Below are 144179 nucleotides of genomic sequence, written 5' to 3'. Positions count from 1 at the left end.
GCCGAGCTGGAGGGCGGAAGGCATCGGTCTGTTAGACACAAGACTGGCCTCAGCGAGTCCCGCCTCCTGCCTCAGCCAAGCCTGCCCATCCATCTGCGGTCTCCACACCACCACCTGCTACAGGGACCAAGGCAGTGGGTTCCCCTCTACATGAGCTCAAGGGGCAGCAACTACCAGAGCCTCGTGCAAGCCCTGCACAGTCATAGCCTACTTCGTTTCAGTCAGAGTTCATCACACCATCGTGTGATCAGAGCTCCCCATTACGTGTGTTCCACTCTTATGCAAACCTTCTCCGGCCACTGCCTTTTTTTTTGACTCTAGGTCCTCTTTGAACGTTGCAGCCCGAGTCATGTTTGACCACTTAGTTTTGGTTTTGTCAGGGTTCCTGCGTTGTTGACCCATCATTTTCAGTTTGTTCAACTTCAATTTATTTTGTCACTCGTTCTCATTTCCTGTTTTGCTGTTCCAGTTACTTCCATGTGCCATTAGTCAGATTATGTTCAGCTGTGTACTCACCGGTCTCTCATTATCATCCTTATTAGTCTGTGTATTTAAGTCATCAGTTCTCTCCAGCTCATGGTCTTGTCATTGCTGTTGTCTCTCCCACATGTGTGTCTATCCATTCAGTCAGTCAGTCAGTCGTTCATTCGTTCAGTCAGTTCAGCCACCTTATGTTCTGTTCATCCATTCTTCACAATTAACTCCAGCCTTCACCAACCTGTGAGTCTCGCGTTTGGGTGTGCTCTTCCTCACCTCCACACGGCGAAGCTCTGACAGGTTTGTTGTAAATAAATCTTGTAAATGTTTCTATTTGTGCAATAAGTCTGCTTTTGGGTCCAATTTTCACATACCATGTCATATACTGTAAATCAGCAGCCTGCCTAAAAACAATAAGAGCCCATACATATTTTCAGGCCAGTGAGACCTGTTTTTCACATCACTCTATCAAAGATAACAAGTAGAGTATCGTACTCACAGTTACTTGAAATTTAAGTGAAAACCAGGCTAAGTTTTTGCTAAGTTTGTATAAAAGAAAAAAGAAGCTTCATCAGAAACATGCTCTGAAGCTGATAGTGAATAAACAAAACAAATGTTTCAGTTTTCAGTAAAAGAACGGTTTCCTCCATAATGACATGTCTCTCCACGAATACAAAGTAGCTGTATTTTTTCGTGTAAATACTGTTTAGTTGGATGGTTTACTCTGTAGTCTGAAAAGAACATTAAAAGGGAAAAGCCATGTCCATATTAAATATAGGGGCTTGCAAGAATTGGGCTCCCTGTGACTTTTGTCTCCTTGTTGTAAATATGTGTGGTTAACCACTGGAATTTCAGCCCTGGCTAAAGTGCCAGGTCCATATATATAATATCATTTAATTAGCACAGTGACACTCTGCTGTGCAGAGGATGGAGAATACAAATTAACAAATGTGGAGACAAGGTGATACTGCTTTTAACAGCTGCATTTTACTTTGGGGAAAGAAGAAAATAATGACTTTTGAGCCCTCTGAGATTTCATGTTCTCTGTTTGACTGAGCTGATTTTCTTCAGGGCTGTCAAGTTTATGTGGTTATACTTATTAAACTAGCAGACTGGCATGTCCTGTATGAGATGACCCATTTGAATGTTCTACACAGGGAAAAAAACTAATGGTGCACCACAGTGTACATTAGAAGCTGAAATGCTTGTACATTTATTTTGAGATGTACTGTAAACTCTGAGCTTTTAGTTGAAGAATTTTAAAAGGAGGTTATAGGATTGGTTTTACACCAGGATGTAAGTGTTATAGAAAGTTCCCTGGATCTTTTTAAAACACTGGTCTAGAAGTGTAACTTTGCATTGGAGCGATGTTAGCAATAGTTAAGTAACACTGACATCTAGTAAGGATTTATGACTGAAGTATTAACTGCTACTAGGTAATTAGTATTAACTAAAACTAATGCACTCACATACAGTAATAAACCATAGATCCCATTTATTATTGAGGATGTATCCTTTGAAGCTTTTTGTGCTATACCGCCTATTACTAATGTTTTAGTATAGAATAAATATATAATGAAAAATATGAAGGTGTGCCGTTGTTTCTGGCACTAAGATGATAGTAACAGATCCTTTAAGTCCTATACATTGCAAGGTGGAGCCTCAATGGATCAATCTTGTTTGTCCAGCACATCCCACAGATACTCAATTGCATTCAGATGAGGGGAATTTGGATGCCAAGCCAATGCCTCAAACTTGTTGTGCTTCTCAAACAATTCCTGAACCTTCCTGAACTTTACTTTGTGGCGCATTATCCTACAGAAAGAGGCCGCAGCCCTTGGGCAATACCATTTTCATAAAAGGGTGTACATGGTCTGGAGCAGTGCTTAGGTAGGTGGTAAATGTCAAAGAAAAATCAACATGGATGGTTGGATCTGAAGTTTCTCAGCATTGTCATCCACATGCAGTGGAAATGTGATTCAGACCAGGCCACCTTCTTCCATTGCGCCATGCTTGCATGCCCATTGTTGACACTTTCGCCAGTAGACAGGGGCCAGCACTGGCCCTCTGACTGGTCTGTGGTGGTTTAAACAGAAAGTATAATTTTCCCATGGATACGGTGAGATAGACCACTCAAGCCTCATTTTGTAGTCTTTGTTTCACATAATGCTTTGCTGTAATGCTTCCTGTTCTGCATGTAATTGGGCGTACTAGTAGCTTAATTTGTACAATAAATTGTACAAATCCTGTGTTAGTGATGCTCAAAAGCTAGTTTACACACGACTTATTCATTGTTATCAGGTTGCTCCAAAAGCTCCCTGAAAAGCCTTCAGTTGTTTCAGAATGCACTAATTGAGAATAGAAAGCGAGAGACCATATTTCTCTTATCCTGGCTTCTCTTCACTGGCTCTCTGTTAAATTCAGAATTAAAATGAACAAAATCTTGAACAATCAGGCCCCATCACATCTTAATTATCTCATAGTACATTATTATCCTACAAGAGTCCTTTGCTGTTAACCCACAGGCTTAGTTTTGGTTCCTAGCACTTTTATCGGTACAATGAGCGGCAGCGCCTTCAGCTATCAGGCCTCTCTCCCAGTTTAGATTTGGAGGTAGACATTCTCCACTTTCAAGATTAGGCTTAAAACTTTATATTCTGATAAAGCTTATAGTGAGAGCTGGATCAGGTGACCCTGAATCCTCCCTTTGTTATGTTGCAATAGGCTTAGGCTTCTGGGGGACTTCACAAGATGAAATTATTTTATTTTATTTTCACTCATCTCTGTCCTCTTTCTTTCTGTGTATACACCACCACTGTATTTAATCATTAGTAATTAATAAACTCTGCCTCTCTAAACTCTGGCACTCTCACCTATAGCTTTTCTTTTATCCTGTCTCTTTTTGGCTCTCCTCTCTTTCCTCTTACTTCCAACCGGTTGTGGCAGATGGCTGCCCCTCCCTTACTCTGCTGAAGGCTTCGTCCTATTAAAAGCGAGTTGTTCCCTTAGCACTGTTGCCTCATGCTTGCTTGAGATTTTCCGATTCTTTGAATTTCTCTCTAATATTGTTTTTATTCTGTACTACTGTTGTGGATTGGTGGTAAACAATTAAAACTAAATTGAAATTGAACTGAACTGCCACTACATAAGTTAATAATAAAGACACCTTCAAAATGAGTAGAGTCTCTAGCAAGTTCTATTCCATAACGATTGCTCCCTCAATATACAGTGACAGGCAGAGGCCTATAAGATTTCCTCTGTATCAAAGAAAGACACTGACTGTTATTAGTACAGCCAGGGTTATAAAGGAAAAAGTACACAAATGAATTACTGTTGATTGGTAATTTGGTGGTATTTGTTTCCTAAAATAAACCAAAACTTACTTTACACTGTCTCAGATTTACTAAAGCAGAGCTCTAAAAAAAAGTCCATATTTACATATTTCTTCAGAATTTGCCAGAGAAAAATGAACACATTATTCTTACACCCTTTCGTGCACAACTGCTAGAAGTCACTTAATTTTAAAACATAGGTACTGTTTCTAAACACGGGCCTACATTTTCTTTTACTTTGGTGAGCAAGTCAAGAAAAAACAAATCAAGGCTCTAATACAAATTGTTCCTAGGTGATAAAAAAATATGTCAGAAGATATCTCCTTCAAATTTGTAATTGCTAATATACAAACATCTGTTATGCTGCACTGGTCTCTGAAACAGTTTTCTACAGTTTTCACTGATCCAGTCAAACAGGCATTCATACAGTGCTGTTATTTGTAACTGATTATTTGTTTTTGGTACACACACACACTCAGCCTGAGGATACATACACATGTACAGCAGGAGCTTGGATTGATTCAGCAACCTTCTGGTAACTGAACCAAATTAGTCTCAGCTCATTTATAACAAGGCATCTGTTTTTTGGTGAACCCATTTAGGAGAAACATGATTCTGGTGTTCTAGCTCCAGCAGGGCAAGAAGGAGCCTTTAGTTCAACAAAGGCCGTTACGCTGAGACATGAAGTAGGCGGCACACTGTTGTACAATATAACACAAATGCCATTAAAAATAATGTAGGTTTAAGACAGTGCAAACGTGGTTTCATTTTTCACACCCAGAAGCTGTATCCATCTTTATATGATGTTAATACTACGTATAGACTAATATATTCGAGTAAAAAATGCAAGGGACAACTTATTTTATTTATTTTAATTGAATGTAAAGTTCATATGCAAAAAAGTGAGATTAGATCTGGTCAGACTTTCTCACAGACAGTTGATGACATTTTTGTTTACATGTGTGTTCTAGACTGACTGATGTGGATGAATTGACTTTTTTTTTCCAGGGAGGATCAGACATCTGATGAGCTCTACAAGCTAACGAATTTAAACCCTCACTCTCTCTCCTTTGTTTCTGTGCCTCTCTTCCCTCCTCCCTCCTTCCCTCTCTGCTCTCTAATCACTGTGTTGTGGTAGTCACACTTTCTCCTCCCTCTCGTCTCCTCTCTGTGCTGTATATAAGTGCAGATGGCTGGCTTGTATTTCAGACTGCAAGAAGGAATGAATGCAAGCATGCAGCACAGACAGCCACCATGACTCCTGCTTTGAACCCTGAAGAAGAGACCCGAGCATCTATAGGTGAGCTCTTACACCCTTAGCATGTTTTCACCAGATAACTGTTAAAAACTTTTATTTTATCAGGCTGAAAGATCATGCCTTTCTGGGACCTTTTGTTTTGCTGCACAAAGAGGAAGATAAAAGTATTTTTAAACCCTGAGGGAAGCAGCCACCCTTGGTGAATGCTCTGGGTGATGCAGGAAGGGGAGGAGGAGGATAGGAGTGCCCAATCATCCAAGGAATGTTGGCTCAATGTTAAAAAATAACCCTCAAAGTGAGGAGTTTTTCCCCATTGAGAAATCAGATGCACGGCAGCAAATTTCTTAAGCATCTGAGTGGAGATTTTACCCAACAGGCACAAGCTGTGCATCAGCTGTAACAGAGGCAGTAACAAAATCCCATTTTAAGGATGCTTTGACTCATAAAGTGTCACAGCAAGAATACCTGACAACAAGAGAGAGCACAGTTTTCAAGTGTTGTTACTAAAAGCAGCTGGATACTCACCTATACCATACACCTATACTGTAATTGCTGACCTTATTTCAAATTTGAGCATAGATTAAACCTACTATCGACTCCTGTTTTTATAGTTATTCTTTCTGACATGCAACTGAAAGAATGAAAACTAAAAATTTCTTTTAAACATTAATTTACTGAATATTTGATTATAATCCATTCAAATTCTCTCATAATATAATCATATAATTGTGATATTGATAGGTCTGGAAGCTTACACAGTTGGCATTTGTGTCGGCTTCCTTTCCTGGTCTCAAACAGGCTAAATGTTTTTAACACAGCAGTTCTTTTCCAGTCTTATTGATCAAAGCACCTAAAGTGCTTTGATTTGATACGTTCTTGCAGCTTTTAACAGAAATTGTTGTGCAGTGATTTTCCTGTCAAATACATTTACACTGCTGCGCTTGCTTTGAGTTAGTATTATGTTAACCTCTTCAAATATTTCCACTCTGCAGCGCTTAACCATTAATATGACTGGTCGCGCATTTGCCATACATTTCATGTTACCACACAGGGGAAACTGGTTTCACCTAAGTTGATAATCACATTTGTGTGAACACTTGCCTGATTGCTGTTGTCATAGTAAGTGAATCCAGATAACAGAAAGAAACCCTGGGCATGCTGAGCTGGTTTAATAGTACAGGGCCCAGGTGACACCTGATGGGATGGTAGCTACCATTAGACTGTTTATAAAAGATGAAAGTAGCTTCCAGGTCTGGAAAATGAAGCAAAAGCAGAAATGGCCTAAACCAGAATTCTTTACAATGAGCCATAGACTCTGGGGGTACAAATTTCAACTTTGGTAGTTCCTGTTTTCCAGCTTTTGTTTTCTGGAATCAGGACCACATTTGCTCAGCAATAACATGTGTTAAAAGGCTTCTCTCGCTCCTCTGGTTAACATGGTTGGACCAGCTTTTTTGTGCCTCGTGGAAAATTCTGAGGCAGAGTCGTGTTACTGAGTGCTCGTAGAGATGATAGCAGAGACGAGCTGCAAGGCCACTTTCAGTTTGAGAAAATACAATACAAAATCAGTTGGGTAGACTTAAAACAAAGCTCTTTGTTACCTGTTACACAACTCTCACGTTTGTACACAGTACACTGTATAAAGATGATAAACTGCAAGACGCTATACTGTAGCAAATATTTCAATAGCTTTTAAGAAGACGATTCCCGTCATGAGCCTGAGTCTTGCGCATCAGGCTTGTTCTGGGTTGGAATGACGTGTCTTTTCTGTCAGATTCTATAAATGGTTGATCAGAATTGTTAATGCCGTTCATTTCACTGTCATTTCATTTCTTTGAACCCTTTTGTCCTAAAGGTTTGTTTGATTACACCTAAAACCAGTTGACATCCTAGACCTTTTATCCATTAAGTGAACTAAATTCAATTCGTTCAAATAGTGCCAAATCACAACAACAGTTGCTTCAAGGTTTTATATATTGTAAGGTTAACCCCAGCAATCAGATGACCCCCTATGAAAAAGCACTTGGTGACAGTGCAAAAGAAAAGCTCTCTCAGTTTTCTGGCAGAACCGGGTTCAGGGAAAGGTGGCCATCTGCTGCCAGTGGTAAGCAGCGAGGGGAGGAAAACAAGGCAAAAAACCTGCTGTGGGAGACAGCCAGATGAAACACTAATGACTGAATAAAAAGTGGTGTATAAGCACATGGTGAGTGAAAAGAGGTGACTGAAGAAGAATCACTTGGTCCATCATGGGAAACCCTGTGCCCAATCCTAACCCAAATGGCCTATGGGTTATTGCAACATAACTAATGGAGAATTCAGAGTCAGCTAATCCAGTCCTAACTATATGCATTGTCAAAAAAGGAAAGTTTAAAGCATAATCCTAAAAGTAGAGAGGGTGTCTGTCTCTCAAGTCCAACTGGGAACTGCTCCCACAGCAGAGGGGCCTGAAAGCTGAAGGATCTGTCTCCCATTCTACTTCTACATACACATGTAGGTTAATTTAGTAAGGATGTTTATTTTTTTCTTTATTCAACTGTTTTATTGAGGCCATTTTATTAGTTCGGAAGTTGGATTTAAAATCAGGTCTGCTTCTTAATCAGACATAACCAACGAATAGAAAGCCTGCAATGTTAAAAGCTTTCTGAATCTGACTGAAGAACAGTAATGTGACTTGGCGATGTTTAGTTGGCGCCGAGACATATTTATGTGACAGACGGTGTATGTCAGAATATCTTTTATTTCGACTCTTTGCTCTGCCCTGCCCACAGGGAACTTGGCTCAGTTCCCAAGCATCAAAAGCAGGAAATGAGTCTCCCTCTCCTCACATTTCTGTTTTCAGAACATTGTCCTCTTTTAGAAACACCTCGCACAGGGAGTAGCATTTACTTCTGAGGTCCACTACAGAGGTGTGAAATTAGCTTCTTTGAGGTCACAAGGGTTGTGGAGGCTGTACAGCAAAACCTAGATGACTCACCAAAAATAATAATTGCCATTCTTCCAAAACTGTATATGAACTTACAAAAGAGTAAGTTACTGCAAATTATACCACTTTATGTCAACATTCCTCCCATAAACCCAAAATTTCAGACACTGGCAACTGTAGGTCATATTCACCCAAATTTTCCTACAATCACTGAAAATTAGACATTCTTATACCTTCTTGTACAATATTTGTTGAATGAGTGGAGCCAGTCCACAAGGACCACAGACACCAACAAACTCTTATCTTAATCAATGCCAGACCGGGTTGTGGTTCGGAGCTACTCTGGATAAATAATTTATTTTGACATAAAGCCAGACTTTGAATATAAATTCCAGCATGTTTAATCGGTGGCTTCTCCTTCATCATTTATCGTGATAAGGACCACTTAGTGGAGAATATGAAAGCTCACCATCAATGGTGAACTTAGACTGTCAATCAAGCTTGCTTGTGTTAGTTGATGAATTTGTTCTCGTCCCATTCATTGAAACAACACAAACAAAAGAAACCCCTGTTAAAAGGGAGTTTTTTCATTTCCACTGCTCATAAGGGATCACATGATGTCAGAGTTGTCTCTGTTTGTTCTTAATATGGTAGTGTCTTTACCTTACAATATAAAGCACCTGAAGCTAATTGTTGTGATTTGGTGCTATATAAGTCAAATAAAACCGAGTTGAATCAGCTCAACCTTTTTGCTCAAAACAAAAACTAACAAAGAGAATAATCACTAACATTCCTCTGATCAAATCATCCATGCATTTACTGTAATTCTACAGTATAGTGAACTTTAAAAACTAAATTGCTAACAGTAAGTGCAGTCAAATGAATACAGAGAGAAACTGACTGCAAAAATAAAGGAAAGTAATTTGATTCTCATATTGTGTGTTGAGCAAAACTGAAAGTGAGGGAGAAAAAAAAACCTTTCCATATAAGAGAACAAAATATAAAAAGCTGTATCATTATATCTCAAGAACACCAGTGAGAAGATAAAATAGAAGATTTATATTAATTACACAGGACTCGTTACAGCCTCAGGTTGTATTTTCAGCATAGGAAGGAACACATGAAACTTTGGAAAGGATGCAAACTCTCTGTTACTCCTTCTCCCAAATGCCCATCCAGTACTGTTCCTTCTCCAGCCTTGGTTGTTATACTGTTCCTCTGCCACTGAGAGTACACCTTGGATGGCTCAGTTTGTTTATTTTCCTGGCGTTTGTCTCTCTGGTATACCTCTTCAGGTGGCTGGCCAAGGCTGTGAGTCTTTCCTTGGCGGTTTTTAAGACCTCAGCTATGGGCACCTTGCTTGAACATTTTAGCCATCCCTTTAGATAACTTAGTTAGATAACTTCACGCCTTGCTACCTTCAGCCTGGTTTCTAGCCTCCTCCATGAAGGGTACTGCTCCTTTGCACTGTTAACCTTGTAGCCAAGCTTCTCAGTTACCACTGCTACCATGGTGTAAATAAGCTGGTGATGCGAAATGCTCACCTTGAGCTTTAATAACAGGAATTCACAAAATGGTCACAAAACGGTCTCTGTAACAAACGTATGTCATATGTACACCATTACTTTATCACATATCATTCTGTAAAAGAAAATGTTATGTGAAAAAGTAAACAATTTAACATCCAAACTTCTAGACTGGGGCTATCAAGGTTATCATATATTGGGGGGCCACATACAACCCACTTTGATTTGACTTTATTGCTGCAGTATGAATGGCTGTGGGGAGGGTCTTTATCAGCAGGACAAACAGTAAAATTTATTTTTTTAAAAACAGTTAAAAGTCCAAAAGATATGCCCTCCTCCACATTTTCAAAAGCTATCCAAAGGGCCAGATTGGAGCCTTTGCCAGGCTGATGTTGGCCTGTTCTAGCCAGAATGCTTTTCAAATATTTTTTAGCATAAAATATTTTACAATTATAACTAGTTCAAAATTCAAACCATATTCAGCAAATAAGATCACCTCTTGTCTGCCATTAGTACTTTACTAAACATTCAGCCAGTAAGCTGCTCACACACTAGATGACTAAAAGGGTAATCAATAAATAAATAGCATATAAATAAATTGCATTTTCATTAATAAAGAAATTCAAATGAAATTTTTTTGAACATCCAGGTTTCAGACATCTGATTGTTGTCTCTGCTCTGTGACTGGATGTTTGCTTGAAAAAGTTGGGATGCAGCAAACACTGAAACTTGCTGAGACATTTGGAAGGAAGACCTGTCATTACAGCTTGAGGCTTCAGTTATGGTAAGGGGAGAATACATGTGCACAGAAAAGCCGTGCTCTGTCTAGCAGAAGTCCATGTACCTTGGTGTCAACTGACTTAGTCTATGTGACCTCTGACTCATACCATGCAAATCCTTTTAATCATTTATGTATTTTGGAAAGAGTAAAAGGCCAAGAGTAAATAATGTAGAATGTCAAAACTGAGTGAATGCAACATATTATCAAGACTTGAACACGGCAAATTTCCATGTACACGCACACTCATAAAGTCAGATGTTGAAGCTTTGACGATCCTCTATTGTGTTGAAAGATGAAATAAACAGTTAAACCAGACCATTGTTAATTCAGAAGAACTGTTGAGCTCATCAAATGTGACTTCAATAAAATTGCCAAACAATATAAAAACAGTCAGGGCAAATGAAATTTAGGAGAGCTTACCAGATGTACTGCAACATTTTATACATAAAAAAAGTCTCTGTCAGTTTTGTGAAATGCTGCATTATATGTGAAAACAGTCTCTTAACTCTGAGGTCAGGACCCAAAGTGGTGCCACGTGAAATATATGAAAAATCCCCAGAGAAAATCTTACTATCCTGCTCTGCGTTGCTTTGTTTTGTAGCCATCCTTACCTTTACTATTTTGTTATTGTAACTTTCATTAGACAGATGATACAACAAATTTCATGCAGGTTACAAAGGTGAAACAATAGATAAATAATAATTTAAAAAAAAAGTCTTACAGATGAAAAAAATGTCTGAGTTTTGTTTTTCATTTGTTTTTCTTTTTCCCTGTCACTTTTCCCTTTGTCAGGATGACTGACAGCTGCACCTTCTGAATCCCAGAATGCCTGTTGTGCCAGTACTTGGGGAATCCTCCTCCCACCATGCTGTACCTGTTGCGCTCACCTGCTCCTGGCTGATTTTGCTATTTCATTCAGCTTTTGGTCAGAAACCTGCCAAACTGCCTCTGATTGGCCGAAAACCTTTCATTGCTGCCTGGAATGCTCCACTGGACTTGTGCACCTTCAGGTACAACATAACCACCAACGTTAACCACCTATTCCACATCCAGGGAAGCCCACGTGCTGATTGGACAGGCCAGAACGTCACAATTTTCTATGCCAACCGGCTGGGCTACTACCCTCACTACACCCCACATGGCAAAGCCGTCTTTGGTGGCCTACCTCAAAACTGCAGCCTGGACCGACACCTGTTCAAAGCCCACCAGGACATCAACTACTTCATACCTGCAGAGGACTTTCGTGGCCTGGCTGTTATTGACTGGGAGTTCTGGCGACCTCAGTGGAGTCGTAATTGGCACAAAAAGGACATCTATAGACGCAAATCAAAGGAGCTAACCAAGAAAGCATACATCAACGTGACTGCAGCACAAGTGGAAGAACTGGCACGGCGGAGGTTTGAGAAAAGTGCCAAGATGTTCATGCTAAAAACCATTCAGCTGGGGAGACAGCTCCGGCCCAGTGCCCTCTGGGGTTTTTACCTCTACCCTGATTGCCACAATTACAACCTGCATGATCAGAACTATACAGGCTTCTGCCCCCTGCTGGAGAGGCTGAGGAATGATGAGCTGGTGTGGCTATGGAACAGCAGCATGGCCCTCTATCCCTCTGTCACAATCAGGAAGCATCACAGCAACAGCATCAGCAACCTGCACTTCACCCAGCACAGGATCAGAGAGTCGCTCCGAGTCGCCTCACTGACCTCAAAGGAGTATGACCTTCCCACCTATGTGTACCTGAGGCTGGGCTACCGAGATGAGGCCCTCAACTTTCTCACTACAGTAAGAGCAAAGTTTACCAAAATATTATATATTTTTTTCTACTGTGTGTTCTGGATAAAATTTCCATTATGCAACAAAGTAGTTCGTTTTCCTTTCACAGGGATACTTTTAATTCAATTTTATTTTTATGGCACAAAATCACAACAACGGTTCCTTAACAGTGTAAGATAATACCCCAATAATCAGATGACCCCCATGAGCAAGCTCTTGCCGACAGTGGGAAGGAAAAATCCCTTTTGTCAAAACGAAACCTTCAGTTGAGGTGAGGGGAAGTGAGACAAAAGACACACTGTGGAAGAGATACAGAGATTATAGTAACTAATAATTAAATAAAGAGATCACCCGCAGCCTATGCCTGTTGCAGCATAACTAAGGGAGGGTTCAGGGTTACCTGCTCCAATTCAAGTCAATTCAGTTCAGTTTTATTTACAAAGCACCAAATCATAACAACAGTCAACTCAAAATACGTTGTACTGTAAGATAGACCCTACAATAATCCTTGATTCCAAACTGGGATCTGGTTCCACAGAAGAAAGGCCTGAAAGCTGAAGGATCTACCCTAAGAACCACAAGTATGGCTAGAGCAACATGCTCCATTGGACAGATATAGTAGTATGTGGTGAAATATGCTCTTTCAAATAGTCGCTGCCACTACTCTTATTGCAGTTTTCTGGATCAACTGAAGGCTTTTCAGAGAGCATTTAGGAAAATATGATAATAATCAACTGCGGTAGTCCAGCCTATAAGTAATAAATGCAAGAATTAGTTTTTCAGCATCACAATGAGACATGTTTCTAATTATAGAGTAGTTTTAAATTTGTGTTTTATGTGCATTGAAGGAGATATCATGGTCAGAAACCACTCCATTACCGCGGAGAAGGTAATGCCAGCCGTACCATGCCATAGACACAAAGATTTTCAGGGCTGAGTACAATAGCCTCAGTTTTATCTGAATTTTGAAGCAGACCTAAAAACAAAACAAAAACAAAAAAATCCAACCTACAATTTATTTTTTTCCCCAATATTTCATTTACATTTTTTTTTATTGATTTTTAAATTGTTATTTAAAGCACTATGACATACCATAACACACAGTGGTTAGCACTGTTGTTTCACAGGAAGAAGGTTCTGGGTTTTAGTCCTTCTGGCTAGAGCCTTTCTGTGTGAGCTTGCATGTTCTACCCATACTTGTGTGGGCTCTCTCTGGGTACTCCAGCTTCCTGCCACAGTTTAAAGACATGCAGTTAGTGGGGTTAGGTTAATAGCTTAATTAATTGTCGTCTGTGTCTCTACATTAGTCTTGTTGCAAACTGGCGACCTGTCCAGGATGAATCCCATCTCACCCTGTGGCAGCTTAGGGGTGGTAGGTCGGCCTTGTTGCATGTTATCTTGGGCAAACTAAGACAAAATAGAACCAATAGAATATTTTTTTGTTGTTCTTTCATTTGTCTTCTGAATTTGACTGGTAATGCAATTCCTCATTCATGATTAACTTCTATGGGAAAGTCATTCAAATCTTGCCAGATTTATTGGACTGTAAAATTATTTTAAACATAAATGACAATTCTGAACTTCCATCCATCCATCCATCCATCCATCCATCCATCCATCCATCCATTTTCTTCCACTTATCCGGGGCCGGGTTGCGGGGGCAGCAGCCCAAGCAGAGAAGCCCAGACCTCCCTCTCCCCAGCCACCTCCTCCAGCTTATCCGGGGGAACACCAAGGCGTTCCCAGGCCAGCCGAGAGATATGATCTCTCCAGCGTGTCCTGGGTCTGCCCCGGGGCCTCCTCCCAGTGGGACATGCCCGGAACACCTCACCCAGGAGGCGCCCAGGGGGCATCCTTGTCAGATGCCCGAACCATGTTTAACTGCTGGTTCAATTCTGAACAAAGTCAGTTAAACATGATGATATATCAAAAATGCATTTAAAAAATCTTCTTTGATAGTTGACATGAAATACTCAATGAGTTCCTCTTTTTGGATACCCACACAATACGTGTGCTAAGTTTCATCACAAACCTCTGCAAAATTCCTGAGAAATTAAAGGAGGTTCATGCTCAAATTCAATAAGCTCAGCGGAGTATGACATAACATCAGAATTTAAATTAGTACCTTCCTTTTCTTGGCCACTTTCACTATATGTCTTAAATGTATGACATCAAAACCACTGCATTCCTTAGACAATAAAAGACAATTGTGCTGTTTCCTTCCTTCTGATCAAAATTCCATTAAAAAATTGTGGATTAATTAAATACAACATGCATTTTCAAAAGATAATTTAAAATGTAATAGCCTTTTTGGTTTTTAAAATTCCAAAACCATACAACAAGAACTTTAGGCAATGTCTGAATTTTCTGATTTTCAGTCTTATGAATAAATGTGAATCGAAACCTCTAAGCAGAACATATTCTTTCCTATTTGAACTGCATTTTAGGATGCATGCAAAAGGTGGTTGGCACACATAAGCAAAACCTTAGTTAAGTCAGAATGAGTCAGAGGATAAAGGTTGGAAGGGATAAAAAGTACAGCAGCGGTAGCCGCAAAGGAAAATATGTTTCAGCCTCCACATTGACTTAAGGCTCCTTATACTGTATATGTAACAGTACTGGCACCTGTGCAGTCCTGTTCCATACTGGTCTCTAAAACGTTTGACTAGAAAAAAAGCAGGATTTTACTAGTGGTAGAAAAATATAGAGCCACAGACATGGATCAGTGAAGCTTCAGCAGTTTGTCATCTATCACAATATGCAGTGATTTCAGGATAGATAGAAGATAATCTGGATATTGAGAAGTGGGCTCCATGCACCACTTTGAACTGGATTAACAGTGGCGGGCACATAATGATGTCAAGTTGTGAGTACAGAGGCCTAAGTCTAAATCTTCTTCCCATAACATTTTGAGGTATGTGTCAAGTTTAACATTTTACTGTAAAGCAGGGAGATCAGCCCTCTGTTGGTTGGATAAAGTTGTATGGTTGGCCTCGGTAGAGGACTTGAGCCTGAAATCTGGAAACAAATAAAGTGCCTGGCTTGCAAGCATCTTAAAAAGTGTGATGGTGGTAGATTGTATTAGCAAGTTGTTTAAATGATGCCAGTTTCCAGGCTATGACAAGGTCCTTGAAGCAAGTTATTACACTTCTGTGCCACTCAAAAAAACAAACCATAAAATTTGCTCCAGAACAAAATCTGTGGAAGAAGAGACACTCAAACTCAACTCGATCAAAGGCTTTTTCAGCATCAATAGAGACAACACATTCATCAAAATCAGTAGGGCTGGAATAAAATATGTTAAACTTGTGTTAAAATATGAATGGCAGCCTTTGTGATATACTTCACAGAAGACAGGATTAAAGATCCTGGAGAAACTTTAATCTTCTCAGTCAATTTTAGTGCATTACCAAGCTTCAAATATAGACCCAAATGCAAGACTCTGGAAATGAGGTCAACTTACAAAAGCAGCTTTAATAAAAAATATATAAATAAAACCCTAACGGGATAGGAACAAGGAATCAAAGTACAAGGAATCATCAGAGTACTAACAGACACACAAACACAATGTGGGACAATGTGACAAAGGGATCAGTTCTGCATTTTATAGTGGAAAATGTTGTAATTTTGTGTGTTCAAATGACTGGCAAACAATCATCATTTGGCCTCAATTTAAAGATTTAAATCACCAATCCTGATGTTCCAAAGAAAAAGTCAAAAAGCAAATATTGTTTTCTGTAATTCTTAATATGATTGCATATTAGTAATAGTTAAACTTGCAACCCACCCCTTCAAATTAATTGTCATATAATTATTAATTTTTGTATGCAGTAAACATCATTTTCAGTAACAATGTGCTTAAACAGTCAGGCTATACTCTGAGTCTGCTCCCTACTGCCATCTACTGGAGGTTCAGGGAAAACCAAATGTTTGAGGATGATCTGTTGATTCGGCAGGTTAACTGCTGATGTCTTTGAAAAGAAGAAGGCTATTTAAAGAATTTCTTTGAAGTATGATCTTGTGGAGCTTTGCACAACATAACCAGTTTCTCACTGTAACACTGACAAACACTGTTACTAACACTGTAACACTTGGACCACACTGCAGTGTGGTCCAAGCAGTATTAAAAATTCAATGTTCTGTCCACCAGTTCAGAAGTTTTGGCGCGAGATATGTGAAGACTTATCAAAGTGTCTGAAATGTAACATTCCAACTTCCCCCTTAGTGTGTTTGTTGGGCAGCTTAGATAATGTCACTTCAGAAAAGAATATCGCCCATATGGTTTTCACTGCCCTATGCATAGCCAAGAAAACAGTCCTCATGAACTGGAAAAATAAAAATAATCTTAATTCTAACCAATATAGAAATGATCTATTTGATTACATTAGTCTTGATACAGCCTCTGCCACCACATCAGATCAATTGCTCTGGGCTCCTTTGATCAGCTCCATCACCTAGTGGGGGTGGGGGGTCATAGTTTGGTCCCGCCTTCACTGTTGTGATTGGTGTGGGGGTAGGGACAGGCTCAGGGCGTCGGGGGGTTCCCCGGAGGCATCTTCCTTGGGGGGCTCAACCCGGGGTAGCGGTCATGTCCGGTTAGGGGCTCTGTTGGCTCTCAGGTGACTGTTTCCTCGCGGCTGCGTGCAGCGGGGCTAGGGGAGGGTCTGTGCTGACGGACGTGGGTTACTGACCTGGTAGCCTGGCTGCCCCTGGGTGGGTCCGGGATGGGCGTGAGGTTCTGGGGGCGCTCCGTCTCTGGGCTGGGACCCGGACCGGGCCTCGGGGGCTTGGGTCCTGGTTGGTGTGTTGCCGGGGTTGTGGGCGGGTGGGTGCATGGGGGCCCAGCCCTGGAGCAGGGTGCCGCCGGTGCGTCGAGCCACCTGGGGGGCTCTTCAACTGGTGGGGGAGATTGTCACATCTTGCAGGAGCTTTCCTCTCCTCAGGAGCTCCCTCTGCAGGAGGGGGAGATACAGGAGAGGTGGAGGAAGATCTCAGCCTGGGTGTTTATTGTCTTATGTAGTCTGGAAGATGAGTGGATGGTGGGGTGGGTGCAGTTTTCTCTGTGGTGGGGTTGGGTGGACTGTCCCGGGCTCTGTGGGGCCGGGCGGCGCTGCTGCACTGGGCCCGGTCTGGATGGGCCTGGGCCCCCTTTCCCTGGCGGGTCGCGGAGTATGGGGGTGCCTACTGGGGTCAGCGGGGGAGCTGGCCCCAGGGAGGGGTCACTTGCCCCTCCCTTCCTTCCCTCCCCATCTCCAGCTGCCTCCCTCTTCCCGCTCCACCACAACCACCCACACATGCAGGGCCTTGGAGTAGGGGAATGTCACCAGGGTGCAGAGGAGGCTACCCCCCCCCCCCCCCCCCTCTGTCCCCTTCTGGCTGCCTCTGCCTCAATTTTATCCCACAACTTAGACATTCACATTACTCACACTCTCATTACACATACATATAGGATCTTGGGGGTGGGCACGATACACGGAGTCCAAAGTACCATCAGGGTGTACACCCCACCCCTGGCATCGTTGCCCACCTCTCAATTTTAAATACACGTAGACATTGAGGGCTAGCAGGAGGGACCATGCGCTTACCTGCTGCTCTCTGGCAGGTAGCTCCATGCCCTCCTGGGTTTTAAATGCACCTTAGAACACACATGCATCAACATTACAATGAGCGGGTGGAGGGAGGTTTGGAGTCTTCTCTCACCCCCATTCTCTGCGACCTGCTGGAGCAGGGGGGCTAGGAGGAGGAGTTGGCCGTCCGACTGCGGTCTGGAGTGTGGAGCCTTCCTGCTGCTGTGGAGTCGGGGCGGTCTGCCTCTCCCCACCGCAGGGAAAAGGGAAACACCACCTGGGTCTGGGTGCAGTTCCCCCCTCCAGGGGCAAGAGTACCTAGACCCGGTTTGTAGAGTACGCTTGGGGAGTGTGATCGTGTGTACAACGTCTCTTTATGTCTGTCTCCACGTTGGTTGAGTGTGGAGTAAGTGCATATGAGAGCATGAGGGTGGGAATGGATGTTTGTATCTGTGTGTGCCTGTATGTCTGTGTCTATATGTCAGGTTGGGTGTCAGGCACCACCTCTCTGGGGACATCTCAGGCCCTCCAAGGTTTGGAGGCCTATCTCCCCCTACCACCACTTCCCCTGCCAGTGGCGGACCCCCTCAGACATCGGTGCGTTGGTGGTTCTTTGTGTCCGGGGATGGGCGTCCAGGTACACACCGGCTCACTCCTTGGCGGCCGCTTATCGGGGCCTGGAGCCTGGGGCTCGCTCGGGCCACTTCGGAGGTGGGGTGCCCCCGGCCTCTCGGCCTGGGGCTCGGTCACTCAGGCACGGCTGGCTGCCGGCGGAGCTCACGGGCGCGTCACTGCAACTCCCCCTGGCTTCTGCTCCGTGGCTGCTGAGTGAGCCCTCATCTGGGGCTCTCCTCAGCTCTTTCTGGGACAGTGGCGCGGCTGCCCCTCTGTTGGTCTTCCTTGGTCTCTTGTGTTCTGGGGGCCTCTGGATGTCTGGAGTTTTGATCTCCTCCACACCTGCTTCACGCCCTGGAGGACGGGGCTGTGGCCCCCCCACACCCTCTAGCAGATCATTACATGAAGGAACCTTTTAAAAAAAAAACAAAAAAAAACAAGCGCGTCCATGCTCACAGGTGTACACACGGGTGATCACACCCACAAACTACACCCTTTTTGGCTCCTACCTCAAAGCACACTGTGTTCTGTTGATCTTATGTGCTGCACAATAATGTTTAATATTTAGTATTTACTGTCATATTCCCATATATCATTGTGATGTTGTTTATTCTATTACTCTTGTTCTCTTCTGCTTGCTTTCTTTTTTCTTTCTCAGCAGGTGATCCAGGTGATTGATATATGCATTTTTTTTTCTCTGCCCGTTCTGTTGGTTTTTGTCTTTTGCCCTTCTCCCCCGTCCCTCTTCTCAGCTGTTTCTCTTTCCCTCTTTCTTTCTCCCCTTCTTTCCCCCAGTCAAGTCTGTCCCGTATTCAGTAAGTGAAAATAAAATAAACAATAAAAGGTGAATCAAATGGACCATTATGGCAAGGCTGGGATGGTCAGTTTGGTAAAGTAAATCCGTTGGGCATCTTTCTTTGCCTTTAGACAACAATTCTGATGGCAAAAGAGCCAAACGGGACAGGCCAAAAGAAAAAAAAAAAAAAAAAAATTCAATGTTCAAATATGTTGACCTTTGTATTATTTTTATTGTTCTTTTATTTTTTTTTATTTTCTTCAGCTACTTCATCATCACTTCGCCATCAATAATTTGAGATCCCTGCCTTAAATGGTGGCGTGGTAGTGATGGTGACAGACATGTGTGATGTGATGGTTTACCTGTATTTTTCCTGTAGGACGATTTGATCCACACCATAGGGGAGAGTGCTGCACTGGGAACTGCAGGATTTGTCATCTGGGGAGATTTAAATTTGACCTCATCCAGGGTAGGTGGTCTTTGCCCTACATTAACAAAGTAAAATTATTTATAGTATGTTTTCATCATATATGCTGGTGCATATGGAGATTTATTTATGAACATCTAACAAAATCACAAGAGGTGACTGTGCATGCATATGCTCTTCTGACGTTTGTGATTAATATTTTTAATGTGCAGCGATGTTATACATAAAGCTGAACTCCTAACACATCTTTAGGAATTCAGTTCATTTTAGTTCAGTTTTATTTATATTGTTCCAGCCAGTTGACAATAACAGTCTCTTCAAGTTGCTTTACAGTGGGGGGAAATAATTATTTCAACCTCTGCTGAAATTGAAAGTTTCTTTCATCATCCATGAGGAATCAGAATCTGTGAGGATGCCACTCCATTCCAACCTATACATTTTCATTTTAAGGTTATATTTAGGCACTGGCGAATCTTTGTCATAGTGAGTCTGGTTCATCATTGGGTTTAAAGCAGAACTTGATGTGAAGCCACTAAACTCAAAATTTTGGCTGTAGTATCATATAAGCTATTACGAATTTCACCTTGTTTCCACAGCACAGCTGCACCCACGTCAAGTCCTTCCTAAGCCACCGCTTGGGTCTGTACATCACCAATGTGACACGGGCCGCAGAAATCTGCAGTGAATTCCTGTGCCAGAGTAATGGCCGCTGCATCCGCCGGGACCCCCACGCCCGGCATTACCTCCACCTAAGTGCTGACAGTTACCGCATCCATCCCTCTGAGGATGGGGACTTTACTGTGAATGGCTGGCATTCACCGCATGAACAGCAGCTACTAATGGAGAGGTTCCGCTGCCACTGCTATGAGGGCCACAATGGTGAGAACTGCGACAGCATCAACAAAGTGAGAGAAGATAAAGGGCCATGGGAGGAAGAGGAAGAGTACGAAGATCACGACAAGAAGAGGACAGAGTGGGAGGATGAACAGGATGAACAGCAGGAGGCAGGAGAGAGTGCAGCAGCGCCAACTTGCGTCAGCCATCACTTAACTTTGTTGCTCCTGTTGAATTTATTATTAGTAAAGATATATGTTTGAAGATGGCTTCAAAAGAGAAAGTTAGTTTCAATTTAGCTGCGGGTAGATGTGACATGTCAACACTGCAGTAAATATAATGTTCTAATTCAAAATGTATTTTTTATTTTATCCAAGGATACTGACATAAACTTGACTTTATGCACCATAAAGCTAATTGCAGTAATAGGAACGTCTTGCTGATGCTGTTTGATAAATGTGCTATAAACAATTGCAAAATACCACCTGAAATACAATACATGCAGAAAACATGTCTCATGAAAACATTTTACCCAATCAGAAAATGATTGCCTGTCAGTCAATTATTCATTTATTCGGACTAAACATTATTTGTGGCCTAAATCAGCAGTGTACCCATTGAAACAGAAGGAAAAATGGAATTGCACAGCCAATATACATGCTTGAATTTATTCACTGTAACTCATATTGCAGAGAAATCATGTGAAATGCCTTATAGTTCATGAAAAAAGGCAGAGCTGGCTTGTCGCATGATGATCCTCCGTTTTGCTTTGTCCACAAAAACCAAAGGCTGCTCAAAATACAATACTGCACATACATATATAGGAGCACAATTACAAAGACTTGATGCATTTTTAAAGACATCCTTTATTTCCAATACCTTGAATGAACTGTTACTATACTTTGCGGTATATGTACAAATTTATATTTTTGTATTGTTACTTATTACTTGTAGTCTTTCCAGGAGATGTCACAAACCGTTTTGGAGCCTGTTAGGATGCAGCATATAGCTGCTTTTAACTTCAGAATACATTCTGTTGGGTTTGTTACCCTGAAGAACAGAAAGACTTTTTATATTATTGATCTCTGGATTTTGTATTTGATTCTACTTCATCTCAGTGTGACTGGTAAATGGCTACTGTCTCTGAATGTACAGCTGCAAGTGCAAGGAAGCACTCAACTGGATGCAGGAGATGGCACAAACTATATCTGACAGACACAGCCTCTGGAAACTGAGGTCCTTTAATTTCACCTTTTTACCAAAGTTTACCAGTTTTTTGATACCTCAGGTTCTCGTGAAACTCTTTATTCAGTCTCTCTCTCTCTCTGTGTCCCAAAGTGCTTTTCTTTGGATAATTCCAAGTATAAAGCATACTTATAACTACGATGCCAAAGTTGACAAAACAAAGTTGTCATATCTATTCACCATTTATCATTTTAGAACCAGCCTCCATCAGCAAATACTGTTTGTTCAGTAATAAAACTGTAGATGGTCTAACTTTCATTAATGTATTAGGAATTTATTGATTTTACCAATCATAACACAATGTAAGAAAATCTTCTAATTCGGTATCCTTGTTCCTAACAAAAACAGTTTAAAGAATCAGAATCAGAATCATGTTTATTGGCCAAGTATATGTGCAGACACATACAAGGAATTTGGTTCCGGTAGATGGTGGCTCTCAAGTCATTGGCTCAAAGTCATTAGATAATAAAATTTAATGTTGTTACTTTTTCTAAATGAAATCAATCCCCTAAAGTTTGCTTTACATTCAGAGTGAACAAACAGTATTGAGTAATGACACTAACCTGAAACATTACCTTTGGAGAAGTTGGCAGTTTGTTGCAGTTTAAATAGCTGATGAAAAGGCAGCCTATGTTGCTTATGTAGTCAAAGAGACAGAAGAAAACAGGGGTAGAAGGGGTACTCCAATAAATTTTAGTATTTAACATTAAGCAACAATGAAGCACGTCACATGGACGGCTCAAGCCTGCCTTTAGGTTAGTGTTTTTAGGCTTTTACTTCAGACTTTGTGTAGCAATTGTAAATTTCCTGTAGTCACTGTATTCTTTATTAAATCTTAAGATTGTAAACTACATATGTAACAAGGAGTATGCAACACATGAAAAATGTTACCTGACTGTAAATGCACTGCTAATAAACACTTTCCAAAGCTACAGTGTGTTTCTTCCTTTTCCTGCCATTATTACATAAAGTGATGAGTTCAGGGGAAGTAACAAAGAAACATCTTCCGCTTAGTGAGTTGAGTTGCAGCCAACTGGATCATCTACTGATCCAGATCAGATTGGATATGAATCTGATGGGGCAGATTCACGTTCCGTTGACATTATTTATCTTTGTCTTTATATTAGGTTTTCAAACAATGAAAAAACTGTGTCTTGAAAAACGTTGACTACCTTTTCTACAGTCAGTCATTAAACCTCAGACCCAGTTAGTGAGAAAAAGGAACAGAAGGCTGAACTAATGATAATGATGAGTCACTGGTGTGAGATGACTGCCCTGGCAAGAATATTTTCTGCTCAGAGGCCCTTTTAACTCAAACATCAAGTCCCAGCTAGATCCAATCTTTGGATCCAATCTTTTTTTTTTTTTTTTTTTTTTAAGAGACAAACTCTAAAGAACGAAGAAAATGTTTCGGAATATTTAGTAATAAGTAATAATAAGTATGCAAATATGTTTTTATACAGAAAAGTTTTGACTTTAAATAACTTTTTCTGTTAAAATAAGATTAATTTATGTTGTCAAAACTCTGAAGACCTTAAGTAACTAAAATACTATATGCACTACAATCTCCTGATTTACAAATGAAATTGACACAAAGCTAAAGTATGAAAAACATGTTGCCATCATTGTGTCATTTTTGTGATAAATCAGTACAAACCAGAAATATTATACATGAACCAGGCTGTTGTTGTTGTTTTAACTTTTGTTGTTTATTTTTTAACTTTCGTTACCATTCTGTTTTTCATGCACTCTGAGTTTTACTTTCATCTTGCAAATATGCAACTTTTTAAAAACCTTTTTCACTAAATTATCTTAGTGTTGATTGTATTTGTCCAAAACTGTTTCCAAATTCTTTGCATCATTTATTCTAACCTGACACCCTAAAACCACTCACCAGTTAGTATTTTAATTAGATAAGGATCTACCAGAGAGAAGAAACTGTTTCCTCTGACATATGAAACAGCAAAAAAATTACTTGAGAAACACTGAAGTATTATGACAAGCCACTGAAGACAGCAACAGGTAGGAGCTAAAACACTATTATATCCAAAAAATGTTGACTGATTTGAAAAGAATAGTGAGATAACCTTGTAAGATAAAGGATATTATTAAAAAGATTTGATTTTTTTAAAATGTGGACAATTTGTTTACAGATATACTGCGAAATCCTTGAGTCATTTTTAATTTTATATTGATTTACCAGGATGAGCAAAAAGGACATCAAAAACAGAATGTAGTTAACATATGTATTCACATTCACAAGGGCTCTATCTGAACACCAAATATGAAGGAAGGTTTTACAAATATCTTTATTTTATATCATTATTTAGCACTTTTATCATTCCAAATCCACTGTAAATGACTATTTTGCTGCTTACAAATAGTATCATCCACAAACAAAAAGTTAATTTTGTCAGTATAAATGGTTATTGATCAAGAGGAAAAAGAAGAACTGCAAAGGACTCAGTCCAAAAGGCCAAATCTATTTTGTTGTTGTTCCTGGTTAGAGATCAGTAAGTCACACTAAAATTAAATAAATCATATTTTTTTAAATATTTTTTAGAATGTGTATTAATGGCATTTCGAGTCATGACTTGATAACATGTTCAGTTCTCCTACACAATATCATTTTTAAAATGATATGCTGTTTAGAATTAGTCATAAATATGAATATTTTTTAAATATATAATGAAATAAAAGTTTATGGCATGAACATATGAAATTGTTAGGGACTACAATTAGTCTGTTTTCATAAATTTTCCCCTACAGATGATGATTAGGCAAGTGAACTTGAACTCTGAACACGCAGGGAGTGTCCTTACACTACTGTAGGTGAATAGAGCAGATTGTTCAGCCACTGGGTGAACTTCAAGATTTGGTTCATCATTCCAAGCACTTATGTGTACGTTCTAGCACCTAAAATTTTCTAATTTTCCCTGTTTTGCTGATAATGATCATTTACATAAATTGGGGCCACTGCTGACATTTTAAGCTCTGAGCACAGAGCATGCATGTAGCAGAGCTATGTCGTATTTCTCTTTCACACACACATAAAATAATAATGGAGGAAGTATCTTACATTCTAACTGCAGAAACAGCTTTGTGTCCTGTTATATTCATATTATAAAAGTAGTATTTAACATTTGCAGCTTCAAGTGGAGCTCTTTCAGAACTATTTTGTATCCACTGATGATCTAATAGAGCATCTAATAACTGTTTTCTCCATTAATTGTTTGAGATGTAAAAATTATGAAGTCATCTTTCACCGAGAGTCATATTTCAAATAACTTCAAATGTGATCAAAAGTTCCCACTTTTAGCCCATCTTAAGAAGACGGAGTTTGGTTATTTTATAGAGAAAACAGAGTTTGTCAAAAATAGCTGTGATTTATGTTGATGTTTGCTGATTTTTATCCACTGTCTGCCCTGCTTGTCCAGACCTATTACCATGGCCCCATCCTTCTTCTCCTCTGTTGGCTTCTGTGTAATTGGATCTATCACCTTAGCCCTTGCCCTACCTCCAACTGAGCCACCGCTCATCAATAACCATTCCTTTGAGGCTATATGGAACGCGCCAGTCGAGCACTGTAAACGTCTTCACATCCCGTTGGACACTGCAGCCTTCCAGTCAGTGACGACACCCGCAGCTGTGCCAGGCCAGTTTCTCACCATCTTCTATGAGGACCGCCTTGGTCATTACCCTAGAGCTGATTCTGTCAAGCATAAGCTCTACAGCGGTGGGGTCCCCCAAAATGGCAACCTGACAGAGCACCTGGCCAGAGCCCAAAAACAAATAAATCACTACATCTCCCAGGATTCTTCTCCTGGGCTGGCTGTCATTGACTGGGAATCCTGGCGCCCCCTGTGGGACCAGAACTGGGGTTCAAAACGCATTTATCAGAAATTGTCCATCAGTCGTACCCTGCAGATGCTCCCGTTTTTATCATTAGAGCAAATTCTTAAACTGGCAAAGAAACAGTTCCAGCGGGCTGGACGTCACTTCATGGAAAAAACCATTAGCCTTGGTACTGGTGAGCGTCCAAACCGCCGATGGGGCTTCTACCTGTTTCCTGATTGCTACAACTATGGATGGAACAAGCTTGGCTACACGGGAGAGTGCTCCCACAAGACCCACAAGCAGAACAACCAGATGCTTTGGTTGTGGGAACGCAGCACAGCTCTCTTCCCATCAGTCTACCTTCACCAGAATCTGAGGAACTCTCCCCGGGCTGCGCTCTTTGTTCGTAACCGTGTTCTTGAGGCTCTGAGGGTGGCAGCATTGCCTAAACGTCCTTACGTTATGCCAGTCTATGTCTATTGCAGGCCACTGTACCGGGATCAGACCAAAAAGTTTCAGACCAGGGTGAGTGTTTGTGTTAAAATCACATTTATGCACATCATTCACTTCATCTTTATGATTACAATAAACAGCCCATCACATGAGGGTTTTGTCATTTGAACCTAAATAGTTATTAAATTTCTCACGTAAGAGCAAAAGGCATTCACAAGAACACAACAGAAAAACAACTCAACAAATGAAGATTTATGTTTTAAAAACTTTTGAAAATGACATAAAAACATCAATTAATACTGCTCTGAAAGGAGAATGAAGGCCTCAATTTAGAACTCTAATGTGATAAAGGTTTGGAGTTCATTCACTTTGAACAGTTTGTAGTACCTTATATCAACTCTACCAAGGTTTATCTATAGGTTTTCTATACTGGATTCTAAAAGATGTGAATGAGAGAGAAGCTGGGGGGTGTTTTGGGGGCCTCGAGGATAGGGCATTAAATTACTTTGAGCCTTTTTATTTAAAAAAAAAAGTTTCGTTCCTGCTCTTTCAGAGAGATCTAATCAGCACGATCGGAGAGTCTGCAGCACTTGGAGCTTCTGGGGTCATAATATGGGGAGGTGCCAGAGACTACAACAACAAGGTAATTCACAGCTTACTGATATTTACTGGATGTTTTGATCAGATCTCCTATCATTAACCCTCCTGCCATCCTTTAAAAAACTCACACCCATCACCCTAGGGACCATTGTCAGCCACGCCATAAAAAGACCATATATCCATATTTTATTCCACTTTAAATTAGCCAACCTTGTAAAACTACTTCTCCCTGAAATATTCATGTAAAGTTTTAATTATATTTTCGTTGTTTTAACCCTTCAAATCCCAGTGTTATTACATGAGCGCCCTGTGTTATAAGCCCCAAAAACCAAAAAACGAAACTAAATATTTCCACAAAAAACCAGTTGAAGTAATATGTGATTGTCATTATAAGTAGGCCTTTAGATGGACCAAAGATTGGCACCAACATACATTTTGACCTGCCATTATTTTTTTTGCATTTTTTTTGCAATTTAAAAATTAAAACTTCAAGGCCCTGAGTCTTCATTGACATCCAAGAAAAGAAGAAAAAATAAAATCATATGATGATAATTTGGGGTTGAAAAATAGCGTTTATAATGGAAGTCAATGGGCAGAAAATGGTCCCCAGGGTAATGGGTGTGGGGATTTCTGCTGCTCAGCCATTTTAGGCTGATTTAAGGAATTCACACTGGAATATTAACATTGACAGGTAAAAACTATCCTGTGGCAAGTTTGGTTATATTCCACTGAACACAGTGGAAATGGCAGCCATTTAACACATAGCAGTGGCACAAAAAGGTCCCAAGAAGGCAGGAAGGTTAAGGGATATTCTAACTCAACACAATATTGACACGTCAGCATTAAAAATCTACCAGCTGAGCAATGTGATTCCTTCTCAACATTGCAAATCCAGTGTTTGTTTGTTTCATGAGAAGAGAAAAGACTTCAAGTATCACACGAGCCACCCGAAGTTTCTGCATTTGTCTTTAGCCATAAAAACTCTATATTAGTAACTCTTCACAGGTCTGAAAACAGGAACACAACTGGCCAGCCTTGCATCAACAAATAATTAACATGCCTTTGTTTCCTCTCTTAAGAGGAACTAACAGTTGTGACTGTTTATCTGTGTTTACCAGACATGTGAAAGAGGTATTGCAGCTTCATTTGCTGCAGCCGCTTTTTGATTTGGTATATCTTTTTCTTGTCATTTGATGTTCACACAATCACAATATCTTATTGTCTTACAACCAATTTAAAGTGGCACAACTGAATGCAAATTCTAATTAAGAATAAAACAGACCATTTAGATGGTCTTACTGCCACTATCCGTGTTCTCAGTCCAGTTGACGTTCCTCCTTTGGACACAAACATCCATTAAGCAATATGTTTTATTTGGACTTTAATTACCCCAATAAAATATTTTAGCTGACATTCATCTTGAAGTTCTAAGATTTTTTTTGTACATACTTTTTGAACACCTGAACCTCTCATATAAACTCCTGTCTTTGCAGGCGTCCTGTGATGCTCTGTCCAAGTACCTGAGATCCACATTGAACCCTTACATTGCTAATGTGACTGCAGCCGCCAAGCTCTGCAGCGAAGTCTTGTGTCAGGGGAAGGGCCGCTGTGTCCGGAAGAGCAACAACTCTCGCCACTACCTGCACCTAAACCCCACCCATTTCCACATCATACGAGCTGATAGGAAGTATGTGGCTATTGGCCTCCCTTCTGCTGCTGACCTCAGTGCCTGGGCTGAAAACTTTACCTGTCAGTGCTACGCAGGGCGGAACTGTTCTCCCAAACTAGTACACCCAACCACCATGAAACTCATTTGGATTTAATGTGTGAGGAAAGTAGAATTCGTTCATGTGATTATCTATCATTCATCTATTTTCCAAAAACAGAAAGGAATGTAAGTAAATGATTCCCTCAAAACATAGTGCTATTAATACTAATAACAACAACATCAACAACAATAATAATAATTGTTAAGACAAGCTATACTTTAAACTTCAGTTTTAACTATTTAAAAGTAAATGGGCCTTAATTAAACTAAACTCAGCTCAACTAAACTGAATTTTGAAAAATATACCTTAATCTAAAGTTGAGTAGATGAAGCGTCTGTCTGTTACATTACAAAGACTCTATTTGGAAAGACATTTTTTAAACATTACCTGTGTTGTAAACATCTGAGCAGGACTGTCAGTCATATTTTTTTTTATGAATTTAAATAGGCCAGTCATATAGGTTTGAACTTTGAATCTGGCCCAGATTCATCCATCAGTGTATAATTGGGGTCTGTAGTTAAAATTGCTTTGAGTGATCAGTTAGAATAGAAAAAGTGCCCCTTCTGATGCTTTGTTTGAACTTCAGCAGGTCATCTTGACCATGCTACACACCTAAATTCAGTTGCTGGCCTAATTGGCTGATGACACATTAACAGTATGGGGTGGTTTAACAGATGTACCTAATGAAGTGGCCGCTGAGTGTATGAATCAACAAATAATAATAAATAATACAAAAAAAATGGAGACGTTTCCTTAATAAATGACATGAGCAGAGCAACAACAATACAAATACATGCAAATATTCATGTCCTCAGAACAGTGACATCATTCTTCTATAGCATCTTATTCATGTGCTTGTAAATCAGAATGATTTGATGAATGAAATAAACACGAGTGTCACAAAGAGAATGAGTGTGTTTTGTGTTTGATAGATGTTTTTAAGTATATGGCTACTTTACCAGGTTTATTAACGGGATTAAAAGTAAATTTTTCTAAGCCACATTATGAAAAAAACAACTAATGGTGACAACCTACAAAAATGATTTGCAACACATAAATTTGCACCTTAATCCTAACTTTCCCATGACTGACCAAATATGTTATTTTTTCCATACTCCTTAAAAAAATGTTTAAAGTTCTCCAGGCTTTCTGAAGGTCTTTAAAGATTTTCCTTGGACACTGACTCCTTATTCAGTGATTTTCAGTCTAGTCCTTGTGCCTGGACATTTTTAAAGGAAGCAATTGTGGTGTACAAAATACAAGAAAAAGAAAAAACAAAACAAAATATAAGAAATAAAGAAATATGAGAAATATAACTTAGCTAAGAACTCCTTTTAAAATGTATATGTAGCCACATTATATGTTGTAAAAACATTTTATTTTAATTTATTTTAATTTATTCCCATTTTAATGTATGAAAAAATGTACAACAGAAGGACAGGATCTAAAAGTCATGTCCTTAAGAAAAAAGGAAAATCCAGCAAGGGCCTAATACAGAATTTGGGAGATGTTTCTGGCTCTTCAGCTGATCCATTCATAGTTAAAGCTTCATCAGAAATGGTCACAGTTCATGGGTGGTTATCAGGAGGCCATTCTTAACAAAGGGAAATGGGAATAAAAGGCAGAAGAATGCCAAATTAGACAACAACCAAATTTGTAATGTTTGCTAAACATTATTGTCAATAAGTAAGTAGGAGGTCAAAAGAGAGGTTAAACAGTGATTGTCTACAGCCATCTGTAAAACACACAGGAGGCTCTGTTGTGCTTTGAGGCTGCATTTCAGCTAGTGATGTTGGATTAATGATGTTGGACTTTACTTAATCCAGAAAAGTAAAGTCAGATTTTGGAAAGACTGTGATTTGAAACAGCTGCCACAGTCCCTGCGCCTGCCCGGTCAGCCCCGCGGCTACAAATATTTTGGTTTGGCTTTTGCTTTCTCGCGCGCGGTACTATCGCCCTGCCTGGGCGGAGCTCATGTTGGGCTCTCGCCTTCACCTACACACCTGCAGTTAATAACCCACCTGTGATTCATCACTTTGTTTGCTGGCCTCTTCATAAGGCAGGAGCGCTGAGCTACTCGTCGCTGGAATATTGAGTAACTCATGTTAGTAAAAGCTCGGCTCTGCAAACTTCTGGTTCTCCTAGTGCTAGCTTTGTAAATAGATTTCCTGGACCTGTCCCGAATCATGAACCTTGGATCCCCTGAGTGTGAGGAAGGAATTCCCCGCGAGCAGCGAGAGGAGCTTAGTGAGTGTGGCGATCCCGTTTCCACTAACCCAGTGGATCCCTGGAAACCCCCACCTTCCCCCCACCTGTATCTAGAGCACCTGGTGTTGCTTAATAAAGAACTGTGTAACTGTATTCCTCAGTCTACGCCTGAGTCCGTCCCGCCTGACAAAAGTTTCCTTTTACAGCATGGCAATGATCCCAAACATGTAATGCAGTAAAAGCATACACAGATAGAAGAATACACAACAGAACACTATCGGCCTCCCAAGAACCTGAAACTCAACATTATAAAAATAAACATTACATTGTTTCAAAAATTTAAGATTTTTTCCACAACTAAAGAACTAGGGCTGGGAATCGATAAGAGTTTAGCCATTCTGATTCCATTATCGATTCAATTCTCTTATCAGTTCTCACTGTTGTAATCATGATTGCTAAACAGAATTACAATATTACTATTTTGCAGACTGACTGCCTGCTATGTGGTCAAATGCTTTTGCATGTTGGAGGTATTTCCCCTCTTTGTTGAGATCACTTTTGGGGTCATTTTTTTGGTTCTCAAAAGAGTAACGTATTACACATACTATACAGAATATTTTTATTACAGTAATGCAGTACATTACATCACTGTTTCTATGTAAAATGAACTTAAATATGTTGTCTCACAATTATAATTTAAGAATATAAACCTATCAGTTACAGTCCCACACACCAGCACAAATCCCTATCCTAATGAGGACATACATATTATCTTCCTCTCATTAGCTAAGTATGGTCACAAAGCAGAGGAAAACCAGTCTTTGTAACACAGTGCTTATATTGTAGAAACCTGAACAGGTAGAAACAGAGGATCATCATTTTTTTTAGCTGTTGAAGTTCAGGGTCTGGCTGCTGGGGTGAGATCAGCATTTGCTCAGATTTAACTTTACTCTGGATTCTTTGCTAGCTTAATGTTAGCATGCTGTCTGTGTGCTGCTTTCTGTCCTGGATCCAGTTTGCACTATGGCATCGTGCTCTCTGAACTACTGGGCACTGGTTCTTGATTCCCATCCATGTATAGTTCCACAAAGGTTAGACTATTTGTACTGTAGACTTATTGGGTTTCAAATCTTAACCAAACAAGAGATTTCCTTAAAATCAGACTTGGACTTAGAGTTTTGTATTGTCATTGTGCAGTTTCTTGCACAATGAAATTGGGTAGGTGGACCACAAAGGTGCAAAGGTAAGAAGAGAAAACAATACACAACAAGGGGAAAACAAATAAATAAACAAAATAAAATAAAAAGCATACAAGTATACATATATGTGAGTGAAACTACATGGAGTATGCGTAAGAAACATTGAAACAGAAACATTATGGGTCTGTATAAAATGACTAGTGTTAATCAAAGTTAGTAATTTGTAGAAACAGTTTACAGAATTTAATTACCTGGCACAATTTAAAATATACCCTTTCTTTTGTTATGTAAAAACAACATTTAAAATCTGTTGTTGTCTGTGAAGGTTCTCAGTCATCCAGGTCATCGTAGTCAAAGGAGCTTGCAAAGAAAAGCGTCTGGACTTCTTTAAGTTGCTTGAAGACGTTTCACCTTTCATCCGAGAAGCTTCTTCAGTTCTAAGGTCAACTGGTGGAGAGTCCCAGATATAAGCCTAGTGGGAGTAACCCCCCACAGAGGGACAAAAGGACCCCCTGATGATCCTCTAATCGCCTGAGCCAAGGTGTGAAACTGGGTGTGGGTCCCAATCAGCCAGAGTTTCGGGTGTGTTCATTGTGAAACCTGGCCCCACCTTATCATGCGAATTCCTGAGGTCAGATGGCCCAGGATGTGAGTGGGCGTTAAGGCGTCTGGGAAGGGATCTCAAAACTGGATTATAGATGGCAGAGAGTTGGTGTCGTAAACCCCCGCCTCTGTTCAAAGATGGTCGCTCACAGTGGACATAGATGGCTTCTTTCACTCCTCTTTCAAACCATCTGTCCTCTCTGTCCAAAATGTGAACATTGGCATCCTCGAAAGAGTGTCCTTTGTCCTTAAGATGCAGATGGACTGCTGAGTCTTGTCCTGTGGAGGTGGCTCTTCTGTGTTGTGCCATGCGCTTGTGAAGTGGCTGTTTGGTCTCTCCAATGTAGAGGTCTGGGCAATCCTCACTGCACTGTACAGCATACACCACGTTGTTAAGTTTGTGTTTAGGAGTTTTGTCTTTCTATTGTAGCCAACCTTTACACGGAAGAAGTGGAAAGGAAGGCTCTTGGCTCTTTCAAAGGAAGAGTACCCAGCCACTGGTACAGATATGTGGACGACACCTGGGTCAAAATCAAGACACAAGAAGTGGAATCCTTCACTGCGCACATTAACGCTGTGGATAAAAACATCAAGTTCACCAGGGAAGACACAAAGGACAACTGTTTGCCTTTCCTGGACTGCGCCGTGCACATTGAAGAGAACGGCAAACTCAACATCGAAGTTTACCAGAAGCCCACACACACGGACCAGTACCTCCACTTTGACTCCCATCACCCTCTGGAACACAAACTTGGAGTAATTAGGACCCTACACCACCGGGCAGAACATGTTCCCTCTAAGCCTGAAGGAAAAAAGAAGGAACACACACATGTAAAGTAAGCACTCAAAACGTGCGGCTATCCTAAATGGGCGTTCTTAAAGTCAGCAAAGAGGCACAGAAAAGAAGACCAGACACCAGCGAGGGAGGATAAGAAGGACAGACGCAACAACATTGTCATCCCCTATGTAGCCGGCGTATCAGAGAAACTCAGGAGAGTTTTCTCCAAGCATGACATCCCGGTGCATTTCAGACCCAGCAACACGCTCAGACAGAAACTGGTTCACCCGAAAGACAAAACTCCAAAACACAAACTTAACAATGTGGTGTATGCTGTACAGTGCAGCGAGGAATGCTCAGACCTCTACATTGGAGAGACCAAACAGCCACTTCACAAGCGCATGGCACAACACAGAAGAGCCACCTCCACAGGACAAGACTCAGCAGTCCATCTGCATCTTAAGGATAAAGGACACTCTTTCGAGGATGCCAATGTTCACATTTTGGACAGAGAGGACAGATGGTTTGAAAGAGGAGTGAAAGAAGCCATCTATGTCCACTGTGAGCGACCATCTTTGAACAGAGGCGGGGGTTTACGACACCAACTCTCTACCATCTATAATCCAGTTTTGAGATCCCTTCCCAGACGCCTTAACGCCCACTCACATCCTGGGCCATCTGACCTCAGGAATTCGCATGATAAGGTGGGGCCTGGTTTCACAATGAACACACCCGAAACTCTGGCTGATTGGGACCCACACCCAGTTTCACACCTTGGCTCAGGCGATTAGAGGATCATCAGGGGGTTCTTTTGTCCCTCTGTGGGGGGATACTCCCACTAGGTTTATATCTGGGACTCTCCACCATTTGACCTTAGAACTGAAGAAGCTTCTCGGATGAGAGGTGAAACGTCTTCAAGCAACTTAAAGAAGTCCAGACGCTTTTCTTTGCAAAATCTGTTGTTATGAGTAAAGATCTTTGGTGAAACCAGCCATCTGGTCCATACATTTTATCACTTTGATAACTAACCTAAAGGTGGATTTCCTTCTTATTACATTTCCACAAACAAATGACCAAGTTCAAACACTCACATTCTTTGCGTGTCTGGACAGAGACTTTGTCTGCGAGTGGTAGCGGTAGGACAGATTGTTCTCAACCCAGAGGTTCCTCAGCTATCTTCCTCCAGGCAGTAAGGAGGGAACCTGGAACACATCAAGACAGCCCAAAAAGGAGGGAACACTTCAAGGAAGCAGATCATTCAGCTCTGACAAGCTACCACAATTGTTCCACCTATAATTCAAGCACTTGCAAGAGCTTATTTAACGAGGAGACTAACGGGTATTAATTACTCACTGAGGGCTTACTTTGGACCAAAACAAATTGGACCCGCAGAACAAGTAAGTACATAATTAATGAGACTTCATTTACCTGATTAACATGTTTATATTTAAAGTTTGATTGAGAGTTTAGTAGGGATTTATTATAGGGTCAAGTTTGCCAGCAGCTCTGAAATGCTTTCTACTTTAAATATAACTTGGCAAGAGTGTAGTGTTGAATAAATAGAACTCAAATAAAACTGTCATTATGTGGGTTAGGAAACATTTTCTAAGGTCAAGGTTTTTTTTAATAACTGTTAAAACTATGTTAATCCCAGGGATGGTCCTTGCAAAACTACACCCAGTTCACAAAATGCTTTAACACTGTTTGAAATGTAAATAAACACAGAATTTAATGATTTGCAAATCTCATGAACCCATATTTTATTCACAATAAAACAACAAACATATTAAATGTTTGAATTGAGAAGAAACACAATGTTAAAAAAATATTAACTCATTTTAAATTAGATTTTTTGTAAATTGTACTATAAAAAACAATTGGATGAACATTTGAAAACTAATCAGGTTAACCGGCAACAGACTATTGAAATTCATTATCATCAGGATGTCCTAAAAACTCCATGAAAAGCCTGCATTTGATCCAAAATGCTGCATTTGATCCAAAGGCTTAATTTCTTCTTAGGAGAGATGTAGATTTGAGGAATAGATGGTTAAAGAGCACTGACAGGTACTAGCAAGAGAGAGCATATTTCTCTCATACTGGCTTCTCTTTATTGGCTCCCTGTTAAATCCAGAATCAAATTTTAAATCCCTCCCCTCACATACAAAGTGTTTAAATAATCAGGCCTCATCTTACCTTAAAGACCTCATAATACCATTTCACCAAAGTAGAGCACTTCGCTCTGACACTGCAGGCTTACTAGTGGTTCCTAACGCAAGTACACACACACACACACACACACACACACACACACACACACACACACATTAGCCGCTTATCCTAACGCTAACCATCAAAAATGAATGCCTAATCCTAAACCTCAGCCTAAACCTAACCATAACCTAATTGGAAGCCTGACACTAAAACCACCTTTTGAGCCCAAACATTGCCTTCAAACTCGTAGGGATGGGCATTTTATCACCATAGGTGACTGCTAGTATAGTAAAGTAGAAGTAGAATACGAAACCTTTATATAAACAGCAGTCCATTTAACATTTATTTAGTTGTTGCAATCAACTCATTTAAATATTTCAGATCAACACAAACATTTTAATTATATTAAACAAAGGTAACCAAGGTAAATACAAAATACTTTCAAGTGATGATTTCATTTCTTAAGGATAAAAAGATATCCCCCTACAGCCTTTGGCAATTCAGAGTGGAAACATTTTGTTATTATCAATATTTCTTGTAACTTTGTAACTGTTCCAAGTGAATTGAGAACATCAGAGACATTAACTGTACCTACTGAGTAGCTACATTTCTGTTATACAACAAGGGAAGACCAAAGGGAAAGCCAAGCAATTGCTTAGTCAGCTCTTTTTCTTCAGTATATTGAGAACACAACACATCTTCTGCTAAAAAAAGAGCAAGTCATAAGGTTTCACTGCTGTCTGCAAAGCATGGGGAAAAATTAAATCCTGGAGAAATCGCTTTGTGTGAAAAATAATCTTGAGCATTGAATCAATAAGATGCTCTAAAGACTTGCACCCTGCCATTACTTAACCCAACTTCTCTTACATTTACTAACAAGAATATGTATCATTAGTTCATCAAGTTTAATAAAACTAAAATTGAAAATTTGAAGAAAAAAAAAACTTTGTTGATGAAGATTTAGCAAATTTATTGTGTTTGTAACTGTATTTGCAACATTTGTAAATCTTCCAAAAGTTATTATTTTGGAAGATTTTATAAGATGGAATTTTGTTTGGATATATGGTGTTATTAATAAGTGCTCTTATTAATGTAGCTTTATAAAAACTTTTGCTCCTGCAAAAGGAATTTAGTGTCTTTGCATGTGAGGCTAAATACTGAAGTCGTCACTTCGTGAACATGCAGGGGCAAGCCCGTCTTGTTGTCATGCATACAAAAGAAATGTTGGAATGTGGTAAGAACAAGAAAATGTTGGGAAAATTAAGAAATGATTTCATTAATGAAATTCCATCTTTTATACTTTGCCCCTTTTGAAGACAGAAAAAGAGCAATAAGTCTGGCATCAACACAAATCTGTCCAAGCAAGATGAATATCAATATCAGGGCCTCAAACCTAACTGGTGTTTGTTTCCTTTTATGACAGATCTCATTCTTGTTACAAAATGTATGGAGTGAAACTGATCCATGAAACACAGCATTTTTTATTCCTGTTTGTCAGCGCAATGGCCCTGATATCCTCCTGTAGGTCCTTACCAAGGACAGACTACCCTATCCTTCCTGGCCATCACTTCATGTTCACGTGGAATGCTCCAACTGAACTGTGTAACATCCACTTTGGTATGCCCCTTGACCTCTCCTACTTCAGCGTTGTCAGCAGCACCCTGAAAACGGTGACCAACCAAAGCATCTCCATATTTTACATTGACCGCTTTGGCATCTTTCCCTATATTGACGAAGACACTGGAGAAATGCATGATGAAGATTTGCCGCAAATAACAGACATGCAGGACCACTATGACGATGCTGCAGATGACATCAAGCACTATATTCCCACCGATGGACCTGGCCTGGCTGTGCTTGACTTTGAAGAGTGGAGACCGCAGTGGATTCGAAACTGGGGAAGCAAATATATCTACAGAGAGGTTTCAATCGAAAAGGTCAAAAAGAAGAACACTTCACTTTCTGAAGATGAAGCAGAGGAAAGGGCAAAGATTGTGTTTGAAAGAGCAGCCAAGAGGTATTTTGTCCATCCAAATTGGGAAGAAACTGAGGCCAAAAAGACTTTGGGGTTACTACTTGTATCCTGACTGCTATAACTATGACTACAACCAGGACATGGTGGGCTTCACTGGAGAGTGTCCTGATATTGAGAAGCAGAGGAATGAAAATCTTTTGTGGCTCTGAAAAGAGTCCACGGCACTCTTTCCTTCCATCTACCTGGAGTTGGTCCTCAAAGACTCCTGGAAAGCTCGTTTGTTTGTTCGCCATCGCATCCAGGAAGCCATGAGGGTATCAACCCTCCCCCAAAGCACCTATTCAATCCCTATCTATGCCTACATAAGACCTGTGTACAAGGACAGCGTTGATGACTATGTGTCAGAAGTAAGACATCACTGCTCAACACACAGTATTGTATTACCTTGAGAAACAATTTGTGCTCTGTGTGCCTCACCAATCCTTGATGGAATGAAAGGTATCTGCCATCCAACATAGAATTTAGGGATGAACTACTTTCTAAGTACAAGGCTCTCATTCACAGTAAACTTTGTTCACTAACATCTTCCAGCACTATAGCTTAGGCTTCAGGCTATTCAAAAAACTTTTTTTTTCAGGCAGATGTTTTCCTCATCTTTATTCATTCTAATGTCAAAGTAGACAGTGAATCATGGAAAGCTACTTTAGCAGAGCACAGAGTACATGGAAACAAACAATTATGTTTTTTGTTTGTTTGCTTTTGTTTTTTGTTCTTATGTTTCAATTTTTAAAAGCCTTCAAAAGTGAAACCAGTATTAATTGTCCTGAAGCTACATTCTTTGTTATCCTTATCTTTTATTAGAGTTAAAACTTTTATAGTGTATTATTTACTCACTGGATTAAGCTAAAGCTTTAAGGGAACAACAATAAACATGGTTTGTTTACTTAATTTCCTATCAAATCTTCCATTATACTCAGGATTACACCCACGTTCCTGCACTCAGTCTTAAACAATGATTTCATAAAAACCTGTAACAATACATGACATTTAAAAACACACACACAAACACATGTTATCAGGGAATTAGGTAATTGCTACAAAGTATTTAGGGAATAGGCTTGTTTTAGTCTTATACATGAATAATGAGTTTCAACTATCAGTCAACATTACTCTGACTCTTTCTGTTCTGTTTGTGAGTCCTCTTCACACACTGAGGTTAATTATGGAGTTCCACAGGGTTCAGTGCTAGGACCAATTCTGTTTACATTATACATGCTTCCCTTAGGCAGCATCATTAGAAGACATAGCATACATTTTCACTGTTATGCCGATGACACCCAGCTCTATCTGTCCATGAAGCCAGATAGCACACACCAATTAGTTAGACTGCAGGAATGTCTTAAAGACATAAAGACCTGGATGGCCGCTAACTTTCTGCTTCTTAATTCAGATAAAACTGAGGTTATTGTACTCGGCCCTGAAAATCTTAGAAATATGGTATCTAACCAGATTCTTACTCTGGATGGCATTACCTTGGCCTCCAGTAACACTGTGAGGAACCTTGGAGTCATTTTTGACCAGGACATGTCCTTCAACGCACATATTAAACAAATATGTAAGACTGCTTTCTTCCATTTGCGCAACATCTCTAAAATTAGAAATATCCTGTCTCAGAGTGACGCTGAAAAACTAGTTCATGCATTTATTACTTCCAGGCTGGACTACTGTAACTCATTATTATCAGGATGTCCAAAAAACTCGCTGAAAAGCCTTCAACTAATCCAAAATGCTGCAGCAAGAGTCCTGACAGGGACTAGAAAGAGAGAGCATATTTCTCCTGTTTTGGCTTACCTTCATTGGCTTCCTGTTAAATCCAGAATTGAATTCAAAATCCTGCTCCTCACATACAAGGTCTTAAATAATCAGGCCCCATCTTATCTTAATGACCTCGTAGTACCATATCACCCTATTAGAGCACTTCGCTCTCGCTCTGCAGGCCTACTTGTTGTTCCTAGAGTATTTAAAAGTAGAATGGGAGGGAGAGCCTTCAGTTTTCAGGCCCCTCTTCTGTGGAACCAGCTTCCAGTTTGGATTCGGGAGACAGACACTATCTCTACTTTCAAGATTAGGCTTAAAACTTTCCTTTTTGCTAAAGCATATAGTTAGGGCTGGATCAGGTGACCCTGAATCCTCCCTTAGTTATGCTGCAATAGACTTAGGCTGCCGGGGGATTCCCATGATGCATTGAGTTTTTCCTTTCCAGTCACCTTTCTCACTCACTATGTATTAACAGACCTCTCTGCACTGAATCATATCTGTTATTAACCTCTGTCTCTCTTCCACAGCATGTCTTTTATCCTGTCTTCCTTCTCTCACCCCAACCGGTCGCAGCAGATGGCCGCCCCTCCCTGAGCCTGGTTCTGCCGGAGGTTTCTTCCTGTTAAAAGGGAGTTTTTCCTTCCCACTGTCGCCAAAGTGCTTGCTCATAGGGGGTCATATGATTGTTGGGTTTTTCTCTGTATCTATGAAGCGCCTTGAGGCGACTTTTGTTGTGATTTGGCGCTATGTAAATAAAATTGAATTTAATTGAATTGAAAATTGAATTGTGCAGTTTGATCTGGTTAACACCACTGTAGAAGCTGCTGCTCTGGGTGCTGCTGGCGTCATATCTTGGGGAGACATGAATGTCACAGACACAGAGGTAGATTGTACTTTTGATAGGAAATTGGTTGCTTTTAGGTATCTTTCATGCAAGACTTCAATCATAACATTTTAATCAAATGTTCCAATATCCCACAACCCTGCAGGACTCTTGCTTTGATGCACAACATCACTTGGAGCAGGTTATAAACAGGTACATTGTGAATGTTTCCACTGCAACACGCCTCTGTGGTGATGCACTTTGCCAGGGCCAAGGTCGCTGTATAAGGAAGCACTGGGATGCAATGGCGTGTCCAGCGGGGTGGCCTGGGGGGGCACAGGCCACCCCCCAAACCAGACTGGCCACCCCAGGTGTCACCCCAAAGGCAAAACAATAAAATTCAATCAAATATCAAATGTCCGATTATGTTTTCACGGTGACGCTCAGATATCCGAGTGTAAGTGAATGCAGCATCGCTTCTGCGCTATGCGCATCACGTTAGCAAAGGTAGGAGAGCCAAGCGCGAAAGACGGCACTGCAGGAAACAATTTTTCGGTGAAAGAAAATGAGGACAGAATAAATGTCCCGGTAAGTAATATCAAGTGTGTTGAATTTAGTAAACTTCGGTGAAATTAGAATACCAAGGAAAAAAATAACACTTAAAGAATTATTGCAGCTGTGGAATATTTCAGACAGTATGCTACTGAGGGCAGCTAACATAAGAGTTATGCGTTATAAGATATAATCTAAGTCGTAACATTGCTGTATGGAGCTGCAGATTTGGTTGCAGGTTAACATAGCTGGACTGGCCATCGGGCATACCGGGCATATCCCCAGTGACTTATTTTTTTTGTAATGGCATGAACAATGAGAGGTGGTGGATTAGCCAGATGCAGGTCGATGTGTAGAAATAACTCCGTTGTTTGGTGGTGGCTATGACGGGGCTTCCACAGAGGCAACAGGTGGATGAGGGAAGGGGAGGCAGGAGGAGAGACCCGAAGCAGCCGCCAGTCCGAGTGTCAGGTGAACTGAACTTCAGGTAAGAAGTTATGACCTGCAGTCTATCTGGGTCAGATATGAACTAAGTTTAGGTGGAGTTTATTTTCATGTTGCTGACTTTCTACTGTCAGTTGCAATAACTCATACTGCGTTCTAGCCAGTTTGACGGAGTTTTTATACAGCTGGGTGGGTGCTATGATGTTACTGATAGTGAACTTTATTTTATTCATAAGGTTAGTAGAGTTGCCAACGGCTCCTTAAAAATGGAATGGTCCCTCATTCAGAGAAAATATTACACGTTTCGTATTGAGCTGAGAAGAGACGCAGTTTGTCCCGAACTTTAGCTAGAATGGAAAAAAGACACAAAGCTGGATTTATTCTGTCCTTACGCTGCACAGCTGCCTCTTCTTCTCTCATTCTCTCCCCCTCCCTCTCCTGTTGCTACTTCAATCATGAAACTGATCAATGATCAGCTGATCGGCTTTTCTCTCTTGTTTGTTTATCGCCCACTTTGCGCCAGAAAGAGGAAACCAGCGGATATTGCGCTAAACAACAGCAGCACGTTTAAGCTTGATCAGCTGTTGTTAGAATGTATTTAATATTAATTTCTAGTATCAGCTGATGTTTGCTGGAGCCACAGCTGTAAAGCTGCTGGTCATGATGTCTGTTTAGATATGTGGTGAGAGGGAAACATGAAGATGAAACCAGGAGATGTCCTTACTGAACCATCAGAGCTGAACAGGTGATGGAGAAACAGGTTTACCTTTTAGGTGACATGAATGAGTTGAAGGGAAGTTATGAACTGTTTCTGAGAGACAAATAACACCAGGATCCTTTTTTATGTAGCTGACAGCTGGTAACTGTGCAGGGGCGGGTCTAGCAAAGTTTTGCCAGGGGGCCAGGTAGGGCATTAACAGGGAAAGGTGGGCACAAAGAAATACTTTTCTTTCTTATTCTCATTTAAAATACCTAGTTTTTATTAAATAATTATCTAAATCTTACAACCAAAGTTTTTATCTGACGTAAAATGTATAGAAATCATACATATACCAACAAGACTGTACATCACTGTCACAACAGCATTTGTTTTCATTCAAAGGCTTTATGGCTTTAATACCTGGTGGGCCGGTCTGTAGTAAAAATGCCCAATTTTTTTGTCCCAGTCCAGCCCTGCAGGTTAATACTGGCAGTGTCACCATGCCAGCTGACTGTATTTTATCATCAGCCAGTGTTGTTCTTTATCAATATTACCAAAGTTTACCATAAGGCAGCATAGAAAGTATTTACTTGCTTTCAGGTTTTATTCAAATGTTAGTCTTTTCATTTGTTTCCCCACTTTTTTCCTGTTTCAAAATCAAACACCAGTTTGTGAGAAGATTATCTTCTTTTTTTAACAGGCAGATAAAGTTTTGCATTGGCTAATTTGTCAATTGTTTGTTACAAATGTTCGTATTTTAATTTTCAAAAATGTTTTTGCCCAAAACATATGTGCACTATATGTCAGTAAAAATACTATGCAAATATTGCTGTCCTTGAATGCTGAGTAAGCACTGACAAAGCACTGATTGTATCTCTTGTACTTTATCAACGCAGTATCTAAAAACTTTGCACCGTAGTGGTTAAAATCTCATTCTAATAAGAGTTAAAAGTGCATTTGGTTATTAGGTTTATAGGATTATTGAATTATGGTTAAGGGTTGGTAGAATTTTTTTTTTAAACATTATCTGCCAATTACATCTGCCACCCTTCTCCAAATCTGTGCCCCTACCTGGCCCCCCCAACAAAAATTTTCTAGACACGCCACTGCTGGGATGATGACGTGTTCCTTCATCTGCACTCATGTCACTACCAGATCAAGCAGCAACACCGGGGTGGACCTTTGACTGTGAGCGGTGGTCTCTCACAAGATGACATCAACTTGTTCGACAAAAACTTTGACTGCATGTGCTATACTGAAAAGCCATGCCGGTCGGTCATTACGCTCAATGTCATTCACGACGCAGTCATCAACACAAGGAACCGCACTGCTGATAGGACACACTCCATCCTCCATGTACATTTATATTTGTGTGTCTTGGTGTGGGTGTTTGTGAGTGAGTAAGTGAGTGTGTTTGCCTTTGCCTCCGGTGGATAGACGATCATAAGTTTGTTTAAAGGAACTTTTTATTTCATTTCAACAGCCTTCTTTCATAAAATATGTCTAAACTAAAAAAGGGTTAAAATGGACTTAACCTGTGTTTTTGTGATTACCTGTCAATTATAAACCGATAATTGACATCAAAGATCAGAAAGAACTGGGTATATCCTGTGCCATGTTCCATAATGGCTCTTATCGTACCACAAGAGGTCACCACAGTAGGAGTTTTTACCAGCACAAAATTCACAACCAAATACTGCCTTATGCTATTATTATTAGGCATTTACACAATAAAAGCCTCCCAAAATTTAATCAATAAAAAATGCAACATTGTGATGCTAAAATTAACAACCTCAGGCCCTGCTACTGGCCCTCGCATTGGCTCTTATCTGCTGTGGTACTTAAAGCCAGCTGGTTAATAAAATAACTATGATAACAATTATCAGCTGCAACTAACATAATTTCTTTGTCACTGTACTAGTGAGTAGTGAATATAACATGCTTAGCATTAGGATTTTTGAACAATTTAGTGGCAGGTGTGTTTTAATAACAGACACAGGTGGTGCTCTTTCTATGACACCAACTTAAGCAACCCCCTTTTCTATCTGAAAAAAGAACATCATTTTATTTCCAAATCAAAATTTTTTGCACCTCTTAAAAAGATATGCATTACAAACAACTGGAATAAGCAAGACATTCAACTGAATTTTAATGAGGTCCAGAAAGGGCATTTTTCTTGCACTGAAAAATAAAGTTGCATGCAAAAATACGCATGCTAAAAATTCTACAATTCCATAAATGTTTCTGCCATAAAAAACAGAAAGAATTACTACTGTGGTATTTCAACCCTAAGTGTTAGAAAAGATGATCACTTATAATAGTGGGAGATTTGAGTTAAAAGTGCTCATATTTTACAGGAAAAGTTTAACTGGGATGCAGAGTGGAAGACTATTACCACACTCACATCCACATGTTAAACACAGGGCTACAGCTGGTTAGATTAGCTTACCATAAAGACTGGAAATAAGTGGAGACTAACCTGCCTCAATACAATGATTCAAAACGTTAAAGTGACAACAGGATGCATTGTCCGCTGTAAAAATGTGCTGTATTGTGGTATGTGCAGAGTGCAGTACTGAGACATTCACTCATTGTTTAGTTGTGTGAATAACTGAATTCCAGGGCACAGTGACATTTTATGTTAGAACACATGTTTGGCTTCTGTTCACGTCCTCTCATCTATATTCAGGAGTGGTCAGCATTCAGAAGAATTCAGTATCTGCCTGCCTGTTGTGGGCTGCATGAATATTTTATGTCTGGGTTCTCTTCCTGGTTTCTGCTGTGATTTAAAAGTTTAGCAACCATTTGAAATTCCGAGCTTTTTCCTTCTTTGTTTTGCTTTGTTTTTTTCTTTGATTCTTACACAGTTAATTAGAATGTGATCAGAAGTAAACTGCTGTAGAAAAACAATAGGCACTACTTTTTTATTACTTAGATTCAGATGAAATTACATAAAACAATACTGTCATCAGTCATCATACTTATCGGTGATTTGCATATCACCTTAATGTTGCAGCTAGATTATACACTGCTGGTTAGCTTTATATATAAAAATACATCTCATAGTTTTACTAAATTTGGATTTAAAGACTGTAAAAAAAAAAGAAAAAAGAAAAAAGAAAAAGGAACAACTAAACCAGGGGTCCTGTTCTCCTCTTCACTGGTATCTCGGCACTGGTGTACTTATCTTACAGGTGCGTCTTTAACATTTGAACTAGAGTTCCTTAACAGCTGACAGACATTAATGATCAAAAACATAATACTGAATCACAGTGTAACAGCTGTCCTCTGAAATCTAGCTAAGTGACCTTACAATTACATGCACAGACATAATCAAAGGATTGGGTACATAACTACTTTGCAGCTTTGTGCAGTGATTTACACAGTCAGACAAATTCTGCGACTATTGTAGTCATTTTAAAAAGTAAACAAATACATCCAACACTGTTAACTAAACCTCAGCATAGGGTTAGGTGTAGAGGGGAAAGTTGAACAAGACAGATGAACATAATTTCGTCACTCTTTGGTGATACTATTTCCACCGTGAGGCCTCACTGTACATGTATAAACTGTCAAAAAAGAACTGATCCACAGTCTCTTCCTGGTAGAGCAGTCACCCTTTGTGCTTTGGCAGTCTGGTCCCAGCCTGGCCCAGCTTGGCTCAGCTCAGCTGCCTGTATAATCTGTTCTGTCAGATGGAAACTGTCGTCCGGGGGTAATAAGAGCTTTATTGTCCTGATTCTTCTGCTTTGTTAGGGATTGCAGAGCATTTCTAGGTCACTGGCTGTGACTGAATGTTCTGCTGACCATACTGATGCTTCACTGAGGAAACGCACTCGCTTCCCATGCTGATCCTACCCCACCCTTTCACCCAGCACTTTTGGGGGAACACAATTAGAAATCCAGGTTCTGCAGCCAGATTGCAATTTACCAAAGGATCACAGCTTCTGTTTTCTGTCAGAGCAGATATATTATGGATACTGACGCACAATTAATAGGCTCTTTCATTGTGATAATTGGGCAGAAAGGCCCCATGATCATTTCCCCCACTTTTCTCCTCGTAATTATCTTCTTTCACCCTGTTCTCTTTCAGATAGGTTAAGCACACATTAATGTTCCCACGTTAGATTTGGATGCTACAACCAGAGGTATCAGTTATTCCTGATGATCGTAAGCTATTTAGCAGTATCTTGCATGTAAAAATGTGAACCTAATATATAACACTGAAACTGTAGCTAAATGAAATGTTTTTGTTAAAAACTGGAGCCAAAGTTCAGCTAAAAGATTACAAATTGTGTTGCAGTGGTCACTAAGTCAGATTAGGCAATTATCAAGTCATAAAATTTTGGCTGTTCCTGACTGAGACCCAAAAAGTTACCTGTCTTTCACAAGGTATGAGGTCCTATAGGAGGCTGTGATAAAAACTGATGCAGTTTTTATGCAGTTTGTGTGGTACAGACTGTGTGATATTATTTGATTTCACAGATCAGTCTAGCTGTCAAGATTAATGCTCTTTTGATTTGTTAAAGCAAGCAACAACCTGCAGGCTCCCAAAATGAGTCATTCTCCATAGACTTGGATGTCAAAATGTCATCTTTACTACGTTTGTGGTCTTATGTGGTATTTTTTTCACTCTCGGTCTGAAAGTCTCCATTTTTTTCTTTCTTTCGCAATCCCAGAAGCCCATTCTGCCTTGATTAGTGCACATAATCTCACTATTGTGACACCTCTAGCTAAACTCTTCCCAGGCGTCTGCTATAACCAGCTTTGTTGAAGCATGTACCAAACATGCTGCTAGGAAGGAATTATGCAAATGTGTTCCATGGGAAAAAACATACCAAAAGAAAGCCTGCCAATAAGGCATATCAGGCAGTGGGAGAAAGTCTCTTTGGCCTTTGCAACTTTGCAAATGTTTTACATATGAAGCAAAAGCTTTAATACTCCAAAGGAAAGAGGAAGCCCCGGAAAGCATAACATGGTCTCTCTTTGTGTATTGTCATTCAAAGCAGCAAGTGGTCCTGAGGAAATAATGAAACAACTAGATTTAACACAGCCTAAAACAAGAATTCAGATTGTTGAACAAAACACCGTCTGCATACATATTTCAGTGTCCAGAAAATATTCCTTTTAGCACGATTAGTGTAACCAACAGGTTCTTATGATAAGAGCATGGTGGAACCTGGGCTATTAGTGTTAATGTACAAAACAAATACAGTTAAACATTCATCGATCCATCCATTCATTCTCTTCTACTTATCCAATTCAGGGTCGTGGTGGGGCAAGAGCCATGCCATAGGGAATGAGGTAGGGTACACCCTGGGCAAGTTGTTAGGCAGTTGCAGGGCCAACAGAGAGAGAGCGAAAGGCATTGATACATACATTCACACCTAAGAGCAATTTAGAATTAACATACTGTAATCCTTAGATCAGACCTTCCCAAAGTGTGGGGCCCGCCCCCTAGGGGGGGCACAGAGCCATGGCAGGGGGGGCGCGGGATGAAAAGGGGGGGAGAAAAAAACAAAACGCTTGGACACTGCTAGCACGGGTGCCTACAGAAACACAAAGCAGGAGATGAAGCATCGCTGAATATGTTTCCAAACCAACTTCATTGTAAGCCAAAGACTAGAAAATATGGTGAAGCATATCTTCCCTTTGGCTTCACCTGCACAAGTGCCAAGGTAGGTCTCCCCTGCAGAATTGGTTTTCCCTTCGTCGGGAGCAGCGCTGGGCTCTTCAAATCACGGACAAACAGTATCCCACATTCTTGATTTTTAGTTCACAAACACTTGTTGTAATGACTAAACTACTCCTGACATTTTGGAGATATACATAGTATACTATACTTTATACAGTAAAGTTACAGCTGGATACAAATAATATCAGGCTGATCCTGCCACGATTTATTCCTCCGGTTCAAATCACAGACAAACAGTATCCCACGGTTGTTTATGTTTTTAAACCCATTTTGCACAGAGAGGCATTTTTTTGAAAAATGTATTGATAGCAATGTTGAATATTATTACACAGGAAAAAAAACAACTACACGTAAAATAATTTCACCGTGACGCCTCTGCCTTTGTAAATGGAGGGACAGTAATTGCTTGTGTATATGTAAGCGTGTAAAACCTGCAGATAGTCAGATTAACAGTATTTTGTCTCTATCTGCCATTCTGCAATTCATCTCATGTAAACAGTAACGTGGCGCACAGCGTGACGTGAAAAAAGGCACATACCTTTGACGTTGCGTGACGAACTCTGTATTCCTCGTCCACACGTAAACGCAAAAAAGGAGTTTTAAAAAATCTCAGTTTTCGGTGATTCGAAACGTCGTTTACGTGTGGACGAAACAGCTGCGTTTTCAAAAATACCAGTGTAGGTGCAGACGTTAGCGTAAAAGAGTTAGTAGTTTATTTTATTACGACATGTAATTTATTGCTGATTACTTGTATTTGCTTAATTGTTTACTAAATGTTTGAGGTGTGAAATAAACCGCAATGGAGCAAAATATGGGTGTGTGTGGTTGGAGGATGTGTGCGCGCGTGCGTGCGGGGGGGGGGGGGGGGGGCAACACTTTTCTTGTAAAACAAAGGGGGGCCCAGCAAAGAAAGTTTGGGAACCACTGCCTTAGATGCATGCTAGCATTGGGTGGTTCATTTTTAGCATTTAGCACTACTATGTTTTCCACTGTCTAACAGAGGTGCTTGTTATGTTCATATTCACAATCACTGTTGATGTTTCCCAGTTATCACATTAACTTTGGCTAAAGGAACTTTTAACTGGACTTTAATTTAAAAGGGCCTTTTGTATTGTGTTTTCCTATTTCTCTTGACAAGTGAAAAACATCTGCAATTCATGAACTCTCTGGTTCCACAAACATCAGTTTGAGGCGAAATCCTGAAACATGTCTTTTATAGCATCCCTGGAAATTCAAAATTTTCACATCTTGAAGTTTCTCTTCTTTGTCTCTTTGTTCTCTGGATGTGGAAGCCAGCAGCAGACTGTGCCAATAAGTTTCACATCAGTCAGCAGACTTATAGTTTTTTGTCTTTAGGAGTTTGTTAGCTTAGCTTAGCTCATAACAACTTGCTAGCAGCATGGCCTCTTCACCTGCCGCTCCTTCTGATCATTGTGTTGGTTTGTTTGTTTAGTTACTCTTAGACTCCTTTAGTAATAACAATACTTGTAACAAATGTAGCCTGTTTGCAGCTCTGGAGGCCAGGATCACTGAATTGGAGACCCAGCTTCACACCCTTGAAAATCCCATAGCTAGCCAGACCCCTGTAGCCAGCTCAGCTAGAGGCAGCATAGCCCCCGTTAACTCTCCCATGGTAGATGCCACCCACCACTTTAATCACACTCTAGATCTTGTTCTAACATATGGCATTTTAACATTTAACAGTATTTCCTGAAAACTCTCTTTTATCTGATCATTTCTTAATACATTTAAATTTACAATAATGGCAACAGCAGTGGGGAAAAGACTTCATCACAGTGGATGTCTTTCTGAAAGTGCTGCAATTAAGTTTATTTTATTATTATTAAGTTTATTTTATGCCCATTTTGTTAATAATTTTACTTCTTCACTACCTACGACTCTGAATACTGTAGCTCCTGTGAAAAAGAAAGCAATGGAAGTACTTGACTCCCTGGTATAATTCTCAAATGCACACCTTTAAAAAGTCAAAGCTCTGTTGAGCCAAGCATTCCTTTAACATTAACTATTAACAACTTCATGAATTTCTTCACAAATAAAATTTTAACCACTAGAGAAAAAAAATACTCATGGCCATCTCCAGATATAACATTATGTACAGCTACTTTCAATACCATTGATATTTATTCAGGTCTGTTAGAGCAAATTCAGTTGCTTGTATGCATGAAGCCAGGGTGATGGGTACACATAAAATCACCTGTGTAAATGAAGTAAAGAGCAGAGCCAGTCATTAGATACATTTGAACATTGCTATCTAAATAGATTAGGGAGATTTTAACTGCATTGTGTTTGCTCTATAACCAAGACAAAAAAAAAAAAAAACAGAAACATGGAACTGGCAATTTGCATTAAGGAACTTCATGTTTTTTCATAGTTTTTTATGATAGTTAGCTTTATGGCTGTTTTGCTTAAGACCACCAAACTTCTTGTGTTTTGCAAAATCCTGGATAAGTAGTTTGGTTACTTTGGAAGCCTGGCTCCCCTCCACCAGTCAGAGGCAGCAGTTCCAGCCCTCCGGGGATATCTTTCTTATCCCAGAAAACAGCCCTGGGAGCAATTGGGAGAAGGTCAGTGAGCAGCTTGTTCAATACTGAAGCCTGTGTACCCATCACCCCTTTGTTTCTGAATGAATGGTGCTGTCTAGTTACTGAAGCAGCAACAGGGGCTGCCAGCTTCATTTACAAAAGCCTTAAACATGCACATTTTGTGCCAGAGAACAAATCAAAGGCAAACTGATGATTAGAGAAGAATTTGGTTTACATGAAAAGAGCCTCATCAGGATCATTCTGCTATGAACACAATTAAACAAGAATGTTATGCCATTAGCAGAGGACACAAATGCTATAAATACAAATTCACTGTTAATTGAAATGATGAGATGAAAGTAAAGATTTTTAAGAAAAAAAAACAACTTTTGGGCCAACAATGAACCACTGAATCATAATGAAATAGTTCACATTTACTAAGTTTGGTGAGCCCCACATTTTCCTTTTAGTTTCACCATCAGGTTAATATCCATACTTCCCAATGCTTGAGTTCATATGAGAATAGATCTAAAATGATCCCATGTTGGAATACAGCTAATCAACAGACTTTATATAAGATTGACATACATTTTTGGTCTGAAAAATGAAGCCAATGTGCAAGTGCTCTAAACCTTCTTTCCAATGGCCATCAGATTCTATCAAAGTAAACTAATGAGTACAAAGTCTCAAATGCTTTTTTCAAGCCTTATGAAATAAAGTTTGCATAAAAAGTAAGGAAATTTGTGTGATTTTTGTTTTAACAATGTTTCTGTCATGATCCCTCTGTTCTCCCTGTATTTCTGCCAAAGTTTGTTTTCCTCTGCCTCTGTTTTTATATCTGTTCTCTGCTTTTTCAGATTCCCACTCTTGGCTCCACACATCTGACAGTAATCAACCAATTGCGGCCCATGAGCTCGTCAGAGGCCCCTAGAGAGATAGTTACATGGTGAAACTGTAACTGTTTAACTGTGAATGAGCACAAGCGCGCTCATCCACACAGGTGTTCACTGACACACTATCTTCCTTGGCTGCTGCCTCTAAGCATGTTGTTGTTACCGCATTGTTGGTCTTGTGTGCCACTCAGTACTGTTCAGTATTTGTTACTTAAGGTTATTCATCCTTATCTCGGTTGTTGCTGTGGTTTTCCTAGTGTGTTGTTCCTTTTTGCTTGTTTTCTTTTTTTTTCCCAGCAGGAAAAAAAGCAGATTTTTAGTGTCTTTTCTCTCTTTCCCTCTTCTCTTCTGTTGATCTTTCCCTCTCCTTTTCTTGAACTTTCGCTTTCCTGTACCCTGGTCCTGTCTGTTCCGCTTGAAATTCCTTAAAAGCTAAATATTTATTTATTTAAATAAATAAATAGTAAAGATCAATCAAGTGAACTACTATGACAAAACCGTAATGATCCACTTGGGAAAATAAAATCTGGCATTTTTATTGGCCTTGAGACAATAATTCTAATTTCTACTGTGCCGAACGGGACAGGCAACAACTGAAAAAAATAAGAGGGACCTAAAATCTGTAGGCCCTGCCTCCCATTCTACTTTTAAATACTCTTGGAACAACAAGTCAGCCCGCAGTCTGAAAACTTAGTGCTCTAATGGGGTGATATGGTACCACGAGGTCATTAAGATAAGATGGGGCCTGATTATTTAAGACCTTGTATGTGAGGAGCAGGATTTTGAATTCATGCTGGATTTAACGCAGAGTCAATGAAGAGAAACCAATACAGGAGAAATCTGCTCTCTCTTTCTAGTCCCTGTCAGTCCTCTTGCTGCGGGATTTTGGTTTAACTGAAGGCTTTTCAGGGAGTTTTTAGGACATCCTGATAATAATGAATTCCAGTAGTCCAGCCTGGAAGTAATAAATGCATGAACTAGTTTTTCAGCGTCACTCTGAGACAGGATATTTCTAATTTTAGAGATACTGCACAAAGTGAAGAAAGCAGTCCTACATATTTGTTTAATATGTGCACTGAAGGATATATCCTATTCACAAATGACTCCAAGGTTCCTCACAGTGTTACCGGAGGCCAAGGTAATGCCATCCAAAGTATGTATAATGTAAACAGAACTGGTCCTATAGCACCGAACCCTGTGGAACACCATAATTAACCTAGAGCATGCTCTAATTGTTGTAATAAAATGTTATTGAGAACAGTATCAAACGCTGCACTGAGGTCTAGCAGGACAAGCACAGAGATGAGTCCACTGTCAGAGGTTTTTAAGAAGATCATTTGTAACCTTCACTAAAGCTGTTTCTGTGCTGTGATGAGCTCTGAAACATGACTGAAACTCTTCCAATAAGCCATTCCTCTACAGATGATCTGTTAATTGTTTTTCTGATCACTCTTTTAAGAATTTTTGAGATAAAAGCAAAGTTGGAGATTAGCCTATAATTAACTAAGACATCTGGATCAAGTCATGGCTTTTAAAGTAACGGTTTAATAACTGTAAGCTTGAAGGCCTGTGGTACATAGCTGATTAATAGAGATAGGTTGTTCATATTTAAGATTGAAATATTAATTAATGGTAGGACTTCTTTGTGAGTCCAGCATTACTCACAAGTATTAATGATTGTAGTGAGGCCTACTGTAACTTACAGGTAACCTGCATTACACAGTATTTACACTTGAAACAGCACTTACGCTAAAATATTTATGTAAACATAAAAACTTTTGTTTTATAGCCTAAAACAGCCTAAATAAAATGAGTAACAGGAGTGCCACTGCCTCCATGTTAATACATTTAACCTGCTACTTCAGTGCAACACAGAGAGTGGTATTTTTCCTGAAATGAAGAAGTCATTTATGTTAACAATAAGGAGCATTTTGATTGGTGTAAATACGGCCTAAATGTGAAAACATCTTTCAGCCCATGTCAAGAAACACCTCTGTATAAGCTCATCATCATCTTCAGTGCTGCAATCAGCAGTGTACGTGTTGGAACATATTTTCTTTTTTGAAGTTTTACTGATGTGTTTAGATTTGTTTTCATAGGCACGAACAAGGAAAGTGACTTTGAAATCAGTGCCTTCAAAGCATTGTGCAGTTTTACAACAGTACTTACACTGCCTGGTAAGGGGAACTGCTTAAAGGACAAAAGCAAAGTAAAAAAAAAAGTCTTGGGGTGCACTTTAATTTAATTAAAATATTAATTAGAAACATGTATTAACAAAATTAAATTAAGAGTAAGAACTTCACTAGAAGAAGAAACTGCCTACAGTCTTTTGTTTACTGACTGCACTGTTTCAGGACAAAAAGACCATCAGCAACAACTTATTGTCTTAGCATAAATGAGGCTAGATGTGCAGTTTGTAGCACTGTAACACTATTCACTGTGCCGGCCCAGCTGAGAGACAAACTCCCTAACACAAAGCATGGACAATGGCGTGCTCTGTCCACGTTAGTTGCATGGTGACGATGATGACTAAATTATGGTGAGAGAAAAAACAGCTGAGGGTTGTGCTGAATGTGATGCAGCAAATAAACTATCAGAGCAGTTTTTTGAGGGAAAAAAAACTTTCATAATAAATTATATTTCTGATTTGACTTTTCAGTTCTGTCTGCTTTCTGTTCATGTTTTAAGGAGGTTCAACTGTTAACTGGACTGATTGCAATTCTGAGTAAACGAGTTCAATTTGAACTGCAGCAACAATAGTAGCTGTGTGCTCTGGATGTATGGCAATGACGTCTCACACTCTACTTCTATCCTTCACTTAGAAATGTTTTCTTGTCCTCCAAGTGTTAAAGCTCTACGAACAGCTAAACTTTGACAAAAGTCTAATCTTGTCAATCTTTTGCAGCATCGCACTATCAGCGAATCCCTGAGCTCCTGCAGTGATATATTATTAAAATGCCTGTAAAGAGCAACGTGCTCATACAGTCATATCTTAAGTCAGTTAGGTGCACATTAAGCCAGACTACACTTTGGTTGCATTTTGGCACCTCTCGATCTTTGTTGCGCAGCCCGGTTGACCAAGCCACATCACTACCTGGCATCACTACATTTAAATGTGCCAATAACTTGACTGAACTCAGGCTCATAGCAGCTAAGTACCATTCTAGGAACTAGTCTCTGGAAATCTGCAAGATGAGATTAATTTCTCAGTAGTGAATTTTGGTACAAATTTTTTTAACTCATCAAAAGAAACATCAAATCCAAAGGAGTATGCTACAGCCAACCTCAACTTTGTGAAACAAAAATCATGTTTGAAAAATGTTACCATGTGGAGAAAGCATTTATTCAGTAACATTATTTCTGAAGACTGCAGAAATTTAAATGGAGCAGTTCAGTAATAAGTGAGGGCTTATAGAAACACTGTACTCTTATATGTACTCTTACAGAAACATTACCTGTTTTTTTAAAGGGCTTTGTGTTTGATCACAGCTCAGGACTAGGGCTGGGTATCGTCACTGATTTCTAGAATCGATTCAATTCCGATTCACAAGGTCCCGAATCGATTCGATCCATGATTCGATCCAGTTCAATTCGATTCGATTTGAATTGGGGAAATTTTGCCTCAGAGAGTCAGAAATATTATAATTCAGATCATACATCAGTACATTTCCATATTTTTATATCTATAAAAAGAAAGCTGAGACTTTATCAAAGGTGTGAGCGTCACAGCAGATGCCTTTGTGTCAAAGTAGCTGAAGATAAAACACAGAAAAACATGAAGGCGACTTTCTTGGCCTGGGATTTTATAAAAATATTCTGCAGTACATCAAAAACGAAAGAAAACCATTAATCAACATATGAACATTACCTGATGCTGCTGAAGTGAAGCAGAGCAAAGTTACAGAGGTTTGATTAGAGACACAGCTAAGCGTTTTGCAATTTTGCATAATTTTAAAAAGTTTAAATTTGTTCAGAAGCCTGTTGAACAGCAGAAATGAGGCTTTGTTTTTGGAAGTAAGTAAAAGGAAAAATAACAGTGTCTGACAGCGCTGTAAACAACGGTAGACTTGTGCATAGTAGGCAAGCGAATAATGCAGAAAACAGATTTTTAGACGGGAAACTGTTCTTGAAGTACACTGAGTGGGATTTTATCGTGGTGGAAGCAAAACAGCAAAAGTCAGAGGGAATTCATGACGATGTTTATGTGAAGCGCAGTTTGGAGCTTCTTTTGCTGCTGGTTCGGTCAATATTGTTTGGAGAGAGATCAAACTAACAGCTTTACAATCAGCGCAAAAAGGGCGTAAACACAAAGCGCGGACCGAAACATCAGAATCAGCGAGCTGTCGGCTTTCAGCCCCGACTGTCCGTGCCGTCGGGTGAGAAAGGCGACATCTCACTGATTCTGATCCGTCAGCGCTTTGTTTTTACGTCTTTGTGCAGAATCCGTGTTCCTGCTCTCATTTACTGTTTTAGCTGTTTGGTGGTTGTTGAAATCTTGTGAGGTTTCACCTGAGATTCTGGCATTTCTCAGGTGAAATTTATTTCGGCCAAAATAAATTTATATTAAAAAATCGATTCAGGATTTTAATGAATCGATATCACGTTATCCAAGCCAGAATCGATTTTAATTGATAAATCGATAATCAAAACCTACCCTACTTGGGACCACACTGAAGTGACTATGTGGAAATTTGCTGCACAAAAAAGACAATATCATATTCAAACCATACTCCAAAGATATGTATTTTTTTCTTTTATTAATGTGATATTTCATTTTGTAAAAAACAACAACCCCAAAACAAAACAAAACAATAAAAACTAAAAATTGAATGTTGCATGAATTTCATGGAAAATGCTTTTTAATGAAATCTTTATTTATACTAAATTATAATTTGGTTACAGTTTCTTAAAAGGACCGTTTGGAGAAAGGGAACTGACTACTATATAAATTTACTTCAAATTCAATTGAGTTTTATTTGTGTGGCATCAAATTACAACAGTGGTTGCCTCAAGGCACTGTATATTGTAAGGTAGAAACCTACAATAATATAAATACAATCTTAAAATCTTTCTTTGAAAGGTTAGTGGCCAATTAGGGGTTGCAGAGGGGCTCCAGCCTATCCCAGCTGCTAGAGGATAAGAAGTGGGGTATACTGTGGACAGGTCACCAGTGTGTCAAAGGGCCAACAGACATGAAGTCTATTTCAATGTAAATTTCTTTAAAAAAAATAATTATATACTTTTCTATAATTAACTACAATTTTTGACAGAAAGAGAAAAAAAACAGTTGTGACTGACTATATTTAAAACATCTAGGTACTGCACTAACTGTTACTAATGTCTGTACCACAGAAGGAAATGCTGGTGGAGCTAAAACAACTGCATATTTACGTGAAAACATTTCTGCACAACCACGGGTAAAATTCGCTCCTCTGGCTTTGAAAGTTAAACTGTGCGGAGGAGAATTACAAAAGTATCTGTAAACAAATTGAATTACGGTACAAACTCTCGTGACATCAGAAATGTACCAACCATGTCTTGTTTCAGATTTTGTAAACAGTGACAAAAAGTAGTTTACAACTGATCTCAGATTCAGTAAAAATACCAGTGAGTTCATTAAAAATGCTGAGGTTTTTGCCAGTGGCTAATACTGTTCATTCAAATATAGAAAATCTTTTAACAGTTAATAGATAGAGAGCAGGTTCATTCGGTGAGTCAGTAAACATAAGCGTGTTCAAGAGTTTGGGGTGTTTTAAAAACAAACAAACAAAAAACTATCTGCTGATCCCATCAGATGAAGCTCAGTCTCAGGGTCTGTGTCCACAGGAGCCAAACATTCCTTTCACTGCAGCCATTCCAGCCCTGCCGTACATCGGGTTGTTTTAGACAATTCAGGGCGTTTGGTGTAACACCTCTCATAATGGAACAAACTGTAACTAACTACTTAATATATAGAATGTTCATTTTATATATAATTGTATGTCCTTTGAATTATCTCAGATATTTTAGAAACAAGTTTTTGCTAAGCTTTTGAATTGAATGTTTGTTTGGGTTTAAAATTGGGGAGACAAGGTGTCTCACTCAGGTGTAGCTCCACTCTTAGACACTGTAGGAGAGAGTGCTTGTCAATAATCTATCATATCATCGCATCGTACTTCCCCTCTCAAGCGTCGAGTGCTGGAAAGCAGGGTCAACCCTTGCGTGCAAAATCATAGCTATGGATTGGTACAATGGCAATGTTGATTATTGACCTCAGTAGTTTGTCCCCACAGCAGAGTAGGTGGCAGAGGTGGATGCTTCCCTGCGGGTGGTATTGAATGGCGACAGCTCAAGCTCGGTGGTGGTGCACTCATTGTCAATGTTGCTAGTGGCAGTGGTGGGGGAGTGGGGCGGGCCACATTCGTCGCAGCAGCAGCAACAGCAGTCCAAGAAGGCTCTGGCAAATGGCTGGCATAGACAAAACAGCAAAACGGGCGTCACAGCCGATTTGCAAAAGAGCATCATCTGACTGACAAGGTGCAGAATGTCCAGGGCTCTCCTGGGAATGGTGGCCGCCATATACACATTAATGATGTTGCAGATGTTCTCTGGAATGATGCAGAACCCATAGAGGATGGCCAAAGCTACCACGGCACAGTTCATCTGGCTTTCCAGCTGAAGCTGCTTCTTGCCCCCACGGACACAGGCCCACTCGGCGTTGCGGATCTTGCGGGCAGTCGCTAGTGAGCTGCAGATGGTGAACAGCGTTGGCAGGCAGAAAAAGCAGCCAAAGTACCACCAGAGGCGTGCACTGTTGTAGGTGAGCCCCAAGACATAGAGTGTGTCCGGGAGGTCTGTTGAGATGCGAACTACACAACGTTCACATGGTGTCACATCAGGTGGCTCGTCGTCCTCAGTGACCAGCTGTCTGATCAGCAGCTCAGGCAACGCCAGCAGCAAAGCGCCCACCCAGATGACCGCCAGCTTTGCAGTGGTAGATGCCCAGTTCTCGATCATCTCATAATAGATCTGCACGTTGGTGGCTGCCCGGAAACGATCAATGCACAGAGCACACAGTGTGAAGGTTGTGATCCCAAGAGAAACCACCTGGGAGAAAGGCTAGAATCAGGTTAAAAGTTAAAAGTACAATTTCATAACTGTAACAATTATGTGAAGTAAAGTAAAAATAAAAAGTACTTTAGACCAGAATTTGCCTCTAACAATGTTAGCATTAAATTCAAATAAATCTAAAAAAAAATTAACCATGATAATATATCAGAAATGTGTCTTAAAAAATTGTATATATATTTTTTGTATGCATAAATTGTGTGTATTTTTTATGTATAGATGGACAGTTTGCATCATTTTCACATTTGTACTAAATACAATATTCCATAGTCACATTTTTTAGTTACACTCAAATTAGATAATTAGTTTTGAAACAGTTTCAGCTAACCAGACTATTTATGAGTTCTTGGTGCTAATGAAGCCTCCAAACACTTGTTTTTATACTCCAATGTTTTCAGCTTTTATACAGGAAGCCTGGCTACAGAACCTGAACACAGAACTGTCAGCAGAGTTTTGGGAAAAAGCAATTTATACATTTATTTGACCACTTTGTATTGTGGGCGTGTGTCAAGGGCAAGAGGCAGGATGGATAATCAGAAACTGTGTGTCTTACCTGTTGGCTGGTGCGAGTGGTATCCCAAATTGCTCATTCTTAACTTGTAACAAACGTGACACAAGAGCAGTCAATCATTAGTCTCCGCCTCTCCCCCATGATATACACCCACAATGCAAAATCAGGGTCAAAACTGTCATATTGAAAAAAAATTAGATATAATCAATTTAGACTTTAAAAAAGGTCTTCATAAAAAAACTAATTTTATGTTGGCCTGTTCCAAACTGGATAAATCAATTAAAGATCTAAAATCAGACTCGGCAGAGTTTTTAGGTGTGTCACACCCACTGTTGCAATGTTTTTATTTACAGTGTTCACTTTGATCAGGCTGTTCACTTTTCAGCTTTTCAGTTATCTAGCTTTTGGCAGGACCTCCTGATAAAGGATTGGCTGATTGGCTGATCAGCTCCAGCTGCCCTGCCAGCCTCTCTGGCGCCATCCCTCCTCTGCAGTGGAGCCGCATACCACACCTCGCTACATTAGGTGACAATAAGGCGAGGTGATGACGTCAATAAACTCATGTAGGTCACTGCCTCAGACAAAAAGCTTCCACTGCTAAGAAGCTTAAACACAATAAATAAGACCTTTTGTCTCCAGATGTCACATTAAAACCCTTTCAGTTGTCACAAGCTGCAGACATGATAACTTGCTATGGGAATTTAGGTAAGCACCAATTGAACAACAACTGTCAGTGTCTCAAAGGCAAAGGTATGATGTCTTTTGTAATAGAGTCAGTAGAAGAGATGATATTCAGATAAAAAATGTTTTTTTAAATAAAATAAAATAAAAATTAAATGAATACATTTGTGAGAATAAATGCTTTTAAAAGTGAGTCAGTCCCTGAAGAGTCATGGTATAAAGGTCCAACTTTAAAGCAGAAATATTTTTTTATAAAAAACAGTTTGACTGAAAGGAATTTTTTCCCTCTGTATCATGGGTACATTTCATTTATTACCCATCTGGATACTGGTTTTAGGGGTATCCAGAAACAGGCAGCTGTAGCTGATGAGTGTCAGCTAAACCTCATCTCTTTTATGTACAGCCTATTGTCCCTAACCTTTCTTATGAATTCATTAATATGTAGGGAAACAGAAGAAGTTATGAAAAGGTTCTGATTGCCCCAGGGTTTTGGACCTGGGGTTTTCTGTTATAGTCTTTGAATTTTTGTCATTATTTAACGTTCTGTTGGCTCTCAATTTGATCCATGTTGTTTTTTTTTGTTTGCCACAATATGAAGCATCGTAGACCACGGGTCGTGGTTCGATCCGTAGTTCTTTCAGTCCTCATGTTAAACTATCCTTGTAGAATATGTAGCAAAAAGTGCTCCTTTGAATGGATAGATAAAGCATATTGTAGCGCTTTGAGTACTCAGGTGGAGTAGCAAAGTGCAGCCTATTTACCGTTTAGTTCTTTGTGTCAGTTTCTGGTTATTTCCATGTGTACCCCTTCCTATTTATTGTTTTGTACAGTTTATATCTTTTTTAAGCCTGGATTATACTCTGTTGCGGACACAGGGACCTCACACCCCAACAACCGAGTAGATATTACTGTTAAGCAGGTTTTAAGCCTGGATTATACTCATTTATTGGAGACCTGATGTTCACATAGTTAATGCATTGGACAACTCATGAGGTCACAAAAAGAGGCAGGCATGCAGACCCCCACACTAACTGTCTGATCACAAAATTTACGTCACAGGATCACAGAAAGTATAGACTCCTCCATCATGAACCGCTATGTCAAGTCTTTGTGTTTGAGGCTGCCATCTGTTTAGTCACTTTCTATTTTTACTTTAGCAGTCTTTTGTCATCTGTGCTTCGTCGTCTAGTTTTAGCAGTGGTTCTCCACCTGCCCCCTACTTGCCTCAATCATTGTCTCTTATATTTATTGTCTCAGTCTCTCTTTGTCCTTTGTTCCACTTGTTGTGTTTTCCATAGCATTTCCCAATTTAGTAATTATTCCTTCTGACTCCTGGGTGTTGGCTTTTGCTTTGAACCGTCTATCGCACATTCATTAAAAAGGCTCACTTTAGTAACCTTCATCTCTTGCTTACAGCATTTGGGTCAGCAAAACTACAACCAGTTTCCAGGCAGGAAATGACAGTCTTGTGTACTTGGTATTGAGTTTTACTTCTCCTGTCTCGTTGATATTAATTTGTTCCGTTCTGTGTTCCTTGCTGTCCCAGTCTCATCTGCATTTATTCTTGTGACTTCTCATCTTCATCTGTGTAGTTCTCCTGTTCTCCTCCATGTAAGTTAAGCCTTGTTGCCCATGTAGTTGTGTTTTCCTATTTTACTATGGTAACCATTGCTCTCTGTGGCTCATGTTGTTTGCTTCCTCTGCCTTGTTATGTCTATAGCTTCCACCCGTGTGTCCAGCCTGTTGCCTCTCCTCTTGATATCCAGTGTGTACTTATTATCTCTGTCTTCTGCTGTCCTTTGTCATTGTCCTACCATAGTTGTGTGCTCCTTGCTACATGTTTTCACTATTATGTACCTGTAGTTTTCCCTAGAATGTATATTCCTGGCTCCACTTGATTTAGTATTTTGTCTTTGGATGAAACTCCAGCACTAAAGCTGTTCTTGAGTTCACGTGTGGCCTCCATAACATGCAGTGGCACATATGTAGAGTAATTTTTTAATGTGATATTATATTCGATTGAGCATGTTGGGTTTGACCAGAAATGTAATTTTATTTCTCCTGAAATTATGCAGTGGGTTAAGATGAAACTCTACACACACAGTGTGGGTTTCCAAGAGGAACATTTCATGTCAACTATCATATATACGATGTTTAGTACATTTTTAACATGACATTATTACATCCCTTTAAGTTTTTCAATTTGAGCAGAGTTGACCTTTAATTTTGAAATAAAATTTAGCACAGATGTAGAGTAGATGAGCCTGTGGAGAAATGTATTGAAAGTTTCATGTCAACTATGAAGAGCCACTTTTGATTAATGTTTTGAACACGTGTTGAAGTTGAGAATAATGTTCTTTTAACATGTCAGGAATTATGCACCTGGCTGAGAAGGAACTCTGTACAGATATATTGTGGATGCAGGTCACATTTCAAGAAATCATGAATGAAAAAGCTCATTACCAGCAAAATTGAAAAGAAGATAAAATGAAACTTGGGGATTAGGGGGAAAAGGTCCTGGACCTGGTCCTGGAATAAAAACTGATATATGGACTGACTCACTTTTGAAGCCAGTCTCAGGTAGTCATTGGAGGATTTATTGTGTATTGAGGAGGAGAACGAAGGAGAGCGCTTTGTGTAGATGCGCAAAACAATTTAGAGGTTCACTTGACCGCGATGGTCTCACCTGTAAGATGAACTCGGCTACAATTATATCTGCTGCACCATGAGGGACTACCAAACCATCACTACCCCACCACCCTGCCTCTCACCTCCAGATAGGGGATAATCCTGCATGAGAACTCTCCCAGCAGCCATTTCTTGGTGAGCTCATGAAACACCACAAGCGGCAAGCAGAAGAAGATGATGACGAAATCCCAGAGCGCGAGGCTGGCTAGCAACGAGTTGGAGATGCTCCTCATGTAGTAGTTGTGACATACAATACACATGATCGACACGTTCCCAATGATGCCCACTGTAAAGATGAGGGCGGCGGTTATCAGTACAGCGTAGGCTCCGTACGACTCCGCGGTTACCGGGTAGAATGGATTCTTTACCTGCTTGCGTCTGGTTCGCGTGTTCACCGGAACGAGCCGCGTGGTGTCGGGAAAGTCCGGGAGAGAGTACTCGTCCTCATAGTCACTTGTATTGAGTCTGAAGGGGGGGTCGGCTTCTAGCTCCTGCGCCATGGCCACAGGTAGCGGTTCGCTGTGCGTCGCCCTGCCGGATACGGCAACCCGCCTTTGCCTTCGTGTGCGTCCACTCATCCTGCGCGTGCAGTTGTGTCCATGCTGGGTTTGTTTAGACACTTCATTGCTCGGCTCATCTTTATCATTTTCTTTCGTGCCTAAAACTAAAACTTCTGGTAAAAATGACCGAGTTCCACTTTGGGCATCACCTTCACGCAGAGAGCGCCTGGTGATCTTTTTCTCTGGCAGCTCAGACGACGAGGAGTTTAGAGGAACCAGCCATGAGGCTTCTGCACTCGTACTGCGTGTCCCCCCACGGTCCTCCTGGCTGACTGTGCGCCATCTCCGGCTGTGCACATTCCTTTCAACGGTGGCGGATTTATTATAAGGACTAAACGTCGTCTTTGTTTTGTCCCAGTGAAGTTGACAAACGACGGCCTCGCTGCACAGCCACAAACACAGGAGACTCAGGGCTGCACACATCCTCATGGCTCTGGCTAAACCGCAAAATGAAACCGTGTGATCGATTGATCCATCTCTGGGTTTTGATAGTTTTTAAACTCAAATCTGCCGCCAAACCGTCAACTTTCTTTCATTTTTGTGTACACAGAGCTTCCTCGAAGTCTTTGGCCGTTTAAGAGTGCTGCACCTTTCACGTTCGGGTGCGTCCCAGTGCGTCTCCAGTCCGGAGGCATCACCGGTGAGAAAAAAAAATCTAATCGGAAAAGTTTTTAAACTGGGCTGAAAACTGTGAACTAAATAAGTAAATCCTCAGCGTCAGGAATTGGGTGTTGGGATGGAGAATTCCTGAGTAGGTCCACAGTACGTTTCTGCACGCGTGGCAGGTCCGGAGCGCCCGGGGACCGGAGTGGAGCACCGACGAATGCGAGACACGACCAAGCTCGATGTGACAGAGCGTCTAAGAAGAGGAGGAGGGAGGGGGACTAGGGCCGGGGGTGGTGGTTGTTATCGTCTCTTTAACCTGCTATTGAATCCCACCGGATACTACATTAAACCGTCCAATATTCTAAACGTGCTTTGGTACCGATGTGTATCGTCAGAAAAATGATGTTTATGGTTGCTCCAGAATTTGGAAACATGTTTATTTCATTTATATTTTTGTACTTAAGAGTTCATGTGAAAGGTTTTCAGGCACTAAAGGGGAGCATACGAAAAACAACAACAACACATATAAGTTGAAACTTCCTTTAAAAGAAATGTGTTGTTGTTGTTTTACTCTTGTGTGCCATCAGATAGAAAATTTGGGTATTAAATAGTGCACTAGTACTGACCTGTACTATTCAAACTTAAACAGGATTTAAAGGTGCACATGATGCAGACATGAATTGAGCCTAGTGTAAAGGAGAGTGTGTGGTCCTCCTTGGGCTCTCGTGCTCTGAGGGGCCTCGGGATGTCTGGGGCCCGGATCTCCTCCATGCCTGCTTCATGTCCTGGGGGCAGGGCTATGGCTCCACACACCTACTATTAGACACTTAGGTGGAGAAACCTTATAAATACCACACACACACACACACACACACACACAGGTGTACAAACAGGTACTCACAGACACGTCTTGGTTGGCTGCTGCCTCTAAACATATCGTGCTAATGTGCTGCTCAGTAAGATTCAGTATTTATTATTTACTGTTATTTATGCTTATGTTGGTTGTTACTGTGGTTTCCCTGCTGTGTTTTCGTTTTGCTTGTTTGTTTTTTTAGCAGGTGGTGAAGCAGATTTTCAGTGTCTTTTCTCTCTCTATCCCTCTTCTCCATTTTTCTTTCCCTCTCTTTCTGTTAACTCTCTTCCCAACTTCTCTTTTCTTCTTATTTCTCTTTCCCACCCCCGTTCTGATTGTAATAACTTAAAATAAAAAATAAAGATTAAAAAAAACTATGACAATCAAGTGGGCCAGTATAGCAATAGGTCCACTTGGAAAAGTAAATCTGTTTGGCATTTTTCTTGGGCTTTAAACAATAATTCGGATTGCTACATGCAGACAGGAGAGGCAATAAACAACAACAACAAAACACAAAAAACCCCAAAACCCCCCTAAAACCTCCACAACAGTGTAAGAGACTGATAGAGGAACTGTTTTCTGTATAACTTTACGTCATTACTGCTGAAAGGGCGTCTATCCTACAATAATAGGGTATCCTTAGAGTTTTTGTTAAATAAACAATGCCACAGTGGCATGGCATGTTTTGTTGTTCATTTAAAGTGGTATTTACCTCATTTTAAGACCTGCAAAGGACCATATTATTTTTGATTATGTCTTGATAGTTTAAACCTTGCAAATGAAAGAGTGTACTTTCTTTTTTTAAAACCACGATTGCAAGTGTTAAGGGCATTCACACTTAATGCTTAATTGGGGGACGAGATCACATCACGAATATACTCAGTAGACCAGCAGACGGTGCTGCAAACCCACAGATAAATGCTGAAAGGTGTTTGGAGGAATGGAGAGTGAGACTGCATCCATAAAGAGCAAATATTGCTGCTCAGCGTTTTAGGACACTAGAATGTGATGCCATACATTATTCCAAAGATAAATTAAAAGCTTAACCTGCAAATACATTTCATGTTAGCATTTGTTAAAATGGCAACAATAAATATAGACTTAACAGTCAGTTGCTGCTTGGAAACCTTTTCATGGCACATTTACTTCAGATTTATGTGCTATGGTTCTCCCTCTCTCTGAATGTATGTACGTACGTATGTAGAGAATTATAGCATTTTGACTGACAAATGACTTTTTTTTGGCGAATAACAGATAGATTTAAGAAATATACAGTAAACCATCCTAATACATTGATACTAGGTATGTCATTTCTTTCCTGTTTGTATGATATAAAAACCAGGAGCAAAGTGTTGTCTTTGTCCTGTGCAGAGCAATTAGCAAAAGAAAAATATCTCCTGAAAAAAGATTTTGTAAAAAACGATTTTGACAATCCAGCTCCAGACAGAATTCTCAGATTTGGAAGGATGCGTTCAGAGCAATCGTGGAGTTAAAGTTGCCACAAGATATAATAAGTATGCAGGGAGAAATATTAATGTGGTAACCATGATCTCATAACATTAGACATCCTAGCTTCAAGCATTTGGTAAAAGTGGGAAACACACTGAGTTCAGGTCATGGAGTGGTGTCATGGAATTCAGGATAAGAATCTTCAGGAAAGACTGAGGCCAAATTTGAACAGTCTTTAGCCCTGCATGAAAAATCTAAGCCCCTTCATTCAGTTAAAATGTGTAAGAGTACTCTGGACCTCAGTGTGGGGCAAAGGTTCATATTCAAATCGGGCAACTCTAAGCACATACCCAAGATAACAAAGGAATAGCTTCAGGATGGCACAGATTTGGACAGACTCAGAACCCGATTTAAAATCTCTGGAGAGATCTGAAAATCTATCCAACCTTATGGGAGAAACTGGCCATAGTCAAAAAGACTTGAACCTTGTAATTGCTGCCAAAAGTACTTAAACTATTGAGCAAAGGCTGTGAATACTCACGTAATAAATGTGCAAGAATTACAAGCAAACCTTTTTCATGCTGTCATCATTGTGTATAAAATGTTGAACTGAAAAATGAATTTACTCCATTTTTGAAATAAGGGTGTAAAAGTCACAAAATGTGGAACAAGTGAAATGCTGTGAATACTTACTGGATACACTGTAATTAAAAAAAAAAAAATCACCTTTTATTTTGAAAAGTCATCAAAAGTTTACCCAGGCAGCACAGGAAATGGCAAGAAAATGCAGTTGGTATTTTATTCAGTTTTTAACTTTATTTACACAATAAATAGAAATGTAAAGAAATAAAGCAACAACAGACAGAATCAGAATCCTCTGATCAGAATTTTATCTGAATCTTTCCCACAGGTGGTGCAGATGGTGTCAGATCATTCAGATGAGGGTTTCACAACAGTCGTGTGACAGACCTGATAGCAGGTCTTAGTCTGTCCATCGTCGTCCTCTGCTTGATATGCCATCAAACATAAATCAAGCCATGGGTGCTGACCTGAGGACGAACAGGCAGACATGACAAAGCATCCAGCAACACAAACCTGCGGCTGACATTAAGCCTGCTGCTGCTTCTGGTTTTGCAAAGCTGCAGGAAGTTTTTTTTTGTATATTGTTATATATAGATATATATATTGTTCACATACTGTTTTGTGCAATGTTTTGTTTCCCCAAATCTCTACCACAGAGCTGTAAAGTTAGACATATTAAAAAGCCAAATTAATGCCTTTGAAGCTTTCAGTATGTCATGTCTGATTCTATGTTTTGGTCCAGTTCATTACACAATTTAGATCTAAAGTTATTATGTTTCCGTAACTAAAACTGAAGAATTATTCTAATGATTTGACCATGCACACTGTATGAAAGATGGACATGAGTCATGTCACATTTTTATGAGTGTTTTCCAATTTCCATCTTTCTGTTTTCAAACTGGACTTCCAAAAAGCATGAAAGAAGCAACTGCAATGAAAAACACAGAAGCTTTTTTTTCTGACGTCAGAGATCCAGGTAGCTGAGAGGCACTGGAGATTTCTATACAGCCAGACCTTTTTTTTAATATGACCAGAGGAGCTGGGACCTATTGGCCTTTTTAAAAAAAAACATGCAGGTTTAAGGCACACATCCTCAACTTTTCTGACCAAGAAGCTATGTCAATTTTTTATGTACTGTGTATGGGTTTGACAGACATACCCACGTTGCCACCTGGTGGACAGAGAGAGTCCATGATTTGGCAGATGCTGTTCTGAGCTTCCTGATTGGCTGAAGCATCCTCTGCAGACACACCAAAGAATGATTCCTGGTGAAAAAGAGAGTAAAACTCACAACTAGCATTTACATCTACAAAGCTCACAGACATTATAAACAAAAGTTACTTTCAGTTATCCTCTTATTTATATCTTGCTGTAAGAAGCAAATTAATGTTTCTACTTTACCCACATTCTTGGTTAGACAAGAGCTTTTAAAAATTCAGAATTTGATTTGTTGACATCCAAAACACCAAAATATATGAATTTTGGACCCGACTTCTTTAGGGCAAAAAACTCAATCAGCGCAAAATTTTACAAGACAACAGTGAAATATATAATAAATCCAGATGTTCTCCCTTTGTCTAATCCCATCTGACACCAAACAACAGGAATGTGAAACTCACAGCGTGTCTCCACAGGAAGACATCCAGCGTGTCGGTGGCATCCTGCAGCTCCAGTTTCATTAGCAGGATGAACTGCAGCGGCTGAATGCCGAGAGCTGCAGGCCAAATAAGCAGAAACATCGCCTGATTTATTTCAGAAGTTCAAATTGACCTGGATAGAGATCAACCAGGAATTTCTACAACTCAGTGAGGAAACTTAAGTGAGAAAAAGACACAAACACAGGAATAGTGCGGTTTCTAATATAATAACTTTTGAATCTGTTCTTGATGCATTCAAGGTCAACACCTAATTAAAGTTATGATATCCTAAAAAACAGGGCTGCACCCTAATGTCAATTTAAAAAAAATTATTATTGAGACCAAAAAATGCATAAGAAATTTCCCAAAGATGCCATTTTTAAATGTCTTGTTTTGTCTAACCAACACTCTAAACACAAAGATACTCAAATGTGCCAATGTCCACAGAGGAAAAAGTGCAGCCTGAGAAGTCTTAGCTGACATTTGACAATCGACGAGTTTGTTTTGCCACAATAGTCACATTAATGTCTCCACATTATTCACTTCGTTCTTTGTTGCGCTGCTTGGAACTTGGAAGTTGAAATATGATTTTGGCTTCAGTTATGAAAAAGTTGTAAAAAAAACACAAGATAGTCGGGAGAAAAAATGATTACTTTTTCATATTCATTTTTACTACAAAGCCCGCTTTCATCTCACGTTTTAAAATAAAGCCCTTCCCACAAAAACCAAACCCACAGGTCCCTACGAACATGAAGCATTGGCAATTTTGTGTTATCTGTTTGTTTTAATTGCTTTCAGCTCTTCTCCACCACCAGTATTTACTCCAACAGTCTGATGATTCAAACAAATCTCTGTCTCACCTTCAGCGATAATTTTCTCATCTATCATCTCAACTCCTTCCCAACTCTGCTCCCTCACTGCAGCCTTGGAACACCGCTTACAGCTGGAACACACACACACACACACACACACACACACACACACACACACACACACACACACTACAATGACGACATGTTCAAGAACTAACACGACTGTTTGAATCAGAATTTGAAGGTCAAAAAACATTTTTATATAAAAGCTTCTGAACTGCCAATCTGTTTAAGGACAGTAACTTATGAATAAGAAAAATGACAAGGCAACAACAGCAGACACACAAAACCAAACATACTGTCTCACTGTGGAAATTCATCTTGTGGTGACATAATGGATTAATAAAAGCATCATCTGTTCTGTATTTTTGTTATGAATGAGTTACTCCTAAGAATTCTCTTAAAATATTTAATTATATAAAAATAAAGAGATAAAAATGACAGAAAATAACAGCCTGTGACAGCCTCTCAATATCCATTATTTAAGTGGGCGGGGTCAAGAAAATTCAAACACACTCTTTAAAATGACTACGCTCGCTTGTATTTGAGTCATTATAAAGGGTGTGTTTTATTTATTTGTTATTTGTCTTCGTTACAATCTTTAAATTGCATGTGCGTATAACCATTTAATATATAAATTTGAAAAACATTTAAAGTATAAATAATAATCAGTGGCTGTCAATATTGATGGAATCGTTACGACTGATCAAGCTCCTGCTTAGCTCTACCAGCGCTCTATCAGTGTGTGAGATTTATCTCTGACCCGTAATATCTTTTCCTGCCTCTGAACAGAAAAGGTGCAGATAGGTCGAACAGAGACAGGTGACCTCCTGATGCCCTTACGGGGATGATGTTCTGGTAGCTGGCCATGAGCTGGCACATTTCCTCCAGTGTTGAACCTGTAAGATACCAAGATATCGGAGTTTTTGTGGATTTGATGATGGAAGGATTCCTAGACCAGTCTTGATATTTCTTTTGATATGTTTTTAGCTTTTATGCTTTCTAATAATTGCGGATTGTTACCCATGAGCAAGATGACATCCTTGGTTTTGCCCTCAAACATAAGCTGAGTGAGCAGGTAAACAGTTAGAGCTCGGTTTGAGGGACCTGGGGCGTGTCTTGGGAGGCTGACCTGTCCAGAGAGCACCCATGGTGGGGGACTGCAGGGTCCACAGTCCTTTGATGCCTCAGAGAAGATACTTTCCAACAGCTCATCATCTGGGACATCCTGCCTGAGATCATCATCATTTTAAACTTATATATCAACACCATCTGAGATCAAATCAAAATCTACTAGTGCTGTCAGCGATAATCTTGTTAAAATGATGAATGAACGCCATAACTGCATTAACGCGGAAAATCTCTGATAACGAGTTACCGCGGATCGCCCTTGCGTGGGGCTGGACGGCGTCAAAGCGTTAGCGCGGTTAGCTCATTAATGCGTTAGCGCCATCCAGCGGGGCGATCTGCGGTAACTCGTTAACGGAGATTTGCAGTTATGGCATTAATGTCATTTTAATGAGATTAACACTGACAGCACTAAAATCTACACATTACCACATGAAGCAACAACACAGCGTATGTGCCTACATTGATTTACACTTGCTGCAGTAAAGCTTGAGTGCCTCATGCAGTCTGTGGGGTTCATAGGCCTTCAGCTGGGCCCTGACATGGTGAACTCGACCCAGGCCACTCCGCTTAACTTCAGATAGTGTCACCTTCTGCATGTCATGGCCACAGCTTCTCTCTGAACACAAACACCAACCCACAGAGGAAAAATGTTCATCATTAAACACTTGGTAGTAAATAGTAAATAGAATGGATAACAATTATTAAAATGGTAAATAAATATAAAACCACATTAGAAATTATACACAGATGTCATTTTTAAAATAAATTAAGGATTTACTTTAAAAAAAGTCGTTTTTATTTAGACAGGATTGGTCCTAATTTACTGCTTTATATTCATTATAATACATTACCTGCACTTCCAAATCAAACCAATTAGCAATTACCAATGCAGTGCCGAATTTCATACCTGTACTGCAATCCAGTGTTTCACCATCTACAACACAGAACAAATCGAAGCATCAAAGACGGAACGAAACACAAGAAGGCAAATAAATAAGCATTAAGTTGGACAGGCTTAAATTTAGCACACAACAGCAAGCTCGCTATCCTGAATTAAACATCTCCTTGGTACTGTACAACAGTTTGTAAAGCAATATCTGAAGAACTACATAGAAGTAAATTCAACACTACAGTTTTAGTTATAAATTTCTTTAGCTGTTCAGTACAGATAAAAGGTAAACACTATACAAGCATTACACAAACAGAAGCTTTCAAAGGACAAAAGTAAATTAATTTGGGTTTTAAAACTAAACTAACTGTACTTTATAAAAAAAAACTATACCACTGTTACTATGTCATGAATTCAATTATTATTCCTATTTTCCTGTAATGTTTCGAAGTCTGTTAAGGTAAAACATGAAGTTCAAATACAGCATATTTGTTTTTCGCAATCACAATAAAAACAAAACTATGATATCTTCCATCTTTTTTAACAAAGGTATAAACAAAATTGTGGATTTGGAATTTACAGTTTTTGGAATGTTATACACATAATATTACTGCATGAGCGATTATATAAGTGTCCTGTAAAATCAGACTTGTTTGAAATCTATTTAAGTTTAATCAGTAGGAGCAGCAGTGACCATAGTTAGTATGGAAGTGCGACATCTAGAGCTCATTCGTACCAAGAGACTCTGGTGGAGTTTTCCAGACCTCCAAGAGATCTGAGTCATTGAGTTCAGAGAGTGCTTCTTCATCATTTTCTTGGAAAGCTTCAATAACTCTATAGACAGAAATAAAAAGAAAAGAAATGTATTTATTGATGCAATCAAAAACAAAGATGACAAAAAAATACTACACACTTAGCAAATAAAACCAGGAACATGAATCAAATACTACAATAAAATTATAGTTTACAGACAAAAACAAGAGCATCCATAATACAGGGTTGATTCTTAACCAAGATCAAGTCTTGGTGGCGATAATACTCCGTTATGGACAGCTGTGTACACCATGGAGTAGGCTTCCCTAAAACGTTTTTTTCAAGACACTTTTTCTCAAAAAAAGTGTCTAAAGTAGATCTTACTTACTCAACTGGTATAGTTACTAGTAAAACAGTGTGGGAGCACAGTTGTGTGTTACTGATAAATGCATTTTTCTTTATATTGTCCAGTGCTGCTGTGACAAAAGGACCCCACTCACACAGACTTGTAATGCACGTAAATGTTTGTTTACAAAAGCTTTACAATTTCAGTTCATACAGCTTGCAAGCTGTCTCTTCCTGCTTCGCTCCCCACAATGCTCTCACGCCATGTCCCGGCAAACTACCCAAACAGTCACAATAAGATGATGGAGGTCAGTTTTAGTCAGTCATCACCTGACACCACACCCTGAACCCACTGCTCCACCCCTCTGCTGCAGCCGAGGAACAAACCACATTTTTCTCTCATCTCTCACCGTACCTCTTCAGCTCCTGCACGTCAGGGCTGTTATCAGGAAGAATCCCGATCCCTCTGCCATATGACGTCCCTCCGTGCAGATGAAAAGCCAGGTGATCTACCTGTAATTGGCTTCTGGTAAGACCAGGCACTGTACTGGATCCTGCAATTGCTCGCAGGTTGTAGATCCTCAGGAAGACTCCAGGCTGATGGGACCCCCCCCCCAAAAAAATAGTCAGAAAAGACAAAACTTTTTAGTATTGAAATGTTATAAAAACAAAAAAACAAACAAACACCAAACAAAACATGTTTTCAACTAGTAACCTGCAAGAGAGATGAAGACATCAGCACAAAAATGCCAAGTCAAGACATGTGGAACATTAATCACAGGAAGAAAATAGTTATAGAGCCTCGTCTAACTCTGAGAGCTGTCGTCCCAGCAGCGTAACAACACCTGGATGCTTTGTGTTGTTTTTGAAAAACTTCAACGTCCTTCAAAACTTTAATACCGTGTACACAAGGAATGTTAATAATATGAATACAAAGTGCACACATGTCAGTGTTCATATAGTCGAATCCTGCATACATCCCAAATGTAATAATCTGGGTCAGATAATAGATTCAAACTGAGGACCTTATTGCCTTGAGGCATCAGTGCTAACCACAGCACGACCATAATGCCCTATCCTGAAATTCTTCCACATTTTTTTCCAGATTGGTGAATCTGTGGCCATTTTACTTCTGAAAAAGCACTTTTCTGTCTTTCTAAGACACAGTTGTTTATATCCAAACGTGTTTATTGACCCGTTGTCAATTAAGCTACTTAGCTGCAAAATGTTCCTCCAGCTATATTTTTTTTAATACCAGTTACTTATCAGCAGATGGCAATGTTGCACCAAACCTACAGTCAGTGGTGGTGACAGTGATTCAGAGACTGGTCATTGGATTTGGGGGGTTTGTCATTTTGTTTTTTCTCCTCTCTCAGCTGTGATGATCCTGTAGCCAAAAGCAATCAAAAAACACTTCAGTAATCAAGTGTCCGAGCGACTCACTGACGCTTTGAGAGCTAGACACATACATATGGCCAAAGGCTAATTAAAGTCCTGAATCCTTGACACCAACACAAAGATCTGGTTATGGCTTGGACCCAGTTGTTCTTAGACATGTGAGTGTGACAACTAATCACTACGAAGTTGTTCTAAGCTTTGATTAAGAATTTAAGAATTGCAATGAGAACGGCTTCTTCTGGGATGACAACATATATGGATGTCTTACAATCTTTCTTTAATGTTTTCATTCTATTTTAATTCTCCTTATTATATTATCCCTCTGTTCAGCACTTTGGCCGACACTTGATGTCTTTTAAATGTGCTATATAAATAAAGATGACTTGAGTTGACTTGACAATGCAAAGCATTGCAATGTGCAGGATAATGCTACCGCAGGCACTGTAGCCACAAAGCTATGAAGATAATGTAAACCTAATTCATTACACTGTAAATAAAAATTTAGTAACAATTAATCAATACTAATGACGAATAAGCAAAAATTCCCCGAAGACCTATGATGTAAACAAACAGGAAGTAAAAGCAAGAAACATTTAGGAAAATGTGTAGGAAAGTATAGAACAACAAAAAACAAGATGATACAAATATGAAAGATATGAAAGCCACAGACTACGAAAATGAATGGCTAAACAGACAATTATGACAATGGGTGGGAGTAGGAAACTTGTACTTTAAGATCATCTTTAAAAAATGCAGCCAATGCATTTTTTAAAATAAACAACAGGAGATGTGTCACTCCTGTAACATCTGTAACACCCAGCAGTCGCCTCGTTGTTCTGACACACACAACAAATCTATTGACTACACTACACACCAACTACACTGAAAAAAAGGCCATGTTGGATTTACTTGATTTAGGGCTGCTCGATTATGGCAAAAATGATAATCACGATTATTTTCACTGAAATTGAGATCTCGATTATTTGACAATATTTATTTAACCCTTTAAGACCTACCATAGAACCAAGTCCGCCAGAGCTTATATTTTTTTTTTTACATGCTGTAGTGCCATTTGTGGGAGCATTTCAAGTTGCTATACAACTGTTATAGCCCATCCATCCATCCATTCACTTCTGCTTATCCTTTTCAGGGTCGCGGGGGGCGCTGGAGCCTATCCCAGCTGTCATAGGGCGAAAGGCGGGGTACACCCTGGACAGGTCGCCAGTCTGTCGCAGGGCTAACACACAGGGACAGACAACCATTCACACTCACATTCACACCTAGTGGCAATTTGGATTATCCAATTAACCTATCCCCACAAGCTGCATGTCTTTGGACGGTGGGAGGAAGCCGGAGTACCCGGAGAGAACCCACGCAAACACGGGGAGAACATGCAAACTCCACACAGAAAGACCCCGGCCTGATGTTGGAATTGAACTCAGGACCTTCTTGTTGTGAGGCAACAGTGCTAACCACCGTGCCACCGTGCTGCCCGTGCTGTTATAGCCCATATTTTAATAATATGTATGCATTAAGTCCATAGTAACTACATTAATTGCAAAAAAGTGCAATAAACTACAAAAAAAATTGAAAATCGTTTTTGGTTTTTTTACATATATTTCTATTTGGAGAAATTTAAGAGGTTTATCCCTCAAAACTTTAAATACAAAAAAGTTGCAAAAAATAGTTTACAATAACAGGAAACTTATTTTGAGTGTCTTCATAGTTTTATTTTGGAGATACAGCAATTTTTATATACTGCAGGAAAAACAAAAAACAATCCTATGATGCAAATTTGCAAAGAAAACAACAGGTGCATCAAAATAAACTATTTTAAGCAGCACAATTCAAGTTCTAAGCATCACAGAAACTATTCAGAAAAGTATAGAGTCAAACATGACTTATAAAAACACCAGTATAGGCTTTTAAGGAGTACAAGTAAAAAACTACATTTTCCGCGAAAATGACGTCACTTCCGGTTTCGGGCAGGAAATGGCGGACATGCGATAGTTCGTGTTGTTTCATATGCAAAAAAAATTATTGCGCTAGCTTACGCGGTTCCGGTTCTACAGGGATTTAAAAATAGTTAGGCAAAACGGAGCGTGCTGCTCTGACCGGCTTTAAAGGGTTAACAATAACAATGTATTGAATAATGACTTTAAAAAATAATATAAAATAGTGTGCAAAAACTGATAACAGTGCAAATGTTTGCAATATAAGAAATAAATGAAAAATGTAAACATCTATGTTTAGTGAACTTTGCAGTGTTGCTCTGTGGTGCAGCTACGACACCGTAGCAAAGTTTACACACTATGTCTACTTGATGTCTGACTCTGCGATCCCATAATGTTTCCACACCACTGAAGTTTTTTTTTACCTCTCTTTTCAACCAGCGGCAGTCACTCTCCTCTCCAAACAACTTCTGCTTAGCTTTCCGAGCTTCCCTCGGGTCCTCTTAATTTGTTGTGACGCGTGTTCGAAATGCAGAGAGGTGCGCTCAATTTGCCACACGGAGCAGCGCGAGAGTAAAGCACGAGGGAGGGGCTAATAATCGGCTCAGTCATTTTTAATGATCGTTGAAAGCCCAGATCGTAATCGTGATTAAAATTCGATTAATTGAACAGCCCTAACCTGATTCAGTAGTGGACATTGGCTGCACACAAATTGTTTGCTTTGGCAGAAACTTAAACAACTGAGTTAAATCAGCACAACCTTTTCATATTCAGTAAACCTGTACATTTTGTGTTCATAAAACGCGATTGAAACATGTTCAGATGGAGTAAGTTGAGCTCTTGGAATGTTTTAATCCTTCACAATTTTGTCATTTTATTTCAACACTATTCAATAACTTTTACACCAATACTACTTGGTCACTTAAATACTACATGTTGTCTTCATTTTACATAATGTTCAACAAAGTCTAGATCCTGGTTACCATAAAAATTGAATGGGTCTACAACAACTACCATCCTCCTATCTTTATCCTGGTTGCAGGGGGGCTGGGAAATAACCCTGAAGTGATAGGTTACGAGGCAGGGTACACCCTGAACAGCTCACCAGTCTATCACATAGAAACAAACAACCATTTACACTTACATTCACGGGTCATTTAGAATCACCAGTTAACTGCATGACTTTTAACTGTGGGAGGAAACCAGAATACCCAGAGAGATACCACTGCAAACTAGCCAGAATGTGGATTTGAACCCAGGACCTTCTTACTGTGAAGCAACAGCACTAACCACCATGCCAACAATGTAGGAAATTCAGGAAAGCTATGATTTCCTGTATTTGATGCAGAATTTTTTTGTTTTTGTCCAGGTTAAGGGCGACCGTGGCTCAGGGGGTTGGGAATCGCATCTGCAACCGGAAGGTCGCCGGTTCGATCCCCGGGCTCTCTGTCCTGGTCGTTGTGTCCTTGGGCAAGACACTTTACCCTACCGCCTACTGGTGTTGGCCGATGGCGCGATATGGCAGCCTCGCTTCTGTCAGTCTGCCCCAGGGCAGCTGTGGCTACAACCGTAGCTGCCTCCACCAGTGTATGAATGTGAGAGTGAATGAATAGTGGCATTGTAAAGCGCTTTGGGTGCCTTGAAAAGCGCTATATAAATCCAATCCATTATTATTATAATCCACAACAAAAAGCAATAGCATGCACGTAGTGTGTGTGTGTGTAGTTGTCTGCCTCTTATAACTCCAGTGATTTTCCTGCAGTTTGAAATCTTGTGCGATCTTGTGAATTTCATGAGTTCAGCAACTAACCACTCTCACTAGATTGTATCATGTCATCTCAACAAGAACAAATTAAGTTGTTGAATTTCGTACAGATCCTTCATGACTTAATTACGTTCATAGAAACATGAAATTATTGTGTTCAAATTACAAGTTAGACTTTTTTAATGTAACAACCACCCAATTTACTTTTTCAGTATACCAAAAAAAGTAGAGGTGGCTGCTTGACTTGACTGAGATGGATGCCTTCCTGAAACCCCGATCCAAAGAGCGCGAGTCTGAAACCCGTGCAGTGTCGCAGGATTTAACATTGATATATTATTGACTTACTTCACTTGAACATGATATGAACAATTTAATCTAGCCTCTTTGCATATCATGTAGTTTCTACACTATATAGTTAAACTTAACTTTAAAGCATGAGGCAATTGTGTTAAATACACACAAGATGCTTGCGTAAATCCAAGAGCTGGCCAATCCCTTTTTTTCAGTGTACACAAGACAACACACTAACTTTAGACTCCAAACACGTTAAACGTCGCAAATCTCTCACATCTCAAAACACTCCTAAAACTTCCTAAACAACTAAATGCCATGTTGCCATATCACTTTTTGATTGGTCGACATGGTAAATATTTCCACCAATAGGAAAAGGTGGGGTTTTTTTTGGTTTTGTTTTTGCTCACAGGCCGAGAGTGCTTTCGAGCAGTTTCCTTATAAAATGCCGTTTTAAACGTTTCTTTCTGCAGTAAATATAAACAATAATAGTATTCAGAAAAAAACAAACATTGCAATACTTTTTATCATAACTCTGGTTTTACGTGGCCTATCAACACAATTCAAAAACTGGTATAAAGTCCACACTTTTTCCGTCGATGTTGCATTAACTGGCATTAACTCAGCCAGTTAATGCGAGACAAATCTAACTGCTCATTAAAGATTTCTGGTTTGATCAGAAAATAAAATATTGGTCCATACACCTGAAAGTCCCAAAAACATCTTGTGAATTCTGTCTACGGATGTATCTCTGTATTTCCGTGGTGCTGATGCTGTGCTGAGCGGAAAGCTCCTGAAGCATTTGAAGTGTCGGAAAGTGGAAAGCTAACAACTTCCCTCTCACCAGTAGGCCAAGTTATTTTTAGCCAATTACAAGTTGAATCTGGTACTTGGGGTTGTTAGTTAAGATACCGTCATTAAGAAGAGGCATAACTAATGTGTCTATGCGAAATAATTTGCGATGTGCGCTGCTGGCGCGGCCAATTATTTTTTAATGCACCTTCTCAGATTAATTCACTGCGTGTCGTGCCCAGGGCTGGACTGGGACTAAAAAAATTGTCCCGGGAATTTGACTTGAGATCGGCCCACCAGGTATTATAGGAAAAACCATAATCAGAATCAGAATCAGAATCAGAATACTTTATTGATCCCTGGGGGAAATTATTTTTTGTTACAGTGCTCCATTTTAAACCAACATTAAGACAAGACAGACAATACGCTAACTAAGAATAGTACAATATATACATATATATACATACATACATACATAAGTCACTTATAAATAAATATTTGGAAAAGAAACATGTGTAGCTGTAGCAGCAAACAGTGTGTTAAGTGGATGCGTTGTACAGGGAGATGGCCACAGGCAGGAATGATTTCCTGTGTCGTTCAGTGGTGCTTTTCGGTAATCTCAGTCTCTCACTGAACGAGCTCCTGTGACTGACCAACATGTCATGGAGTGGGTGGGAGGTGTTATCCAACATTGTCTTTATCTTGGACAGCATCCGCCTCTCCGACACCACCTTGAGGGAGTCCAGCTCCATCCCCACAACATTGCTGGCCTTACGGATCAGTTTATTAAGTCTGTTGGCATCTGCGACCCTCAGCCTGCTCCCCCAGCATGCAACAGCATAGAGGATCGCACTGGCCACCACAGACTCATAGAAAATCCTCAGCATTTTCTGGCAGATGTTGAAGGACCTCAGTCGCCTCAAAAAATAGAGACGACTCTGGCCCTTCCTGTAAAGTGCTGTGGTGTTTTTAGCCCAGTCCAGTTTATTGTCAATGTGTACTCCAAGGTATTTATAGTCCTCCACAATGTCAACACTGACCCCCTGGATTGAAACAGGGGTCAAGTGTTTCCTGGTCTTCCTGAAGTCCACGATCAGTTCCTTGGTCTTTGCCACGTTGAGCTGCAGATGATTCTGCTCACACCACGTGACAAAGGAGTCGACCACAGCCCGGTACTCTGTCTCATCATCCCTGCTGATGCATCCAACCACCGCAGAGTCATCAGAAAACTTCTGAAGATGGCAGGTCTCTGTGCAGTGGCTGAAGTCTGTGGTGTAGAGGGTGAAGAGGAAGGGGGAGAGGACAGTCCCCTGTGGTGCCCCTGTGTTGCTAATCACCTTGTCAGACACACACTGTGGGAGACGTACATATTGTGGTCTTCCTGTCAGGTAATCAACAATCCAGGACACCAGAGAAGCATCCACCTGCATCGCTGCTAACTTATCACCCAGGAGGGTCGGCCTGATGGTGTTGAAAGCACTGGAAAAGTCAAAAAACATGACCCTCACAGTGCTCGCCGGCTCGTCCAGATGGGTGTAGACACGATTGAGCAGGTAGATGATGGCGTCCTCTGTTCCGAGACGAGGCTGATAAGCGAACTGAAGGGGATCCAGATGTGGTCTTACTATGGGTCGCAGCTGGTCCAGGATGAGCCTTTCCAGGGTCTTCATGATGTGGGAGGTCAGTGCCACGGGCCTGTAATCCTGGGGGCCACTGGGACGAGGCGTCTTTGGTACAGGGACGAGGCATGATGTCTTCCACATCACCGGGACCCTCTGCAGACTCAGACTCAGCATAAACAGTTTATGAAAGACTCCACACAGCTGGGGGGCACAGGCCTTGAGGACAAGGGGACTCACTCCGTCTGGTCCAGCAGACTTGCCTGAGTGAAGTCTCCTCATTTGCATCTCAACCTGGTATTGAGTGAAGGTGATGGGTGGGGGAGGGGTGTCAGGAATCTCACAGGAGGCAACATGTGAAGAGAGAGGCTGGCACAGTGGTGTGGCTCTGGATTCCAGGCTGACTGCAGGTGAGGTTGTGGGGGTGGGAGCAGACACTGTGGTGTCGAATCTATTGAAAAACAGATTCAACTCGTCGGCTCTATTCTCACCTCCCTCAGCTCCCCTGCTGTTGGTTGGCCTGAATCCAGTGATGGTCTTCATGCCCCTCCACACCTCTCTCATGCTGTTCTGCTGGAGTTTCCACTCCAGCTTCCTCCTGTAATTGTCCTTAGCCTCTCTGATCTTGTCCTTTAGTAACACCTGGACCTTCCTCACCTCCTCTTTGTTGCCCCCTCTGAAAGCCCTCTTCTTGTTGTTGAGGAGGGCTTTGATGTCCTTAGTCACCCACGGCTTGTTATTTGGGTAACAATGAACAGTCTGAGCTGGAACAATGGAGTCGGTGCAGAAAGTTATGTAGTCTGTGATACACTCAGTAAGCCCATTGATGTCCTCGGCGTGAGGCTCACAGAGTGTTTCCCAGTCGGTCACCTCGAAACAGCCCTGTAGTTCCGCTATTGCCTCCTCTGACCACCTCCTAACAGTCCTGGTGGTCACAGGTTCCCTCCTCACAATTGGCACATAGCGGGGGGTGAGGTGAATCAGGTTATGATCTGACCTACCAAGTGGGGGGAGGGAGGAGGAGCTGTATGCATCCTTGACGTTAGCATACAGTAAGTCTAAAGTTTTCTCTCCCCTGGTGGGACAGTCCACATATTGTTTGAATGATGGTAGTGTATTGTCCAGTGATACATGGTTGAAGTCACCCGAGATCACAATAAAGGCACTCGGGTGCTGAGTCTGTAGCCGAGCTATGGCAGAGTGGATAGTGTCACATGCAGCTGTGGGGTTAGCAGAGGGGGGAACATAAACAGCCACCAAGATGACGTGAGAGAATTCCCTGGGTAAATAATACGGCCTGAGTCCAACAGCACACAGTTCAGTGTCCGGGCAACAAATCCTTTCTTTGATTGTTATGTTGGCAGGGTTACACCACCGGTTGTTAACTAAAACAGCAAGCCCACCTCCTTTACGCTTACCGCTAGCGATGCTGTCCCTGTCCGCCCGAACAGTGTGGAAGCCTTCCACGGAAGCATTCTCATCGGGAATGACCTGGTGCAGCCATGATTCGGTGAAACACATCAGGCTACACTCTCGGTATTCCCTCTGACTCCGTACCAGTGCTGAGAGCTCGTCGATTTTACTTGCCAACGATCGCACATTTCCCATCACGATAGACGGCAGACACGGTTTAAACCTCCTCCTCGCTTCGAGCCTCCGCTGTCTCACCGTCACCTTTTTTCTTCTCTTCTGTCCTTGACCTCTGCATCCCCGATGTGTTTTCCTCCAAATTTCAGCTGGTACTTCTGCGGGCACTTCTGCGGGCCTGGCCAGCGAGCCGGCCGGCATCAGGGCGATCAGCTGATCTCTGGAGTAAACAGTCCGTGCGTGTAGGAGATGTGCCGCGGTCCCGTTCCATGATAAAAGTAACAGTTCCACGGCCACCAGAAGAACAAAAACTCTCTCAATCCACATGATTGAGTAAGAGATAGAAAACGGAGGAAAATACAAGTCAGAAAAAAAAAAGAATACGTAAGAAAAAAGAGCTAAACTAAGAGAAAAGCAGGAGCGACTGTAACAGGCTGCACGCTGGTTGGCGCATGCGCACTGATAAAGCCTTTAAATGAAAACAAACACTGTTGTGACAGTGATGTACAGTCTTGTTGGTATATGTATGATTTCTACACATTTTACATCAGATAAAAACTTTGGTTGTAAGCTTCAGATAATTATTTAATAACAGCCAGACATTTTAAATGAAAATAAGAAAGAAAAGTATTTCTTTTTGCCCCCCTTTCCCCGTTAATGCCCTACCTGGCCCCCTGGCAAAACTTTGCTAATAAACAAGAGAGAAAAGCTGATCAGCTGATCATTGATCAGTTTCATGATTGAAGTAGCAACAGGAGAGAGAGGGGAGAGAATGAGAGAAGAAGAGGCAGCTGTGCAGCGTAACGTTAGAATAACTCCAGCTTTGTGTCTTTTTCATTGTAGCTGAAGTACGGGACAAACTGTGTTCCTTTTCAGCTCAACACGAAACGCGTAATATTTTCTCTGAATGCGGGACGATTCAGTCTTTTTACGGGACGGTTGGCAACTCTACTGACTAACCTTATGAATAAAATAAAGTTCACTATCAGTAACATCATAGCACCCAGCCAGCTGTATATAAACTCCATCATGCTAGCTAGTACGCAGTACGAGTTATTGTAACTGACTGTAAAAAGTCAGCACAACGAAAATAAACTCCACCTAAACTTGGTTCATATCTGACCCAGATAGACTGCAGGTAGGGCTGCACGATTTTGCATAAAATGAGAATCATGATTTTTTGGCTTAGAATTGAGATCACGATTCTCTCACGATTTTCTTTTCCAGTATAAATATTTATTGCACTTATTAACTGCACATCAACTTCGTAACAGTTGAGACTGAACATAAAAACAACAAATGTCTCACATTTTGTTGTTGCCGCAAAATGTACTGCTTGAAATTCCGTCTCCACCGTTGCTCGACACTGCGTGTATAGAGCAGGTAGTGCAACAATAGAAAAATAGTTGCTGGACGGCACTGTGTAGCGTTTGTCTAGGGTGTTGATCATTTTCCTAAATCCCTCGTTTTGCACAGTGTTGATGGGAGCCATATCTTTGGTCAGGTGATAAGTGATAGCCTCCGTAATTTCTTTGTGCCTGCGGGAGTTCGACGTGTATAGGGAAGCGCTGTATAAGGTTCCCGTTATTGATGTTTGGGTGGTTGACCGGGACGGATTTTCTCCTGTCACTTTCTCGTCATCCCTGACGTGCTCAACGTTGTTTTTTCCCTGCTAATTTTAGCATCACACGGCACAGCTTCTGTATCACGTGGTATAAGGCTCCGCCCTTGTCATTTGTTGAGCAGGAAGAGTGAGCGCTTGTTTTCATGCAGATTACGTCCCGGATCAAAATGCGGTACAATCGTCGTGGTCGTTTTTGTTTTTTTGTTTTTGTTTTTTAAATCATTGTCATTTGGAAATGAGATCGCACATAAGTATGAATCGAGATCGCGATTTTCTAACGATTAATCGTGCAGCCCTAACTGCAGGTCATAACTTCTTACCTGAAATTCAGTTCACCTGACACTCGGACTGGCGGCTGAATCGGGGCTCTCCTCCTCCTGCCTCCCCTTTCCTTCATCCACCTGCTGGCCTCCACCACTTGTTGTTACTGAATCTGTGGAAGCTCCGCCATAGCCACCACCAAACAACTGAGTTATTTTTACACACCGGCCAGCATCTGGCCAATCAACCACCTTTCATTGCTTATACCGTTACAAAGAAGAATAAAAATCATCGGCCCTCCGAGCAAATGGCCAGTCCAGCTATGGTCGTGCCAACAGTTAACCCTAGGGTTGCCGACCCCTGCTGTAGATCCTAGTGATCACTCCTGGCTGGAGTGCTGCATGGCTAATATTTCCTAATATTTGTTAATGAGCAATTCAGGGCTATGCAGAACAAAGTGAGCATCAGGCTCCTTGATAAATCCTCCACTTGATGGTGACTTGTGCAGTTACCTTGAAGTTGGCCTCTAGTGTTGTTCTTCACATCCCCAATTAATTTCTTGTATAGCCCTATGCATTCCAGGATCCACATGTGAGGCATTGAGTCATAAGCCTTTTTGCAATCAATCCAGGCAGTGCACAGATTGGTCAGTATGGTCTTAGAGTCTCGATTGACTGCTCTGTCTACCAGTATCTGGTGTGTCTAACAATTCCTTTCTGGGCCCCTCATGTAATGAATCATGTGCCTGTTCATTTCAGCCACTATGACGCCAGGACTGGCTGGATGGGATGGTTTCTTCTGGGGATCATAACTGTCTGGCTTTCAGTTAGTCATTCCAGTTGCATTTCATCCATTAGCTGGTTCATATGTGCTGCCAGGCATTCATCAAGTGCAGTTAGCTTATTTAACCAATAGATGTCTTTACCAACTGTCACTGCTGTCTTCCTCTGTGTCATGTGGGAATCTCTAAGCGCCTGCATTCATGCACAACAAACAAAAATAATACCACAGCACACCATGTGCCAGCAGCCTTGAGCAAAGAAGTCAGATAGATGTAAATAAACCTTTTTTCGATAACTCTCCCTTTACCATATATCAATCTCCTTTTATCACATGACCACGTACAATGCTTACGTGCCATTTTAATTTCACCTACTAATTAAAAGATGTCAAAAAATATATCCTAACCTTTGCAGTAACCATTATTACCTAAATTTACTTCAACCACTCTACAAGGTCAGGAGCACTTCCTAAGAGCATAGAAAAACACTATGTTTAAATAAAAACTACTATTAAGATCATATAACTGCCACTGGGGGAGAAGGCAGCCAGTGAGACCACATACAGAGTATTTTTGATTGCAGAGTCTCAGTTTTGTTTGGTCTCCAAAGACCTGAATATTTAGCAGCGTGAGATAGAAGAAACAACTCTAAGTACTCTGAAGATGGCAGTGTTTTCTTATTGCTACATGACAGTTTAAAAGAATTTACCACAGTTAGTGTTTGGAAAAAGGTGTAGCGAGAAACGAGAGGGTGACTAAAGCTGGAAGAGTGAGGGAAATCACCAGAGGACAGAAGGAAGGACAAATAACGGCAGTGTCATGCAGTGTCGACTCAGATGTGGCCCACTCGAGCTTGTTGTTTGTATGCACACATTAAATCCTGTGCAGCAGCCCAGAGACCCCAGGTATGATTATAATGAGCAGCTGAGAAAAACAGCACTATGTTTAGACAAGAACCTAACTCATCTGGTCAGAAGACTAAGGTCGCAGTGCGTACAAAAGGTGCTGAAGCTATTCTCTCACGTCAACAAATGCATGCTTTCATTTACATTTATCATTTTTCAGTAAACCATTTTTTGCATTCTTTGGAGGATAACTAATCTCAGAAGGATAATTTGGCATGTAGACATGATATAAGAAAAGCTTCTTTTAGCTATTCCTTTATACACAAGGGGTCACCGGACGGGAAAGGAAGCTCCTCACCTCCTGGATGTGAGCATTTGCCTTTGTTTATCTGTCTGTAAAAGATTTCCCATACTTTTGGTGAGTTTCAAGGCAAAAAAGCATTGCTGACTAAACAGAACACAAAGACCCATTTCACACTTACCAAAAAAAATAACTTGATCATCCTCAAGACTTGAAAAAAATACTGTGTTGACTGATGAGACAAACTTTTATCAAGGCATAAAACTAACACAGAATTTCATAAAAAGAAAATCATGCAAAAAGTAAAACATGATGGTGGTTGTAGTGTGATAGTCTGTGGCTGCTTTGCTGATTCAAGACCTGGATGACTTGCTGTAATTGATGGAAACATAACTTCTGCTTTTTACCATACAAAATGCTGCAAAAAACAAAACCTCCAGCCATTGTTTGTGCATCAAATCTAAAATGCACTTGGGATATTCAGAAAGACAGCAAACTGAAATGAAAAAAAAAAAAAAGAAGCTAAAGAAAATTAAGGTTCTGGAGTGGCCTAGTTAAAATCAAGACTTAAATCTGATTAAGATGCTTTGGCCTGACCTTAAACAGGCCATTCATACTCAAAACATCTCCAATGTGATTGAATTAAAACAATTCTGCAAAGAAGGGGTAACATTTATGTATGTGGGGCCAAATGGGGCTTTCATGGGATATAGAACTCAATGCACTGGTCCAGAGCTCAGAGAGTGATCGGCCTCTGACAGAAAAATAGTACCCTGCTGCTTCCCCTGCAAACAAATCATTTTCCTTTAAAAGAGGCCAAAGAAACAGAGTGGAGAAGCCTCTGGCATCCTCTTTGAGTCTGTACGAAAACTAAACACTCCACTGTCTGCTCACCACCCGACAGCCAAGACGCCACTGCCGCCGTCTTATGGTATTAATGCTGCTTGGTCGCTCCATAAAAGACTATGTAAAGTTCAAAAGATTGCTTTGGGCTTTATGGAGCATCAGAAGCCTGTGAAAGCAGCCAAAAAAAGCAACTTTTGCCTTCACTGAGAAGAAGAAACTGTTCATTTTAAAATGGCTTATTTATGGAGCTGCAGGAAATGGATTTTAAAAGCCAGAGAGATACAGCATGACTCGACAGTGGAGCTCTTTGTGCTGGAACGTCAACTCAATGGGAGACGGGGGCTGTGACCAAAGGAAGTACACCACAATTCAAATACATCAAATGTACTCTGAGACCTAAGTTAAAACAAGACCACAAGAAATAGAAGCATTTTTTTTGTTTCTGAATCATCTAGTGATTATTTTTTTTAAATTCAAAGAGCTCCTTCAAAATCAGCTAGTTTATATAGTAGTAAGTTATGTTGTCACTTGTCCAGTAAACTACCACGGTGGAAAAATAAATCCTATAAATCCTATTATTATTTAATTGTCTTTAATGCATCTGGCTTCTTTAAAATGCCAATCTTACCCATATTAAATTTACAAGGTGAAACAGGCTCCATATCACCTATTGGTTTGTGAAATCCCCTTAAGATTATTGTTATACCTTAGAAAAATCTTAGATTAAAAGGGTGAAAATAATAGTAATTAGCTAGTTTCAATAGTACTGAAAGCAGCTGTATGACATGTCTAGAAAAGGGTTATGAGTCACTTTTTCTCTAATGGTTAAAATTTTATTTGTGAAGAAATTCATGAAGTCATTACTGATTAAAGTTAAAGCAACGCTTGGCTCAAGTGAGCTCGGACTCTTTGTTGGCCTAGCTACAGTGCTGAAAAGAACTAATCGCTCCCCAAGCCGACATAAATGCATAATTTTCGCAATGGTGTCATCTCTAAACAGGAAACATTGAAGTGGAGTGGAGTGAAGGGTGTCTGCATCAGTACACACACCCCTCCCCCTACCTCGCAATTCCCAAAAAGATTCAATGACATGGAAATGTTTAGTTCGTCAAGCATGAGCGCTAAAAATTATATAATGAGTTGAAGCTGCAGGAGTTGAGCACACACTGATTGTTTTGTTCACATTGTCATAGTTATTTCTTCAAGCAAGCAAAGTTTTTTTCCCCTCACAGCGTTTCAAGAATTGACCATTAAAGAAATCAAATGGCTGCATCCCAGTTTCCCTCCATTTCTACATAGTTTAAGCTACTATGAGTTCAATCATTATATCAAGCTGGCAATGATATAAAACCACAGAGTAAAGAAACAGTTCATTTTATTTTATCTGCTCTATTTATCATTACTTTGTCAAATGAACCTTTTTGAGGGTTTAAACATGTTTAAAAACAAATGAAATTTTACGGACACATCAAGTCTTTGATAGACTCTGGGTTTCAAAAGTAAACACAGTTGGATGCACACTATTCTGAAGTTTGGCTTTAATTCAATGAAATGAAGAAAGCAGACAAAACTCAAGTCCTGGATCAAGCGTGGGCTCACTTATTGCATAACATAGGAATCAGCTTAAGTTTTTTTTATTTAATGTATGTTCTTAGTGAGGGGTTTAGGAATGTGGATTTCCAATAATTTATATTTGTCCTTGAATAACCTACATTTGCACTAATTAGAATCTCCATATCAAATAATCAATCAAACAATCCATAACCAATTCTGGACATCGATACGATGTCCAAACTAGGTCCACAATTTAGACCATGACCCAACTTGCATGTAAATATGACGTTCGACATTTGAATTCTGGGTAATGTTTTGATCTATGACAGATACAGGAAATTGACATAATTAAATGTAATATGCTAAATGAGCTTATGACCTCCCACATTTTTGACCAGCTTAGTGTTACAGCAGTAAACAACACTGATTCACAGAAACAAAGATGTAGGGATAAATATTTCAGTAAAAATTTATTTTCTGCTAAATTCGTATTGAAATGGGTATCTTTTACTTCATTTTAATGACCTAAAAGGAAAAAAAAAAAAGGTTTTCACTCTTTAATTACCAAATGTCAATGCTGTCAGTGAAAGGATTTTGCAGTGTTTGTGTTTCCACAGTTATCACATCATAAAAACAAACAAACAAATAAATAAATAAATGCATACTATTAATTTTAAATTACCGTAATTGTCGGGCTATAAGCCGCTACTTTTTGCACAAGCTTTGACCCTGCGGCTTTTAGTCAGGTGCAGCTTTTCTATGGATTGTCCATGATTTTTGTCATATCGTAAGACGATTTGTTTTGTTTGTTCCGCTGTTGTACGGCACTACGTTGCCTGGCGGAAGGGCGTGTAATCAGACACACAGTATCGGGGTTCAAGAGTGGTATGTTGGTCACGTGTCCATCCGCCAGGCAACATAGTGCCGTACAAGTAGCGTGAAAGACAAACTTCAAAGTAGCGCTACGCATTCAGCGGGAGGCGTGGATGACGAGCGGCGATAAACTTGCGAAAAGTAAGTTATGCTCAACTCCACCGGTGGAATCTGACAGCGTGGAAAAGTGTGAAAACATCCATGATCACCAACGGATTTCGAAGGGCTGGACTGCTGCATGATGGAGAGGAGGACACCGCCACGGCCCTTCTGAGGGTGTTCGACTCTGACACTGACAACGAGGATTTGTTTGGTTTTTAAAGTGACAACAAAGGAGAGAAGCTGAGAGTGGATGACGTAGCCATCCTGAGCCTGTTCGTATCCGACACTGGAGAAGAGGACTTTGGTGGTTTTAGTGCGCAGGAAGATGGTGGTGAATGACTGACTTTTCTTCTTGTTAAAGCCGTGTCACTGCACCTGAGCCTAAAAGGTAGTCCGGATCTATTTTTCTGGTGTGCTGTAGGTTATTGTTATGTACTACATTTGTTACTCATTTATGAAGCACAGTACATGTTTCGTACTTGTAATTACCGCTACTTGTACATATACCTAAAAAGTTATGCAAATATGTACCCATAACTTGTTTTTCAAAATATTAATAAAAGGGGTGTGTCTCCAAACAGCCATCTCTTTCCTGACAATTCCCTTTGTGCATATTCTCTTACATATGATAAGTCAACATTGAAACACCTGCGGCTTTTGGTCAGGTGCGGCTAATGTATTTACAAAACAGGATTTTCCCCTGATTTTAGCTTGTGCGGCTAATATTCAGGTGCGCTTTGTAGTCCGGGAAATACGGTAATTGTTCCACTCCACAACATTTATAACAAGCAATGGATATTGCAATCAACAAGACTGGTGTGGAGATGATCTCATTCAACATAATTTCAATATTTCTTTAACTGCTTTGATTAGGTGTTTTAAAACATTTACATGTGCTGGTATGTGTAATAGTAGAATAGCCTTGATTAACTCAGCCTGACAGACTTAAAATTTTACTGATTATAACAACTGACAGACAATCATTTCTTAGAGAGAAATTTACTGAAAGGAAATTGGCTTCACTGGGGCAAACCGTTGGTAAATTGGGTAAATTAAATATTAAAGAACATCAGAGCAATTTCAATCATTTCCAGTCACATTAAAAGTGGCAATTCACTGAGTTCTCCACAGAAAGAAACAGCTCCCATTGTCTGCTCATAAACATTATACTGAGTTACAAAATATAAAAAAAATAAAAAATGAAAATTACTGCAGTATTGCTTTTAGATGGACTAATGAAGAAATGAAGATTTAAAATTCTATTATTATGCATGTCTGTAAGCTTTTGTTCAAATAGAAATATATTTCTCATAATGAATATGAGCAACCTGCTTCCAAAACAACATGCATGAAAAATAAAAAAAATACTGAGATTCCAAGAAGGTGAATGCAGATACACACAGAAAACACAAATCCCAGTTTCATTAAGTATTTCTCGTGGAGAAATCGAGATCTCAAATCATGGCTTTCAGCCCTCATTAAGAAACCACCATGAAGGATCTAGATGAAATGTCTAAATAAAAACACGGGGTGGCTTTCAGGAGATGGAACAGGTCATTTCCTAGTCAGAAGGTTGTTGGTTCGAGATACTAGTTTGTACCTCTAAAAAGGACCAGCCAACGAAAGAAGCGTCTATATAGCTATATTATTCCCTAATTTTCCCCTAATGGATGTATGGTGGATGAGTGTGTTTTTTCATAACTTATCCATTCGGTAAAGCTTTCAGTTAGCAGTGCAGTCTCTATGACATGTGCTAACATTGGTTAGCTGTAGCTAGTAGTTGTCTGCTAGGCCCCACCTCCAGTTATAGGAGTAATTGAAGTGTATCTCCCCATCATGTTGCTGATGTTTGTCTTTGTTATCCATTTTTACCAAACTTGGTTAATGACTTCTCAACTCAGCTTCAACCAGGTACAGTCCCTTGTGGGTCAGAAAAATAACATGGGCCAAAACACTAACAATGTGGCTTGAAAATGCAGTCCAGGAGAACTGCCATTTGAAGCAGACCCCAAAACCAACTCCCTTGAAAAAAAAAAAAAAGAAAGGATTTTTCTGTTCCATATGCAATAATGATAAAAAAAAAAAAAAAACCTGTTTCTTGTTGCTTGCCATTAATGCTCCATAGGAATAGCATCATCCTGTAGTTCAATTTCTCTGAACTGTTAGTTTGCCTGCCTATTGATCCTGCTTATCGGTTCCACTTGCACTTGTGCTAGAATCAGCTGATTTCATTTCATGTGCGGGAGCAGAAAAATAGTGGCCCAGTCTGCATAGTGGATATGGACATTACTTTTATTTTTACTGCATAAAAGGACAAAAGTACAATGGTGAAATGCAAACTGCATTATGCTGCTAACGCATCGGCTCATTGCAAGCCTCTGCACAGACAGCATGCTAACGCCAAGCTAGCCAAGAACCCAGAGTGATGTTAAAGTTGAGTGAATATTGACGCCAGCCCAGCAGCCAGACCATTAACTTTAACAAGTAACAGAAGTAGTGATAAGCAATCAGGCTATAGTCTCCATTTCTACCTGTTCATGTTCAAGTAGAATCACTGTGACGGTTTCTTTAAAATCTCTTTATACTGGTTATATCTTTGCTTTGTGTTGTCAGCTTTTTGTTCACAACTAAAAACTAAGAGAAAGTTCATGTGTGTCCTCATTAGAATAAGTGTTTGTGCTGGTGTGTGAAACTGTAGCCTATGAGTTTGTATTAATTAAATTGGTAATTATGAGATGACGCGTTTCACGTCATTTTACAGAGAAATGTTAAAATAATGTAACCCGTAGGAAAACAAATTACTTTCTCCTGGGAGTAATTAAAATCCATTACTGCATTACTGCAGCGGATGTGCATAATATTAACGTAACTGCCACAAACGTCTTTGTGGCAGTAAAAGTGATTCTGACGTTAAACATTAGTTCTGCATGACTTTTTTGCCAGGTAACTTGTGCCCCACCTGTCAGAACTCTGCACCCCACCAGTGGGGCACGCCACACACTTTGAGAACCACTGCACTAAACCAACAATACATAGTGCAAGTAAAATACAAATTGTAGTGTTATTTGGCTGGTAAAAATTCACGACTCTCAAAGTGCTATATTTCTCAAAAGACTACATTTCTCCTAATGAATATGAGTGGCATCCATCTGCTACTCCTCAACTCACAACACAAAGACCCTTATGTAATGCAACACAACAAAACCTATGAACAAGAAAACAGATTACGCATCCATTATGCTCTCTGCAGGAACTATCAAGTTAATTTTTATAGCAGTAAATGAAATTAGTGGCTGCAGGAAAGGAAAGGAAAATTTTAAAAATAAAATGAAATAAAGGAATGCCTGGAGAATGATCTGCAACAACCTAAAATATCCTAATTTAAAAAATGTAGGTATAGTTCATTGGTATGGCAGATCTGATCATCTGGTCAGGTCTTTCAGGTTAACAAGCAAAAAAAGAAAGCTGACTTGTATTCAAAAGCTTGGTTGTTAATTAAGTTCATCTGTTTGACGCAACACTTGAATCGAAAGCATGAGAAATGCTTCATAAACTGGTGTCAGTTAGAAGTGAATAAACAGCAAACTCATTCAATGTATTCAGAGTTTTATAATGAACCAGTCTGTAAAAAGCAGGATGTACCTGACAACCTCCAACTACAAAACTGTGTGGTCTTGTTCCATACTTAACTGACACAATATGATTTATATCTTGGTGCTCTGAATAATGATGGATATGCTCGCCCACTATTGTCACCGTCTTTCACAGACTTATACATTACCATGAAAAAGTATTTGCATCCTTCCTGATTTCTTAGTTTTTGCAATGTTGTTGCACTTATATGTTTCAGATCATCAAACTAATTTTAATATTAGACAAAGATGACCTGAGTAAATTCATCAATTAATTACCCTAATTGCCTCACTCTTCTTATCAGGATTGTTTTAATTCACATTGGAGGGTTTTCAGACTTGGACGGTCTGTTTAACCCTTGTATGGTCTTCATTTTTAGTACATGCTGGTATCCCTTGGGTTGAAGTGACTCAGGGCATTGTTTGGTGTTTTAGTCTAAAATAAAATTTTACTTCGTAAACCATTAACATATATTTTCTTTATCTCATTTTCCAACAGTAGAGAAAACATATGTTTAACTAGAAAATGTATATTCGGAAGAAACTGCAATGTGAATGCTGATAGCTTTCACATTGCTTTTCACCTAAATAGAAAAGTGTAGAACTGATGAAAGCTGACATTTACACAGAAGAAGTTGGAAAGTAGCTGAACAGGTTTAAAATGTACATTTGAGAAAGCTGAGTAATGACAAAAGAAAATTTAGAATCAAAAACATCTTAATGAATATTAAAAGTTCATATTCTTTAAATCACTGAATGACTGAAATGTGGGAGAATTCACTCTAGACAGCTAAATGCTGTAAGTTTAATCATCCAGTCACAAGAGTCATCATCTGATTCCAACTGCCTAGATCTGAACCACCTGTGTGCAGAAGAGAAATCCACCAATGAACAATAAGCTTGAATTTAGCAGGCCAAGCAAAATGCTCTATCCAGTAGGCCTGCACTAACTACTGACATACTATTATTCTGTGGCAAAACCCTGTCAAATCTACCTCGGTGCACCTGTTGAAAAACTGCTTCTTAATCCAAGACTCTAACTCCTGTCAAAATCAGTTTCAAACCACGAGGATCCCGAGGACTTGTTCTACACAACAGTGTGTTCTTTATGTTCCTGCTGTCAAAAATGTGGTCACAGAAGCGATTTAAAAAGTGGGGTCATTCCTGATGTTGAGATAAACTTCTCACTAAAAATACAATGGTTTTTTTTTTTTTAGGTATATAACGAAGCTTTATCTAAAGGATGCTTACCCTCAACCATGTATGATACCACTATCACTTTAATCCACAAGCCTGGTAAAGATCCTTTGGAGCCAGGTTCGTACCGACCAATAAGTCTATTGAACGTAGATAATAAAATATTGGCAAAAATTCAGGCTATGCGATTAGAGATAGTTCTCCCAACAGTTGTGTCGGAGGATCAAACGGGATTTGTAAAAAATAGACAGTTATTTTTTAATATTAGAAGGCTATTAAATGTTATATATACACATAATATTTATGATCAATCTGAAATACTACTCTCACTAGATGCGAAGAAGGCCTTTGACAGTGTCGAGTGGGATTTCCTCTTCCCGACCCTGTCAAAGTTTGGCATAGGCCCAAATCATATTTCCTTTGTTAAGCTGCTTTACACAAAACCTCAGGCCTCGGTTAACACAAATACGATAATTTCTAGTCCTTTCCTCCTCCACTGCTCTACAAGACAAGGGTGTCCTCTGACCCCATTGCTATTTGCACTTGTCATAGAACCTCTCGCCATGCAATTACGCTCTACAAAGAATTATAAAGGAATAAGGAGATTTGGTGTAGAACATAAGGTGTCTCTCTATGCAGATGATTTGTTGCTATATATCACTGACCCTATTAAACCATTGCCAAAAATTATGAGTTTTAACTGAAGTTGGGAAAATTTCTGGATACAAAATCAACCTAAGAAAAAGCATATTGTTTCCTATTAGTTCTTTAGAAAAGTTAGATAGCACTACATTGACTTCGTTTCCTTTTACCATCTCAAATACCTTGGAATAAATGTAACCCGTGAATTCTCTGGCCTTTTCAAACATAATTTTATTAATTTATACCATCAAACTGAAAAGAACTTGGAAAGACTGTCTAAACTGCCCATCTCGCTTGCTGGCCGAATAAATATCATTAGGATGAGCACTTTACCCAAATTCTTATTTTTGTTTCAATGTATCCCAATATTGATCACAAAAACTTCTTTCAAGAAAATACACCAGTTAATTTCTCAGTTTATCTGGAACAAAAAGACACCCAGAATAAAGACCAAAGACCCAAGATTACAGGAGGAATGGGGTTGCCTTGCTTTCAGCTCTATTATTGGGCCTGTAACATACGTTGTATGTCATTCTGGGGTGGGGAACATAGACCTGATTGGGAACGGATGGAAAGTATGACTTTTTTCCCTAATACTCTTAAATCTTTGGTTTTTTCAAATTCAGATCCGGGTAAGTATAAATGTAAAAATTCGGTAGTATCCAACTCACTAAAAATTTGGTCTCAGAATAGAAGGCATTTTCATTGGCGTCAATGTTCAATCTTTACACCATTAACTCATAATCAAGCATACACATTGTTCTCAGGATCCACATTCCAGCTATGGACTTCCAAAGGGATACACACAATCAAGGATCTGTTTATTGATAATCTTTTTCCTTCGTTTCAACGACTTCAGCAAAAATTTTCCATAGAAAACAGACTTTTTCAAGTATTTACAAATACGTCATTTTATTAAAGAAACGTTTCCATCCTTTCCGAATGAACCACAAAAACTAGTTTCAGATGATCTGTTCCTGATGAACCCGCTAAAGAAAGGAGCTATTTCCAGGATCTACAACCAACTTTTGCAAATAGTACAACTACATTGGACCACTTGAGAAACGCTTGGAGTGAGGAACTGGATACTAACATCACTGAAGATCAATGAACTAAAGCACAAGAACTCATTCACTCCACTTCTGTCTGCTGCAGGCACGGACTACTACAATTTAAGGTCCTGCATAGGCTCCATTTGTCTAAACTGAAGGTTTCAAGGATGTTTCCAGGGGTGAACTCAAGATGTGATCGATGTGACCAGAATTCTGCCTCATTGTCACATACGTCTCCTCCCAGACCCAGTAATGGCACTTGTTGGTGCAGCTACAGTTAAATACTTAAATAACAAACAAATTCATGTTTTGAGTTTTATAGCACTGCTTGCAAGACGCCTTATACTTCTAAATTGGAAAAATAACCCCTCCCCAACTCACTCTGCTTGAAATGATGCATTGTGTAGACACAATGTATCATTTACAGCTGGAGAAAATTAAGTTTTCACTGAGAGATAATGTTAAACACTTTTACCTAATTTGGCAACCTTTTATAGATTACTTCAATAAGTAAACTGGGAGGGAAGGCCTCCTCCCATATCTGCTCCAAGTTTATATATATTGGTCTGGGCAGGTGTATTGTTCTTTTGGGGGGGGGGTTTGTTTTGTTTTGTTGTTTGTTTGTTTGTTTTTTCTTCTCTCTTTCCCCTTTTTTTTCTTCTTTTTTTCTTTCCTCCTTTGTATATACTCATTTAGGTATATAAATATGTATGTATAGATATAGAGATGTGATGGTTAATATAAAAAAGAATAATTAAAAAAAAGAAAAGAGCAAATTCACTTTAAAAAAAAATACAATGTTTTTCTATGGGTCAGTTAGAAGGTTATCCCTGTACTTTGAGCAATACAGTTTAAAAATTTTATATCGCTGAACTTTAAAAGACACACTGTTGGAAAGAGAACAACAGTGGCTACGTTTTGAGGGTAAAATGATGGATGTAGAGCAAACACTGTGGACACAGCAACAGTTGAAACAGAAGACTCTGCCAAGATTTAATATTAATCTTGGCAGTGACAGACAGAGCTCATTAAGCAGGCAGGTGTGAGCCTGGTTGCTATAGAGCAGGGGTCGGCAACCCTAGGCACGCGTGCTACAGTTGGCACTCGAAGTCTTAACTGATGGCATGGCCATAGCTGGACTGGCCATCGAGCATACCGGGCATTTGCTCGGTGGGTCGATGATTTTTTTTCTTTTTGTAACGGTATAAACAATGAAAGGTGGTGGATTGGCCAGATGTTGGCCGGGGTGTAAAAATAACTCAGTTGTTTGGTGGTAGCTATGGCAGCTTCCACAGATTCAGTAACAACAAGTGGTGGAGGCCAGCAGGTGGATGAGAGAAAGGGGAGGCAGGAGGAGGAGAGACCTGAGGCGACCGCCAGTCCGAGTGTCAGGTGAACTGAACTTCAGGTAAGAAGTTATGACCTGCAGTCTATCTGAGTCAGATATGAACCAAGTTTAGGTGGAGTTTATTTTCGTTGTGCTGACTTTTTACAGTCTGTTACAATAACTCGTACTGCGTACTAGCTAGCATGACAGAGTTTATATACTGCTGGGTGGGTGCTTTGATGTTACTGATAGTGAATTTTATTTTATTCATAAGATTAGTTAGTAGAGTTGCCAATCGTCCCGTAAAAAGACGGAATCGTCCCGTATTCAGAGGAAATATTACGCTTATCTGGCTTATGATAGGAAAAATGAATTGAGACTGTGTCTTTATTAACATTATTACATGTACCAACCATTGTCAGCTTTGTTTTGAGAAGCTACTGTCCCAGTTTGTATGAAGTAAGTAGTCCTGCAGCCATTGTGGCCTTCTGACACATCTAATACCACCTGTGTCCCTTGGTTTCTCTCAGCAGCTCCTCCTTCTGGCTTCATTGTATAAATTTACACGTTCAGTTTTTTCTACTTTCAATTACTTTAATTGCTTCTTTGAGAAGAATAAGAGCTGTTTATGGGGCAGTCAAATGATTGCCTCGTGTGACACCAAAGAAAGCGTAATGCCAATGAAATATTTAATAATCAGCTACCTGCAGTTATAACAGTACCCAAGTGTACTTTGCAAAATATGTTTGTTTGTTTTTATTCACACAGGCTTCCGTACCATATACGCAAAGAGTAAATTAGTAAAGGTAAAGATGAAGATGAATGTGATTTCTGAGGGTAATCACAAGATTTAGCTCTAAGATTATCTATAATCTCTGACCTTCAGTTTTCTAGCCACTTCCACATGGTTGTCATAGACGAGGACATCGGCAATGAGGTTCTCCCTCTCCTTGGAGAAGGACAACTGTCCCTCTGTGACATGTGGCTCAACAATTACCTTCAGCAGAGTGTGAGGACACCTGGTCCCATCCCACACCTGGGAAAATAAAAAAACATGATATAGGTAATGAGCACGACACACATTTTTGACCTGATAAAAGCACAGAAACATGCAGGTGATGCTCATCTAGTCATCTGTCACTCTAATTTTGCAGCATTTTGCAGCCCGTACAGTCTCAAAAAGCTCTATGCCTGAATACAAACATGGTGCCTAAAAAGCAGAAGCAATATCACGCTGTATTGGAATAGAATCATGAAAGAATCACAAAGCCTGAACAGCTATTTGAAAACAGGCATTACTAAATGGAACAGAGAAAGATTATGCATGGTGAGTTGTCACTGGCCTCTTACAACATTAAGGTTCTGGATTTGAAGGTTCTGGTCAGGTGGCACCAACACATGATCCCAAGACTACAAGGATGCAAGTATTCTTCCACCAATTGTCACTTTTGGTGTCTGAGTGAATCACCACATTCCACTGACAGTTTTGATCTTCTTTTTGATGAGGTTTTCTTTTCTTTATCAAATAGCCTGCTATAATTTGAAAAACATATTTTCCTGATTGTATGTGTTGTTGCATAACAAAAGACTCTAGAAGTGGGTGAGAGCTGATTGGCAAGAGCCTGGCGTTTACTGCCAAATCCTATTCAAATTTATCTCCCCCATCACTGGCAGGAAACCAGTCACCACTTACAGCGTAGCTTCTGTTCTCAAACCTGAGGTGTAAAGTAAAACACATCAGTAGCAAAACAAAACACATGAGATCTCTTCCCAGTTGAAGCCACAAGATTACGGATGTTAATTCACGTGGAAAACAAAGGTTAACAAATTCTTTCAAAAACATTCACATGGCATTGAAAAGTGCTTTTCTTCAGGTTTCTTACCCTCAACAAGGTGCAGGTGGTATCAACAGGGGCCTTGGCCAGCAGCTGGCAGGTCAGGTCAAAGTAAGCTTTGGGCTGAACAGCAGACAGTGGGACTGTGCTGGTAACTGAGGCGAAGAGAGCCTGACTGGCAGCCCAGGATCGTAGCTCCTCCACCGTCCGCTGGTCGTCTGGGTCAAAGTGGAATGAACGGCTGGATGTCCGCGGTTCGACCGGTGCACCTTTCACCCCATCAAATGTCACCACAGAAAAACCAAAGGTGTTGACCAGCGTGATGGACTTGTTGAAAACTTGAGCCTGTGTAGACAGATGTAGAATTATTTATTACATTTCACATGAATAAAGATTATTCATCAATACATTAATATTACTATTTATTAATAGAGGTGATTTTGCAATATTTAATTCTCACCTGAAAATTTACAAATCAGTAGGGCAAAATATAGATACTAAACACACTAAATGCACTCTGCAGTCTTGCACCTTAACTCTGTGCATGCGAACAATGTCTCCATTCCGAAAGATTTTGGGATGGTCCTCCAGTTTCTCACAGAAGATGGTGCAGCCAATCTTTTCATTAGAGTGGTCAGTAATCTTCAGGCTAGAGCAGAAATCTGTGAAAAGAGAACTTTATGATATCAGAAAAAAGTGTCTAGTCTACCATAAAAACAATTCAACTGTTTCAGAGACTAGGACAGTAAGCACCAACACTTGTCTTCTTCACCTGTCCCTCCTGAACCTTCCTCCTCAGTGTGTCAAATGTTAAGCTATTCCTTGGGCTTTTTTGGTAATGATACTTCTAATGCAACCTGGCTTTAGCTTTGGAGGCCAAGCTCAGTGAACTGAAGACACAGCTCGACACCTGTGAAAATCCTGTAGCTAGCCAGGTACCTGTAGTAGGTGCAAGCGAAAGCAGTTTAGCTACAGTTTAGCTACTGTCCCCAACAGATTGTCCCAAATAACTGGGAAATCAGACTGGCTGAATGACTGTGAGTAGGAAGGGAAACTATTAAACAGAAGCCCGAAAAGGTTGATTCTGTTCATCTGGACGTAGTGTTTTCAGTAGGAGAAATGTTTCGTCACTCATCCAAGTGACTTTTTCAGTGTCAGCTGACTGCAGGTTTCCCCAATCTTATAAACAGTACATTTTAACAATGACTGACACCAGCCCACTGATGAACAATGGGCTGGGAGGTCAGTTCCCTGATCATTAATACGCAAATTCTAATGATCACTGATCAAGAACCATTGATCAATGGTCATGAGTACCATTCACAGAGGGTAAAGTAAAGGGAAAGACCATCTCTGAATCGAGGAGGGGGTCTAAGGGTACATTTTTCACCATCTTACAATGCTGTGATTGCAGCCATTCCCCAACTCTCTTTTGGAGAGGAGGCTTCAGCCCCTGCTTTCCATCCAATTGGTTAAAAATAAAATGTTTATTTTTATGTTAATTTTGTTGCACGTGAAAACCTTTGTTGTCATTTTTAACTATATTCGATGGCCTCTTGGCTGTCTTGCAACAGTGTCAGCATGGGAATAATCACTGCCAAGAATAGCAATAAAAAATAACTTAATTTGATTTTTTGTGGTTCATTTATTCACTCAATCTTTTTGTGAATTCCTTTGTGCTTTGTGTTCATAAATCATGCCAATACTCAAACCACGAGTATTGATTTCACTCACCTGTAAATAAGCAAGCCTCTATACATGCTACATAAGAGACTTTCTTTAGAAATGGAAGTAATAAAGAACTATGAAAACACTTTAGTGCACATAAAATTGTATTATTTGAAAGTTTTGCATATAGTATCAAAAGTAAAAATAATTATTTTGCAGAAAAATGTCCTCCATCAGTGTTATATTTAGTCTATAACTGACTGCAAAAGTATAGTTTGGATATAATAAAGGCATGAATGAAGATGAATTGATAGAATAAAAGTGGTTTAACTTTAGTTAAAAGTCTTACAGAAAGTTGAGTTTAACATAGTTTGATCCATCTTAAAGTTACGGTGAATTAATAAAGAAAAACCATGACGCCAAAATTCTTTACCTGAAGTTTACAATGGGATGCCAGGGGCTCAAGATCTGAGGGGGTTCTTTTTATGTTTAAATAATTCTTTGAGAGAGACGCAAAAGTGGATGCTCAGAGGGCTTCATAGACAGGTTAGAGTGAATAAGTTCATACAGGACAGCAAACCTGTTTCTGAGCTGCAGATCACGTGGTCGGGGAGATGAAGAGCTTCTGTTTTTAATGCCAGACATTGCCACAAACATCGATAGAAGATGAATGCATTTTTTGACGAAGGCTACTACGGAAACAAATAGCCTGCTGAGTGAAGCTACTTAAGTAGCAACTAGCACAGCTTTATCCACCTTATCTTCTGGTTAAAAGTCCAACTAAACTCTGATATGGGTTCCTTACTGACCTGTACCACGGCTCTTAAAAGGCTGTTTGAAGAACACCACTACACCATACACATTGACAACAGATCCAGCTTTCAAGCTGTCCAGTTTGGCATATGTGTACTTTGGAGCCTTGGCTGAAGAAAGCTGAGGAGAAGCAAAACTGTGTTAAAACACCAATATGAGCATGTTAACATTCAGCCACAGACACGCCGACAGATCATGTCAATTCTGCACTGATAAATTCTGCAACTTAATACATGTCCTGTATTTGAGGTGTTAAATGCTACTACCTACAATTATACAAAAACAAGTATCTGTTCATTTCTGACATCTTCCTTGTGCTCCTTTAATATTTTGTATTATGACTGAAGACAACTGAGCAAGTCCCAGAAGCAGCCACTGTGAACAGCCATCGTTGAACAGAGGGGATGGCTTAAGATGCCAAAAATCCAGACTTTCTGTACAAAATCAGCTTTAGGTTTTAAGGCTTCTGAATATTGTCATTTAGACAATTAAACAATTAACTGTGTAATATGAGGGTTTTTTTTAAGCATTTTGGCTTTAGCTAAAAATATACTTATTATCATCATCTGCTGATTTGTACATGTTTTAAGCCATTTGTGAAAACAGCAATAGCAAGCTTTAAGGATTGGAACTGACACAAGTTTAGCAATTTCAATTCCATTACAGATATCACTGATCGATTCGATTCCTTATTGATTCACTTATCGATTGTCATTGTGTTCTCATTAACTGACCAAGAATTTCAAGGAATTGGAATACTGAGAACCGGTTTTCTGCAAGACCCGGTTCACTTCCAATCCCTAGCAAGCAGTTATTCAAAGCTCGATTTTTAAAGGCTTAAAGAAGCTGTTAAACAATGACAAATAGGCAGACACAAAAGTCTGGGGACATCCCAATTCACGGAAGGGTATGTTAGGACAGCCCTTAAATGACATAAAGCATTCTGACAGCTACCAGACCTCCAAGACACACTCCAGCAATCTCTATAACTAAACAGGATACTCATTCTGACCTCAGCAGAGACTGGGGATCTCCTTTTGTTGGCTGGTGGGGATCTGGGGTTAGGAAGCACTGGACGCAACACCTAAAAGGAGACAGGAGAAAGAGGTGAGGTGAGGTGCTTTAGTGATTTTTTTCCCTCCCCCTACGTTATAAGGCCTTTTGTCAATTTAAGACTAATAAATGTTTAAGATGATTTTGAAGACCTTGTTGGACGTCATCAAAATGGATTTTAATGAACTGTTAACATGACTTTATATGACCTCTATAAAGTTTCCTGTACATCTCCTTGGCAGACATAATGCCATGGGATTTGCAATGCAACAGCATTAAGATATACGGCAAATTTAGAGTCACCAGGTAACCTCAAGTGCATATCTTTGGATTGTAGGAGGACATGCAGAACAGTAGTAGTCACATTAGTAAAGCATGTGTGATTAAATGTTACTTATTAATAACAGCAAATGTAATGTTTTAGTTAAGGGGTCGGCAACCCTAGGCATGCGTGCCACAGTTGGCACGTGAAGGCTTAACTGATGGCACGACCATGGCTGGACTGGCCATCGAGCATACCGGGCATTTGCTGGGTGGCCCGATTTTTTTTTTTTTTGTAACGGTATAAACAATAAAAGGTGGTGGATTGGCCAGATGCTGGCCGGTGTGTTGTTTGGTGGTGGCATCGCAGACCTTCCACAGATTCAGTAAAATTAACAAGTGGTGGAGGCCAGCAGGTGGATGAGGGAGATCGGAGGCAGGAGGAGGAGAGACCCGAGGCAGCTGCCGGTCCACGTATCAGGTGAACTGAACTTCAGGTAAGAAGTTATGACCTGCAGTCTATCTGTGTCAGATATAAACCAAGTTTAGGTGGAGTTTATTTTCGTTGTGCTGACATTTTACAGTCTGTTACAATAACTCGTACTGCGTACTAGCTAGCATGACGGAGTTTCTATACAGCTGGGTGGGTGCTATGTTGTTACTGATAGTGAACTTTATTTTATTCATAAGGTTAGTTAGTTGAGTTGCCAACCGTCCCGTAAAAACACGGAATCGTCCCGCATTCAGAGAAATTATTACGCGTTTCGTGTTGAGCTGAGAGGGGACGCAGTTTGTCCTGGACTTCAGCTACAATGAAAAAGACACAAAGCTGGAATTATTCTTTGTCTTTGCTGCACAGCTGCCTCTTCCCCTCTCATTCTCTCCCCTCTCTCTCCTGTTGCTACTGAAACTGATCAATGATCAGCTGATCAGCTTTTCTCTCTTGTTTGTTTATCGCCCACTTTGCGCCAGAAAGAAGATACCGCCAGATGTCGCGCTAAACAACAGCAGCACGTTTAAGCTTGATCAGCTGTTGTTAGAATTTATTTAATATTAATTTCTAGTATCAGCTGATGTTTGCTGGAGCCACAGCTGTAAAGCTGCTGGTCATGATGTTGGTTTGGATATGTGGTGAGAGGGAAACATGAGGATGAAACCAGGAGATGTCCTTACTGAATCATCAGAGCTGAACAGGTGATGGAGAAACAGGTTTACCTTTTAGGTGACATGAATGAGTTGAAGGGAAGTTATGAACTGTTTCTGAGAGACAAATAACACCAGGATCCTTTTCTAAGTAGCTGACGCTGGTAACTGTGCAGGGGCGGGTCTAGCAAAGTTTTGCCAGGGGGCCAGGTAGGGCATTAACGGGGAAAGGGGGGCACAAAGAAATACTTTTCTTTCTTATTCTCATTTAAAATGTTATTAAATAATTATCTGAAGCTTACAACCAAAGTTTTTATCTGATGTAAAATGTAGAGAAATCATACATATACCAACAAGACTGTACATCCCTGTCACAACAGTGTTTGTTTTCATTCAAAGGCTTTATGGGTTTTTTTTTCTTACATTTTATTTTTGCATTTAAATTAAACATAACATGCTTATACAAAATCAACCAAGAACAATTACTGTTTTTAACATTTGTGAACTTATAAGCATGAAAGGAAAAAAGAAGAAAAAGAAGAGGAAGAAAAAAACAAAAAAAACAAAACAAAATAATTCACGCGGAGTGTGAGGCATGAATTATGATCAGTTATTTTTTTAAGAATTCTAGAAATGGTTGCCAAATCATACAAAAACTCGCCAGTTTCCCCTCTCTATCAAATCCTATCTGCTCCACCCTGGCCACAGACACCATCTCATTAAGCCACCTGTTAAAACACGGGGCCGAAGAAGACCGCCACTGTAAAAGAATAAGTTTCTTTGCAGCCAGCATACCCATTGTAATTATCTGTTTTTGTGAAAAGGAAAAAGATTCGACTGATGCAAATGATCCAAGTATAGCCAATGTACCATCACGTGGTACTTTTTTCCTAAATTGGTTTGAAAACCACATAAAAATCCGGCTCCAAAAAGCATTCAAAACCGGGCAATGCCAAAATAAATGTGCAAGGGAACCTTCACCGACTTTACATCTGTCACATAAGGGGGATACAGAATTATAGATCCGGTTAAGTTTAAGTTTAGAAAAGTGTAGTCTATGAATGACTTTAAACTGGATTAGTTTATATCTGGCATTTATTGAGCCTTTCTGAATATTGGACAAACAATTTGACCATTGGTCTTCAGACAGAGGGACCCCGAGGTCTTCAGCCCATGTTTTCTTAATTCGGTCGGAATCAACTGGGATTGTAAAGCACTTAACAAACTGAGATATCAAATGTTTAAAATCTGCTTTCCGAATTATATCAAAGTAAGTATAACTTCGTGGCTTCAGTGGAAAGTCTGAAAAGTTTTGTTGAACAAAATTCCTTATTTGAAGATAACGAAAAAAATGTGATTGAGGTAATTGAAACTTTTCTTGAAGTTGAAGGAAGGACATAAATTTGTCATCTGTATATAAGTCCTCAATGTATTTCAATCCCTTTTCCCCCCATTCTAAAAACACCCTATCCATTTTACCTGGTTTAAACAAGTAGTTACAAAGGCTTTATGGTTTTAATACCTGGTGGGCCAGTCTTTAGTCAAAATGCCCGGGCTGATTTTTCACACACAGTGAATTAATCTGAGAAGGTGCATTAAAAAATAATTGGCCGCGCCAGCGGTGCACATCGCAAATTAGCTCGCATAGACACATTAGTTGTGCCTCTTCTTAATGACGGTATCTTAACTAACAACCCCAAGTACCAGATTCAACTTGTAATTGGCTAAAAATCACTTAGCCTACTGGTGAGAGGGACGTTGTTAGCTTTCCACATTTCGACACTTCAAATGCTTCAGGAGCTTTCCGCTCAGCACAGCATCAGCACCACGGAAATACAGAGATACATCCGTAGACAGAATTCACAAGATGTTTTTGGAACTTTCAGGTGTATGGACCAATGTTTTATTTTCTGATCAAACCAGAAATCTTTAATGAGCAGTTAGATTTGTCTCGCATTAACTGGCTGAGTTAATGCCAGTTAATGCAACATCGAAGCAGCTGGAATCCACAGCTGTGCGTGTTCATGGAGCTGCATTTTCACCTGCTGTGCATCACTACCTAACAAGTTTAACTGTCTTCAGAACATTGCAGAGGCCTTATTGACAGTATTTGGCTCTACATATCTGTGTGAGCAGATTTTCTCTCACATGAGTGTCCTCAGGTAGCCGTCTGAATGCTGGACACTTGGAGACCTGAGTCTCTGAGTGGGAGACCAGAGATCAGAGTGTATTAACAAACATGCCATATTGGCCCAGTTTATTTTTCTTATCATTGTTGTGAGGAGACCATAAACAGCATTTGTATTTTCTGTTGTACAGTTCATTTGCTGTTATGGAGTCTTTGTTATGGATAAAAAGTGTCTTTTTTTTGTTGCAAAATAGCTGATAACTATTCGCTGATAGCTGCCAACATCTGCGAACAAATATAATTCTATAAAGTGGTTCTATATAGTGTGTAACTGTTAAGACAGAGCGTTATTAAATTTATTGCTAATGCAATCATATGGCACATTGACTTCAGAGGAAATTTTAAATGGCACTCATCATCAGAAAGGTTGCCGACCCCTGTTTCAGTTAATATTATAATCTTGATTATTTATGATGAAACATCATGGAGTTATTGAACTTAAAAATAATTTTATAATATATATATATATATATTTTGTTTTTAATTTTTTGTTACATTAGTCCCTTTTACTTTTGTCACCCAATGTCAGCTGACATAGGCTTCAGCCCTCGAAAACCATATATTGGACAAGTAGTTAAGAAAATTGATGTAGGGATGATTAGTGTTGCTTTTTAAACACGAAAATATATGAGTCAAGATATATAAAAAGTTCTGAAGAATAAATTAAAGACAGGGAGCATCAAAGAACTGTCAAATTGTGAATATGAAACAGAATTTTTGCATTAATGCCTAATGCTAATGTATACATTATATTAGTTACTGGTCCTTACATAAATGCAGGCTCCATCTTCTGTTAGCAGCAGGTTACAGGGGTGCAGATTGTCCTTATGAACTGTGGGAGATTTGCCCACAGTGAAGCCAGAGGCCACCACTACATCCTGTAAGAAAACACAAGATTAAAAAAACAATAACAGGAGAAATCAGAAATTTAAACCCAGAGAGCTGAGAGACAAATCATGCAACTTTTCTTCCAGAGGGAGAATTGGAGCAGCAAATATTGCGCCCTGAGAGACTTTTGTGTTGGGAGCAAGACGTCAACACATCCCACAGATGATAAGCTGGTGAGAAAAGTGTAGATTGTCTTTTGTTTGGCATGTCAGCTACCCCAATATGGCTTCAAAGCCTCCCCTCAGGGCTGACAAGGGGACAGCAGATACTCTGAATAATCATGTTACAGAGACACAGCCTGACAAAATCTTTGGGATATATGGCTGAGTGCAACAGCTCAAGCTGTGATGACTTCCAGCCTTTAACAAGCTTTATGGGAGCTTTGAGTTCCATGAAAATGCTACTGTGAGGAAACCAAAAACATAGTGATATGCAGCTGGGGAGGATTATCGTTGATGTACTCAATGTCTCTGCCCTGGACACAAACAAATTCAACTCTGCAAAAATGTCACAGATGTTATACAGTACAGTATCATAGCAGACTGTCACAGTGAGCTGGAGCAAAACTGACAGGAGCTAACCGAGATATTTTAGTGTTACACTTGAAACGTGAGGAACTAATCAGGTGAACAGAACAGAACTCACCATTAAAGTCTACTCTTTAAAGCTATTTAAAGTGTTAAAATCCAGTCTTTAATATTACCAAATGGAGACATGTCCTGGAGACATGACAAGTCTTTGCTCTTTGCAAATATTTGTTATTACAATAAAATAAAATTCATAAGATAACATTGATAACGTATACTTTATACTATTGTATTTTTTAGAGCATAAGATTCCATTACTTCAACCAATCAAAGACACAAACACAACTCACCACTGATTTCTTCAAATACTCTATGTGCAAAGTGATTCAGCTAATCAAAACAAAAAAGAAATAATTTTATATTCATCCACAAATCACACGAATGCCCCTTAGCTCATTACACATTTAAGTAACAGGTTTTATGAAAGAAAATTATAATTTCCATTAGGGGTGGGCGATAGAAACGATGTACGATAGAAACGATATAAATTTGGCCAATGATAGAGATTTTGACTATACCGTGATAGGGCATGTTGATGATGCCATCACGCTGTGCCTGTTTTGATCGAAAGCATTGCAGCAGGTAAAACCATTATCATCTGCAAATTATGCCGATCGACAGTCATAGCAAAGAGATGAAGCACTTTTGAAATACGGGGAAAGGCAAAAACTGGCTTCCTCCACTTCCGTAACATTGATTCATTAATGTTGAATTCTCTCGCAGCTGCTCTATTCCCATGTTGTTGCAGTATATTAATAACTAACCTCGTATTGTGGATGAATAATCTCAGTTGTTCTCCTGACTGAAGTTTGGCCCGTGTACAGCATCCTGCTATGCAATTGCATTTGTCCCTGACCACCAGAATCCCTCACGTTAACTTTTAATGAGTGGAAAAAAAAAAGTTGGTGTTCATCCTCCAGCTTCACTGTGCTAATGTTATGCTAACGTAGCTGTGTCGCTAGCAATCACGTAGCACAACATTATATACCAGGTAGTCCAACTTCAGTAACCCTGGAAACGCCACTGCTGTTTAGTTTTCTGTCTTCATTATTTTGGAAGTGGTATCAGAGCTGAACGTTTTAATTAGTTTCAAAAATCTCTCAGTCAGAACATTGTATGTCATGTTTAGGTGGAAACTAGCAAGCTAACTTCCCGTTAACTTGTAACTCCGTTAAATTTAATAAATTCTGTTTTCATGGATGCATGGATGTTAAACTTAATTGTTACACCTGGTAAAGCAGCAATGCTGATGATTTTATTAAAGATGGAAGAATTTAGACTTTTTAACTCTCAGTGTTCGTTTGACTTTGGGACCTGAAGAGGACGGAGTTTTGGACCCAGATTACTCCGCAAAGCTCCTCACTACGGCAGCCGTAATGCTCTGACAATCCATCAAAACATTTTTAAACAGATTTCTGCACGTCAAAAATCGGTTCGAGGTCAGTAAGCACAACCAGAATTCACACATAAGGCACACTCGATTTTTGAGAAAATTAAAGGATTTTAAGTGTGCCTTATAGTGTGGAAAATACGTTATACAGAAGAAAAGAATATATCGCGGTATATATCGTAACCGCACGTGCTTCAAATTATATCGCAATATGGATTTTAGACCATATCGCCCAGCCCTAATTTCCATTTGGAAATAACATAATACAACTCATTACAAAAATTGTTCCTCATTCAACACTCTGTAAGTGTCAGTTCTTAGTTTCAAATGAGCAGGGTATTGAACACCCTCTCTTTGGTGGGAATGAAAAACTCCCTTTTAACAGGAAAAAACCTCTGGCAGAATCAGGCTCAGAGAGGGGCGGCCATCTGCCACGACCGGTTGGCGGTGAGAAGAGGAAGACAGGACAAAAGACATTGTATGGGAGAGCCAGTGATTAATCATAATAATTAGACCAAGATAAAAGATGGGTGAGGGTCGGCAGTTTCTAAACCAATCATCTGCCAGTATTCCTTAAATGTATTTACTGTAGGGGTTAGTCTTTAATGAATAAAAGTATTTTTTTTTTATAAAGTAACATCATAGATAAATTGAATAACTTCAGAAATAACAAAAAAATATTATTATGGATAGTTTCATTTGGTCTCTCACAGTTGTGGCAATCATTGGCAAATCCCAAACCCTGCATTTAAGTGTTCACTAAAGACTAATAACAACTCACTAATAACAGCTAGAACAGCTCAAATAAAACCAAAGCCAAATCTTTTTGGTCAAAAATGCGATATGGCTTGTGTTCCTTAGACTTCGTGAAGACATTTGATGTGAACATATATTTTAACATTTTTTTCTAAATGGTGTGATGAGCCTCCTAATCTATTTTGTTAGGTTATGTCACTCATGGAAGGAACGAGGAATTTCTAGCCAACTGGTTGTCATCAGGAGCTAATAATAAAGGCCATTATAAAGCACTGACATGTTTTTCTCTTGCTGCTCCTCACATGGTAAACAGCCTCCCAGTCTGATAGACCCTCAAGCAAACACCTCACCACTGTTTACTGATTTATGACCCGTTTCTACCTTTTGCAAATAAAATAGTTAATGCGTAACTTAGTTGTGTGGCCTCCCAATTTTGTTGCAAAGTAGAGCCACTTGTAACACTGGCAAACAGTACTGACTGGAAATAGCAAATATACAGTTAAATATTTGGACACAGATCCCTTTTTTCTAATTTTGATTCTGTACATTAACACAGTAAATTTTAGGTAAACAACTCAGATGCAGTTGCGGTTTGGCTTTAATTCAGTGGGCTGGACAAAAAGATTGCACCAAAAATGTGGGGAACTAAAGCAATTTTTTAAACACAATCCCTTCATTTCAGTGACATCACCAGATGTTGGGTTTCCTCCTTTCTAATGCTCTGCCAGCCTTTACTGCAGCGGCTTTCAGTTGCTGTTTGTTTCTGGGCCTTTCTATCGAAAGTTTAACCTTCAACAAGTGAAATGCTCAGTTGGGATCAGGTGACTGACTTGGCCATTTAAGAATATTCCACTACTTTGCTTTAATAAACTCATGGGTTGCTTTGGCTGTATGTTTTGGGACATTGTTCATCTGTATAATGAAACTCCTTTATCAATTTGACTGCATTTAGCTCAATTTGAGCAGACAGTATGTCAGACAGACACCTCAGAATTCATTCAGCTGCTTCTGTCCTGTGTCACATCATCAACTCTTTCATGCATGATTTATGATAACCTCATCTTTAGCCATGAAAAGATGAATAATTAGGGATTAAATAACAATAATTACAATGAAACATGTCATATATCTATAGTAACATTAAACGACCAGTGGATGGCAGGGTATTGAGTGACACATCAGTGTCCAATGTAGTGGTTTATGTACAAGTATACCATCAACACTGACACAAGTACAATAAAAACAGTCTTTGAATAGCTGTCCACTGTAGTGACCGCTATGCATGAAAGGGTTAATAAACACTAGTGTCGATGGCAGCCATACATGCCCAAACCATCGCACTGCCTTTGCTGTGTTTATGATGTGGTATGCTTTGGATCGTGAGCTGTTCTACACCTTTTCCAAACTTTTTTCTTGCCATCATTCTAGTAGAGGTTGATCTTGATTTCATCTGTACAAAGAATGTTTTTCCAGAACTGTGCTGGCTTTTTTAGATGTTTCTAACAAAACCACTCCTTAGTTTTTCAATGTAAATAATAGAGGTGGGAATCACCATACATCCCACGATACGATATTATCACAATACTTAATGCACGATACGATATTATTGCAATTTTTTTAAATATTTTGCGATATTCAGATTCTGTACATAAAGGTAAACTTTATCAATATTCATTTTATCTAATATCAAAGTCTCACACTCAGTCTTTCTCTCATTTCAGTCAGTTTTATTGTTGACAAACTTGAACGGTTTGTATTACAGTCTAGTCCAACTTAACTGAATGCAACCATCTGGTATAGCTATTCTGAACTATGCAATTTATGAAAACTACCGTATTTTCACGACCATAAGGCGCACTTAAAAGTCTTAGATTTTCTTCAAAAAGTACGGCGCGCCCTATAGCGCAGTGCGCCCTGTGTGTTGTAAGGAGGACGTAGTAGAGAACACCATGAGAACGCTAAAGGGTGAAGTGTGGGCGCAACCCTGAAAATGGCAAAGAGACAGGCTTATGAAGCACAGTTTAAACTGAAGGCCATCAGCTACGCGGAGGAACATGGAAATCGAGCAGCGGCGAGAGAATTTAAGATTAACGAATCGATGGTTCGCAAATGGAGGAAGTTAGAAAACAAGCTCCGGCAGGTCAAGAAAACGCAGCTGAGTTTCCGCGGACATAAGGCGAGGTGGCCCGAGTTGGAGGAAAGACTCGAGCGGTGGATCATCGAGCAAAGAACGAGCGGGAGAAGCGTTTCGACGGTCACCATTCGGCTAAAAGCAGTTTCACTTTCACTTTTTATGAAACGGTGCCATTTTTCCATCCGGACCAGGACTACGGTAGCGCAGCAACTTCCAGCGGATTATAAGGAAAAGCTGGCCATCTTCTGCTCCTACTGCAGCAAACACATCGGCGACAAAAACATCCAGCCCAGCCACATCACAAACATGGACGAGGTCCCGCTCACTTTTGACATCCCGGTGAGTCACACTGTGGAGAAGAAGGGGACCAGCATGCTAGCGATACGCACAACGGGGCACGAAAAGTCTTCTTTTACTGTTGTGCTTGGCTGCCATGCTAATGGACAGAAACTGCCGCCTATGGTGATTTTTAAGAGAAAGACTTTGCCTAAAGAGAAGTTTCCAGCAGGAATCATCATTAAGGCAAATGAAAAGGGCTGGATGGATGAGGAAATGATGAAAGAGTGGCTGAGGGAGGTGTATGTAAGGAGACCAGGTGGTTTTTTCCGCGCATCACCATCGCTCTTAATCTGTGACTCTATGCGTGCCCATCTCACAGCCGATGTGAAAAAACTAGTGAAACAAAGGAACTGTGAGCTTGCTGTCATTCCGGGAGGCCTGACAAAGGAATTCCAACCGCTGGACATCGGTGTGAACCGCCCGTTCAAAGTAAGGCTGCGAGCGGCCTGGGAGCGATGGATGACCGATGGAGACCACAGTTTCACCAAGAGCGGAAGGCAGCCAATGGATTGTAGATGCTTGGGCTAACATGTCTGCTGGCACTGTTGTTCGAGCTTTCGCAAAAGCCGGCATCGTTTCCGAGGAGCCGCACGGCACGGAAAGTGACTGACAGTGAAGAAAGTGAACCTGGCATGTTTGATGGAGATTTAGCGCAGCTGTTCAATTCAGACACAGAGGATGAGGACTTTGATGGGTTTGATTGATGATAAAAATGTGAGTACCAAACTTTGTTTTGCTCCTGCTTTATTTTTAAATACACACACTTGTATGCTTGTGTGTTGTTGATGATGACGATTATTGGTAATAAAAATGTGAGTAAGGTACCGAACTCAGGTTTGCTCCCGCTTTATTTTTAAATACGCATACGGTACTTGTATGCGCCCTATGATTCAGTGCGCCTTATGTGTGTGTTAAATACAGTAATGGCACACATAACTGAGACTGCGCCTTTTAGTACAGTGCGTCTTATGGTCGTGATAATACGGTATGCAGCCCATTCAGCAACTGAAGAATTTGAAAGTAAATTAAAACAAAATATAATTTTACATTAAATAAAAAAGTTTTAAACTTAATTAAAATAAAACATGTCTTAAATTAAAATAAGTAAACTGTCATGTTTATTGCTGCCAAAAAACAAGTTAAACACATTTGGACAGTGTCAGGATTCTTGCTCAGAAAAAGGATCAACATGCTCTGAAGTCAGAGCATGTTCCAGTCCACAAAAACTTTTTTTGTAACAAAATATCGATTTCTGCTGTCCCTGTATCGATACATGATTAGAAAACAAAATATCACGATACTACACAGTATCGATTTTTTCCCCCACCCCTAGTAAATAATACAAACTTTAAAATGCAACATTTATTACTCCATCTCATTCAGCCTTGATGCTTTGTGAAGACAAAAGTCTAAAATGACTTAGTTTTGAAGATTCAGAGTAGGGCTGTTCGATATATATCGGATGACGATAAAAAAAACATCTATCGTTTCATTTTACGCTATCGTTTGTTTCGTGGTGTCGCAAAATAAAATGTTTACGGCAATATTTTCTCATCGTTTTGATGATCACTGTAGTGGCTATATTAATTTCTTAAAGTTCTCTCTTTCTCTTATATTTTATATAACCACACTACTGACAGACAAGCGCCTGTTTTTATGTGTTGTTGTTAGCAACAATGACGGTAACAACATCGCGTTTCCGCTTGTTTGTGTTCCACATAAACCTTTCATAATAAAGCTCAAGATCCTGTTGAGACTTTTCAAAATAAACTGAATCACGTGAAAGAGCAGATTATTTACGGATGAGAAGTAAAAAAGAGCCGGCAGGTGGTAAAAAATAAACCTTAGACTCAAACGTTAGAACAGGCTTTTCCCCGCAGCACGCCGTGTAATAAATACTCACAAAGAAAACGGCGGCTGTTACAACTTATGTCTAAAAATGTATCGTTTCATGCATCGGTTAAAACACTCGACTCCAGCTACATGACGCGCAGCTGGAAACACTTCCCGCAAGTCGAGCTGCCCGAGATTCACAGAATTTACAGAAAATGTTACATTTTTGTGATTTATATCGTTATCGGGACGATAGAATTCTTATATCGGGATATGAGATTTTGGTCATATTGCACAGCCCTAATTCAGAGACCTACCCCTTGGTTGGCAGACTGACTGAAGTTCTTGGCCAGTGATCCAAACAAAACAACATTGACAGATGAGTTCTGAGATGAGCTGTTCAGCATGGAATCTTCTTCTGGAAAACATCATACGAATGTGTTAAAACTGGAAAGGATAAGGGCAAAGGTAAATTCAAGGGGTCGAGTTGCAGGGGCTGCAGTCTAAGTACAAAAGCCAATAGTCCTTGGCTATGCCTGAAACACCACATTTATGAGGCATTCTGGAGGTGTCCTAATCTCATGATCAAGCCACCTCAACTTGTGATGTGGAGGAGCAGTAGCTCTACTCTGAGCCGCTTACAAATGGGCAAGCTTCTCACCCCAACGCTTAGGTTAGTCCAGACACACTTTGAAAGAAACTTATTTCTACTGCTTCCATCTGCATTGTTTTTCTTTTGGTCAATGCCCACAGCTTGTGGGCAAAGGTGACAGTAGTAACACTGATCAACCTGTAAATTCACAGCTTTGCTTTCTGCTCTTTATCAAATTCATATAGTTGCATCAAACCATTTTTCAATCTTCTGTTCCACTCTTCCTCTACACATGAATAGGAAGCTGAGATAATGTATGTGGACTCCTCCGCCTGAGGCAGAAACTTCAAAACCCTAAGTGAGCAAATCCACTCTTTTCCAAATGAGAACACTGAACTCAGGCCCAGTGAAAGATGAAGAACATGGGTCTCATGGTAAAATTCAGTTGATAGTTTATATTATGTACAGCAACTATAGCTAGAGCTACACTATTAGGCTACTTGAATTACTAGTTATAACTAACACTGGGAAACTATTGTAATAGATGCCTAAAGAGGGTATACTAGTTCTCTTTGGTGTGTGCGATAATAAACTAAATTTCTTCGTATTCTGAATCGACTGCTGGACAACGCAAGAAATCTGTTTAGTCAGATGTAATTAAACAGTGTCTTACTTAAAAACAAATTATAAAATGAAAAAAATAAAATAAAACGCAAACACTTATATACACAATGTCGAGTGCAAAAGTCTCTCTAAACGAAACTAAATTTTGACATGATAACCAACCACCACATTATCATAAACACATGGAAGGTAATGGGAACCGTAAGTAAAGGCATGACAAAACACACACATATTTGAATTTATTGACGGACAGCTAATACTTGTTTAAACATTACCTTGGATGACCATCTTCAGGATAAAACTGTCATTGTTCAATGGCACTAGCGGCCCCTTGTGAACCACTTTCCCCTGTAAATTGAAAAAAAAAATCCTGATGTGAAAATGAACTCAAAAGCATTTTGCTGTGACTGACGTTCTGCAAAATTTCCTGTCAATATATCAAAGCCAAATCTGAAAACCAAGCAATGTTAATAAGACCTTGAGAAATGGGCCAGAGGACAAAAGGTGATTGTGCTTATATCACTGCTGTGCTCTAAATCATGAAAAGATGGGGACTGGAAGCTAGAAAGTGAGAAAAATGCACTCTGAACTTGTCACCTTATCTATATACATTTCAGGTCTTATTTTCTTTAATTCTAATAATTCCAAATTATTTCTCATTATAGTTGACTGTTGGCAGAGTGCTATATCAAAGCATTTTGATTGAAACATGCCTGGAAGAGAAGTGTGTGCTAGGAAAAGGTCAAAAGGCAACAGAGATGATTTCAGTCTTGACAGGGTTGTCAAGAAAAGTCAATTCAAGAAACTAGGAAGCTTCATAAGTAGTGGACCGAGGCTGGTGTCAGTGCATCATGAACCACCACGTACAGAAAGGGGCTTCTGTACGTGGTTGAAATAGAATTACAACTTTACAACTCAACTTTAACAACTAAACTGAATTTATTCTCAAAATGATCAATAATATTCTTTTCTTAAAGTGGCCCTGATACTCCTTTGTAGAAATTTGACATTTCTATATTGTAATCCATTTCTGGTTTATATAAGGAAATATTCTAATAATCTGAGATACTTGATTTTTGATTTTCATGAGCCACAATCATAAAAATTTAAATAGATATAAAACACTGATATATGCACATATGAATAAATTCAGATGCAACTTCCAGGTCAAGTCTATTAGTTACATTAATACACTTTCCAGAGTTAGGACTATACATGCTTTGCGCACAAACAATGTCAACTCCTTTATGTAATCTTTAAGATTGCAGGTTTTTATACTGGGTGAGTCTGGGTGGTTGTATTTATGGAGTTAAAGCAGCTACTTGGAAGGCTGGCGGTTCAACCCCTGCTCCAGTTCATCGGAGTATGAATGTTAGACAGAATGCAATGTGATGTAGAAAAAAAGTGCTTGTGACAATGAGAGATGCTCAGGTAGAGTAGAAAAGTGCTATATAAGAACCAGGCCATTTACCATCATCACACAATGTTCATTCTGCTAGAGCAGTACAAAGCCATTATTGCTTGGGACACACAGATCTTATTTGTGTACATACACACACACACACACGTTCATGGGCACTTTATATATTTTGTTTTTAGGCTTGCTGTAACAGACCTTGACTATTTTGTCTGTGACATCTGTGCTGGTGGTGATGAGAGAGATGGGAATCCTGGTCAGATGTGCTGGTATCTGAGGCCCCGTACCCTCCAACAGCACATGGACAGGCATGACATCAAGGTGAGACCTGAGAGGCTGAGATAGAAAAAATTAAATAAAATAAAAAAGGACAAGTTTAGTATAATTCCAGTCTGCCACCAATCCAGTTGACAAAAGTGAATGTCAGCAGCTTCAGACCTGAATGTGTCATCCGCCCAAGAATATAGAACCCGCAGCAGCTGACAGACACTGATCCACTGTGTGATCAGTTTGTTTAAAGTCTGGTTGAACCTTCCTCTACCACAGACAACTCATTACCTGAACATACCTGTGACAGGTACCACCAGATCCATGTCAACAGTACAGCAGAAGGATTCAAATCTTTTAGGCATTTCAGAGAAAAACCCAGGAAAAGTATTGGCCCTGTTCATAGCAGGTAACATGCTGCTTCATGTCAGAGCTGGTTAGTTTTATCTCAAGCACATTTGACTGGTGAGTCCCTTGGTGGTACCCTAACCAAGAGAAGACAGCAAAGCAGGAACAGCCTGCGAGGCAGACGAGCTGTTCAGCAGAGCGTGTGCTCAACTGCTCAGTCAGGTGGAAACTCAACAAGGGTAAAAAAACACCATCAAATAAAACTCTCTGATTTAAACCCAAGGGGTGGAGCTTGAGGCCTGAATTAGTGTAGGATGAGTGATTTACTCATGAGTTCAGAGCTGCTCTGTGTTCACAGGCTCACCTACACCTGTAGGTTCATCAGCCTGGCCTGTGGCAGGGCTACTCATCTGGCAACTCAGTTCAAACTAGGGGTGGGGGAAAAAATCGATACTGTGTAGTATCATGATATTTTGTTTGCTAATCATGTATCGATACAGGGACAGCAGAAATCGATATTTTGTCACAAAAAAGTTTTTGTGGACTGGAACATGCTCTGACTTCAGAGCATGTTGAAGCATGTTGATCCTTTTTCTGAGCAAGAATCCTGACACTGTCCAAATGTGTTTAACTTGTTTTTTGGCAGCAATAAACATGACAGTTTACTTATTTTAATTTAAGACATGTTTTATTTTAATTAAGTTTAAAACTTTTTTATTTAATGTAAAATTATATTTTGTTTTAATTTACTTTCAAATTCTTCAGTTGCTGAATGGGCTGCATAGTTTTCATAAATTGCATAGTTCAGAATAGCTATACCAGATGGTTGCATTCAGTTAAGTTGGACTAGACTGTAATACAAACCGTTCAGTTTGTCAACAATAAAACTGACTGAAATGAGAGAAAGACTGAGTGTGAGACTTTGATATTAGAGAAAATGAATATATATCACAAAATATTTTAAAAAATTGCAATAATATCGTATTGTGCGTTAAGTATTGTGATAATATCGTATCGTGGGATGTATGGTGATTCCCACCTCTAGTTCAAACACCAAAAAATTGTCCATAATTTTTATTTAACTGGTTAATGCTGCACACCACTACAAATCATGTAAAAATATCAAAGAGTAAACTGCGCGCTCTTCTTTATGGTGTACGCAAGGTTTACAAGCAAACTCTGGTATGCAAATAGCGGATTTTAGAAGTCAAAATGGGTTGAGTTCATAAATGCATTTACTTGTTCCGTTTCACACCCATTTACCAGCAACGTCAGGCATCATATACTCCCATTGGCAGTTATTTTATCCTTTGCCACAAAGCTGAGCAAACTTTAAGCCAGGACCCGTCCAGTCTCGCGAGACAAGGAGTGGCAGCTGTGCTGGCAGATTTTCAGCTACTTTTGAATGGTAAAATTTATGAGGGGGTTGATGTTATTTGAGTTACTTATTTAGCACTTTCAACTAGAAAAAAAATCTGATTTTCCTAAATCTTAGCCTGACAAATAACCTTCATACAACAGACTTAAAAACAAATAATGTCCACAAAGCCAACCATTTTTCAAACCATAACACTAAACAAATGAGTAAAATTACTCTGGAAACTAAGTGAACCCAAACTGGATTGAAAATAATATTTTAAAACAAAATAAAGCCTATCAACAAATGCAGCATCACCTCTAAAAAGAACAATAAAAGTCAAGAGGAGATGTTCCTAAAAGTGATTACTGCCTTTACTTTTCTACATAAACTAAATGCATTTAAATAGTTGGTTGTTTTTATTTCCTACAAATGAAAGAACAGGCCTGCAGCTTTGTGATGAGTTCATAATGACAGCTGCATACAGCTACTCTTGTTAGTCATCCTCAGTCTGCTCTGACAGGAGGAGGATTCACCGACAAAGAAGCAACACAGAGGCCACCAGCCGGCTGCCAACAGTCAGCTGCACCGGGACAACAGCTGATCCCTGCCAAATGTAGGAATTGCCATCCCATCTAGACAACAGCCTTCCTATTGCTCAGAGCATCACTGAAAACCCCAAACATGAACCACCTAATACCAGCTCACCGCTGAACCATAAACAGAGTGTGGCAGAAGTGCATTGGAGACATGACTGCTGGGGTGGGAGGATGCTCAGTATTCACACAGTATAATATAGGTACTGACTGGCCCCCCTCATAAGCCATTGTGATTTACTGAAGTATGACTGAGCCAAACACTGTATCCTATAGGGGCTTTTATCAAGTTAGGAGCCGTTTTTGAGTGCTGAGCACATGAAGTGTGTTGACAACAATCGCAATGAAAGAACACAGTTTATAAAAATCACTTAAAACTACACTCCAGTAGTGAGTCATGGGCTCTCTGTGGACATGCAGGGAAAGACTGGACGCATCCACTCCTGCCAACTCACATAAAGATTCTTTTCCACAACCAAAATCTAAATTAAATAAAAAATAACAGTAACAATCATTTTTCACTACACATTGTATAACCTGATACCAGACACTGAATTGCTGACTTGCTCTAGTTATTATTTTTAAATTAACAATGAATCAAATGGCCATTCGTCACAAAAAAGTAAAATAATTTTTAGATTCTTTAGTTCTCCGAGCTTTATGAAGCTTTTTAAGTCCCTTTTAGCCCAATTTTGGTATAAAGTGATATCTGTCTCAAAAAAGCTGCAATTGAACTAAAATGATCTACTCAAGAACAAACAGCAATCTGATGATTAAAGTGAACCATCTAGCAGCTCCGTTCAGTATTTTAAGACTTAAAACATATTTTTATTCATTGGCATTTGAGTCTGTCTGATTTGCCTTTATCAGTTTAGCACCTACTACAATGCATTTGATTTCTTTCTTATCATTTCACTCATTTATTTTTATCCATTCTGTCCATATCCATATCTATCCAGCCTGATCCCATCTGCCGGTGGATCACTGACTTCCTGACGGACAGGAAGCAGCACGTGAGGCTGGGGAAGAATGTCTCGGACTCCCGGACCATCAGCACCGGCTCCCCTCAGGGCTGTGTTCTTTCTCCTCTGCTCTTCTCCCTGTACACCAACTGCTGCACCTCCACCCACCAGTCTGTCAAGCTAATCAAGTTCGCAGATGACACCACCGTCATTGGGCTCATCTCTGACGGGGATGAGTCTGCCTACAGGAGGGAGGTTGAATGTCTGGTGTCCTGGTGCAGCCACAACAACCTGGTGCTGAATGCCCAGAAGACAGTGGAGATTATTGTGGACTTCAGGAAGCACACAGCCCCACTCCCCCCCATCATCCTGACTGACACCCCCATCACCTCTGTGGACTCATTCCGCTTCCTGGGTACCACCATCACCCAGGACCTGAAGTGGGAGCCCACCATCACCTCCGTCATCAAGAAAGCCCAGCAGAGGATGTACTTCCTGAGGCAGCTGAAGAAATTCAACCTGCCAACACGGACGATGATGCAGTTCTACACTGCAATCATTGAGTCCATCCTCACCTCCTCCATCACCGTGTGGTACGCTGGAGCCACTATCAGGGACAAACAGAGACTGTAGCGTGTTGTGCGCTCTGCTGAGAAGGTGATTGGCTGCAGACTCCCATCTCTGCAGGACCTGTACACCTCCAGGACACTGCGGCGTGCAGCCCGGATCTCAGCTGACCCTTCTCACCCTGGACACAGTCTGTTTGACCTGCTCCCCTCAGGCAGGAGGCTCCGGTCCATTCGCACCAGAACCTCTCCCCATAAGAACAGTTTCTTCCCCTCTGCTGTTGGACACATGAACAATAACCACATGACTGTCCCCGCCACTCACACATGACCCTACGCTGTGTCACTGCATCATTTCATGTCTGGCACTGATCACCACCTGCACTCATGTATATATCCTTCTACGTAGCACTCTTAATTCTTATTCTCATGTATATATCTCATGTATATCTCATGCACATATCTTTCTTTCTACATAGCACTTTAATTCTTATTGTTTGCACTGAAGCACCGCAGCAAATTCCTAATGTTGTAAACCTCAACATCTGGCAATAAACCCATTCTGATTCTGATTCTGATTCTGATTCTTTTGTATAGCACTTCGGTCAGTGAGTTGCGTTTAAATGTGCTTTATAAAAAACAAATTTGAGCATCTGTGTATAGAAATGAATACTATATTAAAAGTGCCAAGCCTCAGCTTTAATTTATGTAGCTTCAAATCACTATTTAAACAGCAGTGTGGCTCATCCAAACCATTTTGAAACAGACACACTCACTGCATGCACAGGTTATTGAGCTGGTAAATAACCTGGCATGAGACAGGTCAAGGACATCAAGGTCAATAGACAGAAGTATTTCTGGATGGAGGCTAGCAGGTTCAAAAGCAGCAGACCAACCTACGCTTAGGTGGCTATACCAGGGTATCTAAAAATCTCAACAATATGATTTACAATATAGAGAAGCCCTTTTAATTCATTTCATATTAAACATATACAGTGATACTCTATATTAAAGCAAAATAATGTTGGAAAGCTATGTGCTGGGAGCATATAGACAATACAGCAGTAGAAGCAGTTTTCCTTTCCTCTTTTTTAAAGAAAAACACAGACACACAGTCACACTATGTTGTCTTTTTAGAAAGATAACAATGATTCCATTAATGTTATCTTCATTTGACTTTTCTGATATCTTTTTGGGCCTGCTCCTTATGTCTGTGGGGGAGACAAGCTAATTATACAGAGGAAGCCAAAGCCAAAATGCCCTGAACTATACATACACTTGACAAAGTCCCTAAAATTTTATATACACATAATTTTTAGTTTTGTTGGTTTTAATACTTAAAATTGTTAATTTCTTCACTTTCATCAAGCTGCAGCCACATGAAAGTAAAATGTCCTCACTGTCTCATAAGCATGTCCAGCAGCAGGTCACAAGACACACACACCATGCAAATTATGGCACAGCGAGTGGTCACCACTTAAAAAGCCTTGGGGAACTTGACTTTTCCTCCCATCAGGTGGGTAAAAAAGGATGAGTGAGCTCTTTTGCTCTTTCACAAATATTTAGTGATAAGACCAGGTAAAATGGGAACAGTTATTCATTGTTTGCTACAAAATTTAGATTCATTGTGGTAAAGAGGGGAAAGGGACAGTCACATATATGTGCAAGTTCATATAGGCGCACTCCTGCTTTTGTAAATACATTATCAAATTATCAAAGTTTCTTCTTTGAGAATGTTTTATTATTAGGGACTACCACTAACTACTAAACTGCCTAGTCACTATTCACTTTACTCTCTGGTGGCTGCAATGAAGAAAAGCGAGCATGTTATTATTCTGAAGCTTGCCCTGTGCTTTATGAAAAATATTATTCTGCTGAAAACAAGACATTATAATGCTGTAGATGTTAATGAAAATTCCATATCTAACCTAAAGGCCTAGGTCAGTGACTCAGAGTTTTATAGTCCATGTAATTTTAAACAGTTTGGACCACTCTCTCATAAGTCATCAGTTCTTTTTCTTAAAATGTAGGGACAATGTAAAATTAACAAAATACAAGGTAAGTACTCAATTGTAATTAAATAAGTATAGAATTTCTTATAGGCTGTGTTTACATTTGTAATTCCATCAACAGTTGTTCAAATCAGAAATAAAATCAGAGAATAATTACCCATCTCAAAAGTAAATAACCAATACAATAAATGTGCATCATAAGGCACTTACAATGTAAGCATTGTCTGTTAATAGCCAACCCATGCTTCTGTAAAAGTAATCAACTTCAAATTTTCCCCAATGTGAAACTTCTGCCAAAGGGAGTCAAATCCGATAGATGGCTGAAGTTAGGAAGATGCTGCCTGCCACACACCTGGTGGAATGTTTTGTAAGCAATAGTGCATTAGTTAATAAAATGCTAATAACAGAAACAGTCCGTATCCTGGAGAAGAGAAATGTCTTCCAACTGAACAGTCATATGTCATAAGTCAATACAACAGTAACAACCACTCAAAACACAGTAAATCAAGTGCATCTTAAAGTGTCCATGAAACACTACATGTATTAAGGCTAATTTACACTATGAACCCCTACTCTAAAAATACTCTCATCAATTTAACACTGTCCATGAAGCTAGGATTTAAAAAAGGGTTAAATGTAACATTTTTAGAGCATCTGTAGCACCAGTTTGTGCCAGTATTGAATGTGACATCACTCGGTTGGTTGTTTGCTGCTAATATACTTAGTTTATCTTAACTAACTTGTGACAGAACAATCAACTCAGTGAAAAAGACAGAAACAAACCCCAAAAATTAACCCCCCAAAAAGGGGGACAGTGTTGAACTTCAGCTTGTGGGTCCTGTGAACCACTAGCGCACAACTCGCTCAAACAGCTCTTGTCCACAGTCCTCATTTAAAATGTCTATAAACAAATATATACAATATAAACAAACCCAAATATTGTGGTTAACAGGTAGATTCTCCCCTTTCAATGCAGCTAGCCAACAATGAAGAACCACTTACTGCTAAAGAGACAGAATAAGCAGACAGTATATTCTTGGTTTTTAATTTAACAGTCATCGCTGCTGCCAGGAGCAGCAGAAAAGGTAACCTCTAAAGAGAGCTTCTTAATTAGAGCTTCTTTGTTTCCACTGAGTCATCAGTTCTTGTACAAGTTAGTAGTATTAATTTTGACAGCTAATGTTAATTTAGTTTTAATGATAGTCTTTTGACTAAAGTGTCATTTGGTTTTAGTCATAATTTAACCATCTAAATTATTTTAGTATTTCTTAACTAAATATCATAAAGCTACAGTAGTAGCTACAGTAAAATATAACAGTTTAAAGTCTGTTGTGTCTTTACCAGTGAGAGTTGCTCCAAAAGGTTTAAAAAGTGTCATATTTTCTTTTTGGGTTTTTTTTTAAACACACCACATTCGAATTGTGTACATATGTTTACTCTTCTCTTCCTCCCAAACATTCAAATTCTGTCACGTTTTCATGACAAACAAGGAGCAAAGGAGCATAGCTTTCCTCTCTACAAGAAACAAATGCAATTTTTGCACCTTTACTTCAAGAATGCCAGTACGCATAGGCTATTTTTCAATATGCATGATGAGAGGAGCACAACATTTGCAAAAATATATAATTCACTTAAATTATGGCTAATAATCAATGTTTGGTTTATGTCAGTGTTTCATTTTTCCCTGAGCGAAATCTGTTTGCCTGAGCTTAAAGTTAAGATTCATAACTGAGTATTTTATTTAATTTTTATGTCTCCGTGGAGAACTGTCAGTATATTTGCAAATTTATTCTTTGGAAAAGACCAAATTACATCTTTTTAATATTTAGTCAACTTTATTGTTAATACCTACTGTTTAATGTAAGTTTTGAGAGTCTAGGAATAATAGTATAAGATATAAAGTAATTGTAACATTTGATCTGTTTCTTTTCTGTTCAATACATAGTGTGAGCTATGTATACAGGTCAAATGTGTTATTGAGAGAGATGAAGTTTATCCTTCAGTCCTGTAGGGACTCTTAATGCTTAACTGTATGAAGTTTGTTAGACACTATGAAGCAGATCATAGATGATATAAAAGAGCATATAATTCTATGGATGTTAGAAGGCAAATTATAATAATAAAATAATGGTTATGAATAAGACTAAGAATAGGTGGAGGTGTATAAGATTATAATTACATGTATGTTACACAAATATGTATGTTACTTGAAAATGAATATTGATTATTCAATATTTATTTCAGTATAGTGGCATAAAGTTCATTACCATCTTCTAAGATCACACCAATGTAAATAATGAGTCTTTACTGAACTCTTTCCCAATAATTTCACATGGATGGCTGTTTTATAGCCAAGCATTTTGCCAAAGTGATTAAAAACACTTTCCTAAATAAACTGTTTTTAAAGAAATCTAGTGATTAGGCGTATCAGAGGAATTTCTGTAAGTATCGATCACAATAAAATTAAGGGGGTGGCAGTAAAAACACACTGTGAGCTGAGCAGAGCTGTGACGTCATCAAGTACTCCCCGCTTCCAGTTGTAAAGTTTGTGTAGAGTCCTCGGAAGTCTGGACTTCCAAGTGAACTTACCAAGTACAAACTTGCCTACTTGGGTATTGACAACGGGCTGTTGTACTGTAATATTATCTTCCGTTCAACTAATGTCACAGGGAATTAAGTTGTTAACGAGGTCGTTAGCTAGCAAACACTACCACAAAGACTAGCAGCTTTGCTAGCATCCAGTTTAACGTGAACCCATAACCAGTTTAACACGAACTCATAACCCATTTAGCACTTATTTAAGGAAAATTAAAGACTTCTTATTGACCCTGCAACCTGATGGATTAAGGTAGAAAACAAGGAAAAGCGAGAAATAAGTTCTGTTTTTCAAATAACCCCAAACCAAACTCCACTCAGAAATGCTTCAATTTAAATTTTGCTGATCTGGACAACAACGCAATGAAACAGAAGATACTATACATATATTTTTTATAAATATATACCTCGTACTGGGAATTTCGGATAATATTAGACACATAATGCTGCACGTTTATGGCTTAAACTTTGAGAAGTTGTGGACACGCGGAAGACAAAGAGGATCTAAATAAACTTGCTTTTCTTTACGTAAATAATACTACTAATTTAGATGTCGGTCGAACTCCAGAATGCAGTCTGCTTGTTATTAAAACATCTGGGCATGTGCTGTGTATGATGTAAGGCAAGGCGAGTTTATTTGTATAGCACAATTCAACAACAAGGTGATTCGCAACACACGCTTTTTCATAAGTACAACGACGTCAAACGCCCATCGAACAAACTATCTGCAAACTAATTAAAGTTAATAAAAGAAAATCCGAAAACGAATCTGAAGTAGTCATTATAATGAAAGAGCATAATACACGCTGTCAATAAACGTGAAAAACCTACCACAGCAGTTTTCCCTCGCTTGCTTTCGAATTGACAGGCTGATTCTGCTACGCGCATGCGTAGAAAATAACCCAGGGCACTGCATAAACATGATCAAAGACGTAATGCTTGAAAAAATAAGAAAAGTCAAAATCAAAGTCAGTCTTGAAAAAAAAGAAAATCAAAAATCAAATTGTGTTTAAACTTCAAATCAAATCAAATCACTTTTATTGTCACATCACATGTGCAGGCACACTGGCACAGCACATGCGAGTGAAATTCTTGTGTGCGAGCCCCACAAGCAACAGAGATGTGCAAACACAACAACACAAACGAGCAAAATACAAGAATGGCCAACCTGAAACTAATAAATATATGTACAATATATAATAGTGTATGCATTTCTGGATGTGTATACTAAATATTTTCCTACGTGTGTGTGTGTGTGTGTGTGTGTGTGTGTGTGTGTGTGTGTGTATACACATTTTTACAAATTAAATAGTAAAAAAAAAAAAAATAAATAATAATAATAATAATAATAATAATAATAATAAAATATATAAAATATACAGAGTTGAATATGTGCAAAACAAGTGGCATTTATATACAGTATGGAGTGCATAATGTTAAAGTTCCAGTAGTGAAGCTGAGGTGTCTATGACGTGTTCAGCAGTCTGATGGCCTGATGGAAAAAGCTGTCTCTCAGTCTGCTGGTACGGGACCGGATGCTGCAGAACCTCCTTCCTGATGGAAGCAGCCTGAACAGTTTATGGCTGGGGTGACTGGAGTCCTTGATGATCCTCCCCGCTTTCCTCAGGCAGCGCTTCCTGTAGATGTCTTGGAGGGAGGGAAGCTCACCTCCAATTATCCGTTCAGAGCACCGCACTACTCGCTGGAGAGCTTTGCAGTTGTAGGCGGTGCTGTTGCCATACCAGGTGGTGATGCATCCAGTGAGGATGCTCTCAATGGCACAGTGATAGAAGGTCCTGAGGATGCGGGGGCTCATGCCGAATCTTTTCAGTCTCCTGAGAAAGAAGAGGCGCTGCTGCGCCTTCTTCACTGTTTTGTTTGTGTGTACTGACCACGTAAGATCCTCAGCCAGATGTACACCAAGGAACCGGAAGCTGCTCACTCTCTCCACAGCAGCGCCGTTGATGGTGATGGGGGTGTGTACTTCTCTGCACCTCCGGAAGTCCACTATCAACTCCTTTGTCTTTGCGACGTTGAGGGTGAGATGGTTGTCTTGACACCAGTGGGTCAGGGCGCTGACCTCCTCCCTGTAAGCCGTCTCATCACCGTTGGTGATAAGACCCACCACTGTAGTGTCGTCCGCAAACTTCACAATGATGTTGGAGCTGTTAGTGGCTGTGCAGTCGTAGGTGTAGAGTGAGTACAGGAGAGGGCTCAGTACACACCCCTGTGGAGCACCAGTGTTCAGTGTGATGGGGGATGAGGTGATGCTGCCCAGTCTGACCACCTGGCGTCTGTCAGACAGGAAGCTAAGGATCCAGCTGCAGAGGGAGCTGCTCAGTCCTAGATCCTGCAGTTTCCTGTCCAGCTTCGAGGGAACGATGGTATTGAATGCTGAGCTGTAATCTACAAACAGCATTCTCACATACGTGTCTCTCTTCTCCAGGTGTGACAGGGCAGTGTGTAGTGTCAGGGCTATGGCATCATCAGTGGACCTGTTGTGGCGGTATGCAAACTGTAGAGGGTCCAGTGAGTCGGGTAGTGCAGAGCAGATGAAGTCCCTGACCAGCTTCTCGAAGCATTTGCTTACGATGGGGGTCAGGGCTACAGGTCGCCAGTCGTTCAATGAGGAGATGGTGGAGGATTTGGGTACAGGGACGATGGTGGCCATTTTGAAGCAGGCTGGGACTACAGACAGAGAGGGGGAAAGGTTGAAGATGTGTGTGAACACTCCAGCCACACTCTCTTACAATTAAAATACAAGCTGCTTTCAACACTCAAATTTAAAATTAACAATTCAAATGACACTTTATTCCAATTTAAACATATCACAATCAAATATTTTCACGTTATGTGAAATTTAAGGGATACAAATAAGAAAAGGCAGGAATAAGTGAAGTGGAAGTTATAAAAGTAAGTTGAGCATTTGATTTTCCATCATCACACTCAAGTCACCTTCTCCACACATCCATTCTGCAGTTTCCTTACTTCAACTGTTTTGTATTTTGGCTTGGTCCTGTAGTATGATGTAAGTTCGACATATCTAGGGTATCTTTCCGATACATCCCAAAGTTAACATCCAGGTTTCTCCTGCATGTGTACATGAAAGGAAATGCAAAGTGAGCTCTATGGGTTATTGGTGCAAGAAGTAGGATAGAAGTAAAGCTCAAAAGATGGAGAAGGAGGTATGAGAACTGCAATAAGATGTGGAATAGAAGATTTGTCTTCTGAAAAATCTGATACTGAAGCAAATGACTATATTTCTTTCTGATAAGGGAAACAGAAAAATATTAGATGGTACTGAAAAACCCTCCTACTACATGCACTAAAAGGTCAATAATGTGTGCTGTTTTTCAGGTTTCTGTGTTAGCCAAAAATGTTATTAAGCTAACCTAAATCTAAGTGAGTAGTTCTGCTCGCTAAATCTGAACGAACTGCAACTGAAATTTTTTTAAAAGCAACAGTATCTTTGAGCTTCTTTGTTTTTGCCAGAAAATGTCTCCCGGCTTTGCAGAAACTTTATTTTGCAAAGCTATGTGTTCACAGCAAAGTGTTTGGACAGTTTAAGTGTTGCTTGTGGAACAACATTAATTAAATAGTAAATAGACTGTTTCCTATGTAGTTTTCCTACGCAAAACTTGTTTCATTCACCCATTCAAACACATTCATACAAACACTATGCCTTATTTTCTCTCTCCACTGAGATGCTTTCTATCAAGAATACTTGGCATGCAGACTGGAGCAGCCAGGGATAGAACCACCAACATTCCAACTAGTAGATGACCTCCTGATGCGCTACAGGCACTCGATAAATAATGATGTTAGGTAAATTTAAATAACTGTGATATTGAAACACAAACAAAGCCTTGTGTATGCATCTCAGCTCAGCTGTCCACCACAGGGTAACGGTAAGTAAAGCTCTATAACAGTTTTATTACTGTCAGTTCAACACTAAGAGGCAGTTTCTGGAACAGTTTGGTCCACAGCACCTACATTTAGTGTGAATACGTTTTTCTGTGTCATGATCCCTGAGTCTCACTTCCCTGCTTCTCTGTGTTGGTGTTTGTGCACATTGTACTTCGTTTTGGGTCTCTCTGTCTCTCTGTCTCCCTGTCAGCAGCTCACCTGTCAGTAATCAGCTGTCCTGACTCACCCGCTGTTCATCGTCTATTCGGCTGGCTACTCAAGGCTTGAACAAAGATTTAATCATTGCCAGTTCCTTGCATCAGCCAGTTCTCTCTGTGATTCCCAAACCTGTGAGCCCTTAGAAGCCTGCGATTCCCTGATCACCTCTCTTAGATCTCAAACATCTTACAGACACAGAAACAAAACCTAACAACTAGAAAAGGATGACTAAATGAGCAAGAAATAAAAAACGAAACCATGAAAAACCACTAAATCCCAGAATTCCAATAATCAAAACACATAGACTGGGCCTCCAGACCCAGCACCATGGCAGTAATGGTTTAAGCATGACACTTTAAAGGCCTGTGGCCCAGTAATGAGAACAGACTCATCATATTTGTAAATTAATATGATCAATCCTACCATTAATTCATGGTAGGACTTCTTTGAGCAGTCTTGTAGGAATGACGCCTAATAAACATGTTGAGATTTGGAGGAAGTAATTATTGAAGTTAACTGAGTAAATCAAATCAGTTAGAAAGGGTCTATGTAATAGCAGTACTCAAAGTAGCTGTACATAATGATATGTCTGTCAGATGGTTATAAATCATTTTTTCTCAAATAGTTAAAATTTTATTTGTAAAGAAATTCATGAACTCATTGCTGGTTAAGGTTCAAACCGATCTACTGGCAAATTGAAGGGGGGGGGGGTAATTTTTCCTGAGTGGTACACAAAAGTGAAGTTTTCACAAGAATGCATTATACATCAGTAATGCAGTCCTTTTAAAATGTGAAGAACCCCCGGAAGCTCAAGAGACACTGAGAAGAGAAATAGAAAAAATTCCAGAAAACTCTCTGCCCTGAACACAACCATCACCGACTGTTAAATGCAACAGTCCTCTGATTTATAATATTTTTTCAAAGCTTTACACATCCAAGGTTTGATATTTGAAAATATGTCCATTTCCTCCTTTGGGATTGACAGGTCCTCACACTTATTCTGTGACAGTCTGTTATTTCATTCAAGTCATAGCAAACATTTTAGAATAAGGCTCAGTCAATACAAGAAAAACACAAGTATCTCCTCTGACCACACACCAAGTGGACTTAAAACCATTGATTAAGCCCTTATTTTAAGTCCCTCCATCAGGGTAATAAGGCTGACATTCTTGTGCTTTGTTAAAAAACTGACATTTGACTGAAGACAGTCAGTTTTATTGCGTAAAGATTGTGCATTGGCATGGATGATTGTGACAGGAGGGATCCTCCAATGGCCTTGCAACTGAAGTCTCTGTCTCACTCCGTGTCTGCCCCTCTTCCATTGATTTAGTTCTCCAACACCTAAGAAATCATACCAAAAAATGTTGGTGGCTACAGTCACCATGTGCTCCATGTTTGACATTGTGGTCCCATAGGAACAAAAGGGACTCTATATCAGAGAAACAGAGGATATCTACCTCTCAAAAAGTGATAAATCAGTCAATTTTGTGTTTCCTTATGTTCATAAGGTTTCTGATATCACTCTCATCTTTATTATTGGTTTTCTGTGGTTTAATTATTTGTGGCACTAATCTTAGTTCCTTGGCTTATGAGTCCTCTTGGTGCTTTCTTTCTGTGCCCTTATTCTTGTCTGCCTTCCAGAGTCCATGGTAGTCTTTCTGTGTCAAGTTCATATGTTTGAGACCTTGTCTCTATTTGTTTTTTCATGTTTTATTTTGGTAATACGTTTCCTATATGTTTAGTGCCCAGTTTTACTTACAACAGTATTTAGTATTCCTTGCTCCTGTGAATTCTTCTTGGATTTGCGAGCAATGTTGGAGTAATTTTTTAACTAGAATATGCCCTTCAATAAATGTGTAGGACTGCTTTCTTACATTTATGCAATATCTCTAAATTAGAAACTGGAATGATGCTGGAAAAAGTAGCTCATGCATTTACTAGTCCTAGGCTTGACTGCTGTTCATTATTACCAGGTTGTAATTTAGGCTGACTGAGAGGCTTTCAGTTGATCCAGAATTCTGCAGTGGGAGTAATGACAGGGACAAGAAAGAGAGAGCATATTTCTCCCATATTCTTATGCCATTTCTTTATTGACTCCCTGTTAAATCCAGAACACCAGTTAGGACTATATCATCCTAATAGAGTACTTTGTTCTTGGACTACAGGCATACTCGTGGTTCATACAGTATATAACAATAGAATGGAAAGCAGATGCAGGAAAGGGATTGGACTCAAACCCGGGTCGCTGCATTTCAGCCATTTGGCAAGTCTTCACCTGCTTACTCAATAATATTGCTTAAATCAAGTTATTCCAGAATTCCTCTTGGCATCCAACTTGTGGGGTATATACTCCAAAATAATTCAACATCAATCCATCCAGTTTCAATCTGTCTAACTGTAACAATTCCAGCTCTTCATAAATCACAGACGCTCATAGAGCTTGGCTTTTCACGGTTTATTCTGCAGAAGACATAGAACACACTTAACATGTGTCTTCTGGTGGTACCCGCAATTGTAGCTCCCTCACATAACAATCTTTTCACTTCCAAAACACTCTTCATTAAAGATTACGCTTCCTATCTGCACCATGGCCTGAATCAACCTCTGATGCCCCTGGCTCTGCCTGGGTTTCCTGCCATTTCTCCCTGATTGTGTTTGTGTTGGTTCTTTCGCCTTTTGAATTAATCTTGTTGTTTTAACTTCTGATGCATTATCTTTTGTTACATTAAATCTTTTGTTTGCTCAACTTGTCAGTCTCTGTCTTGTTCTGCATTCCAGTCTACTTTAAACCACTCATAACATGCTTCTTATATAAGACTCTCTTTGCACAAATAGCATTCTCAAATGAAGGCACAACTTATATGGACCTAATATACTGCAGAGCAGTTTTGTACATAACTGTATCCTAAAATAAACTCCTCCATCAGCAGTGGCAGATATTCCATGTTGGGGTTAGCAAAAGGTTATCTGGACTGTCAATAAATTACACTTAAATACATTCAATGTTTTTTTTTTTTATTATGATGCTCAAGATGATGATGGCTATTGGCTTGGAGGATGTTAACTTAGGCCTCAGTAAACATGGTACATTGTACCATTGTTTATACATTGTAGTTTACTGTGTAGTCTCCAACTGGAGATTAAACGCTTATGAAGGGTCCTCATTAAAAACAAACAAACAAATCAACTGGAAATATTAAAGTCTGCTGCAGGTGGTATTCTCAGTTTATGCAGACAACAGGATTAGAAGAACAGTAAAATGCTGCATTTGTCCACAGCCATGCTGGCAGTGTGTATGCTCACATCATTCTTAGTTCATTCTCCTTTAGGGTGAATAAAACACATTCAACCTAGTTTGATGAAGGTTTTATTCTGTCCTTAGGAGGTTATTATTATTATTATTATTATTATTATTATTATTATTATTATTATTATTATTATTATTATTAATAATAATAATAATAATAATAATAATAATAATAAATTATTATTATTATTATTATTATTATTATTATTATTAATAATAATAATAATAATAATAATACATTTTATTTATAAAGCGCCTTTCAAGACACCAAAGGACACTGTACAATAAGATAAAACACATAATAAAACAATGACACAATAGTTGAATAAGTATAGTAAGTTGAATAAAATGAAGACATCAGTAAGACAACTTCACAGTGACAGTGGATGGGGTAAACAAAGTTCAGCCTCCTTATAGCATGGTGAATAAAGCTGTTCAACAGTGTCATGGAGCAAGCACTGAGCCTCCGATATCTCCTCCCTGAGGGCAGTAGGCTCAGGGTGAGGTGGTTGCCAGCATTGCTGATGGCTCTGCTGATGAGGCTGGTTTCATAAATGTCTATTAAGGAGGGCAGAGGGACACCGATAATCTTGCAGACTGAGCCTTCTTGGCCAGTGATGTTGTGTCGTTGGACCAGGAGAAGTTCTGAAAAATGTGCACTGCCAGGAACTGTGCTGCCCAACCAAAAGTGAGTTCTTTCTCCCCACTGTCACTATTGCTTCCTCCATTGCTGGGGGTTGACTGTTCTCTTTATCACATTGTAGGGACTTTATCTTTTAATACAGGGCATGTTGTTACAAGCGCTGTTGTGTAATGGTCAGAGGTGGCAAATGTACAGGCATTCTGTATGCAAGTACAGACACTAGAGTTGAAAAAATACTCCAGTAAAAGCACCTATTCAACCTTTTTACTCAAGTAAAAGTGAAAAAGTACAGGCTCTGAAATGTACTCAGAATAAGTAAGCAAAAAGTAAGTCTTTGATTTTCATTTCTTTGAGCTGTTTTTGTACAAAACTAAATGAACTATGCACTATATTAATGTAATAATATATACATTTTAATTGAGTTTACATTTTCATTCTAATCGGTCTACTTAGCTTGAATCACCTAAGTAGAAAAAAGGCAGACAAAAAAGGAAAACAAAATAGCTCTTATTTCTGTTGCCTACATTGTAGAGAGTGAATTTGATTCTAAACAGAAAATTAGTACAGTTAGAGGTTAATATGGAAGTCAGCAGTTGGCAGAACCCTGAAACAGGTTGTAGTGGCTCAGCATGTGCAAAAGAATCAATTTCTATTATGGGCTCCGGCAGATTTTCTTTGTGTACATGCTGTGATCAGCTGATCTGGACTACTGCTGCCCTACTGCTCTTTGTGAATTTAACAAGATGTAAGCAGGTGTTTTATGAGTTGTCCTGTTCCATCCGCTACACTGTCAGTACACTGTTCACGCTGCCTTTATACCAAATAGTATGAAGTGGAATTCAGTGAATGAATCTAAGCACCATCAGCTTAACTTCAAATTCATCTCTACTATATTTAATGTGATCCAACTCTGACCATGAGCACCACAGTCTCTGTGCACCAGTCCAACACAGTGCTTTATTTTAAATTCTTAACATTAATGCACCTAACCAGTTTATCATGCACTAGACTGCAGAGTATTTTCATGCAAATTTTAAATAACATACTTTACCTTAGTTTGTTTTGCAGCATGTTTTACAATATGAAAAAGCATATTGTCACACGCACACACCCAATATCTGATTTAAAATATGAGGACTTAAATGTAAACTTTAAATTTCAAGGTTTTTTTTATATCGCACTGAACAGTCTTTACCTTTGAAACTAACCTGTCTTCTTCCTCTCCTGTGCTGTCTTTCCTGCCTTTCTTCATCTCTGAGTGCAGTCTCATTCTCTCCCTGTGAAAAACAGCAGCTGCACCTTTAGGTGTGTGACAAACAGCACACACAGTTTGTGTTTGCTGGTGTTTGTTGAGCTGATAGAAATGTTGCATTTAGAATTATGCTACTTAGGAATTACCTGCTACTTAAAAAACATTATTCGCTTTATGCTTTCTCCGCTTTTGCAGCGCTAGCTAGATACTGAAGTATGGCAACTGCAACTTATGGAATTTCTGGTGTTGCATCCAAAAACTTTCAAAGTTTAGGTGTGGTAGAGAGTAAACTAGCAACAGTTTGCAGTATTATTACCTCCACTGAATAGTCAGTGTAGTGAAATTGTTCTGTCACACTCAGTAATGGTTTTCCGGCATTAATAGCAACCCATGCCTACGACTTGGAAAAGGGTATTTTTCTGACTTACTGTTGCTTGTGACAACCGTTTTAACAAAAGGCTTGATTTGAATATATCTAGACAACATGATGGAGTTCAGCTCTTCCATCTTAGCATGAAGTGAAGACAACATGTTAGATGACAGCAGGAGAGGACTGATGACTAATAACTGAACTAAAGGCTCCAGTGCAGCTCCAGGCTTCATCTGCACTGACAGATTCAGGACGGCAACTTCGCAGCATATCGTAATCTTCATTAGTAATACTCAGGAAAAAATAACAACAACAGGAACTGCATGTTTTATCTTTGGTATCGAAGGGTTCAGGTTGTGAATATTCACATTTCATAATCTGTTTTGTCAGGTATAAAAAGGTAAAGGTAATGCTATGAAAACATCATATTTGCCCTGATTATTATCAAACAGGTATCTTAGCAAAGAGATAATGTCTTCATATTTTAATATATTAAGTACTTTTATAGACAGTTTGGTGGATTTACAGTAGCCATATATAGTGACAGTTTGCAGCTTCGTATTGATAGTTGTCAGGGTGACAGTGTTAGTTGTCAACACGTTCTCATCCCAACGTGAAACATACCGACGAATGTGACAAACCGTCGGTATGTTCGGAGGCAAGAGTGCCAGTTGGAATGAATCTATACATGTAAATGTGTTTTACATTCTGATCCTGAATCACTTTGGAAAATTCTATGTGATAGGGTTAAGGTTATAAGTTTATGGTTAAAGTTACGGTTAAAGTCATGGTTATGGTCGCTTGCAAAGGGAGAAGAAGGTCCAGAAACAATAGTAAGAGATGTTATTCAGACTCACCTGAAACTATTAGAGGACACAATGAAAACCATCAGCTTCCGTTATAAACTTCACCATTAGCAACACTATCATAGATTCAGAAGGTTGATTTATAATACTTATACTAATATATAATATTTATATATTCAAAATATGAATTTATTTCTTGCCATGGATGAAATGTTGATAACCCCTCCTTTTTCATACCTTCTTCACTTCACTTTTTGATTGCTCTGGTACCACACTTATAATAGGAGGAAGTATCAGCTTAGCATTTAATCCATTGATAGGTCCAGTAAAGCACTGAGTCAGAGGTACTGGTAGTCTATAACCATTCTTAAACAGTACATGAAGCATTTTGGTTTTTACAATGCAACATTTTCAAGGATTGCAACTTCTTTTCATCAGTACACCTCTTACATTTTTGCTTATACTACTTTTTAGCAGCTTCATTATAACGGACATCCAAAATGCTCAGATTCATCCCATTACTATAATGTGATTATGCACCAGTGTCTCTCTTTGACAAATAAAAGGAAGTGGAGATTTAATACATCATTATTTAAAGAGCAAGATTTTCTTAACTATTTCAAAAACAAGTGAGTAACATACTTTGAAAACAGTGACCTGCCAAGAATGACATATGTGTTCTTTGGGAATGCAGAGTAAAATAGTATCTTATTGTTGAATTAAGAAAAAAAAACTCTTTAATATTAAAATTACAGCAAAAACATAATCAGAAGATGCCTATGCTGCCTCACCACGAGAACATATAATTAGGAACATAAGAAAACAAAAATGATAATTTAATGAAATAATTGATAAGATGGTGCAATTTCTAGTTGAAAGGCTGCCTTTGGAAAACTTTGAACATGGCAATAATTCCATGTCAACTTATTAATGGTAAATAAGGAATAGCTGTTTATTTAGATGGAGATAAAAGCATTTAACGGGTTAACTGGAAATTTATATAAGAAGTTCCACAGAAATTAGGTTTGGCTCATTCTTCATTGACTGGATAAAAATACTATACAGCTCTCCAAATGCATGTGTTATCACAAAGTCACTTGACCCAAACATCTCAAAATTCTTATAGAAAGACAAACCACCACAAAAAGGGTCGATTGTGGCTCAAGAGTTGGGAGTTCGCCTTGTAATCGGAAGGTTGCCGGTTTGAGCCCCGGCTCGGACAGTCTTGGTCGTTGTGTCCTTGGGCAAGACACTTCACCTACCGCTTACTGGTGTTGGCCAGAAGGGCCGATGGCGCGATATGGCAGCCTCGCTTCTGTCAGTCTTCCCCAGGGCAGCTGTGGCTACAACTGTAGCTGCCTCCACCAGTGTGTGAATTATGTGGATGACTGGGTGTGTAAAGCGCTTTGGGGTACCTAGGGAGGACTACTAAAAGTGCTATACAAATACAGACCATTTACCAAAAAAGTTTAAAAACTCCAAAAATATTGGTGGTCTGGAATGCCAAATTTTGTATCACTACTTCTTAGCTAAAAGATTACTGTATGTTTTAAAATGGATCAAATCAAGTTTGTTAGACAGTCCTTGGCTAGGCCTAAACCAAGCACTCTAAGTCAAAATGTTTGATCTGCCTGCCGGGGATCTTTCTGACCATTAAGATTCATAACTGTTTTAAAAACCTTATAAACACTTCCCTCAAGGCATGGTGGGAATTTTTAAACATAAAAAAAATTTACAAGGTGTCACCTGTGACGGCTGCCTCTGTGTTTTTTTATGTGCTCTTTTTTTTATTTGTTTGCTAGTTAACTTTGGGCTTTGCCATACAACGAGAACGTCTTGGACCAGATATGGGCTCATGAACATCAGGGCCACTGGTGGTTCAAGGCTTTTTCACAGCACTGTTTACAAGACTAAACATGTTTTTAAAAATTCCTGACCCGAATGAGTTACCTCTATTTTATAGTTATCTTAAACTTAATATTAAGGTGTGCTGGCTTCCGTAAGTCTTCTTCAACTTGTCCCAAAGGTTTTTTTTTTTGGAGAGTATTCAGTTCAATTTTATTTTATTTATCCACCATCAAATCACAACAACAGTTGCCCGAGGAAGACCCTATAATAATACTACAGAGAAAACCCCAACAATAATACGACCCCCTATAAGCAAGCGACAGTGGAAAAGAAACACTCCCTTTTAACAGGCAGAAACTTGGGCTCAGGAAGGGGTGGCCATCTGCCATAACTGGTTGGGGGGATGGGAGGAAGACAAGACCAAGATTGAAGAAAAAATAGTCAGTGCATCATGGGAATCTCTAGCAGCCAACGCCTAAATATAGTTCAGCCTTTTTTTCCTTTTTCTTTTCCTCTCTTCTCCTCCATTTATTGGCATGAACATATCTAATTTTTAGTTCCACTGACTTTTCTGAAAAAGACAAAAAACAAAACAAAACATGGGACTATATTTAGTAACTCAAATCCTTGTTTATGCATATGAACACAACAAGGTACTGAATGTGTCTTTTATTTGAAGGTGTAACACAAGCAAGTTGGTGTCATCCCACCATCCTACCTGTGATCCGCTGGTAAATTTCTGAACAATTAACAAATTATTTGCTGAACCTGTTTAGGTGTTACTCATCACACTTATCTGCCTGCAGCATATGTTATTCTTGGCTTCTGCCTCTTTCTGAATTCATTACTCAAAAAGCATTCATCCCATGTCAACCAGTATACCTGTATGCCCAGATACACTTCACTGTTTCCTTTCTATCCCTGCTCTATTTACACGGCCCACACTGCTTGTCTGATGAGGAAGGCCTTCAGCCAAGAAAGACTTAAAGTCTGTGCTGCTAAACATTCCTTAACATAGAAATATCATTAAAAAAAGATGTTTAAAGGTAAAGCATCAGTATAAGTTGTAAACTCAAGTTTATTGCCTGCTCTAATGAGTGGACCCACCAGCTGCAACAGGAGTATTAAGGTAACAAAATATTTACCCCCCTGAAAAACAACTCATACTAAGCAGAAAGCAGGAACTTATTAACTAATCATTTTGGCAGAAACACAGAAAACACATCAAGAGGGAAAACTCGATAAAACTCAATAAAGCCCCGCTTTCCCCTCCTGAGTCACTTGATGGTTTGCCAGAATTGTTTCGAGGCAGTTCGAAAGTCTTTTATCATGGCCTCACTATTTTTGCTTCCGCCACTGCCCAAGCCACATTCTGCTTAAGTGTCTAGAACATATGGCAGCACATCTGATGATACAATTACACAACTGATTATCGACCTATGGCCTAGGGTGTTTTGGTGCCATGTGCACTTATGGACACAAACATGTTTTTCATTATGGACAAACTGTGGTCTGCACAGAAGTCCAATAACAGAACAACTCAGGCAGGCTGTGCCTCTCATTCACGCCCCTCCAACTGTTGTTGCCCATGTGACCATTGAAATCTCAGTACAACATCAGAGTCTCCAGGTGGAGCACCCTTAAGCACCCCATCCAGGGTCTACAGCAAGGATGGATACTCTGAACGGTCGTTCAGTGCAAAAGTGCAGACGACAGTCAGGACCTGCTCCCTGACCCGAAGGCGCGGGGAACAAACCCACTAATCCACTGGGAATAACTCCAACATACAGACATAAACCTAAGGGGATACCCAGCCCAACGCCTCTCACCAAAGGCAACTGCAGACTGGGACAGTCTCGCCCCTCTCCAAGAAACTGGCTCCAGTGCTTAAGCCGTGGACACTTGTGGGCTTTCCAAGTAGGAAGAAAAAAGGATGCAGTATAAACTGTTAAAAAAAAACTGTGCTCCACTATATTGAAATAAACAGGCTATTACTGAAATATAATCAACAGACTTAACATATAAATAACATACAAGTGCTATATAAACTATGATGATAAACTAGATCTAAAGGACACTTTCCTTCTTTTCCAGTCTTATTCATGTACCTTGTTGGTTCTCTTCTAAAATCCAGAGATCTGTAATGTTCATAATGTCTAACAAGCCTTCTACATGTCTATGAAGGTTCTCAGTCATCCAGGTCATCGTTTCTTAGCTGCAACTATTTGAGCCAGAAACTTTCAAATGATTCATAAATCTTGTTGATTCCACTTCGAACACAAAAGCAATAAATTTACTCACAAATAGCTATGTCTTCATTCTGAGACTGTCCACAGATGCAAGTGGTAAAACAGGAACAAACAAAAAAAATCTGTTTAAAATGTGACTAAACGTTGGTCTGTTTAGTATGTAGAATTACTTGAAAAACAATTTAGACTGATATGACAGGTTTGTGCTGTGAAGTGAGATGACTGTTATTCTGTGACTGAAGGTTTGTGAGATGTTCTTATTAAGTGGAAACCACTAATAGTGGTATTTGTATGGAACGCCAGGACTGCCATAATGAATTAATTAAATACACCATTAAAAAAATAATTAAATGTGGCAATAATTAATTAAAACCGGAAATAAATATTTATGACACATGTAATTAATTAATTAATTATTGACATATTTAATTAATTAATGACACATTTAATTAATTATTTCTTTATTTCACATTTTAATTAATTATTGCACAGTTGACTCCTTCAGGTCTCACCATGAAATAATTTTATCTGTCAGCCTCACCCATCAAACTCAGGGGGCGGGGCTAACGCTGATCGAGTCAAAACCATTGCTTTGGCCTGGTGGCCATTGTTTCTAGCACACAACAACCAGCATGTGGAAGCTAACAGAACTGAGCTTTGAAAAACCCTGTTTGTGTGTCACCAAATACCGTTTTAATATTTTTTTAGCCGAGAATGTAGTGGTTTAATCTTCATGTGTCTGGTCTGTTTGTCAAGATACAGCCTCTTTGCAAAAGTGCTTCGATGATTTCGGAGATGTCTGCCCAGTCTCACGGCAAAGCGTGGATAGACCCGTTCGCCTCGCAAGCAATCGAGCTGTTATTACCACCGACAAAGCGCAGGCCCCGGTACACAGCTGTAATAACCCCCGTTGACACTGACTTCTTTTACTAAGATTATTTTTATCGAGGTTTTATTTCCTGATGTTCGTATGTGTCCTACGTGTTTCAGTCGCCAATTCTGAATTACAACTAACATTAAAAACATGTTTAAGGAGGAGAGAGAGCAAATAAATCTGTTTAACATCTGATCTTTGGGTTTTTGTTCAGTCATCAGTGTGACCTGCGTATAAACGCATAAAAGAGATAACGTTGGTGTTTCCGTCATGTAGTAACTGCTGGCTTTAACTGTACAAAGGTTGTTTGACACTATGAAACACATACAGACTTCATGATGTAATATTCCTAATCTTTTTATTGTGAATATTAATCCTGGGGGTAAACGGACCTGTACACCACAGAGCGAGGTCAGCATATCCACGATATCTTCAGCTCTATGAGTTAACACAGAGTGTCCCAGCTGACTAATCTAACGGTCATCTACGAATATGTCACGGGTCATATCAATATGATTTTACAGAAAATCATCCTTATTACTGCCAACTATTCCAGAGACGTGAAAATCTACAGCATAAAGAACAAAACATCCAGAAGTCTGCACGATGTGTTTCATAGTTTGTAACAAGCCTTTGACAGGTAAACATAACATGACCGAAAAAGAGAAAAAAAGAGAAAAAAAAATCACAAATTATATGTTAACTTCATTTATTTTTATTTAAGTAAACTCTAAATATTCTAACAGACAGCTGGTGCTTAGAATACAGTTGAATAACTATTAAAAAACAGATGATATAATATTTCTATCCAGGTTGCAGTCTTCATGATGAACACGCTGTTGCAAACTCTGCTCCTCTCGGTGGAAATGCGCCTTCTCTTCTCTTTCTTTAAAACATTTTAAAAGTCAGTTTACTCTCAAGATTCACTGTTAAATCCAAAACACACCAGATAAAGAAAAGCGAATAGTTCAGTCTAACACATGTGCCAGTGAACCATTAAAGGTCTGTAAAACTATGCAGTTCTGAAACGTAACTTTAACCTCAGCCAAACTGATTTGCTCAGTTGTAAATAAAACAGCGAAGTAAACGTGACCCGACAGACAGAACCTGAGTGAATGAAGTCCAGCGTTTAACCACTGAGAGCTAAAACTCAGCTGAGGTTTCAAAGCTGTGTGCCGGTGATTGGACATCAGCCGCTGATGAAGCTGTTCGCCTATAAAGTGCTCTGTAAGGAAACAAGCTCCAGCAGCTCTGCGCTCGGGAAAAATACTATATTTACTTATCTTGTGCAGAAAAATGTACATTTCAATTCCTTTAATTTTAAATATGTTTATATTGTCTATCCTGTAAAATAGTCAGATGTCTATTCATATTAATGTACAGAATTCACCTGCTTGCTGCTACTACTGCACATTCACCCAGTGTGTATATATATATATATATATATATATATATATATATATATATATATAAAATGTTCTTCCTCTACACCCCCCCCAATTTTTTTGCACATGTCGAGGAGCGTGTCAGGCTACATTTCACTGTGTGTTATACTTGTATAACTATGCATGTGACAAATAAAGAACCTTGAACCTTGAACCTTGAGAAATGCGCTGACATCTCTTTATATCGAGCACCGGCTGCACAGTTAAACTGTGACTATCACCAGGTAACGTGGGCGTGTTTCTTGAATTAGCAGCAGGTGTTAAACAACTGACAGATGAGGAGGAGGATGCATGCAGGTAAACTGAGGGTCTGTTGAGCTGATCGCTGGTTTCGTGAGAAAAATGTCAGTTCGTTCTTTATGTTGCAGAAGCACAGAGACACAAGACCAGGCGGAAAGAGACGATCGTTCTGTGAAAATGAGAATCTGCGAATGCAACATGTGGAAATCTCTGAAAACATCTGAGCACTTTTGCAAACATGTTCTATGTTGACAACCTGACCAGACATGTGAAGATTACGGCGCGACATTCGCGGCTAAAACACTGTTAAAAGTGTAGTTGGTGAAGGAAAAGGGGGTATTTTAAAACTACACCACCACCATTGTTGCCTGTGATTTGAAATGCATTCTGGGACACCTGGCTACACAAGCCAGTCTACACAAGCAATTGATTATCTAGGATCGACCTGTTTTGACTTATTTTGCACGGCAACCAATCAAATGTTAGAGAAGCTGCATGGGCAGTGTTAACCCCGCCCCCTGAGTTTGATGGGTGGGGCTGACAGATAAAATTAATTCAAGATGAGAGCCAGGCGCCAGGACTGCCAAAATGAAATAAATAAATATATCATTAAATAATTAATTAAATGTGTCATACCTATTTATTTAATTAATTAATTCCAATTTTAATTAATTATTGCCACATTTAATTAATTATTTAATGGTGTATTTAATTAATTCATTATGGCAGTCCTGGCATTTCATATATTTGCAGTTCAGTTCAATTTTATTTATATAGTGCCAAGTTAAAATAATTGTCACGGATCTGGGTCAGCATTTTCAGTTTCTTGTATTTTGGTATATTTCTGTATTATGGTTTATGTTCTGATTCTTTAGTTATCCTATTTTGAATATTATAATTCTATGTTTCAGATTTTCTGGTTAAGAGTTTAGTTCTTAGGTTTTGCTTTTGTGCCCTTGTGTTTAGTGTAGGTTTAGTTCAGTGTCAAGTCTGTGTCTTTGTGAATTGTTTCTTGTTTCCTGTTTTACTTTGAAGGTCCAGGTCCTATGTCAGTGTATTCAGTTTTGCGTCCCCCCGTCTCGTCAGGCTCATCAGGTCCAGCTGTGTCCCCCACCTGTGTGTAATCTACCTGTGTTCTTCAGTGTGTATTTAAGTCGTGTCAACTCGTGTGCTGGTCGCTGGTCCGTCTGTGTCTCTACCGTGTGTTCTCCCTGCTGTCCACCTTCACGTGCCTCTGCCCACCCTCCTTCATGTTCATGTTCATGTTTGCTGTTTAGTAGTTTAGTTTCTTCCAGTTTAGATTATCTTTAGTTCCATTTTGTCACATTCACCTTGTGTTTTATTTTGCAATAAACCTCCTTATCATCCCAGCGAGTGTCTGCTCTTGTTTCCTCATTTATTCCTCAATACGGCTTACCCCATTAGCCGTAACAATAATAGTCTTCTCAAGGTGCTTATTATTGAAAGGTAAAGACCAAACAATAATACTCAGAAACTTTGTCGACAGTGGGAAGGAAAAACTCCTTTCTGTCCTGATTTTCATTAAGAGAATATTATTGTAATGTAACACATAATATGATAATATTTAAATTCACCATTGTAGAAGTACTTTTGTGGGAATGGGAAGGACTGCAAATGAAAACTAAATGAAAATTTCTATCACAGTTGAAGGTCACTTGAAAGTATTTTTGCATCTTTTTATAACAAATGAAACAGCACATATATTATATTAATATCTTTGGTTCATTCATATTTTTCTTTTTCTTCTGTGTTTTCAATCAGTACTTGTGGATGTCACACAGTGGAAAATTGTGTTTTTATATTTTGTTTTGGATCAGACTGTGTTGGTACAGGGTGTCGATTTTATTTGCATGATTTTATTGTAATAGTGATATTGCATGTTTGTTTATTGATATTCCTATTGCATGATTTTATCTCTATATTTATAGTGTGTGTTTAGTGTTGATTGAACAATATGTTTTTTTATTATTCCACTGTGGATTAAGCGGACAATTTTAGACACCTGTGAGGTGGGGGCGTTCCCCGAGGTGGCCTATCAGCCACCAAACTGACTTAAGGGAGATGGTAAGCGCAGAGACAAAAAAAGAGAGAGACACACGAAAAGTGGAGAGCTGGAAAACAAAACGTGTGCAAGCCAGCATATGAACAGAAGGACCTCCGGCCTGACTGTGGGGCGCCACGAGACATTCGGCGATCGGCCAGCATAACCCGGCGATCCAGTCCCGACGGACAGAATAGCGACCGTGGGAGGCGACGCGTGAAATCCACAGTAGGGCAGGGGTACGCCTCTGCCTGCATCTGTGAGTATCGCTTTCCCACTGTTGGGCGCTAGGAGTAGCTTTGCCGGGGAAGGGTAACAGCGGCTGCGCTGACAACGTTGCTGGCCCGTGTCTGTTGTTTCAGGGCGGAGCTACGAGGGAGGCCGTGCGAGGAGGTGGAGAGTAGCTGGACTGCACGATTGCGCACAGTCAGGTGGAGATAGGAGCCTCCTCCCTGGTCTTCTGCTGTCGAGAGTCCACATCCCGGAAGAGGAGTTCCTCTCCTGTCTCTCTCAGCTCAGGAGAATTTGCCCGTGTGTTGCTGGACTGGGAGAATTAGGACCCTGGGGGGAGTTTTTAGTATAGGGAAAAACATTCATTTAGCTTTGTATTTTTAGCGTTTAATCATTCCTGCCGGCAGGGTTTTTAGCGGGTTGTAAACACTATTTTTTATTGTATACGGGGATTTTAGCTTGTATTTGGGGTTCAGATTGTGTTTTATCCTGAAAATAAATGGTGTGTTTGAAGCCAGCTAAGTTTCTGTGCTCTGAGCGCTGACCCACTCACTCCCCTTTCTGCTTGTATAGGCGTGGTGGTGAAGACTTAGTTCCACCAGTTTAGCGGCTACATGTACTGAATAAACATCTGTGGTATAGGAATACTGACTTTAACTTAGGGACTAAGGGAGTCATAGTAGAACACTTGGCAGCTTGAATGTAGGCCCAAAATTAAGATGCTAAGTGGGATGCAGATC

General features: G+C 39.6%; 5 protein-coding genes and 1 long non-coding RNA gene across 11 annotated transcripts; 4 read left to right on the top strand and 2 right to left on the bottom strand.

The window, feature by feature from the left end:
• Positions 1-4983: 4983 nt before the first annotated feature.
• hyal4 (hyaluronidase 4) lies at positions 4984-22497 on the top strand. The gene is made up of 4 exons (XM_085283116.1): positions 4984-5109; positions 11090-12079; positions 19428-19517; positions 20072-22497. Exons 2-4 carry the CDS (start codon positions 11123-11125, stop codon positions 20570-20572), a joined length of 1548 nt encoding a protein of 515 aa, XP_085139242.1. The 5' UTR covers positions 4984-5109; positions 11090-11122; the 3' UTR covers positions 20573-22497.
• A 181-nt stretch (positions 22498-22678) lies between these two features.
• LOC146570219 (hyaluronidase-like) lies at positions 22679-29754 on the top strand. Its single transcript, XM_085283118.1, has 4 exons — positions 22679-23576; positions 24992-25916; positions 26398-26487; positions 27938-29754. Exons 2-4 carry the CDS (start codon positions 25002-25004, stop codon positions 28265-28267), a joined length of 1335 nt encoding a protein of 444 aa, XP_085139244.1. The 5' UTR covers positions 22679-23576; positions 24992-25001; the 3' UTR covers positions 28268-29754.
• Positions 29755-36645: 6891 nt separating this feature from the next.
• Positions 36646-50715, top strand: LOC146570218 (hyaluronidase-like). Its single transcript, XM_085279418.1, is given in 6 exon segments — positions 36646-37238; positions 37240-37597; positions 39802-39891; positions 39998-40125; positions 42637-42883; positions 50623-50715. Coding segments are annotated over 6 exon segments (1497 nt in total). The 5' UTR covers positions 36646-36657.
• Positions 50716-53985: 3270 nt separating this feature from the next.
• gpr37a (G protein-coupled receptor 37a) lies at positions 53986-63037 on the bottom strand. Its single transcript, XM_085283115.1, has 2 exons — positions 61729-63037; positions 53986-57744 (listed from the first exon to the last, which is right to left on the bottom strand). The coding sequence occupies exons 1-2, from the start codon at positions 62632-62634 to the stop codon at positions 56911-56913; spliced, it is 1740 nt and encodes a 579-aa protein (XP_085139241.1). The 5' UTR covers positions 62635-63037; the 3' UTR covers positions 53986-56910.
• A 2789-nt stretch (positions 63038-65826) lies between these two features.
• pot1 (protection of telomeres 1 homolog) lies at positions 65827-125322 on the bottom strand. Of its 6 annotated transcripts, none has more exons than XM_085283111.1 (20): positions 124819-125322; positions 115483-115620; positions 114143-114215; positions 112969-113069; positions 105495-105602; positions 101092-101163; positions 100076-100199; positions 98130-98260; positions 97647-97943; positions 96644-96799; positions 71738-71919; positions 70961-71058; positions 70243-70269; positions 69795-69951; positions 69228-69436; positions 68968-69103; positions 68193-68275; positions 67315-67409; positions 66859-66960; positions 65827-66162 (listed from the first exon to the last, which is right to left on the bottom strand). In XM_085283111.1, exons 1-20 carry the CDS (start codon positions 124873-124875, stop codon positions 66133-66135), a joined length of 2376 nt encoding a protein of 791 aa, XP_085139237.1. In that variant the 5' UTR covers positions 124876-125322; the 3' UTR covers positions 65827-66132. The 6 variants fall into 6 exon arrangements, 5 of the variants coding, with proteins under 5 accessions (XP_085139237.1, XP_085139238.1, XP_085139240.1 ...); XM_085283112.1 differs by having other exon boundaries at positions 66855-66935; XM_085283114.1 differs by having other exon boundaries at positions 66859-66935.
• A 17658-nt stretch (positions 125323-142980) lies between these two features.
• Positions 142981-143956, top strand: LOC146570215 (uncharacterized). The gene is made up of 2 exons (XR_014893197.1): positions 142981-143467; positions 143571-143956. It is a non-coding gene; the product is annotated as an uncharacterized LOC146570215 (long non-coding RNA).
• The last annotated feature ends 223 nt before the right edge of the window (positions 143957-144179 follow it).

This window comes from Mchenga conophoros, linkage group LG7, assembly GCF_057382185.1.
Source record: "Mchenga conophoros isolate Kocher_MC1m ecotype Shallow Benthic linkage group LG7, M_conophoros_male_GT1.1, whole genome shotgun sequence".
NCBI classification, from domain to species: Eukaryota; Metazoa; Chordata; class Actinopteri; order Cichliformes; family Cichlidae; genus Mchenga; species Mchenga conophoros.
Note: the sequence above shows the minus strand (reverse complement) of the source record. Positions and strands in the feature narration are given on the sequence as shown.

Bases quoted from the DNA above. Each gene is read 5' to 3' on its own strand.
- hyal4 (XM_085283116.1), top strand. From the start codon at position 11,123: ATGCCTGTTGTGCCAGTACTTGGGGAATCCTCCTCCCACCATGCTGTA. The intron at 12,080-19,427 runs GTAAGAGCAAAG...TTTTTCCTGTAG, and splicing joins CCCTCAACTTTCTCACTACA to GACGATTTGATCCACACCAT. The intron at 19,518-20,071 runs GTAGGTGGTCTT...TTGTTTCCACAG, and splicing joins TAAATTTGACCTCATCCAGG to CACAGCTGCACCCACGTCAA.
- LOC146570219 (XM_085283118.1), top strand. From the start codon at position 25,002: ATGGCCCCATCCTTCTTCTCCTCTGTTGGCTTCTGTGTAATTGGATCT. The intron at 25,917-26,397 runs GTGAGTGTTTGT...CTGCTCTTTCAG, and splicing joins CCAAAAAGTTTCAGACCAGG to AGAGATCTAATCAGCACGAT. The intron at 26,488-27,937 runs GTAATTCACAGC...CTGTCTTTGCAG, and splicing joins CCAGAGACTACAACAACAAG to GCGTCCTGTGATGCTCTGTC.
- gpr37a (XM_085283115.1), bottom strand. From the start codon at position 62,634: ATGAGGATGTGTGCAGCCCTGAGTCTCCTGTGTTTGTGGCTGTGCAGC. The intron at 57,745-61,728 runs GTGAGAGGCAGG...CCTTTCTCCCAG, and splicing joins GGATTATCCCCTATCTGGAG to GTGGTTTCTCTTGGGATCAC.
- pot1 (XM_085283109.1), bottom strand. From the start codon at position 124,875: ATGCGCGTAGCAGAATCAGCCTGTCAATTCGAAAGCAAGCGAGGGAAA. The intron at 105,603-112,968 runs GTAGGTCTCTGA...GTTTTCTTACAG, and splicing joins GTCAGTCTGCCAACCAAGGG to GATGTAGTGGTGGCCTCTGG. The intron at 101,164-105,494 runs GTAAGGACCAGT...GTCTCCTTTTAG, and splicing joins AAGATGGAGCCTGCATTTAT to GTGTTGCGTCCAGTGCTTCC.